We start from the raw sequence: 137,426 nt of genomic DNA on the forward strand, positions 1-137,426 counted from the left end.
TACAAATGCTCAGCATAATCATAGTCCTAAAGAGTTTCTTTAATACTAACTCATTTAGGGTTCGACTTTGAAATGTTAGCAGAGATAATTGCATGATAGTGCAAAATTCGACTTGCTTACAAGTTTAAGTATGTGAATGCAATTGCTACTTACGTTAAAATTATTACCATTGTGCAAGGCATTAGTCCTAGATTGAAATCGTTTTTTTAAAACTTAAACATCGTTGGTTAAGGCAGGAGGACAAGAAACGCATCCAGGATTTGATGATTGTATTGTTTTACTCATAAATAGAGCACATGAAAATGAATTCTTTTGGAGCTGCAGACGCATCAATGTTTCTCAGGACAAAGAGCAGATGAAGAGCTTGCAGGAGAGGAAGGAGTGGTTTAATATGACTACTGCTATTTATGACTACTGCGAGCTTTACTGGTATTATGCTCCTTCAACGTCTATAAATAAACTACACTCTATGTGGTCTGTATGTAAATCATCTAATGCTTTTGCTGCTTTCATCAATCTATATAATATATCTTCCTAGCTATTTTCGTACTCTTCTATTACTTTCGGCTCTAAAATTACAAACAAGATATATCTAGCCTAAATCAAAACTTGTTCCCTTCGACGGTCATGCATTCGTGCTGTGCACGAAGGTGCACCTAGTATAAGATAAAAAAGGGTGTGTAGAGTCAATTTCCTAAATTAATTACGGCAATAAAATTCAAGGGATATTTTGCCACACCAATTTTAGTACTATTCTTATCGTCCCATATTGGATGTCAATTTTTGATATTTAAATTAATTTTAATTTTTTATATCTTTCAAATATGGATCTCAAAAAATATGCAATATAGATCTTATTTGATAGTTCTCGATTAGTTTTATAAATGTAAAACTCAATATATTTAATTAATTTTGGATAATTTGATGTTGAGTCTTGTTTTTTTTTTTTTAAAAAAAAAGGAGGTTGGATCTTTTTTATTTAGTAAAGCTACTGGTACAGCACTTGCTGTACAGCAGCAGTGTACAGACCATTTTTTCTCTCATCTCGGACCTCGCAAAGATGATCGAAACCGGTCATTTTGTTCAAAATATTTCGTTTAGTGTCCCTGTAAAAAATCACCTTAATCCGATATCGAAAATGATTTTTATGAATCATTCAACTTTGCTTTAAAATTTAGCAAAAACATGATTTGTACACTGTTGCTGTACAGCAAGTGCTGTACATGTAGCAGGATTCTTTTTTATTAACCAACGTTCCCCCTATTTTAATCAAAACTCATGTGGCCATGTGCCCATTACTGCCTGCATTTATTACTATCACCCAACCTTTTCTTTTTTATTTTATTATTCTTCTCTTCTTCCCCATGAAATAGAAGGGTTTCAGCAGTAGCAACAGGATGGCTCCGGCAACAGCAATAACAGGTACCTCTCCTCTCCCCCGCAGTCATCTATCTCTCTCTTTGTTTTTCTAAAAAATAAAAAAATAGGGTTAGTTTCAGGGATGTAGGGGGATAAGAAGGGGCATAATCGTTCATATACCGTCATACACAGCTATATAACTTTTGGACGGGGGGTTGCCCAAAAGTTATCCTCCTCAACCCCTCTATAGTCGGATAAGTTTTAAGGTGCTGGGAGGGGGGGAGAAGTAATCCTGGAGCAAATTTGAGCTTCCAAAACGGTGGATATGGGGATTTATCCCCATTTATCAAGGGTGAAAAGAATTCTGGGAAGCTATATCCACCATCCAAACGACCCTTGAAGGTGTATGTGTTTTTTGCTAGAAAAAAATGTGAATATAAAAAAATGAGAGTGTGAAAATCAATTCCCTTGAAAATATCATGGTGTTATTATTTACAAAGAATAGTGGATATTACTGTTAAAATCTACAAAATTTTCATTACCGAAAACACCTCCTTATTGTTATGGTTAATTTGTACGCAGCATTGTTGATTAGTTTATACTTATAATTTATTTTGGTTATTTGGGAACTTTTAAGTAGCATTACAATTTACACGTGGCAGAGTGCCTGTTAATAAACATTTCTATCAAATTGCAATCAATAAACACACAACACTAATCTATATGCGTTGAGGGCTATCCCGATCCAGAACACATTTTTAAAAAATAATTACTTATTTCATATTTTCAAATTCAAAAATAATATAAATGAAAAATAATTTTTTAATTTTTTTGCATTGTTCAAAAGATTTTGATGAGATCTTTCAAATAAGATCCATATCGCATATTCTTAGATTTCAATAACTCAATTATTTTTTAGCTTGAAATTAACTTCTTAAAAAATAAATGCTTATATCAAGTTCTGAGACGGGGCGACCTTTTTTGTTTTTGTATAATTTACGCGTACTTTGACTAATTTTGATGATCCAATCTCATTTTCCAATTGCGAGTATTTCAATTAAAGTCAGAGCAAAATTTCTCTTATAAAAACCTCGTTAGATATGTGTTATACTAATTTATAAGTTCAAGGGGGTTGATGCCTTGATGGTGAAAAAAGATTGAGAGTGAAATCCGTAACGAGGATAAAGGATAAACTAATGGTGAGTGAAGTTAGAGATAGGAATTTTCCACGGATAAATATAATTTTTTACGTGCAAAATGCAATTACTTAATAGGTCGAGCAATTTGGGACGGATAGAATATTTTATTTCGTTGAGAAGTGAAAAGGAACCAACGTGATTCCTAAATTATCCATTTTAGTGTCTTTTTTACTTGTGTTTCATAAGTTTTTTGTTAGATTTATTTCTTGTTTTTCGTATTAACTATTTGCTTCACAGAGAGCATTATAAAAAGCAAAAAAATTACGACTAAAAAGCAAAAAAAGTTTATAATGAATAATTAATCACAGAAATTGTGCCAAAAAAGTAAATAAGGATTACAAAATGGCGATAAAGCAAAATTTTAGGAATAACTCAGAAATATTGGGAGCATTTGAGGCGGACTAGATCACTAGACTATATGACACCCCTGAGTTTGTCAAGCCCCTTGGAGATTCACATCCCGAGCAGATCAAGGTTCGTCTGAAACTAAGGCTATAAACGAATCGAGCAGTTTGCGAGTTTGGCTCGTTAATGCATGACTCTGTTTATTTATTGAGCTTGAGTTCCGTCTCATTCAGTAAACGAACCCAGTTGTCGAGTAGAGCTTGGCTCGTTCGACAAAAACTCGATTCATTAATGGAGGCTCAGCTCGATTAAAAAGACTCATATAGTTAATGATTAAGCTCGACTCGTTAAGCCTTAAGCTTAAATTTTTGGCTCGTTTAGTAAACGAGCCGAACGCAAGCTCAACATAGCTCGGCTCGTTTACCGCCATATTTGAAACTTATGGCAAAAATGCTCAGCATCCGCAATGGTAATAATTAAAACCAATAATCAAAATATGTCAGGTCACCATTTGATTATCCTTTTAGTCTATAATCAAATTTAACAACTTCTACCTCTATATTGGTTATTTTTGCATCACTCACCAAAAAAAACCCCTCACAATACATAATACACAATGCACATTTGTCCAATCGCAAATGAGTTCCAATCACACACCCGACAACACCAAATTATTTGTCTCGATGATACGATTACAATGTGGGGTGTTTTTTTGAGTTTATTGAGTTTTGAGTTTAGCTTTGAGTTTGGTTATTGAGTTTTAGTTATTAGTAAAAGTTGTTAAGTTTGGTTATAGAATATGTGGAATTTGGTTATTTGCTAAAAGACTTATAACTTTGCTTATAATAATAGTTGTTAAGTTTTTTAGCATTGTTGTTTTATTTTATTATCCATACACATTTGTTTATTACAATGAGGATGCTCTTATAGCCCTATAATTTGAAACTCATGGGAAAAAATTATAAGACTTTTTCCTTTCCATTTTTGGGTGATATAGAAAATAAGAGAACATGAAAAAGACGGAGCTTAATACAGAGTTAATTTCCTCTCAAATTTCTCCCATTTTCGTTTTTCTTAATCATTTTCTCCAATTTTCCACAAGTTCCAAAAGATAGTACGAAAATTAAATTGAAATGGTTGTATATGTAAGCTATGTGCAGTGAAAGAGCTTTTTATCTTTTTATCAACTAGTGAAAACAACAAACAAAAGTAAAAGGCCTTTTTATATACTCCTATAGAAATGTCTGGTAGCGTCTTCTGTCTGTCTGTCTCTCTCATCTACGGTTTCATCTGCGAATGCATCTCCTCCACCCCGTCGGCTACTTCGTCGCTGTAGAGACCCGTATTTTTTTTATTTCAATAATTTTAATATTCTAATAAAAGTTAGAATTATGGGATAATATGAAATGTTATGTGAATATGTGATTTGGGTTGAATGTGATAGAACTTGAAAGTTAGGGGTGTTAGTGTAATGCAAAAGTATATGAGTACATATATAGGTGTGTGGGTGTGTGAGAGCCACACAATCATTTTCCTCACCCTCTCTTCTCACACACGACAGAGCTCTCTCTCCCTCTCTCTGTCCGACACACTCACTCTCTCTCTCTCTCTCTCTCTCTCTCTCTCTCTCGGGTCTTGCATCCATAGCTCAAACCCATGAAAACCCAGCCTCTCTATGCCGTGTTCTAACTTCCCCGACGTGTGAGTTGCGTTGATTAAGCTTGGAAGGGGTGTATCTCGGTGGATTTCGAATTTGAAACCCTAGAAGTTCGATTGAGCTTGAGCTTGTGCTTTCGATCTTTGAGGTAGGAAAATCTAACTACTTTTATGTGTTTTTGAGTTAGTGTGATGTGTGGATATTGTGATTGATTTTACTTTTGTTGATTGTTTGAAGTTTGGCCTTGAAAATACCTTATTTTCGTCACTTTTCTGCTCCTAGCTGGACTGGTTCAAGTTTTTTTTGCAGATCTTGCAGAAATTCCCTAGGACTCTACAAAGCTCCATTTTGGTTGATTCTTGAGCCAAAAGTTCCGTGTTTGAGTCTACTATCTAGGAAAAATATGAACAGAAATTCATACTCATAAATTATACCCAGAAACGTCCATTCTCCAATCTGTATTCCAGATCTGGATGTCCTGTTTTTGGTCCCAGACAGCAGTTCGTATTTTGGGCATAACTCTTTCATGCGATGTCAGTTAGATTCGATTCAAATTGCGTTGGACAGCTGATTCGATCCTCTACAACTTTGTTTCAATACTCGCTTTCGGATTCTGAGGTTTGGTGGACCAAAATGGGCTTGCAATCAGAGTCGAGAAACTCGAAACACTTGGTTTTGTGCAATCTGTTAAAGTAATGGCGTTACCGGACTTGTATTGGTTATTATGTGAAATAGTTCATAAACGATGAGTGGTTAATAGTGATAATTACGAATGAGATGGGTGACGGCTTGGGATAATTAGTCCTTCAGGTTTCATTTCTTGAACTTTTGGTACATGTTTGGTACTTGTTGGTATAAGCCGATGGTGTGAGGTCGATAGGCCTGAACATGAGATTGTGTATGATGAAGTGGGAATAGTGTGAGGTCCCAAATGCTCGGTAGGGGATAGTGTGAGGTCCCGAATGCTCGGATTAAAATTGTATGACAAGGATACAGAAATGAGATGTATGATACATTTAAAATGCCTGATGTAGTGGTACTTCGATAGAAATAGAAATAGACAAGTAGCAATTCCATGTGTTAGGTTGTTTCGTTAAGTTCGTGAAGTCATAGGTGAAAGATGGAATGTGGGTAAAAATGGTATCGATTGGGCGTTAAACTCCTTATTCGGTTTAAACTTTCTTGTTGGCGACTTAGAGAATTGTGTCCTCATTCATTCATTACACTTTACTCAATTCATATAAACGTAGCGCCGATTTCTCTACTGGGCTAGTGTAGCTCAATCTATCATCATTTTTAGGTACACCTCAAGAGCATTGATTTTGGAGTGCATGGAGTGCATCTTTGACATCGTATATTTTGAAAGCTGACAATCAGGAGTTGTTCTAGCATCTTAGCATACTCCCTTTTGAAAGATGCAATTGTAACTTCATTTGAACGCTTTTGACTTTGGGAATCATGTAATCGCTAAACTTATCGTCTTTTGACTAATTCTGGAAATTGTGCCCAGGATGCCAATATTGTAACTCTGTTCAAACTTGATTTTATTCTCTCGCATGAATTATGAAAAATATTTTGGGGTATTATGATGTATTGTTACGTTGGACTTTTGTTGGAAATGCTATTATTATTATGTTGAAAATCCAAGGCGTGACAGTCGCACCCGGCCTCCTCCACAGTCACCTACACCACCACCTCCCCTATCTCCTCTATTTTTTGCTTTCTAAATCTCGTTCTGTTCTTTCTCCCCCTTTCTATTATTATGTTTTTTTAACTTAGAATTTTTTATTTGTGTTATATACAGGCATACGACCCCCTGGTGTGGTAGGGGTGGCCCAAGGCTAAATACCAACCGCTTCAAGCAGCCGCCCCAGCCAATTTACCTCCACAGCTTCCTTACCTACCAACCCGAGGTGAGTATGGCATTCTCAAGGCGCTGGGGTACCTTAACAAATATATGCAGTGTGGTGTTAAGACTGTAAGAGAGAGCCGATGCTGTGATCTCGGGGCTGGCCGAAAACACTACAATTCTAGTAGCTTTGAACACCGAAACCATGGTGGCTCAGGAATCACACCGCCGTCCCTTGGAATGCTTGGCGGGAATAGGATTTACTGGCTTCTCGATGACTTCTTTCGCCATCAGCTCCGGCTATGGAGTTTTTGTTATCTACCGTAAGTTGAAAACTTTGAAACGTGTTATTGATAATCTCACTGAGCGTCAAGAGGAGCTCCTGGAGGACATTGATGCGTTTTATGCCGAGTTTCGTGCACGGGGTTTGTACATTCGTTCAGATACTCCTGTTGCGGTTCCGGTCGACTCTCAATATTTGGATCCCACATTTGGGAGGAGGGTCCTCGTGCTAACTCGAATGCACTCGCCATTTGGCGGATTTTGGAGGCATTATGTTAACATGATCGTTGGGTTTTCCCTTGGGGCACTTACCCATGGGATCTTGAGACGCATTGTTGGGACATTTTGTCTTACAGAGGTAAAAATCCATATCTCTATGTTGTAATTATTTTTTGTTAAAAATATCTTGTTTGCAATTATTTTCTGTTAAAATGTTTTTTAATTATTTTTTGTTGGTTTTCTACAAGAGAAGATGTTAATATTGGAGTGCTTTGACTATGTTGTGTTTGTCGAAGGTGACCACACTATCAATTTTGGTTATGTGCCAGACAGATCTCCAAATTAGACTATTGTTAGGAAGCTGTTATTTAGGGTGTTTAACTAAGCAAAATTTTATAGTGTCTACATATTAGTTACAACGGTTATTTAAAATGTTTTTGTCTAGTACTTCTAACTGTTCTAATTGTCTCATGGGAAGTGAGATGATGGTATTGTGATGCTCTCACTAGTATGAATGAGATGTGAGATAAAGTTAGTATTTAATCTCGTTTCAAACTACTACTGTATTTAACAAAGATTAGAGATTTTATGCAAAGTGATATGGTAATGTTGTAATTTTCTCACTTGTATGTATGAGAAAAAGGCCTTCAGTTTCACATTTTACCGCAGGATTTTATTTAGCGGCACCTATCAAATTTCTGCATTGCCTCCGGACAAAAAAATTAATTTGCAAATTCAGCAACACGTACAAGAAATACATAGAAGACAAAACAAGAGAAACACTAAATATTATCCTGCAGTAAAATGTGAAACTGGAAGCCTTTCTCATCCATACAAGTGAGAAAATCACAACATTACCATATCACTTTGCATAAAACATCTAATCTTTGTGAAATAAAGTTGTAGTTTGAAACGAGATTAAATAACTTTATCTCATATCTCATTCATACTAGTGAGAGCATAACAATATCATCATCTCACTTCCCATGAGACAAATAGAACTGTTAGAAGTACTTGACAAAAATATTTTAAGTAACAATTGTAGCTAATATGCAGAAACTATAAAATTCTGCTTTGTTAAACACCCTAAAGAATAGCCTCCTTTGGAGATTTGTTCGGCACATAACCAAAATTGATAGTGCGGTCACCTCCAACAAACACAACATAGTCAAGGCACTTCAATCTCAACATCTCCCGTAGAAAACCAACAAAAAATAATTAAAAAACATTTTAACAAAAAATAATGACAAACAAGACATTTTAACAGAAAATAATTACAAGCAAGACAAATATGTCCCAACAATGGGGCTCAAGATCCCATGGGTAAGTGCCCCAAGGGAAAAGATCATGTTAACATAATGCCTCCAAAATCTGCCAAATGGCAAGTGCATTCGAGTTAGCGCGAGGACCCTCCTCCCAAATGTGGGATCCGAGTATTGAGAGTCGACCAGAACCTCAACACGAGTATCTGAACGGATGTACAAACCCCATGCAAGAAGGCATAAAACACATCAATGTCCTCCAGGAGCTCCTCTTGGCGCTTGGTGAGATCATCAACAACATGTTTCAAAGTTTTCAACTTACGGTAGGCGACAAAAACTCCATAGCCGATGGCGAAAGAAGCTGTCAAGAAACTAGTAAAACCTATTCCAGCCGAGCATTCCTAGGGACAATGGTGTGATCTCTGAGCCATCATGGTTCCGGTGTTCAAAGCTACTAGAATGGTAGCGTTTTCGGCCAGCGTCGAGATCACAACATCGGCTCTCTCTTGCAGTCTTAATGCCTCATACTGCATTTCTTCGTTGAGGTACTCCAGCGCCTTGAGAATGCCATACTCGCCTCGGGTTGGTAGGTAAGGAAGCGGTGGAGGTAAATTGGTTGGGGCGGCTGCTAGAAGCGGTTGGTATTGAGCCCTGGGCCACCCCCACCAGGGAGGTCGTATGCCTGTATATAACACAAACAAAAAATTCTAAGTTAAAAAACATAATAATAGAGAGGGGGAGAGAGAAGATAGGGAAGGTGATGGTGTAAATGACTGTGGAGGAGGCCTACTGCGGCGAAGTAGACGACAGAGTGGAGGAGATACATTCGCAAATGAAACCGTAGATGAGAGAAATGTTGAAATTTATTTAAGTGGCTCACATGCCACATCAATCGTATTTATGTTTATAACTAAAATATGGGTATTAGATTTAATTAAAGCATTGCCTAAATAATATGGGTATTTGATTTAATTAAAGCATTACCTAAATAATTGGTGACTATTCACGAAAAGATTTGGTGACTATTTGTGAATAGATATGGTGATTATTTATGAATGGGTTTAGTAACTATTCATGTATAAAGTTGCAACTATTAATGAATATGTGCCTTATTACTTCTTTGATGGAAAGAAGTACGAAGGGTTGTGTCTATTGGGAAAGAGTCCCGATCTATCTATATAAAGGCTTGTAATTACCATCAAGTTACAAGTGTGAATAAACTGATATAGATTAGATTGAAAATCCTACCCATTGCTCTCCAAAATCAATTAGTGGACAATATTGGTTCAAGATCGAAACGGTTTCCGGATTTCTCAAGACTTAAATACCGGCAGAAGGTAAATAATTTTTCCGCTGTGTATTTATTTTGATTCTCCCACATAGATGTATCAAGAAAAAGAGAGATAGGTTGAAGACACTACTAGACATTTCTATAGGAGTATATAAAAAGGCCTTTTACTTTTGTTTGTTGTATCCACTAGCGAATAAAAAGATAAAAAGGTCTTTCACTACACATAGCTTTCATATACAACCATTTCAATTTAAAAAAATACGACCAATTGAAGTCTCATTCATTCATGCATGCATTGAATAGTTTTTGTGCTCTGATGTCATGTATCCTACTGGCTGGTTGTAAATAAATTTTGGCAATGACAACGACTAATATTAATTTTAACAAAATATTGTTGATTGCGGATAAAAAAAAATATTGTTGATTCTTTTTTTTTAGAAAAAAGGCAAGAACTAATACTCCAATATATGTTAAAAAGTTAGTAAATTAGTAGACAACGAGTATCGAACTTGATATTGGTTAATTGGAACAAGTACATAATCAAAAAAAAAATTATCGGCAAAATTGAAATTTATTAAAAAGGGGGAAAGGGGAAGAGGATCCAATAAAGAGTTGGACAAACACTACAAGGGTCCAAAAAGATAAGCAATAAAGCCCAACCCTAAACCCAAATATGAAACAAAAATAGCTCAACACCTAAATTCGGTCCAAACCATGGACCGGCCCTCCCAAACCAAACCCTCAAACCCTAATTAACTTCAATGCCCACTGCCGCACAAACCACCAGAGCCCAACCTCGCCGTTAAGACAAGCCGGCCTTTCCCAGATGTAGAGACCAGCCTACGGAAATGAACACCAAAGCAACCAGGGTAGAGAGGAACCCATCACCACCACATCAAGCCCAAGCACAGACCCTAGGAACACGATCTCAACCAGCAATAGTAGACACAGAAGCGACGAACTGCTGACCCTTCACCCGACTAAGCACTCGAAATGGCCACCGACCGGACTTCGGCACACAAAGCGACCTGAGCAGAACAGCCATGGGAGCCATATCCACCTCACCACCACCGGAAACAACCATCGCTGATTAACACCACAACTTTACCGATCGATTTTGGAAATAAGAGAAACCTGCAAAACAAAAGTTAAAGAAAACAGACTAAAGAACATCCCCCAACACTGCCACACCACCACTCATCATCAAAACCACAACCACCACCAGATCGACGCCACCGCCACCCCTGCACCTCCGAAAGCACATCAAACCACCCAACACCGCTAGGCTCCCGGAGGGACCAAGGACCCTCCGACCAGAGGTGGAAAGAATCTCCACACCCTCCCACACCAAGGAGGGCGGAGGAAACGAGGCAGAGAGAACAGAGGGACAAGGGGAGAACGATCTAAGGGAGAAGGAAAGGTAGAGAGGGAAGTGAGGGAGGAAAATGGTGGCCCGAGGGAAGAGGAGCCCCCGCCCGCCCCCCCCCCCCCCCCCTCCCCCCGCGGCGGCAGAAAGGAGAGAACCCTAGAAGGAGAAGGATCGACTTTTCTTTCTAAGGAGAGAAGGGGCGCGCTCAGCTACAAATAAGCAAATCAAGTACCTAATCAATTGGGTCAGCTTGCGAGTTCAGTGTGTTTAAATTTGACAGGAGTTTATATGTCTTTCTCGCTCATCAATCATCGCATATTTTGCCAATATAACTTTGTCATTTTTTAAAATAGAAGTATAAAAACACAGCCTTTACTGTGATTGCCTAATTTTGAAGTTTAATTACCAATTAAGTTTAATAACCTATTAAACTGCTCTAGAACATGGTAAAATTGACATTTGAATGGGGCAGAAGGGTTTGTGTTATGCACTAATTCACAACACGTACGAACGTGTATTATGCGTGCACTATCGAGCTTGTCTATATATATATATATATATGTGTGTGTGTGTGTGTCAGTAAGCTTCTAATAAGGGCGCTCTTACCGTATTACGGTAAGGGCTTCCCCTTTTCTTCTCTTTCCCGACTAAATTTTGATGATCCGAGCCGCTCAATGTGTTCAGAACATGATTTTAAGGGTACTCGCGAGAAATCAACAAAAAAAAAAAGACCGGAAAGAGCTTGATTTGAGCAGTTTTTATTTGAACCGTTCGATAAAGTACAAACAAAACTGCTCGGATCAAGTCCTTTTCGGTCTTTTTTTTTGCTAATTTCTTGAGAGTACCCTTAAAATCACGCTCTAAACACATTGAGCGGCTCGGATCATTGCAAATTGGTCGGGAAAGGGACGTCCTTACCGTAATACGGTAAGAGCGCCCTTATTAGAAGTTTTGTGCGCATATATATATATATATATATATATATATATATATATATATATATATGTGTGTGTGTGTGTGTGTGTGTGTGTGTGTGTGTGTGTGTGTGTGTCAACCATTTGAGCTGTGTACATTTATCTTGCAATTTGTTTCCAAATTATTTTTTGCTTTTATTTTTCTTTATATAAATGTGTTTGTATCAAATTATCAATGGAGTCACGTTGTAACAAGTCAATCTAAATTTACTTTCAACAAGCTCTTTTACGAAACAACATAGTAATTTTTTAAAATTCTCTTATTGAGATGAAAGAATAAATTTAAAAACAAATGCGAGAAACCTCCAATGTGACTCCATTGATAATTTGATACAAATACATTTATATAAAGAAAAATAAAAGAAAAAAATAATTTGGAAACAAATTGCAAGATAAATGTACACAGCTCAAATTGTTGACACATATATATGGGACAAGCTCGATAGTGCACGCATAATACATGTATGTGTAGTGAATTAGCGCATAACACAAACCCTTCTCCCCGTTCAAATGTCAATTTTAGCATGTTCTGGAGCAGTTTAATTGGTAATTAAACTTCAAAGTAATTGGTAACAAGTCAACTGATTGGACTCCAACCCTCTCTCTTCACGCCCACATTAGTAGCAGTAGTAGCAGCAGTAGAGCCACCTCTTTCAATGCAACATCAGCAGTGGCACAAATTTAGATCAAACCTGACCATGAAAATGTTCATAAAAAGGAATTACAATATCTCTTAGTTTTTGGTTTTTGTCCTTATTTAAAATAAAATAAAAAATCGCATCTCTTAATTTTATGGATTAATAGTTCGTCTTGACGAGGAGAATTTATAGAGTAAAAAATTATAAATGATCAAACTAAACATCTTGAATTACTTTTGTCTTTAGTGAATTTTTGTAAAATTTTGATCATAATTTCTTTCCTCTTTAGATTTCTCTTGTCGAGTTGAATCAACAATCTAAAAATAATAATAATTAACAACTAACAAACGAAAAAAAAAAATTGAGGCCCACAGACTTACGTTTTTATAGCGGCCACACATGCAATGGAGGCAAGGTCGACCTTGTGTGGTTGGTGAAGGGGGGCCTATGCCTCTACACACCTCTCAATGGAATCCATTGGTCTACTAGAAGTACCGAAAACGAAACTAGAAGCTGAAAGGAGATCCAGAGAGCTTTTAACAATTCCATTAGCTTTAAACTGATCATCAAAGAACTGAACTAATTTCAGCAAGCTCTCTCTCTTGAAAATCAAGAGCCTCATCGGGGCAGAAGGGTTCATCCCCTTTTTTAGGCCCCATATGGCGACTCCAGCAACCACCGAGAATGAGCAAACAAAAAGCAAAGAGAAAATCAAAGCACTTACACCGTTGCTGCCGTTTGAGCTACCAAGGGCTAACGCTATCAAGAGCTGCACAATATTGCTATGGGAGCAGTGAATAATATGATCAATGCAGTTGTATTTGAAACCCAACCACAGAGACAGAGAGGAGGAGATATGACTAGAAAGCAAACCGTCTTTTTTTACTACCGTGTATCCCTTACACAATTCATATAGGAGTATATTTGTTTTTGTTTTTTCAAATTGTATGGATCATATTGGGATACGTATCGCGATATGTTTGGGGTAAATCATATTGGGATACGTATTGTGATACATTTGTTGAAAGAGTAGGAGTTTCTATTGTTTAGTTGGACAATATTTTTGGAAGAGGAAGAATACTAAAGACAAGATTGGGGAAGGAAAGTTTTTGTATTACACTTGAACTCAAAAAAGAATTTGGCTTGGTATAAAATGATTAAAACTCATTCATATTTATACTACTCCATGTAAGACTCTAAAGCTCCGTTTGTTTCGATGTAAAATGTCTTTTCAGAAAAACAAACTTCAAACTTTTATTTTCCGGTATTTGGTTGGTACTTGAAAATATTTTCAGAAATCAACAAAATAGTGTAGAGAGAGAGATGAAGAGCTTAAACGGTGGAGAGATATGAGATTATTGGAATTGAACGTGGGTCAGGACTGACAATCGAGGAAATTAAGCAGTGAGAATTGCAGTAGAAGGCAACGAGTTCATTTCGGAAAATAACTTACAGAAGATTTAAGGGTAACTCATTTTCATCCAATTGATGGAAAATGTTTTACATGTAAAATGTTTTCCTCATTTTTTACACAACCAAACACCGGAAAATAGGTAAAACATTTTATCGGACAACATTTAATGTCCAAACAAACGGAGCCTGGTACAAAGATATTTTCATACAAGATAAATTTTGAGGTAATTCCAGAATTAACTAATGCTCACAATAAACTCTAGATATTTCACAAAGATATTCTAGAGCTACATATTTTCGAAAACTAGATATTTATATCAGCTTTGTTTCGAGCCTCTTTGCCGTGCCAGCAAAGGAAAAGCCTTATTGGACCAGGTGGAGATTGTTGTTAATCCAAACAAATTAGGAAGCCCAGCCCAGTCGTATTCCCCAGAAAAATAATCAAAGGGAAAATGGGTCAGATAGTCAGCCCACCTTTGTTGACAGGCCCTGATCCACATCAATTACTGGGAGCCCATATACAAAGACCAGAAGTGGGCCTCTCGGAATGTTCTGAAAAACTGCTTAATCCTAAACGGAAGAGCCCAGGCTTGGGGGATGAAGCTATTTTGCCCATTAAACGGAAGAGCCCATGCTCCGAAGGTACATCATTTAATGTGGCGTGTTGCCAAGAACTGGATTGCTTGGTTGCCGTTAGATTTTGTTTGGTATATTAAAAGGGAAAATGACGGCCAACGACGTATTTTGATAATTAATACCCATCAAGTACATTTTCAGTATTAACAAATATTCTTAACATGTCCTTGGAAGGTATTAATTATCAAAACATGTCCTGGGCCATCATTTTCCCATATTAAAAGCGTTCCATCAGCCCTCTTTGTCCGATCTGTGAGTATGGGAACGAATCTATCGAACATGTCTTGTTTTGGTGTCCATGGACTAGGGCTGTGTGGTTGGTCTGGTCCTTCTCAGTTTATGATCGTTTGATTGTTTCAGCAGATAAATGGTTGGTAGAATTGTTCTGTGGTAACTTGGCTAAGGAGTCTGTGATAACTTGGCTAAGGAGTCCTCGGCGGAAGTGATTGGGGCTATTTTTCAAGTCCGTTGGGCCACCTGGAAAGCGCAGAACAATTTTGTAGTCAATGGGTCTGTGCCTAATCCGGAGGTGGTTATGAAGAAATGCCAGATTAATCCAAGTGTAACACCATTGGCCATATAATTTGTTAAAGTTTGAGTTCGACGGTCAGGTGAACTTTCACTCTAGCCAAATACTATAGTTATATGTTTTTTCCTTTTCCATTATCAAATGCCCAATCCCAAACTTTTGACAACACAACTACGTACAATCAGTAGGTAGTTAGAGTAATGCAGTGTTATTCTAGACACTTCCCATTACGTTAGGCACCCTAATTGATCTCCTTCTGTTGTATTTTTTGTCGTCTCTCTGCATAATTTTTGTGAATTTATCAATGAAGTTCTCGCCTTTAAAAAAATGGATCGACATAAAAAAAGTCCATTCTTCAGAACCCGACTATAAGTCCCAATGGCACATTTTCGTGTTCTAGATTAGAGTAAGCAGAGGATCAAAAAAAAGAAAAAAAGGAGTAAGCTCTATGGAGAGTGGAGACTAGTCCATGCAAGAAGGAAGTGACAAAGTGAAACTACCAACAATGGGTCAATCATAATCCAGCAGCAAGTCAAGTCAGATTCGAACAGATGCATTTTACTTCACTGAGTTGTATTGTAAACCAAAAAAAGCAAAACAGATTCAGTAAAAACATCAACTAGGAAATACTCCCACATCAATTTATGGACAAGTTAAAAGAAAATTGTAACGAGGACACCTCCTTCAGCTTGTAGTCATGCTGCAACTGTAGTTGGTTATTCACCGAAGAACAGGGGTCCCCACAGATACGGAAACTTAAGGATAATAGAAGTTGGGAAGCCTGGGTGTTATCCATCAGAAACTCGTACAATCTCCCATGGAACTAGAAACAAACACAACATTTTAATCTCAACTGAATAAAAGAGGCAAACTCCATACAAACATTTCACAAGTCCATATTGACATAGATAATGCATGGATGAAAATTCATGCCGTACTGATATCTACTACAAATATTTATGTGTAGATACTAGTTGTGTCAAGGAACTTTTCAACTGGACTGTTCTTGGCTCCCCTTAGAATGAAGTCCTGGACCGGCCTAAACACATACAAGATCCTCACTTCATAACTAAATTTTGTCTCAGGTATGCAAACATTCAGGTACTTCTGAAGAAGACAGAGGATATATTACCCCCGAGTAGAAATATTTCATCGTTACTCGACATACATGGCATAAGAAAACAAGAATTTACATCCTTGCTAATTTCAAACAAAGAAAACAGATAAATTAGCATGGATCTCTCTATTAGATGCAAGTCATGTAATCATCTCCTGATCCTAGGTGTATTTCTTGTCTGACCATTTCATCAAAAATCATGATCTTAATTGACAGGAACATGAGACTAGGATTGTTGATGCTTAACCTAATAACATGGTCCAGGCGGAAGAGATGCTGATGTACTTGCATAACATTGAGAATGGTAATCAACTATTAAAGCTACCTTGCCTTGAATGATCTGTCAATCATACACACATTTTGGTTTTTAAAAAAATGAGGCACAACCACGCATAACATTATAATAATTTTCTGCAGTTCAAAAAAAAAAAAAACCACGCATCACATAGAAGGTATCCTTTAGAGCAAGGTTTTATGAAACGTTTTTCACGATAAAGTCATAACCAGCCCATAAAAACCAATATATTAGCTCCTATGTCTATGGCAAGTGCAATTTGTATTATTGTGATATATCAGCTGCTATTTCTACTGCTCGCCGTAAAGGTGTGTATGGAAGTTGATTTTGGCCGGAGATAATTACCAGCAGGAGCTGGAGCTTGCTGGGGTTTATTACCGGCAAAGGAATGGCCGCCAGCGTACGTGGCAAGTGCTGGCAACGGTAATTAATTTGGTACCTGAAAGCGTGATTCTTCGGTACAATACATTTTGTATAAAGCACTTTCCAAACTATCAGATCATGGTTTAGATAAACATCAAGGAATTACAACCACCAAGGAAAACTTGTAAGAAGGATAAACAGAAAAAACTCGAACTCGCAAATAAATTTCCAGTAGATGATGAGACTTAGGCAAAAAAACTTTCGTAAATTACAGCTAGCATAGACGAGAACATTTATCTATTGCCAGTGCTACAAGACCGCGATTGACAAGGAAAAGTAGTAAGTCAGCTGCCAATAAAACAAATCGATTTTTTCCTGCCTAAATATACGGTGAAAAGTAACAAGCGAGCCATAGAGTCTTCTATAGCCTACATAGCGTGTATCTCAATCATTTGAATGAAAGACATACCTTTTCAGCATGAGAGAGAAGCACAAGTAACCCTATCGTTAACGAGCTTGTTAACTGCATCCCTGAACCTGTAATATTCATCAACTACGTTATAAACTTGATGAGATATCCGGGCATACCCTGTTAGTGGATTAATCTCCCCATCTTTTGGTGCCCGATAGTATATTGGTACTTCAACACCGAAACAATCCCTCAGATGAGTCCTCAACTTAAAACCATCCGAATCACTTGAAATTTCCAAACAAGCCGGCAATCCCACCATAACCATGCTAGAACACATCTCTGGCGGAGACCCAAGATTCGTTCCCCATGCTTTGGCCAACATCTCACCCATCTCAACAACCTTTTCATGATTCCTGGTCCTTATCCCCTCAATCCCACCTTCAAACCTATTCACAAACTCCACCACCTCTGGAACTACCATTTGTGCGCTATAATCCCTCGTCCCGATCCAGGCGCTCTCGATCGCCAACCCATTCCCATACTCATGTGAAACGACAGGGTGGTGCAAATCCAGCGTTTTATCAGATTTCCGACAGTACAACAAAGCAACAGCAGGTGGACAAAAGAACCATTTGTGAAGATTACTAGTGTAGAAGTCGGCCCCAATTTCCTTCATATCTACATTAGTAGACCCAATCGCATGGGCTGCATCGACGAAAATTTGATCAACGCCTTCATCCCTACAAATCTTGACCAACTCTTTTACAGGAATCACCACACATGGCATTGAGGTAATGTGATCTATCAATGCTAATCTAACTTTGTGACCATCCGATTTGCCTCTTTCTAGGGCTTTTCGAAATTCAGAGATGATTTCGTCGTTGCAGGTTACCTGTTGAGGATATGAAAAATAAATTTCTAGTCCCTCCAATAACTTTGTAAGCTTTTAGATGAGTTAAAAGTTGACATTTTAACATAGGGTATGAAGATTGACAAGCAAGCAACATATCATGTGTTCCTATACCACCTACCTCATACTACCTCCATCTTATATTCTTGGTCCTTTAAACTCTAAATACATTGTAATTCAAAATGAAAGGTACCAGTTTTCAATATTGTCGTTTTATTTCTACTCTTGAATATACTTATATGGATTGGTATTTCGTAGTAAATCAGGTTTTATGTACTTGTAAAAGAGAGAAACAATTTGGGACATCCAGAAGTAGGAAAATGAACCGCCAATTCTTGATATAAAAGAAACCATCAAATCGGAATCAATACATAGAGTAACTAACCATATGCAAACTATTACTCCCTTCTTCTCAATTTATTTGTCTACTTTCACTATATTGGACCTCCCAAAAAATTCATTTTTAATCGACAATTCTTTCATAGACTCTATTAGTTCTATAATTCTATTAGACAAAATTTCCAGAATCATACAAAACATTACTAGATAGAGATGATTTTGTAAGTTGCTGGTACATCAATATAAACAGAAAGGGCAATTGGAAGCTAAAGAGAGTAACTAAACTATTTGCAATCTATTACTCTCTCTGTCCCAGCTTATTTGACTTCTCTCACTATTTCAAATCTCTCAAAAAAATATCCAGATTTTCAATTTATAATATCTTTATCTGCAACATACATCTCAATCACCAACACAGAGACAAAATTCCCGAAATTATATAGAACAGCGAAAGATACAGACAATTTTTTAAGCGGCACATACGTCTAAATTTGACACACGGTCGGAGGGAGCAGATGGTATATTATTACCGGAAAGGGAAATTGGATCTCGATGACCCTTCCATGTGCAAACTAGTATTTCAGACCTCCCAAAAACTCGTCTTTTTTAATCTACAACTCTTTTACGGACTCAATTAGTTCTATTGCACAAAATTTCCAGAATCATACAAAACATTATAAGATAGGAGATGATTTTGTGAGTGGCAGAGGTACATCGATATTACCGGAAAGGGCAATTGGACCTCGATGACACGGCCGCCGGCGCGCGTCACGTAGGCCTGCACAGACATCTTAACGGCACCGTAAGCATAGTGAAGCATAACAGCAGCATCACCCTTATCGAACCGGCCCTCGGCAAAGGCCCGGCCGGTCTGCTGGAGCACGATGGAGGCGGCGGTGGTGGCGTTGTCGACGATGGAGACCTCGTCCACGTCGTCGGCGTTAATCAGGTCCTTGATTACGGTACGGGAGCGGAGGATGGAGGGTTTGAGGTGGTTGAAGTAGAAGGCGTCGGGCTGTCGGAGGTATTTGAGCTGATATTCGTTTTGGGCGGCGAGGACGGATTTGGGGCAGGATCCGAAGCTGCCGTTGTTGATCCGGGCGGTGTGCGGGTCGTGGTGAGAGAATTCGGATCGGACTTGGGAAGGGGTGATTAGGGAGAGTTTTGGCTTTTTGGTCGGCTGGTTGTGGTTGGTGGCGTCGCCGTTTTCGTTGAGGTCGAAGGGGTGGGGGTCGGAGGCCATGGGTGGGGGGAAGGAGGTGTTTGGGTTTGGGAGGAGAGACAGAGAGAGTGAGTGAGGGGACTCCATGAAACGGGAATTGGGATGAGAGAGAGAGAGAGAGAGAGAGAGAGAGAGAGAGAAGGGGTCCAATACCGGAATAAACGAGGCAAACTGGGACAAAATGAGAAATGTGTGTGTGTGTGTGTGTGTGAGAGAGAGAGAGAGAGAGAGAGAGAGAGAGCAGGGATCGTGCGTTCTTGCCTTGTTTGGAAGTGGGGAAAGGGGAGGAAAAGAAAATGCAAGTTGACGAGGAGAATGACGTGTTTAAAAGATTTGGAATGCTGAGTAAGGTTGGTGAAGGAAATGTTACTAAATTAGAGCAAGTTTATCAATACTTAAGTAAAAAAACTCGTGAACAGTGCACATTTTTCATTTTACCTACTCACATTTCTTTCAACACTACACCAACATTATCTACTCCCTCCGTCCCATAATGTTTGGCACTTTCACTATTCCAGCCTTATGAAAAAATTAACTATATCTTTTAATCCATAATTTTTTTTATAAGCAATATGGATCTTATTTGATAGAGTTTAATTTGTTCTACTAAACAAAGTTCAAAAAATCGCCTAAAACATTATGGATTGAAAGATATATGCAATTTAAAAATGGCACGCATTCTTGAAAATGCCAAACATTATGGGACGGAAGGAGTATTTAACATATCCTTTATTAAAATATATTTTCTTTCCTTTTCAATAGTGTACCAAAGTGCAGGTTTTTAAAAAAAAAAGAAAGAGAAAGAGAGGGACGGAGAGACGAGAGAGAAAATAATATTAACAATCACATACCTAATGAACAGTCCTTAGCTACAAGTAGCTTACAACCGTAGATTGAGCAACTCTGCCTAATTGTTTACAGAGGCCGCTGCATGACTCTTTTTCCTAATTTGATAAGCTATTATAGCTAAAAAGCTACTTTACCTTGACCGGTAAAGTTGTTCTTAGTGAGCTCTACTGCTGTAGAGTGAGACTTTTGGCAGTTCAAAAACAACATGGCAAGGAAGCTTGAAGGTTAGTCTGGTTGTTTGATGGATTTACTCGTTGTACAATTGATTAGGATTCGATTATTGGATCAAGCTACAATAAAATAATTTCTTGATAAATTCTCTAGTTTCGCTGTGGATGATCGCTCTTTGACCAGATCAGAGAGGAGATTAGTTGAGCTGCAACGTAAGTCCGGACACTCATAACTGTCAAACCCGAAAAAAAAAACTACGTGGGAGGCAGCATGGAAAAGCATTTCAGAAAGTTTAAAAGGTCTTAAAAGTAGTTGACGTGCACGTAAGCCCGGACACCCATAACCGTCAAAAAAAAAAAATCCTACATGAGAGGCAGCATAGGAAAGCTGCATGGAAAAGCATTTCAGTAAGTTTAAAAGGTCTTAAAGTAGGAATTAGTTGGATAATTAGGATTAGTTCGAGAAATTCTCAACTTGAAAATTTTCTTTAGCCCTGAAGTTGACGCAAAGGGGACCAAGTTTTCAATTTGCAATGAAACACTCTGTTTGGTTTCGATTTATCCAAAACAAAACCCTCCAATTTTTGCGTGTTTCTTCTTCTTTTTTTTTGGGTCATAGACTCATACGTAACATGCGAAAGAAAATTTCCATGGAAGGCCCAAACACGAGTTTTTCCAATTGCTCTCAAGGAAGAGGAAGATTCAGGGTAAAACCTAGCTTTTCATTTTCCAATCTTTTCTGGATAAAATTGGATATTCTTTGCTAACATTTACCCCCAATATTTTCAGTGAAACAAACAACCAAACTTCTATATTTCCTAAAAACTATGTTCCAGCACGTTCCCTGATGAAACAAAGCAAAGATATAATGATCACCCACGATACAATCATTCGTGAAAGGTTACACTCATCAGACAAGAGAAATATTTCTGTAATTCACAAGCTAATTTTGGATAATGATCACAAGAAATAGTTCCGGAGGTTCATCTGGGAAATGGGAAAAACAACCTCCCTCCTTGAGGGACTACAGGTCATTTTCACACATCAAAATCCAATGAAAACGAGAATCAAACATCATTTCTTATTGTCGTAAGCAGATATATTCTGGGGTTCACACTCGGGACTGAAGAGGCGGACCAGCAGAGCCGTTGTTGAACTCACAGAGACAGCTCCACAACCTGCCCACCTAAGGCTCCGGGGAATTGTGATTCTGGGACCTGCATTAGAATGGAAAATGCATGAAGAAGGTTATAATGAAATGCATACATTCGTAGAAGTGCGAAGATTCAGAATCACAGAGCATATGGCAACTAACAAAGAAATTATAGCATTCACCAGAAAAAGAAAAATAAAAAGCAAGCTTCAAATCGGATGCCGGAAATAGAGGAAGCCTTCGCGTGTCCACCAATCATGAAATTCCTCTACAATCATATTTATTTCATTTTTTTTCACAGTTCAATAACTGAAAACCAGTTTAAAATTGTATTTCATTTTGCATAAAATGGTGAATCACCTTTTGCAGAACTAAACAAATTAAAAAAATAAAAGTTATTCGCTGCTTTAAACTCTCTTCTGCTATGAACTTCCACCATAATGCATTATGAGATAGTAACTACTGCTGTACTAGGGGTGTCCACAACTATCAATGGCAAACTAATACTTGAATAGTTAAAAAAAAAATTAACAAAATCATAGTGGTGTGGGGTGTTAACAACAGGGTACGGATGTTAGGATTGGGGAACCTCTCTTCTGTTGAATACTATGAAGGTGAAAGATCAAAGGAAACAACAAGATGCAGGCTTCACAAGAGATGCAAGGGAAAAAAAAAATCTAAGCAGAAGATTTCACAAATGACGACTGGGTGGATACATCAGATAATAGCATGATGGCAGAAGCAAGTCTGTTACTCCATTACCATACTCAAACCCATGTGGCCATGTTACAATCAAAATTGGAGAATTCAAATTGAAAATTGATTCATGAGAAACGTGTGGTACCTCAGACAAAGCTAGTAAACTGCAGATTAGTTTGTTTGATAGAACATGAGCCAAGTTCAATAGATAGGTCTTTTCAAGAATCAAGGACACAAAAATTAGAGAGAGACAGAGAGAAGTAGAACATATGAGCTATGCCCTACACAGAAGTAGAACATGGGATGGAGACTTTTTGAAATTCTTTTCCTTTACTTTCTTTTCTAGTTTTTTTTTTTTTTTTTTCTCGGTACTTTCTTTTCTAGTTCTAGTTTTCTTTCGGTTTTCGTCGTGTTTGGGTGAGCTTCAAATCTTGACTGCAGCTACCCATTCCCATTAGCGAGAGCATCTGCAACTAAAACTGAACTATCTCATATTAGACATGTTATTGCGCTATTCCTTTGACAGTACCAGCACCATGGAGAAACGGAGGAAAACAGTCGAAACACAAAACATGCTAATCATCCTTCATAGTCTAGTTGGTGCAGCACACCTCTTCAACTAAGAAAATCTGGTTGCTTTCCTCTGACAAGGCCCAAGGGTGAAGAAATAAAGGCTAGGAATAACTGAATAAGTAACAAACAACTCTGCTGTCATCAAAATAGAGTGAAAGAGAGAGAGGAGATGTTGCTTTCTTGTTGAATCTCACACGTGCAAACCAACAGGTTAAAAGTTTGGCTTCAATTGATCCTCCAAAATGGAATTTGCAACCCAAGTAATAGCCTTGTTAGCAGAAAAGAAGGTTCAGTTGGGCAGGTTCAAATACTCACTAGCGAAATAACCTCATAATCACAACTTGGTAACAACTTATTGAAAACTCTTTAACAAATAAATGAAAGGAAATTAGATTTACAAAATGACAAAGATTCCATAACACACTGCAAATCTTGAATCAACCAACTCCAAACGCGTTTCTCTTACGTGTACCCTTCTCTTATATTTCTTCTATATATAGTTGTCAAGTGCTGGAGTGGTAAATACTTAACAAATGAATCTTAGTCCAATGCTAGCACTAACTCCATCAGCCCTCCATAGGTTCCCTAAGGCTGCGATTTCTTAAGGAGAGAGTTTTTGGTGCAACTAGCATGTATGGTAGTTAGTTGCCATTCTCGATATTAGTCAGTATATAATTGAAGTCACACACGGTAGGTTATTTGGAAATCAGATCGTCTTTGTATCTACGTTCTGGGTTCCATTTTCAACAACCTGAAGTCAAACATAATCAGTCGAGGTAATTAAAGTATGGTAGTTAGTTGCTATGTGGGGTTATTACTCTTCTGGTCCTCCATCTCTTTTGGTCCCTGCTGCATATTACCCTATGTCTGTATTACATGACTCATAAAATCTCTTGTAACAGATTCACGGTAAACTTTCAAAGCCACTTTTTACATTCTTCTGTATATTGACTTACAACTTCTAGAAACTTGATCTCTGCAAAGGTCATTGTTCTATTCATACAAGTTAAAATTCTTGTTCCGATTAACTATTCATATTTTACTTTGGCTAGGTGTTTCTCATGAACAAATGCCATTGTATGTAAACATGCACAACAATTATTAAGCACGCAAATCTGATCAATGATCATCAAAACTTCTAAGCAAGTTCCAGCTAACCTAAGTATGGGATATTTTGTCTTCTCTTCTAACATTTTCAGAACATCAAAAAAAAAAAGGCTTAAATACTTAAATGGTCCTTACAAAATAGAGTCGGTTTCATTTTCGTCCTTATAAAATTTTTTGTGTCAATTTCGTCCTTTCAATTTGTCACTCAGTTCAATATCACCCTTGCTGTCAACCAGTGGATGGAATTCACCCTTGCCGTCCTTCTAGTTTGTTACCCAAGTTTTTAATGCAAATGGTTTAAGGTTTTCCGTCCAAAAGATGTTGTTTACTACAGGAACATCATTAGTTACTAATTTGTATCATCAGTTTATACACTAATTTTTTCAGTGGGGGGCAAATTTAAAGTGTGCATGTTTTTTATACCTTTCGCCTACCTTTTTCTCTATTAAAAAATGTCTGTTTTGTACACATTTGTGGTCCCCTCTTTGTACGCATTTGGGTTCAATTCAAAAAGGCCCAACGGTCAATGCACATGGCCTTTGGCCGTGCACCGTGGTTTTTTAGCCGTTTAAGGCTGTTTAGGCCTTCGGAAGCTCAAATTTGCCGTTTAAGGAAATATTTGACTTGCTAATAATAACTTGGGCAAGAAAAATTTGAATTAAGCCGTAATTTTGGGAGAAGTCTTACAGTTTTCTCTATTTTCTAGTTTTGCTATTATTCTGAATTTTTTCATTTTTGGTAATTTCCGTTATTAATTAATTCGGTGTCCGTTTTGAGGCCAATCAATTAGAGTTAGGGTTTTTCTAGCCTTCGGGGCAAGATAGTGATTGATTATTATTGAATGAAAAGAGTCTAGAGAGCATTTTTTCTAAACCTATATCGTTTGTGAATTTTTTTGTCACACGTTCATAATGTAATTGAATGGCAGATTGATCTTGTGCGTCTTTTTTGGTAGAAAACAATGTTGGTAATATTGGGGGAAGAGATGTGGGCCAGGTAGGTGCCAAATAAGGCTTCCGTTATCCAAGTAGGTTAATTCCGTCCACTGGTTGACGGCAAGGGTGACATTGAATTGAGTCACAAACTGGAAGGACGAAATTGACACAAAAAATTTTATAAGGACGAAAATGTAACCGACTCTATTTTGTAAGGACCATTTAAGTATTTAAGCCAAAAAAAAAAGGTTAAGCCAATGAGATAAACATAAGGATCAGATAGAAGACAGTAAATAAAACTGGCGTTTAAAGTTTCTCCACCTGTAATCAAAACCGAGCAGAATATACCGATCGCAGGAAGTAACCATTAAAATCACATGTAACTGGGAACAAAAAATAAAGCCCATGAAACAACAAGAATTGGAAATAACAAACTAGCACATACCATAATGCAAAGGACAGAGAATCCAAAACCCAAATGCTCATCCAACGCTGAAAATCCCAGCAGTTTGCCTCATTAACCTAATACAAGGTTTCGCGTCTGACCTCATCAGCTCGCCATCAGAAAATCCGAGGTAATGCCTCAACGCCATGTATCGATCTCCTAAACGAGCCAAAGGTGCTTGCTCTGGTGGATCAAAATTCAGGACCTTTCAAGCTCTTATGGTGCAACAGACTTCTAATGGGCCCTAACACTGAAACTAGAATGACCCTGCTTCAAATAGCAACCTCCAAATTAAAGCAAACCCAATTTTCAACTCTTGAGTGGTATATATTCAAGAAACTTGAACTGATATATCACTGTTTGGTTATACAGATTATACAGAATTGAGTTCTATTGAACAAAATTGGACCATTTTGAACAATTTTACCATACAATACAACTAAATAAGGCTAATGTCGAGCCAACAATCAATTTAAAGCTAAAAAAGGTCCACATATCTGATGTCGAATCAATGAGTTTTAGGGTGCATTTTGCTTCAGTGGCTAGAGCTCGCGGGCTTAAATAGAGCTTACAAAATTCTTCTCATTCGCTTTCGGAAAGAATTCTAAAGGAAAATATAAATCAAAGTGTCGAAAAAACTTAACTGGGAAGAGAACATGATGGCCGGCGGTTGGCCTCCGGCGACAGTTCGTCGGACTGAGGCTAGAGAGAGAGAGAGAGAGAGAGAGAGAGGGGCAGCGTCCTCTTCGTTGCTAACTTCTTGTCAAACTTAAAACTGCGATGTTTGGTTCGTTGGTTTTCCCTAATCTTTCGACTAATATACATAACAACCCTCGTTGTTCAATAAATTACATTCCTCCCCTAATATTTTTGTTTTCTGATAGGAGGACTCCTTACAACTTACAAGATTGTTTGTCAGAGTATAAAATTGGTTCATTTAACAAATTTTTACTTCTTGCATGTTAGTACTGCTTTGTTTATGTTAGTTTTATGCTGTTCAAAAACGAATGGTATGTTTGTAGTGCCACATCATGTAAACTCAACTAGTTTATGGGGACGGCATCGAAATTTATGACAAAATTCACACTAACTTCGATTTATGTATGAAAAATTATCATTTTAATGATTTGCAGAATCTTATTTAATTTCTCCTTAATTTCATTCAAATTGTATATATACTCACCTAAGGTACCTTGACGCTTGAACCTCTTGTGTAAACTTCCTCAAGACAATGAGTGGATCAACAACACCATTTTTAAAGATTAGAGTAGGAGGTGGTTGGATGAATTGTTGGAGGGTGAGAAATCACTATCCGTGAGGGAAGTAGTTTAAAGGAATGACCGATAATGATGGATGGTCGTCGAATGACTCGTTGGAATTAGTCGAAGTTGTCGAAGTGGATGTGGTGGCTTGAAAAGGCAACACATGATGGTAGTGGTGGCCTGGTGAGGGGTGGCATTGGGACCATGGGTGGTTTGCCGGTCAATTAGCAAAAACATTTTACTCCTACTTAGCTCAACAATATAGGACCTGAACCCAAAGGGTTTGGTTTGCCCGTCAATGCCTAAGATTTAATGGTTTGCTCTGTTTTAAGGTTTTAATACGAGTTCAAAACTTTGTCCCCGATGGTTTTCTTGCTCTCAAAAGATGGGTTTGATATTCCAAGAATTATTGAAAATGCACGTAATGTAACGTAAGCCTAAGATATCTATTCCAAAATATAAAGAGAGAGCATCCTTTGGTGAGGACTCCCTTTGAAGTTGGCTTACATTTTTCCTTTTCCAAAATTGCCGCAAACAAACAAAAGAATTTACTTTTAAAGTACCACACACAACTATTAACTGTAAGGCCATGAAAGTAAAAACACGGACGAAGTACCCACGACCCATGTTCAACTTCGTGCAACTGCACACCTCCGTTGCGGATAAAAAAATAAACTGCGCTTTGAAAGTAATGAGTGGAGAGAAATAGATAAAGAAAGTTTATTAAAGCCTGTGCCTAAAAAATTTGAGTCCCCCAAACAAACAAGGCCTTAATTGTCTCCTCCTGTAGAGAAAATTCTGAAAATCCCCATGGTTCCCAAGAGCTTTGAACATCCGTCTAATGCTTCACACAAAATTCAAAAAGTAGGTATACTGAGAATACTTTTTACATTCCCCATACAGTCCCTTTGGCTACCAGGTGAGAAAGGGAAAGAAAGGGGAGTGGTTTCCCTTATTAGTGAAAGAAAAAAAGAAAGAGGTATGATTTCTCAGCAATCCATCCAAATACACGAGAGAAATCAAATTCTCACTCCCATCTTCAGCGACCTGGAACTCTCCTCTCTCTTCTCCGGCGATCGTACAGTCATTAGTTCGACAATGAAAAGATGCCATCGTAGCCCACACGCGCTGCCAAAAGTTGAGCGAGTGAGATCTACTCTCACTCACGCTCCCCACTCGCCTCTCTCTTCTCCTTTCTCACGGAATCGTGCCAAAAGTGGCGAGAAACAAAGACGGGCTTTGAGGGGCTCTCATCTCCCGCCCTTCCTCACCCTCTCTCGCCTTATGGATCATCCAAATGGAGGAGAGATTGTGTTCTCCCTTCTCCTTTCTTTTCTCCCGAAATCACTTAATCCAAACGAGTTGTTATTGTTACTTTAAATCTTCTGTAAATGTTCGCATCTATTTCTTCCATCCCCACCACGGCAGAAACAAGTATAAAACATCGTATCTATTTTTCGTTACGAAGGTGCTTCGCTTTCAGGAACGGCGAGGCAATTTGGCGTTCTAATGATGGTGCGGCAATTTACTTTTCATTGTAGTTTTGATAGTTTATTGTTTTGACTGCGGCTCCGACTACGATACTGTTCCGAGGACAACAGTTCCGTTTGTTCTTAATTGTATGTATATACAAGGTGTGTTAAATTTTTGTTCAAGTATGCATGACTCTGATGTTGGGTTGATAAGGGACACTACGGGGCCCTTTGGTTGTTTTTGATGTTTAAGTTGAATTACCAATTGAGTTCAATAGAAAAAATTGAATTCACCTTGTTGGATAGTTTTTTTTGTCCTCTATTGTCTTTCTCTCTATCACGCCCAGACTACATATTCCTTAGGAGTATCACATATGCTTCTTGATCTGTTAGGAAATTCTATTTTGTGTTTGTGTAATGAATTTTAGTACGATATTAATTCACGACTCATTTGCGAAATTTGATAAAAGACTATTTAAGTATTAGGCGGAGGCGATGGCAGTGGAAGCATGACATTAATTAGCACTAGAGGCCAGAGCACGTGATGTATGTGCAAGTCAAATTTGGATAACTTCACGTTAAAAGTGGAGCGATATCAGTTAAAAATAAAGCGCGAATATCAGTTTCCGTTAAAATTTTGTTAAATTTGGATCAAACAAAAAGCAATAATATTAGAGCTTGCATGTGCATCACATGTGCTTCAACCTCTTTTCATATGATGGGACATGAATCACATTTTGGGACATGAATTGGTGCCCTTAATTTAAACAAAAAGTTGGATTCGGGAACCATCCGATCCAATGACCCGACCAGACGAGGATCCTTCAAATTGTCAATATTCAACATGAAATTTCTAGGTGCCTTCCTCGTTATCGCTTTTCATTATTGTACCCAGTCTAGTACCCCCACTCGCCCCTTCCCTTGCGACTAGAGAGCAATTTTTTCTGACAAAATAATAATGTGCTATTCACCACCTCAAATCTTTTGTTATGCATGCTTTATATTTTGAGGGGAAAAAAATACATTTGAAATTATTTTAAATGAGTACTGTATTTGATTTGCATAGTTCCTAAATTGTTACAAAAATTGTAATGATTGCATTTGTTATTGAGCCGAGAAATAATTTAAAAGAAATACGGTAGACAATTTCCAACAACTTGTTTCTAAAGGCGGCGGGTGGTCGCCAGATTTTCTGGCGCCAGTCTGTTGTTTTTGTGATTGGCGGGGTGTTTCGTTAGCCATAAAAAGTGGCACAAGTTTGTAGCGTATTTTAGCGTCCATTGGAGTACTTCTTCGGTAGTACTTGGCACTTGTCAAAGTGCGCGTGGCCTTGCGGCTAGAAAAACGCCTCTCTCTCTCCAAATTTATTCGGTTGCAGACAAAAGTAAAAGAGTACAGTACTGTGTATGAAATCCATATAATTCTCTCCATAAATATCCATCCCTAATCCTACACGCTATCCGTATTTTCCACACTCTGAAAAAGCATCTACCAGCTTTTCTTTTACTTTCTCAACTCGCTCTTGCAAGCATTTGATCCTGCTTTCTCCAACCCATCGATCCAAGGTTTGATCTCTGAATCTTTTACGATCATCGTTCAGTAATCCTAACGAACAATTTTACTTCTGATTATCTGGCGTAGTTAACTGGAAATTAGCTTGTTCCCTTTAATTTCTGTTTGTACTCCATTTATAACCCCCTTGTCAGCTCCCTTATCAGTGGTAACTTTTCTTTCGTCCTTTTGGCTTGCATATCATCTGGGATTGGGATTTAGTGGGATTTCTCGATAGTTCCATATGCCCATGTAGTATGATTTGATTGTTCAAACATGGTTTTCATATATTTATTTATGTATATCTAAGATTTTTTTTTTTTTTAAACGTCTAGCTTCAGCATCACCTGTGATGTAAAGGGATTTGTTGTCCTTTCAGATACCCACATAAAATTCTTTTTGGATGTGCACGAGTTGTGCAATGGTTGAATTCTTCTACTTTTATGTATCATCATTTTAGCAAACCACGACAGAATGGTTTTATCCCCTAATACTGCATCTGCTGTTGAAAGTTTTTGAATGAGTGTGTACATACAGTGTAGAAACATAGACCTTTTTGATTAGTCCGGCTAACCGCTAATGAGGGGAATCAGGGGATACATACATATATATATATAGTTTCAAAAGATGATTAGTAATTTCATTGGATTTTTAGTGAGGAAACTACCAATTTCCTAAGGGATTGTATAGCCCATGTTTTTTTGGGTGAGATTGTCGATCCTATAAGTAATCCCTCAGCATTGCAATGCTTGAATGCGCCCTCCACGGTATTTTAAAAGATATCCCCTGTTTATTCCGGCCAATCCAACGGGCCCATAGTTCCTGTGAAGCCACTCTGATCACGAGTTCTATCTTCTCATCAATTACTTAGGGGACTCATGATTTCAATAGGAGATTTCTAGTCCAACTGCAGTAAGCACCTCTTGGTATTTAGTGGCTCTTCATAGAATTACCTTGTGTTGGTCTATATTTTGAAATGGATGCCTCCACTTTCAGACAACGTTATGATAGAAAAGAAAACTGTAAAAACTAAAGCCAACTGGAAAAGACCCAAAACAGGTTATAAATTTTGCATAGTTAGCGTTTTAAATCACCAGCCTTTTTCCGAAGTGAGTAACCATATTCTAATTTAGTGAACTCGGTGCTGGTGTTTTCGTAACATTTAGGAGGTGAAGTGGTGAACTGAGAGCTTTGTGGTTCATTTAGGGTTGCATGTTAAACAAGGTGATGATTTTGTTTGTAAAAGACTCGCAAAAATATATAAGTTACATATAAACATGATTATTGCTTACTTAAATCGGATAAGAAAATAAGCTTGCTTTTACCTCGTAACTAGGGGTTTTGTGCAACATATTCTTCATTCTTCTGCGTAGCAAATAAGTCTGAAATTTGAAGTCCCTTGTCAGGCTGGATTATCAAATCTATGATTATGAGGACCCTTTTTTTTTTTTTTGGGATATTTGTTTACTTTTATTTTGAGTCTAGCATCAACATTTCACAGCTTTCTTTCTATTTTCCAGAATTTCTTGCTTTTGATGCATGCCCAGGGTCCCTTGAACTTGCCTTCTGTTATTATCTGGCCAGGGAATTCTCTAAGATGACGCACAACTATCTTTTGGGGGCTCTCTGTATTCTTGTTTTGACATGCTCTTTAGTTCCCGCTTCCTCTGATGGTTTAGTGAGAGTTGGTTTGAATAAGAGACCCTTAGATCTTCGTGGCATTAAGGCCGCCAAGATGGCAAGACTGCATGGTGAACAAGGGAAGGGTTTAAATAGCATGCGCCATGATGAATCTGATCTCGATATATTATCTCTGAAGAATTATATGGATGCCCAATATTATGGAGAGATTAGCGTGGGGTCGCCCCCACAGAAATTCACTGTCATATTTGATACTGGCAGTTCCAATCTCTGGATTCCCTCGTCAAAGTGCATTTTTTCTGTGAGTGCTTGAAGTTTAGTTTTGCTAACTCATGGTTTCTTTCTTATTGGAATAAGCAAAAATAATACTTACTCAACAATCCAAACACAACCTCTCACATACATGTGGGCTCCACACACACTACTATGTGTGGGCCCCACATGTATGTGAGAGGTTATGTAAGAAGTTGTGTTTGGATTATTGTGTGAGTAACATTGTTGTTGGAATAAGTATAACTAATTAATGAAAATTAATTGCAGATTGCTTGCTTATTCCATCCTAAGTACAAGCACAAGAAGTCCAAAACATATCAAGAAATTGGTAAATTTGTCATCCTATTGTCTTTAGTTTCAAATTGTTGATTAATGTTTGGTCTGGACATTGTTGAGTCCCAACCCACAATTTTGTCTGACACAAGAAATTCCCGACCTTCCTGATCAGTTTTTGCTCAAATTGCTTTTATTGATATTTGTAACTCAGGCAAATCTTGTGCAATACACTATGGGTCTGGATTAGTTTCTGGCTTCCTTAGTCAAGATAACGTTGAAGTGGGCGATCTTGTGGTCCACAATCAAGTGAGCTCTTTTATTTTGTATTTTTGAAGCTCTAATGTTAATTTTTAATTTTTTTGCTCTGCTTTTGGCTAAACACGTGCTTAACTTTTTCAGGTTTTCATGGAGGCTACAAGAGAAGGAAGTCTTACGTTTGTTGTGGGAAAGTTTGATGGAATACTTGGGCTTGGCTTCCAGGAAATTTCAGTCGGGGATGTAGTGCCAGTCTGGTATTATTTTGCAACTTTTGCCACTTCTATGTTTTATGACTTGTGAGAACAGTTCAACCGCTTAATCTTCTGTATTTTAGTGTCTTATAGACACATTCTTGATGAAACTGCAGGTATAATATGATGGAACAAGGTCTTGTGCAAGAGGAAGTCTTCTCTTTTTGGCTTAATAGGGATCAGTATGCAAAAGACGGTGGGGAGCTTGTTTTTGGTGGCGTTGATGAAAAGCACTTCAAGGGGAAGCATACCTATGTTCCCGTCACTCAAAAAGGTTACTGGCAGGTGGGTGAAGATTAATGTTTCCAACACCCTTTGTTCTACTTCATTGGGTGTTTTATTTGATTTTCGCCAAGAGGAGAAAGTTGATTTATTTGTCTTCTTTGTTTTTTCAGTTTGAAATGGATGATTTTCTCATTGGAAACCTTTCAACAGGTGATTTTTTTGGTGATACATATGTAAACCAAGTGTTAGAATATAACTGTGTGAAGGACTCAGAATTATGTGCCTTTCTATATTTTCGCCAGGTTTTTGTGAGGGTGGATGTGCTGCTATTGTGGATTCTGGAACATCTTTGCTTGCTGGTCCAACTGTCAGTGTTTCTTTCCTTTTGACAACTGATTTATCCCTAAAAATGAAAAATAGTACTGCACTTTATGGTCATGAAAATCCTCACTAGTTTGTATTGATTTATCATCTCTATGCTTACGCCCTTTCTTTTAAGTGTAATATTTCTAAATACGCCCATTGACTGCAGACTGTCGTCACCCAAATCAACCATGCCATTGGAGCACAAGGAGTAGTGAGCGTGGAATGCAAACTGGTGGTTTCTGACTATGGAGAAATGATATGGGAGCTTTTGCTAGCGGGGGTTTGTCATTTCTGAAGAGTCTGGTTACCCTATTTACTTCTTTAAGTTTAAGCTGCAGGTCTTAAGCGGTTTAAGTTGATCTGCAGGTACAGCCTGACAAAGTATGTTCACAAGTGGGTCTTTGCTTTTTCAACGGGTCTGGATTAAAAAGGTTAAGTAGTCTTTATTGCCTTACTAAATTGCATTTTTTCTATAGTTCATGCTAGTCTCCTTGGAGACTTCAAAGCGCTCGGTTGGGTGGAGTATTGTGTTAGCCAAAGCAAATGTTAGATCGTGCAACTAGTGTTTTCTCTCGTACTCTGGTTCACTTTCCTCACGTGCTTCCATTCGTGGGAGCACGTTTTGTAAAATGAATTGTTGTTTCTAGTGCTTAATTACTGGGTTTTGAGCAAACACTGAAGTCGAGGTTTCAGCTGAGCTTTGTTTAGGGAGGTATCTATTTCCCCTGACTCTGAGAAAATCCTTTTGCTCATGATTTTAGTTAGTTTGGTTTGGGTTTTAAGGGAGGTTTTTGGAGTAATAATTGGAGATAGATAAATAGAGATAATTTATTGGGACTCTGCATAGAAAGAGAGGTTGGGTTTTGAGACCCAAAACAAACATATTTGTGTTCCTCACTCTATCTATTCGTCGATGATTCTGCGGTCTCGGTGCTTGGAACTTGTGGCCAAAAATGAACTTGAGGTGATGCTTCACTCTTTGCAGTGCTAATATTGAGATGGTGGTTGAAGAAGAAAACAAGGAGAGAGCTCCCCCCGGTCATGACCTTGTATGCACTGCTTGTGAGATGCTTGTTGTTTGGATCCGGAACCAGCTGAAACAACAGGAAACAAAGGAGAGAGTGCTTGATTATGTGAATCAGGTTATTTATCACCCAAATGCAACATCTATGTTTCCCAATCGGCGCTTAGCTATTGCGTTTAGACGTAATATTTTCCTGTTTAACAGCTCTGCGAGAGTCTGCCCAGTCCAATGGGAGAATCAGCAATCGACTGCAATATCCTGTCGAAGATGCCAAATGTTACATTCACTATTGGAAGTAGAGATTTTACCCTCACCCCTGAGCAGGTCTGATTTTAGGACTTTTCTTGAAGCTTTTATTTACAGAATCTTTAGCGGTCTGGTTTCTTTTTGTCTATTATGCTTTCCTTACCTAAATGCATTTATGTTGATAGATTTTGAATCTTGGGAAACCTGGATCAGGGTTGATCAACATATTTAGATTTCGTATGGAATTTATATTTTAGAAACGACACGAGGTCCTTTGTTCCCATTCTGAATGCACTCTGGAGTCATAGCTGCATGATCGTGCCTTGAGTTTTGGGTATTAATGGAATCATGCTGATGGAAGTGCATTAGGGACGGGAAAATGCTTCTCTGTAAAGCTTCACGTAGACATACTCTTTTAGTCATACTGTGGTTGTATCAGCCATAGTTATACAGTGGGGGGTAATACTCGAGAGTCGAGATTAATAATGTAGAGTGGTTGATAGATAAAGGACTCTTTTGAATGAGTAGATCTACCCTAGAAGTGTAAAGGAAATAGCTAAACGGAGGCACAAAAGGTTTTATCTTCTTGCCTAGCAATTGGTATTTCCCTTGTTCAGGCTAATTTCTCAATTTGTATTTTTATCTTTTGTTCAGTAATTTCTCAATCTTTTAACTCAGTGACTGCTTTATTTTTTCCAGTATATTCTGAAAACTGAAGAAGGCCCGACTTCTGTCTGCCTCAGTGGCTTTATTGCTTTGGATGTGCCTCCACCTCGTGGTCCTCTGTGGTATGTTCTCTTGGATCTACTAGCCTTAATGTTTAAATCTGCAACCGTGAAAATTAAAGCAAAATAAAAATCATAAATATCTTCAACATTATGTTTTTGTTGGTGGTTTTCAAAAACAGTTTGCCACAACCATAGTTGTTAAAAACCTAAGATACATGATACGTATCCTACGATTTGTATCGTATATGTATCCCACCCTGTTTTTTTTTTTTTGTATAGAAATCTTACGATATAACCGCGTATCCTACGATTTATACGCATATTCTAATTTGGTAAATATCCTACGATTACTTATTGAGAAAAAATTAGACCTCATTTCAGGAAGAGGAACCCCAAATGCATTTATCGCACCTTTCAAACCATTTAATAGAAATTCAACTTCAATGTAGGACTTATATAGAAGAAAGAATCATACTTTGATTTTGCCTAACTTTTTTTTGCCTAACAAAGGGAAAATAGAAAACCTTAATGTAATAGGCCCCAATTTTTTTTTTGGATAGTTGTTTCCATTGATAAACTGAATAATGTGAAAACAATCAAAAAGCACGTCCATCCTTTGTCAAAGAGCTCCAGTTGAGAGACTTGAAATTTTGCGTCTAGAATCTTTTTTTTTTTTTTTGAAATAAGCATAGTTGGTTGGTAATATTAGATGTATTTACTTTTTAATTGTATATTAATTATGATTAATGTTGTTGAATCATAAACTAAATTTAGTATTTTTGCACAATAAAGTTAAGTCCAATTGTCAAAACCCAATATGAAAGATATTATTGAAGAAGATATAGTAAATATCTGGTTTTTAAGAAACTCTAAAATATCTTGTGAATATTGAGTTTTTTGTGATAATTAGTCACATGTATAATTCTAGAATTACCTCAAAGTTTATCTTATATGAAAATATCTTTGTACTAGAGACACTCCATGAAGTAGTATATATAGGGCTAGGTTCTAGCCATTTTGTACCAAGCCAAAAAAAAGGTTGAGTTCAAGTGTAATACAAATACTCTCCTTCCCCACTTTTCTCCCTCTCCCAAAAAGATTGTCCAACTAAACAATAGAAACTCATAATCTTCCAACAAACATATCTTATCCTGATACAATTTATACAATTAAAAAAACAATACACGATGCGTACTTCGATTTTGAAACACTAGCCACAACACACTTAGAAACTGTTTTGGAAGCTGATTTGAAACAACTATGTCCGATTAAAAAAAAAAAAAAATTTATAAGAAGAAGGCATGCACACCTCTACGTCATGTTTGTTGAGATATTCATCAAGTCTTTTGGTGAATAAAGCTAAGCCTCCGTGGTATGCAGGATTCTTGGAGATGTATTCATGGGGGCCTATCATACTGTGTTCGATTACGGTAACCTCCAAGTGGGTTTTGCAGAAGCTGTCTAGCAACACAATCCATCTCCAAAGCGTATCCAAAAATTAGCAGTTTCTTGTAGGAAAGTTAGGAATGCCGTAGTAAATGTAATGTGTTGTAGATGCCTAGTTAATTGTGATGGTTTATCTACATGTGTCTATGTATAATGAGCTGGTTCTGTATGCAAGTACTATGTTGGTTGGAGATGATATGCAGAAATATTCCTACTTGTAATTCACTTTATTTTTTTGGGTAATCGACTTATTTGTGTATTCATTGAGTTCCCCTCCCTGGTGAGTGTGTATTCATTGAGTTCCCCTCCCTGGTGAGTATGGCACCCTCAAGGCGTTAGAGAACCTGAATGAAGATCTGCACGCCGAGAGGTTGAGACTACAAGAGCGTGCAGATTCTGTGATATTGGTGTTGGCAGGCAATGCAACCATTCTGGTAGGTTTAAGTACTGGAAGTATGGTGCTTTAAGGATCAAACCATGGTCTGTTTGCATGTTCCATTGGAATTAGGGCTACTGACTTCTCAACAGCGTCTTTCGCCGTCGAGTTCGATGTTGGGGTTTTGGTTGCGTACGGCAAGTTGAAAGGTCTTAAACACTTGTTGAGCTCCGTAAATGAAAGGTCTTAAACACTTGTTGAGCACCTTACGGAGCGTCTCTTTGGAGGACATCGATGCATTTTACGACGAGTTTCGTACAAGGAATTTATACAGCAATCAAGATTCTCGTGTTCAAGTTCCGGCCTCTCAACACTTGGAATCCCAAATCCGAATTCATAATATTACTGCATTGAGTTAGAGCAAGCTATATTTAATATTTCAATATCCTCTATCCATGTTGGGTTTTGGTACTCCTACAAGGTATGCCATCCCTGAACTGTCCACTAGTCCAATAAACTTCATCTCAGACCCATCTCGTGAGCCCATCCCGTTAGAGTCACGGTCCTTGGAGACACGGGAAATCAGGTTACTTTTCCGTTCTAGTGGACTGCCGGTTATAGCATATCTCTGTATTGTATTCAAATGTAACTCTGACCGTGTCGTCGTAGTTATCTATCCTCATTCTTCTGGCCATGTCATTATAGTTCTATTTGACATGCAGGAAAAGGAATCAGTTAGCTAATCCATCACCCACAAAGCTTAATAATCCATCACCCACAAAGCTTAATAATGATATGCCTCCAATTCTATAAATAACAAATAGTGAAAAAGGTGAAAAGGAGAAGGTAGGTCTTCAATCCCACAAGTTACAAAAGGAAAGTGAAAGAAACGCCACGTTTCCTTTTCCGGGCATATCCAAATGCACTTTCCAAATCTCAAGGGTTGGAAAAGTATTCATAGGAACTCTATAATATCAGTCTACGCCCAAACATCTTCCCCCAAGACAACAAAGCCTCTGGCCATGGCATCTAATCCCAAGACTGGAACACATGAAGACCAATAACCATCTCTTTCCATGCCACCAGGCTATAGAATAAGGCCCCTTATCCAGGTAAATGATACTCACTCCAATTTTTCCAAAGATGGACGTCAAATTTTGTGTTACAGTGTGCATCGGGATCCATTTTTAAATTCCAACATGAACGACAGAATTACGAGTGCAAGTAAATTGGGAATAATATAAATATACAACCCTATCTTAAATTGACATTTCGGTGTTATTTCAGATATCTTTCATCTTACATTTCCAGACTATATTATCCAATGGTGTTTTTTGTTAGGGAATTCCATCAAACCGAAATATGACAATGTCTCAGGATTCAGCAGAATCCTAACCATGGGATCCTCAAAGCCTAACGGAAATAGTTAAGAGACTTCTTCTTTTTTTTTAAATGAGCGCAAACATGAAAACTAAGGGATACCTTGGAGGTGCCACCTTTTGAGGAAAAACCAAACTTTAATGCCTTCCGTTGCTCTTGATCAGCAAGTACAGTAGCACTTCTAGTTGCAACAGAAGCCACTGCAATTCCAGGTTGCTCTGGCTGCTCTTGCTGCAGCAACTGCTGCTAACGGGTGTCGGCACTAATTTGTACACAAATAGACAAAAAGAGTTAATGACCACTAAGGCCACCGCAAAAGACATTCAAATAGACAATCACCAATTCTAAATAACAATGTTCTAAAAAGCGCTCGGCGCTAGGCGGGCGGCCAACCACCTTCAAGCTTCGAGACCTTTTAATCGGTCATTAATCGCCTTTCAACAATTAGTTGCTTTTTTTTTTTTTTAAATATTCTGCAACCTCCCTACCATTAATAATCACAGATTTCCTAGTTGATGTGATATATCTTCTCTCCCAAAAAATTTCCTAGTTCTCTTTGGCTATTGGATACTCAATGTTAACAATTCTCTACAATTCAAATATAGAGACATAGAAACTTGGTACTACCAAATAACTAACCAAGTACGAAATTACAAGTCAATTACAAAGTGCAACGTTCAAACCAAATGAAACCAAGTACGGAATTATTAGTCAATTACTCCTCTTCTTCTCCATATCCATCCATAACTTCGTCTCCATCGGACTCACACTCAAAATCGCCGTTTAATCGATTAACCGATTAATCACCGTTTAATTGCCGATTAATCGCTGCCAAATCCCGATTAATCTCCAGACCGCCTAATTCAAACGCCCAAGCATTAATCTGATCGGAGAGGCCATAAAACCGATTAATCGCCCATTAATCGGCGATTAAACGCGATTTTTAGAACACTGCTAAATAAACTAGAAGTGACACAAGAACAAAAAGGTACTTCTGAGCAAACTTGGCTATTTCCCTCTCCTAACGTTGCTGTTCTCGTTTCTGCCTGTCGTCACGACTGCTAGTTCCATGCATTTCTCTCATTTCTTTAAAACGCTGCAAGAATTGGTGAATGCATCCTTTAAGAGTGATACCGAATGTAAAGACACAAAACTTCAACCGAGTTTATTTCTTCTATTCTCAATGACGGAACATTTACCTTTCTATGATTGTGGTCATATGAACTCAGGTGCGCTTCAAACTCCACAGCCAATTTGTATTGCTTATTACAGAGCTCACAAAAGAACACCTTTCGTATTTCTTTCACCTCGGTCTGAATTTTCTGCTCACGTTCTGCTATAACCTGGATTTTCATAATGTGCACGAAGCAGGCAGTAGAAGCCACCAGGTAATAAAAACTGCACGAAATTCTCAAGACCTTCCAAAGTTGTTCCCTTATGCTATAGGCTATAGATGTATATTACAAGGGGGGAAAAGAAAGTAAAGAATCAAACTCAAAATTATGATGCTTGTATTTGCAACTGCTATTGAAAATTCAGAGTCATACCTCCCGCTTCTTTGCTATCTCCTCCGTTTCCTCTAACTCGATATCAAGTTTTCTTAGCTAGATATTTTCTTCTGCAGTAAGATAATCGTCTTCCTCTTGTTTTCCAATCCCTGATTTTGGGTCCCTCATACCAGATTTTATTGGCTCAGTTATTCCTTGTTACCAATCAGATAAGGATAAAATCAATACAAGAACAAGAAAATCAGTAAAAAATGAAGAAGGCCAGCAAAAATGTCAAAGCCATGGAAAAAAGAAATGGTTTTGGTTCTACAGTGGGTGTCCCTATTTCACCCCAATCAAATGAAAGAAAGAGTTAGTTGACTAATAATTTCTTGATCCCCAAAATTATAGAAAAAACCCGCCTCCTTTTAGATTTAGTCTCACTGCCTGCAGGGAAGCAAGCCATTGGCTGCACACTGAAACTTGTTTGGTAAGTTACCACGTCATTGATATACTCTCTAATTCCCTCTCAACGTAGACCAGATATGCATGTCGACCTATAAGAACTATCAATAAGAACCTTGTTGACATCATGTATCTACAATTACAAAGGTTAAAACATACAATAGACATGAAGTATCTGATACACGGTACATTATGACATGTTATCACTAGCAGTCTATTCTCATACCTTGCTCATCCTTCCCAAGACCTTTTCCTTTCCACCCCATCCTCTGGAGAAGCCTAAAGCCAACATTTGATGATGTCAACTTTGTGTCGATTGATGCTTGTTCCACATTATCAAGATCTACGTTTTCTGTTGGTCTGTGACTAATTGGAAGACGGAAATCATCATCAAGATCCTCAAGAACAGTCTCATCAAAAGCCTGTACATAACAAGCAGGATAAGCATGTCACCCTATCGGGATAATTCAATTCCGTCTGAATAAATTGTATTATTGATACATGGAAGCCTCTCTATTGTTTCATCAACAAGAAACACAAAACACATATTTATGGCGCCATATAATTTGCTGCAATCTATGCAGAAATTTCCTAAGCTAAAAACAAAAGATGAAGATTATAGAGGCACTTCTTTCAAAAATGAAATAAATGCACTTCACAACATGGAAGTAAAACTATAGATAAGTAGACAAAGAACCATCTACCATGGCATCAAATTTCTTTCTCGGAGCAAGTAAAGTTAGTACAGCAAATAGTCCGATAACATATAGTGTAAACACGAGCCCCGAATGTACTTAACTTCGTCTATACCACATCCCACGCATTTTCATAATCATATGTAAATACGAGCCCCAAATGTACTAAACTTCGTTTTTTTTGAACTGCAGAAAATTCTTTTAATGTTATGCGTGGTTGTGCTTCTTTTTTTTAAAACCAAAATGTGTGTATGATTGACAGATCATTCAAGGTAAGGTAGCTTTAATAGTTGATTACCATTCTCAAAGTTATGCAAGTACATCAGCATCTCTTCCGCCTGAACCATGTTATTAGGTTAAGCATCAACAATCCTAGTCTCATGTTCCTGTCAATTAAGATCACGATTTTGATGAAATGGTCAGACAAGAAATACACCTAGGATCAGGAGATGATTACATGACTTGCGTCTACTGGAGAGATCCATGCTAATTTATCTGTTTTCTTTGTTTGAAATCAGTAAGGATGTAAATTCTTATTTGCTTATGCCATGTATGTCGAGTAACGATGAAATATTTCTACTCTTGGGTAATATATCAATCAAAGAATAACACGAATACCAAACGCTGTCAAATCAATTAGGAAAAAAAATGGTACTTTTTAGGTGCAAAATTGAAAGTTTGACATGTTTGGACTGTTATTTTTAGAAAATGAACCCTTATTCTGGGACATCTCACAATGAAAATATGGGCACTTAAAGTGGGACTAATAGAGTATTTTGTTTGGTTTGTTCTCCCGATAACACCACACAACAGACGAATTTTTGGACAAGGCCCACTGGGGAATACGACTGGGCTGGGCTTCCCAATTTGTTTTGGATTAACAACAACAATGAATATCTTTCTCCACTCAAAATCTTCTTATAGGAGTACTGTATATATAAGTATAAAGCGAAGTGATTTTTAGTGAGAATGGCTCTCATCGCGACAAGTGGCAAGAGATGACAGATTGGAGACGGGAACCAATGGCGGAGCCATGTTGGGGCCGGAGGGCTCGGCCACCCCGAGCCCCCTAGTTTCACAAAAACAAAATTATTGTTTATACAAAGATTTTGAATATTATGGATAATTATTCGTGTATCTTATAATTTTAATAATTTTGGTTTGATTTGGTAAAATACGATTATTTTATATTCTCATTTTTCAATTTCTTTCATAAATAGGTGAAGACGAGGAGGGCTGGAAACCCCAACAGGAAACCTTTCACCGCGCCACACGAATCTTTCGTGACGCGCTCTCTCAGACCTTTCTAGTTCTGCCCCCTAAAGAAAAGAGGTTTCAAGATACCAGGCGACCAAGTGAAAGTGAACACCACCGAATAAACACGTGAATATTGAAGTAGCCTAAATAAAAAAATAAAATGATTGTTTACTTGAACGGCATCGGGATATAATCATTTAAATGTACATATATATGTAATGCATTGAAAAGTAAAAATTGTACTCCGTATGATATAATAAGTATGCGTTCCTATAAAAAAATATAGGAGTATTTCCATTAACCCGGTCCCTCCGGGTTAAAATTCCTGGCTTCGCCATTGACGGGAACATCGTCGATATTTAGTTTGTTCTTAATTTGACGATAAACCCTTTGTTTTTTGTTTTTTGTTGTATAAGTGTTTTGTCTATAGTTCTATTAATCATTTCGAGCTCTCAGAAGCCGAATGCATTATAGACAATTGAATACTTAATTTTATGGACAACGCACGGTTCATGGTTACAATTTATACATGCATGTCAAGTGTTGAAAACTCGAAATGGTATAAAGAGAATTATAATCAAATTTAGGAACCATAAAACCATCACCTATATGGTCATCTAAACTGTCCGTTCATCATCGATATTGGATTATGTATTTTAAATTTGAAGAGACTTCTTTCCTAGCATTCTCTTTATCTCAAAATGCAAGTTTATTATAGAGATTTTACTTTTTGTTATGTAGGAATCAACTGGCCGTTGTTATATATATGAGAGATTTAGTCTAGCTTTGTATTCTGCATTGGAGAGTAAGAATATCTCACGTTTATTTCTCCTTTAATTTTTGAATTTATTGGATTATCCTCTTATTTGGAGTATTTGATTCGTCTTAAGGTAGAGGTCGATGGATCGATGCTAATACAAATAATTTGAAATTTTATTAATTCATAGAGAGGGATCGGGAAAGCAAGGTTTAATTTACTACGGGTAAGAATAAAGTCCAAACACCACCGAATGACACAATTTGTAAGTGAATGCTCGTAGTTTCCATCTCTTTAACATAAATTTATTACTGAGTTGCATAAGAATGTTCGTGCGAATTGTTACTTTTATGATCCATCTATGATTTGGTCTCTTAACATGCCTATAGCTACAGAGAATAAGCTAATCGCAGGGAAGCACAATCACAATCGAGACTTCCTACACTTCAGCTAAGTTTCCTGTGCTAGCTTAGGGTTTAGTTCTGCTGAGTCAACTTCGGGCTTGGATCTCGGAGAAGACGTTACTCCTGGGCTTGGCTCGTGGAGGCGTTTGTCAGTATTCAGCTTTGGGATTGAAAAGTAAGTTGCGGTGCCTCGTTTCATCGGCCGCTGTGGTCACGGGTCATTCGGAACTTTAGCCCATGAGAATTTCTATTCCGTTCGTCGTGCCCAGAGCCTGTCATGCCAACGACGGCTTGCCGGAGTTTATAACTAGCTCCATCGCTTCGGTTGTTGTTCGTCCTAGCATCAGGTGGCATTGGGCGTACGATCGGAGCAGGCCGACGTGCTTATCGGGGCTACCCAAGGTGGCGAGGCAACCGTCCTGCTTGTGCTTGTGTTCAGTTCGTTTCCATCGGAGCTTGGTTGCTGTATTTGTTCGAGTTTCTACGCCTGCCCAGGGTAGCTTGCTGGCCAGATTTCTGCGCGACGTGACCCGACCCTTTGAGGCGATGGGGAGAGAGCTTTGGCTTGGTATAGATCTAGACACTTTATTCGTTTGTCTTTCGTTTTATTTATTTTTTCCGTGGACTTCGTAGATAAGGTACTTCATTTCTGTTAGATTTATCAATAGTAATATTTTCTTTGTCTCAACAATCTTTTATGGGTAGAAAAATGTAAAAAGAGCAAAATCTCTTCATCAAAACTATAAAAAAACAAAAAAACAAAAAAAAAACAAACATGAAGTGTAATGTGGCAAAAACGTTTCACTACAAGAGCAATATTTTGGTAGAAAGAATTTGATAACTAAAGTTTTTCTGAAAGATCGTACAATGGGTTTGAGACGGCTTGATGTTATTTAACATTAATATGATATTTACTGTACGAAATAAAATTTGACCAAAAGTTGCAATACTCTTGATTTCATTAGCATGTGCACATGTAAAGCTGGCTATGTTTGTTTAGGCTGCGTTCTTATGAACTTAATTTAAACTTAACTTAAATTTGAAAATTGTCCTTATTTGAATTTTTTTTGCATTTGTTAGTTTTGCGCCAATTTTTTTTTAGATTATTGATTCGTCTCGACGAAAGGAATCAGAAAAGTAAAAATTTTAACTTTTACCCAAGTATTTTGAAAAATAACTTTTTAGCCGAAAAAGTCTTTTTTTTTTGCTAAAAAGTGATTATTTCTCAAAATATTTGGGCAAAAGTAAAGAAACTTTACTTTTCCGATTCCTCTTATCGAGACGAATCAATAACCCACAAAAGTTTGGCGCAAAACTAACTAATGTAAAAAAAATTCAAATAAAAACAAATTTCAAATTTAAGTTAAATTCATAAGAACGCAGCCTTACTGACCAAAAGAAAAAAAGGTTTGCTTCATACATAATTGACTATGGTACTATTAAAAGGTCAGGCCGCAACAAAGTATTTTTTTTTTAAATTTTCTATTCCCGATGTGAATGGCCTTCTTTGACAAGACAGGAGAGGAGATTAGTTGAAGTGCATGTCAATTGGCCTAAACACCCCTGGCTGTCGAACAAAAAAAACTTAATGTAATTTTTATTTGTTCGATGGCTCATTACAACATTACGTTATGTTTGATCACGCTCTTCCATATGGTTAACTTTTTTTACTTTCTCTGTCCCAATTTAATTGTCATTCGTTCTATTTTAATCGGTTAAAAAATTAGTTACATCTTTAAATTTATAATCAATTTCATATCGAATATGGATTTTGTTTAATAGGATCTCGATTAGTTCTATAATACAATATTTTTGAAATCACATAAAATTTTATAAATTACAATATATAATCAATTCAAAAGTGATACGAGTTTCAAAAAAAATTAATTAAATTAGGACGGAATGAGTACATTATTTAATCGTGCATAACACAAGTTTGCTGCCAGTAATTAAATAAATAAAAGGATAGTGATTTTGACACTCCAAAAATTGATGAAGGGGCTCCAAAATTGAATTGTATTAATACACAAAACGACATCGTTTTGGAGCCCTTCCATAAAAAATCATAAAAAGCAATTCATATGTATGCACATGTACTATCGTAGTTATTACTATTTCATTTATGATCGGTGGGGTCCCTACTTGGCCCAATGATTTTTTTTTGAGGGAGGGCAAAAGAGTAATTTCACCTACTAAACTCACCTAGGCAATTGCTGACTAGAGAGAGGTAGAGTGAACCATTTAAACACACACATAAACCCAAACTCCCGATGTGGGAGCCAACCCAACTGACGCAGGCCCAAGAGCCTTGTCGTGAAATGCAGCACAACGACAGCGGGCCCAAAGGGCCTACACCAGAGGTCGGATCCCTCCACCATGGGTGGGCACGACTTAGTTTTTTTTGAAGGAAGGCAAGAGGGTAATTTTACCTACCAAACTCACCTAGGCAATTGCTGACTAGGGAGAGGTAGAGTGATCCCTCCACCATGGGAGCCGACCCACTACTATCGTACTAGGGGTAAAAAATTTATGGGACGGAAGGTGTAAAAAATAATAGTACTAGGGGTATATCCGTCCAAAAAAACCATCCTTGTATTGTCCACAGTAATTCCGGACGCCAAAATCTAATTAAATGGGTTGCATCCCTATCCCTTCCCCTATATAAAGTAAAGGTTGATTCTGAGGAGTAAAAGATTTTGAAAAAGAGTGATGCTATATGTACCGACAAGGGGAGGGAAATCGTAATAAGGGCCGCCAGTGGGCTGTCTCCGGCTTCAAAAAATTCTAAAAAAAAACACGATATACATGAAAAAGGGTGCTCGAATCAAGCACCCTAAACACCTTAGATGCCATTGATTCCCGCATAGGCCCCATCGATTTTTTTTTATAGAATTTTTGGACGGCTCGGATCGGCCGTCCGGTAGCCGAAGACGGCCCGCCGGAAGTACGATTTCTCTCCCCCCGGTTGGTACTTATATCTTTACTATTTGAAAAAACGCGAGAGAGTTGGAGGTTTTTGGGAAAGAGTCAGCTGGCAGAACACCATGTCTGGTATATACACTCTTCCACGCCATCTCCTTCTCGTTTTTTCTCATCTTCTACTCTCTCTTTCTACATTTTTCTACGCCATTTTGGTTTTTGGGAAAGATCGATCTCTATATGTGTTCATTGTTCTTTATGTTCTACTCCTCTTCTCTCTCTCATATTTATTTTCTGTTTTTTGTTCCGGTTTTCAGTCTGTTTTTGATTTTCGGATTTTATGTTCTACTCCTCCTCTGTCTGAACTCTCTCCATATATATTTTTAAACTAAAACCCATTTCTGTTTTCTCTATTTTAGTACAATATTAATTCATGACTCATTTGCGAAATTTGATAAAAGACTATTTAAGTATTAGGCGGAGGCGATGGCAGTGGAAGCATGACATTAATTAGCACTAGAGGCCGGAGCACGTGATGTATGTGCAAGTCAAATTTGGATAACTTCACGTTAAAAGTGGAGCAACATCAGTTAAAAATAGAGCGCGAATATCAATTTCCGTCAAAAGTTTGTTAAATTTGGATCAAACAAAAAACAATGGCTTTGTTTGGTTGATAGTTTAGTTTAGCTTAATTTCGGTAGTGGGTAGAGAGAGAAATAGAGTAATGATTGGAGAGAGATAGAGAGAGAAATGAAATTAATAATTGGAAATATAGGGTAATGATTGGAGAAAGATATAAGGTAATGATTGGAAACAAAATTAAAACTAAAAGGTGGCGCTAATGCAACGATGAAATTTTATAGTGCCACGATAATTTCTGTACAATGACTGTTATATCCTCATTAGTTTTTCCCCATCTGCTGTTCTTCTCTTTTCTTACTCTTCACCAAAAACAAACCCACTTTCTCTCTCTTTCCATCATCCCTCCTCCCCTTGATTACACCCATAGTTGAGAACGGCAACCTCTTCGAATCCATCTCATCCCCTCTTTCTTTCTTCCTTCCTTCTCCACTGCTACCCACCACAAGGCACAAACCCTACGTCTTTTTCACTGGATCTGAGCTACCACAAGTCCACGATGCCCTTTGTACGTATCTCCCTCCCTCCCTCCACCATCTATACAGATAAATCACCTGTCTCAAGACTCAACACCAATATATACATGCACAGAGAGTGATAACAATTTTTATACGAAACCTAATAAAAAGCAATAATTATTTTAGAAGGAAACCGAAAACCTCTTCCCCAATTAACAGGTAGATGAAGATCAAAGACCAGAGTCAAACTAAAACGGAGCCCAATTTTGCGATTCTCTCTCCCCCTTCGCTTTTTGTGGTGTTACCACTTGCCAATCCATTACAGATTGGGTTAGGATTCGGCAGATGGGCAATCTCAAATCCATAACCTTCAGCCTTCAGGTGCTCTCCACGGTCTCATGAAAGAGGGACTTGAATAAGAGAAGAGAGAAAGAAAAGATGAAAACAGAAGAAAATGTGGATTGTCTACAATAAATGTGGATTGTAGACATTGTAGACGGAGAAGAGAGAACTGGATGAATAACTGAGAGACAAAGGGGTTAGAACAGTCCAAACGTAATGTAGTGTCGTGGCACTATAAAATTTTATTGTGGCATTAGCGCCACCCAAACTAAAACTAAACTAGCAACCGAACACAATAAATAACATTAGAGCTTGCACACGCATTACATGTGCTTCAAACTCTTTTCATATTTTGGGACGTGAATCACATTTTGGGACATGAATTGGTGCCCTTAATTTATACAAAAAGTTGAATTCGGGAACCATCCGATCCAATGACCAGACCAGACGAGGATCCTTCAAATTGTCAATATTCAACATGAAATTTCTAGGTGCCTTCCTCGTTATCGCTTTTCATTGTTGTACCCAGTCTAGTACCCCCACTCGCCCCTTCCCTTGCGACTAGAGAGCAATTTTTTCTGACAAAATAATAATTTGCTATTCACCACCTCAAATCTTTTGTTATGCATGCTTTATATTTTGAGGGGAAAAAAATACATTTAAAATTATTTTAAATGAGTACTGTATTTGATTTGCATAGTTCCTAAATTGTTACAAAAATTGTACTGATTGCGTTTGTTATCAAGCCGAGAAATAATTTAAAACAAATACAACAGATAATTTACAAACTTGTTTCTAGTAGTGGCAGGTGGTCGCCAGTTTTTTTGGCTCCAGTCAATTGTTTTTGATGGTTGGCGGAGTGTTTCGTCAGCTGTAAAATGTGGCACAAGTTTGTAGCGAGAATAACAAAGCAAAATCAAGGGTGTTAATGGTGATCGGCAGAACCTGGTGGTGATTTGTGATGGATCTGATGGTGATGACAAGTCGAAAGAGAGAGACTTGATTAGTGGTGGACGGTGATGACTGATAAGGAGCGATGATAGTGGCAGTGAATAATTGAACTTTTAAAGTTTGAGCAAAGAGCTGGAAATGCTCATTCTAAATAGAGTTTTCATTCATATGTTTACTTCAATGAGTAAAATTTCAACAGATTAATGTATGTGGATAGATGCTTATAAAAAAAAGTATGTGGATAGATACAATAAAAACTTTAAATAATCAAATTTGAAAACGAGTTTAAATTAATTAATTTTAGCGTCCATTGGAGCACTTCTTCAGTAGTACTTGGCACTTGTCAAAGTGCGCGTGGCCTAGCGGCTAGAAAAACGTCCTTCTCCTGCTCCTCCTCCTCTCTCTCTCTCTCTCTCTCCAAAATTATTCGGTTGCAGACAAAAGTAAAGGAGTACGGGTACTGTGCATCAAATCCGTATTTGTCTCCATAAATATCTATCCCTATCCTACACGCTATCCATATTTTCCACACTCTGAAAAGGCATCTACCAGCTTTTCTTTTACTTTCTCAACTCGCTCTAGCAAGCATTTGATGCTGCTTTCTCCAACCCATCAATCCAAGGTTTGATCTCTGAATCTTTTACGATCATCGTTCAGTTATCCTAACGAACAATTTTACTTCTGATTATCTGGCGTAGTTAACTGGAAATTAGCTTGTTCCCTTCAATTTCTGTTTGTACTCCATTTATAACCCCCTTGTCAGCTCCCTTATCAGTGGTAACCTTCTTTCGTACTTTTGGCTTGCATATCATCTGGGAATGGGATTTAGTGGGATTTCTCGATAGTTCCATATGCCCAGGTAGTATGATTTGATTGTTCAAACATGGTTTTCATATATTTATTTATGTATTATGTATATCTCAGTTTTTTTTTTTTTAAACGTCTTGCTTCAGCATCACCTGTGATGTAAAGGGATTTGTTGTCCTTTCAAATACCCACACAATATTCTTTAATTTGGATGTACACGAGTTGTGCAATGGTTGAATTCTTCGACTTTTATGTTTCATCATTTTAGCGAACCACGACAGAATGGTTTTAGCCCCTAATACTCCATCTGCTGTTGAAAGTTTTTGAATGAGTGTGTACATGCAGTGTAGAAACATAGACCTTTTTTGTTAGTCCGGCTAACCGCTAATGAAGGGAATCAGGGGATACCGGATACATATATATAGTTTCAAAAGATGATTAGTAATTTCATTGGATTATTAGTGAGGAAACTACCGATTCCCCAAGGGATTGTATATCCCATGTTTTTTCGGGTGAGATTGTTGATCCTATAAGTAATCCCTCAGCATTACAACGCCTGAATGCGCCCTCCACAGTATTTTATAAGATATCCCCTGTTTAATCCGGCCAATCCAACGGGCCCATAGTTCCTGTGAAGCTACTCTGATCACGAGTTACTTAGGGGACTCATGAATTCAATAGGAGATTTCTAGTCCAACTGCAGTAAGCGCCTCTTGGTATTTAGTGGCTCTTCATAGAATTACCTTGTGTTGGTCTATATTTTGAAATGGATGCCTCTACTTTCAGACAACGTTATGATAGAAAAGAAAACTGTTAAAACTAAAGCCAACTGGAAAAGACCCAAAACGGGTTATAAATTTTGCATAGTTAGCGTTTTAAATCACCAGCCTTTTTCTGAAGTGAGTAACCATATTATAATTTAGTGAGCTCGGTGCTGGTGTTTTCGTAACATTTAGGAGGTGAAGTGGTGAACTGAGAGCTTTCTGGTTCATTTAGGGTTGCATGTTAAACAAGGTGATGATTTTGTTTGTAAAAGACTCGCAAAAATATATAAGTTACATATAAACATGATTATTGCTTACTTAATTCGGCTAAGAAAATAAGCTTGCTGTTACCTCGTAACTAGGGGTTTTGTGCAACATCTTCTTCATTCTTCTGTGTAGCAAATATGTCTGAAATTTGAAGTCTCTTGTCAGGCTGGATTATCAAATCTATGATTATGAGGACCCTTTTTTTTTGGTATATTTGTTTACTTTTTATTTTGAGTCTAGCATCAACATTTCACAGCTTTCTTTCTATTTTCCAGAATTTCTTGCTTTTGATGCATGCCCAGGGTCCCTTGAACTTGCCTTCTGTTATTATCTGGCCAGGGAATTCTGTAAGATGACGCACAACTATCTTTTGGGGGCTCTCTGTATTCTTGTTTTGACATGCTCTTTAGTTCCCGCTTCCTCTGATGGTTTAGTGAGAGTTGGTTTGAAGAAGAGACCCTTGGATCTTCATGGCATTAAGGCTGCCAAGAAGATGGCAAGACTGCATGGTGAACAAGGGAAGGGTTTAAATAGCATGCGCCATGATGAATCTGATCTCGATATATTATCTCTGAAGAATTATATGGACGCCCAATATTATGGAGAGATTAGCGTGGGGTTGCCCCCACAGAAATTCACTGTCATATTTGATACGGGCAGTTCCAATCTCTGGATTCCCTCGTCAAAGTGCATTTTTTCTGTGAGTGCTTGAAGTTTAGTTTTGCTAACTCATGGTTTTTTTCTTATTGGAATAAGAAAGAACCCATTAATTGCAGATTGTTGGATTGTTGTGTGAGTAGCATTGTTGTTGGAATAAGTACAACTAATTAATGAAAATTAATTGCAGATTGCTTGCTTATTCCATCCTAAGTACAAGCACAAGAAGTCCAAAACATATCAAGAAATTGGTAAATTTGTCATCCTATTGTCTTTAGTTTCAAATTGTTGATTAATGTTTGGTCTGGACATTATTGAGTCCCAACCCACAATTTTGTCTGACACAAGAAATTCCCGACCTTCCTGATCAGTTTTTGCTCAAATTGCTTTTATTGATATTTGTAACTCAGGCAAATCTTGTGCAATACACTATGGGTCTGGATCAGTTTCTGGCTTCCTTAGTCAAGATAACGTTGAAGTGGGCGATCTTGTGGTCCACAATCAAGTGAGCTCTTTTATTTTTTATTTTTGAAGCTCTAATGTTAATTTTTAATTTTTTGGCTCTGCTTTTAGCTAAACACATGTGCTTAACTTTTTCAGGTTTTCATGGAGGCTACAAGAGAAGGAAGTCTTACGTTTGTTGTGGGAAAGTTTGATGGAATACTTGGGCTTGGCTTCCAGGAAATTTCAGTCGGGGATGTAGTGCCAGTCTGGTATTATTTTGCAACTTTTGCCACTTCTATGTTTTATGACTTGTGAGAACAGTTCAACCGCTCAATCTCCTGTATTTTAGTTTCTTATAGACACATTCTTGATGAAACTGCAGGTATAATATGATGGAACAAGGTCTTGTGCAAGAGGAAGTCCTCTCTTTTTGGCTTAATAGGGATCAGTATGCAATAGACGGTGGGGAGCTTGTTTTTGGTGGCGTTGATGAAAAGCATTTCAAGGGGAAGCATACCTATGTTCCCGTCACTCAAAAAGGTTACTGGCAGGTACGTGAAGATTAATGTTTCCAACACCCTTTGTTCTACTTCATTAGGTGTTTTATTTGATTTTCGCAAAGAGGAGAAAGTTGATTTATTTGTCTTCTTTGTTTTTTCAGTTTCAAATGGATGATTTTCTCGTTGGAAACCTTTCAACAGGTGATTTTTTTGGTGATACATATGTAAACCAAGTGTTAGAATTTAACTGTGGAAGGACTCAGAATTATGTGCCTTTCTATATTTTCTCCAGGTTTTTGTCAGGGTGGATGTGCTGCTATTGTGGATTCTGGAACATCTTTACTTGCTGGTCCAACTGTGAGTGTTTCTTTCCTTTTGACAACTGATTTATCCCTAAAAATGAAAAATAGTACTGCACTTTATGGTCACGAAAATCCTCACTAGTTGGTATTGATTTATCATCTCTATGGTTACGCCCTTTCTTTTAAATGTAATATTTCTAAATACGCCCATTGACTGCAGACTGTCGTCACCCAAATCAACCATGCCATTGGAGCCCAAGGAGTAGTGAGCATGGAATGCAAACTGGTGGTTTCTGACTATGGAGAAATGATATGGGAGCTTTTGCTAGCGGGGGTTTGTCATTTCTGAAGAGCCTGGTTACCCTATTTACTTCTTTAAGTTTAAGCTGCAGGTCTTAAGCGGTTTAAGTTGATCTGCAGGTACAGCCTGACAAAGTATGTTCACAAGTGGGTCTTTGCTTTTTCAACGGGTCTGGATTAGAAAGGTTAGGAAGTCTCTATTGCCTTACTAAATTGCATTTTTTCTATAGTTCATTCTAGTCTACTTGGAGACTTCAAAGCACTCGGTCGAGTGGAGTATTGTGTAGCCAAAGAAAATGTTAGGTCGTGCAAATGGTGTTTTCTCTCGTACTCTGGTTCACTTTCCTCACGTGCTTCCATTCGTGGGAGCACGTTTTGTAAAATGAATTGTTTCTAGTGCTTAATTCCTGGGTTTTGAGCAAACACTGAAGTCGAGGTTTCAGCTGAGCTTTGTTTAGGGTGGTATCTATTTCCTCTGACTCTGAGAAAACCCTTTTGCTCATGATTTTAGTTTGTTTGGTTTGGGTTTTAATGGAGGTTTTTGGAGTAATGAGTGGAGAGAGATAGATAGTTTATTGGGGACCGTGTGCACAGAAAGAGAGGTTGGGTTTTGAGACCCAAAACAAACATAGTTGTGTTCCTCTCTCTATCTATTCGTCAATGATTCTGCTGTCTCGGTGCTTGGAACTTGTGGCCAAAAATGAACTTGAGGTGATGCTTCACTCTTTGCAGTGCTAATATCGAGATGGTGGTTGAAGAAGAAAACAAGGAGAAAGCTCCCCCTGGTGATAACCTTGTATGCACTGCTTGTGAGATGCTGCTTGTTTGGGTCCGGAACCAGCTGAAACTACAGGAAACAAAGGAGAGAGTGCTTGATTATGTGAATCAGGTTATTTATCACCCAAATGCAACATCTATGTTTCCCAATCGGCGCTTATCTATTGCGTTTAGACATAATATTTTCCTGTTTGACAGCTCTGCGAGAGTCTGCCCAGTCCAATGGGAGAATCAGCAATCGACTGCAATAGCCTGTCAAAGATGCCAAATGTTACATTCACTATTGGAAGTAGAGATTTTACCCTCACCCCTGAGCAGGTCTGATTTTAGGACTTTTCTTGAAGCTTTTAGAGAAAAAAACTCTAATGGTCCTTGTAGTTAAGTGTTCGTGTCAATTTGGTCCCTGTAGTTTTAATTGGCTTGATTTACACTCTGTACTTTCTATTTTGTTTCAATTCGGTCCAATTACTAACTTCCGTTAGTCCGTCGTTAGTCCTTTAAATACCAAAATCATATGGTCCCCTTTTTTGGGGTTAAAACAGACCCGTTCGACTAAATAAGCTAACTTCCTTATTTTTTTCGTATTTGTTAATTTTTCGTCAATTTTTTTTTTTTTTTTTGGGGGGGTTGTTATTGCATCATCATGACGAGAAAAATCTAAAAAGTAAAAAATTATTATCGAAATTCAATTTTTTTTAAATAAAGACGAAAAAATTGGCTTAGGTTTATTTTTCAACATTCCTAGTCAGGAATCAGTGCATGGGCCAAGTGTAGGAAAATGAATGGAATGACAGGGCATTATTTTTTGTATAACCACTTGGGCTGTTAAGTTAGGTTTATTGTAACCTAGTTGAGTGGTTTGTTATGTCTATATATTAGATTATGACATGGTAAATTTGGAATTGAGTTTATATAATATTCTGACTTTTGGACATAGCTATTTATCATGTTGACTTTTGGATCTATATCATGTTGTGACTTTTGGACATGGTTCTATATGCATTTTTAGTACTATGCAGAAAAATAAGGCATCTCAGTATTTGTCTACAAGTTGAACATGTAGACAATATCAGTGGTTATGATGCTTCATAGCTAATTATGAAAATGCTGAATTCGACGGCAACTTTTTGTAGAAAATTATAACCAAAATTTTTCCCAGGTGCCTCCTTATCAATGGAGAATGGAAGAATGAGTTGTGTTTTGGTTCCGAGGTATATTAGGGCAAGAGGGGAATGAGTAACCTTATTCAGCTAAATAAATCAACTGGCTTAATTTTTTGTCCTTATTCAAAAAAAATTCATATTTTTTAGTTTTTCATCATTTTTTTGGGAATTATTGCATCGTCATAACAAGAGGAATCTAAAAGGTAAAAAATTACGATCGAAACCTAATTTTTTTTGAATAAAGACAAAAATAAGCCAATAAACCAATTTTTTCGTCTTTATTCAAAAAAAATTGGATATCGATCATAATTTTTTACTTTTTAGATTCCTTTCGTCATAACGATACAATAACCCCAAAAAAATTGACGAAAAACTAATAAATACGAAATTTTTTGAATAAGGATAAAAAAAATAAGCCAGTTGGCTTATTTAGGATAAAAAAAATAAGCCAGTTGGCTTATTTAGCCGAACGAGTCTATTTTAACCCCAAAAAAGGGGGGCCATATGATTTTGTTGTTTAAAGGACTAACGGCAGACTAACGGAAGTTAGTAATTGGACCAAATTGGAACAAAATGAAAAGTACAGAGTGTAAATCGAGCCAATTACAACTACAGGGACCAAATTGACACAAATACTTAACTACAGGGACTATTTCAGTCTTTTTCCCAAGCTTTTATTTACAGAATCTTTAGTGGTCTGGTTTCTTTTTGTCTATTATGCTTTCCTTACCTAAATACATTTATGTTGATCAACATATTTAGAGTTCGTATGGAATTTTATATTTTAGACATGACACGAGATCCTTTGTTCCCATGTCCGAATGCACTTTGGAGTCATAGCTGCATGATCGTGCCTTGAGATCTCGGTATTAATGGAATCATGCTGATGGAAGTGTATTAGGGACAGGGAAATGCTTCTCTGTAAAGCTTAGCGTAGAGATGCTCTTTCTCATACTGTGGTTGTATCAGCCATAGTAATACAGTGGGGGTAATAATCGAGAGTCGAGATTAAAAATGTAGAGTGGTTGATGGATAGAGGACTCTTTTGAATGAGTAGATCTACCCTAGAAGTGTAAAGGAAATAGCTAAACGGAGGCACATAAGGTTTTGTCTTCTTGCTTAGCAATTGGTATTTCCCTTGTTCAGACTAATTTCTCAATTTTGTTTTTATCTTTTGCTCAGTAATTTCTCAATCTTTTAACTCAGTGACTGCTTGATTTATCCCAGTATATTCTGAAAACTGAAGAAGGCCCGACTTCTGTCTGCCTCAGTGGCTTTATTGCTTTGGATGTGCCTCCACCTCGTGGTCCTCTGTGGTACGTTCTCTTGGATCTACTAGCCTTCATGTTTGAATCTTCAACCGTGAAAATTAAAGCAAAATAAAAATCATAAATATCTTCAACATTATGTCTTTGTTGGTGGTTTTCAAAAACAGTTTGCCACAACCATAGTTGTTAAAAACCTTTACGTATCCTACGATTTGTATCGTATACGTATTTCATCCTGTATCCTTTTTGTATAGAAATCTTAAGATACGACCGCGTATCCTACGATTTATACGCATATTCTAATTTGGTACGTATCCTACAATTACTTATTGAGAAAAAATCGGACCTTATTTCAGGAAGAGGAACCCCAAGTGCATTTATCACACCTTTCAAACCATTTAATAAAAATTCAACTTCAATGTAGGACTTGTATAGAAGAAAAAATCATACTTTGATTTTGAAAATAGAAAACCTTAATGTAATAGGCCCCAATTTTTATTTTATTTTTTGCCAAAAGGATAGCTGTTTCCATTGATAAACCGAATAATGTGAAAACAATCAAAAAGTACGTCCATCCTTTGTCAAAGGCTGCAGTTGAGAGACTTAAAATTTTGCATCTTAAATCTTTTTTAAAAAAAAAGAAAAGTAATCATAGTTGTTTGGTGTTATTATGTGTATCTACTTTTTAATTGTATATTAATTATGATTAAAGTTGTTGAATCATAAACTAAATTTAGTATTTTTGCACAATAAAATTAAGTCCAAACAAGTCCAATGGACAAAGCTCCAATTGTCAAAACCCAATATGAAAGATATTATTGAAGAAGATATAGTAAATATCTAGTTTTTAGAAACTCTAAAATATCTAGCTCTAGAAGCTCTAAAATATCAAGTTTTTTGTGAGAACTAGTCACATGTATAATTCTAGAATTATCTCAAAATTTATCTTATATGAAAATATCTTTGTACTAGAGACTTCATGAAGTAGTATATATAGGGATAGGTTCTAGCAACTCCTTTCCCACTCTTGTCTTTAGTATTCTCCTTCTTCCAAAAAGCTTATCCAACTAAACAATAGAAACTTGTACTCTTACAACAAACGTATCTTATCCCGATACAATTTATACAATTAAAAAAAGAATACACGATACGTAAACTGTTTTGGAAGCTGATTCTGAAACAACTAACTATGGCCGATCAAAAAAAAAAAAAGTTATAAGAAGTTAAAAGGCATGCGCACCTTTACGTCATGTTTGTTGAGATATTCATCAAGTCTTTTGGTGAATAAAGCTAAGCCTCTGTGGTATGCAGGATTCTTGGAGATGTATTCATGGGGGCCTATCATACTGTGTTCGACTACGGTAACCGCAAAGTGGGTTTTGCAGAAGCTGTCTAGCAACTCAATCCATCTCCAAAGCGTATCTAAAAATTAGCAGTTTCTTGTAAGAAAGTTAGGAATGCTGTAGTAAATGTAATGTGTTGTAGATGCCTAGTGAATTGTGATGGTTTATCTACATGCGTCTATTCATAATGAGTTGGTTCTGTATGTGAGTCCCAAGAATGTTGGTTGGTAATTTCTTTGCCCCATCGTGGTATAGAAATTCCAGTTGATGCAGTTCACATGGAGTCTCTCTCTGGGTGTAGGCTGAGAGTTGTTTTTGACGAAAATGATGTATCAGATGACTTTATAAAGTAGTACTTTGATATAGTCACTTGGTCCATAGTGGCAGCGGCAACCGTTGCAGTTGGCAGCTTTGCGACATCTCTGGACTCTTATTTTGCAGGTAAATTTTGAAGGATGCATTCTGCTAATTTTCAGTAACTACTAGTATCTGTTTTGACTTGTTCTGGTTTTTTTGTATTTCTGTTGTGGGTTGTTCTGGTTTTTATGTATTCCAGTTTCCATGGAATTTTCAAGTCGGCTGTTGCCCAGCTTTCATGGAATTTTGGTTTTAGAGGTTTTGGTATTGTAATGCTCTCATAGGTATGAATGAGGTGTGCGATAAAATTAGTATTTAATCTTGTTTCAAACTACTATTTAGCAAAAGATTAGAGATTTTATGCAAAGTGATATGGTAATATTGTGATTTTTTCACTTGTATGGATGAGAAAGGCCTTCAGTTTCACATTTTACCACGGGATTTTATTATTTAGTGTTTCTCTTGTTTAGTCTTCTATGTATTTCTTGTGTTGCTGGACGTGCAAATTAAATTTTTGTCCGAAGGCAATGCAGAAATTTGGTAGGGTAATTGTCTGTCTTCAAATTTTATTTTCATTGGCTTTTGTTTATGGAGTTGTAAGTCAAAGCAACAGAGTCTCCTCCGCCTATGTCCAAGCCCTCCGAGCCATTGATTCTATGCAATAACAAAAAAACGAACTTATTAAATTTAATCATCTATTATTGGAAAATTGGAAACTAAATATTCAACAAAGAAAATTGGATAGGTCAACAATTCAACACAGAGAAAATTAGATAACTATACTAAGCCTTCAGATCTGTTAATATGCCTTGGGCCTCAGCCAATCTGAACCGGCTAGAACGTGACATGCACATGTTTTCCAAAAGAAGCTTCTCCAATTTTTCCAATTTTTAAAAACTAATTGACTATTGTTGCCAAAAAATTGTTTGAAAAATCTTTAATGGATCAATAAACCCATCAACTCTTTTCTGACGATGAACCTCCCGAAAAAGAGTCGGAAGTTTCCCATACCTTTTTCTCAATACGAAATTGCACCGTACTCCAAATTTTTTATTATTTTTTTTGTGGTTTGCAAAAGAATGAGGATAGACAACTATAACGAAAAGGTTAGAGTTACATTTGAACACAAGACAGAGATATGCTATAGCCGGCAGTCCATGGGAACGGAAAATTAACCTGATCTCCCGTGTCTCCAAGGATCGTGACTCTAATGGGATGGGTCTGAGATGAAGTTTATTGGACTAGTGGCCGGTTCAGGGATGGCATACCTTGTAGGAGTACCAAAACCCAACATGGATAGAGGATATTGAAATATTAAATATAGCTTGCTCTAACTCAATGCGGTAATATTGTGTATAGCTTTCTCCCGTCTTGTGTTGCTTAAGACATCCTGATGTGGGCCCATTCTTCTTGCATTTTGAAAGGGAGGCCTCTTTACAAAGCATACATTGCTAAAAGAGGAGAGGCGACAAGAAGCCTTCATAAAGTAGGACAGGGCCAAAGACGATAGCGGTCTCACCCTAGCTCTCACACTGTTGAAGGGGGTGCAACTAATGACACTACAACTTTTTCCTAATCAATTGCTGATAAAAAGTTGAATTAGAGAAAGAAGGCAGAAATGCCCTAGGATGCATAGTTATACGTTGACGCTGCATACCCTGGGAGGGGGTTGTCAATTCGACGAGAGAACTCCTCAGAGAGGGGAAGTCCTCTGCTCTTTTTCTTTTCGGCTGATGGCTATTTCAAATTCAAGTGCCACTTATCTTAACACAACTCGGGCTAATCCAGCCCCAGCCTAGCTAGACCTGGTGAAAGCAATCAAGCCAAAGCAACACTTATTCCTTCAACGTCAAGAGCTGCATATGAAATAGCAATGGTTATGCCGACATTTCCCCTTATCTTATTTATTCCGATCCGGATTCCCGGTTAGGACTCTTTAAGAAGAAGCAGTGAAGGAACCAGAGAGAGAATTAAGGAATGCAGTCACGTGCCTTGCAACATTAGGGCTTCTAGACTGGCTATTGAAAGGTACGAATTCAGAAGCCGAGAGCAGCAAAGATGGCAGTTCCAGCAAAGGAAGGGCGCTCATACCCGAGTCAACAAGGTTGACGCTCGTTTAAGACTCCAGTCATTAAGCACTCGTCCTTTCTCGATTCAGTGATTGAGTCTTGTCTTTGCCATGCTCAGATGGATGAGTCTTGCTAACGTACTTCATACTTGAGTTTTCCTTCAAATCAACATGCTCGCTTAAGCCAATGCACTCACTTACAAGCCTATATGCTCGGTTGGTATGCTTTATAGTCAATACACTCGCTCAAGGCCATGCACGCTATCAGCTCGATCAAAGAATGAAAGGCATTCTTCTGAAAGAAAGTTAATGTAGCATAACATGCGAAAAGGAAAATCTCAAATAAATAACAAGTGCGTAAAAGGCCAGATAGAGTAATGAATCTTAACATTATAAGGAAAATAATGATGGAAAAGAAGAAGAAAGCAAGGGAAAGTCTCCTAAGTTACAACATTCTTTTCTATCCATAGTTCGACTGGTGCCCAGCTTGGGGGGGGGGGGGGGGGGGGGGGGGGGGGGCTCCCCATTCTTCGTCACTATCATTGCCAAAAACTGACGCCACCGCTACTTTCGGCTTCTTTGCAGCATTACCAACCAAGTTCTGTTTCACATGCAGGAAAAGGAACCAGTTAGCTAATCCATCAACCACAAAGCTTAATAATGATATGCCTCCAATTCTATAAAGAACAAATAGTGAAAAGGAGAAGGTAGGTCTTCAATCCCACAAGTTACAAAATGAAAGTGAAAGAAACACCACGTTTCCTTTTCCAGGCATATCCAAATGCACTTTCCAAATCTCAAGGGTTGGAAAAGTATTCATAGGAACTCTATAATATCAGTCTACGCCCGAACATATTCCACCAAGACAACAAAGCCTCTGGCCATGGCATCTAATCCCAAGACTGGAACACATGAAGACCCTAACCAGTAATCATCTCTTTCCATGCCACCAGGCTATTGAATAAGGCCCCTTATCCAGGTAAATAATATTCTCACTCCAATTTTTCCAAAGATGGACGTCAAATTTTGTGTTACAGTGTGCATCGGGAACCATTTTTAAATTCCAACATGAACGCCAGAATTACAAGTGCAAGTAAATTGGGAATAATATAAATATAGAACCCTCTCTTAATTGACATTTCGGTGTTATTTCTGATATCTTTCATCTTACATTTCCAGACTATATATCCAATGGTGTTTTTTGTTAGGGAATTCCATCAAACTGAAATATGACAATGTCTCAGGATTCAGCAGAATCCTAACCATGGGATCCTCAAAGCCTAACTGAAATAGTTACGAGAGACTTTTTTTTTTTTTTTAAATGAGCGCAAACATGAAAACTAAGGGATACCTTGGAGGTGCCACCTTTTGAGGAAAAACCAAACTTTAATGCCTTCCGTTGCTCTTGATCAGCAAGTACACTAGCACTTCTAGTTGCGGCAGAAGCCACGGCAATTCCAGGTTGCTCTGGCTGCTCTTGCTGCTGCAACTGCTGCTTACGGGCATCGGCACTAATTTGTACACGAATAGACAAAAAGAGTTAATGACCACTATAGCCAACTAAGTCAACCCAAAAGACATTCAAATAGACAATCACCAATTCTAAATAAACTAGAAGTGACACAAGAACAAATAGGTACATCTGAGCAAACTTGGCTATTTCCCTCTCCTGACGTTGCTGTTCTCGTTTCTGCCTGTCGTCACGACTGCTAGTTCCATGCATTTCTCTCATTTCTTTAAAACGCTGCAAGAATTGGTGAACGCATCCTTTAAGAGTGATACCGAATGTAAACACACCAAACTTCAACTGAGTTTATTTCTTCTATTCTCAGTGACTGAACATTTACCTTTCTATGATTGTGGTCATACGAACTCAGGTGCGCTTCAAACTCCACAGCCAATTTGTATTGCTTATTACAGAGCTCACAAAAGAACACCTTTCGTATTTCTTTCACCTCGGTCTGAATTTTCTGCTCACGTTCTGCTATAACCTGGATTTTCATAATGTGCAGGAAGCAGGCAGTAGAAGCCACCAGGTAATAAAAACTGCACGAAATTCTCAAGACCTTCCAAAGTTGTTCCCTTATGCTATATGCTATAGATGTACGTTACAAGGGGGAAAAAGAAAGTAAAGAATCAAACTCAAAATTATGATGCTTGTATTTGCAACTGCTATTGAAAATTCACAGTCATACCTCCCGCTTCTTTGCTATCTCCTCCGTTTCCTCTAACTCAATATCAAGTTTTCTTCGCTGGATATTTTCTTCCGCAGTAAAATAATCGTCTTCCTCTTGTTTTCCAATCCCTAATTTTGGATCCCTCATACCAGATTTTATTGGCTCAGTTATTCCTAACAACCAATCAGATAAGGATAAAATCAATACAAGAACAAGAAAATCAGTTAAAAATGAAGAAGGCCAGTAAAAATGTCAAAGCCATGGAAAAAAGAAATGGTTTTGGTTCTACAGTGGGTGTCCCTATTTCACCCCAATCAAATGAAAGAAAGAGTTAGTCGACTAATAATTTCTTGATCCCCAAAATTATAGAAAAAAACCACCTCCTTTTAGATTTAGTCTCATTGCCTGCAGGGAAGCAAGCCATTGGCTGCACACTGAAACTTGTTTGGTAAGTTACCACATCGTTGATATACACTCTAATTCCCTCTCAACGTAGACTAGATATGCATGTTTACCTATAAGAACTATCAATAAGAACCTTTTTGACATCATGTATCTACAATTACAAAGGTTAAAACATACAACAGACATATATCTGATACTGTGATACACGGTACATTATGACATGTTATCACTAGCAGTCTATTCTCATACCTTGCTCATCCTTCCCAAGACCTTTTCCTTTCCACCCCATCTTCTGGAGAAGCCTAAAGCCAACATTAGATGATGTCAACTTTGTGTCGAGTGATGCTTGTTCCACATTATCAAGATCTACGTTTTCTGTTGGTCTGTGACTAATTGGAAGACGGAAATCATCATCAAGATCCTCAAGAACAGTCTCATCATAAGCCTATGACATAACAAGCAGGATAAGCATGTCACTCTATCGGGATAATTCAATTCCGTCTGAATAAATTGTATTATTGATGCATGGAAGCCTCTCGAATGTTTCATCAACAAGAAACACAAAACACATATTTATGGCGCCATATAATTTGCTGCAATCTATGCAGGAATTTCCTAAGCTTAAAAGATGAAGATCATAGAGGCACTTCTTTCAAAAATGAAATAGACACACTTCACAACATGGAAGTAAAACTACAGATAAGTAGACAACGAACCATCTACCATGGCATCAAATTCTTTTCTCGGAGCAAGTCAAGTTAGTACATCAAATAGTCCGATAACATATAGTGCAAATATGAGCCCCGAATGTACTAAACTTTGTCATTCCCACATCCCACGCATTTTCATACTCAAATGTCTATGTTATCTTACGCACACCTCAACTACCCAGATCCCTAAAATTAATGTCCAACCAAACCTCCAACAGCCCCAACAGTTTTCATATAGTTTTTTGCTTTTACTTGCTACCATGCTCCTACTCGACCAGCCCTGTTTTTCCACAACCCATTCAACACGAATACATGTACTTCAAAGACCTTCTCCACATGAAATTACACACCAGCGTTTTGAATACAACTGTTCTAGGCATCAGTTCTGGAGAATTATGCAGAAAAACAATCAATCCAAGCGTATTTACCTCCGATTTCTGTTGTCCTTTATCTCTAGAGTACGGCTCGGGTTCCTCTCCGCCGTTGTACCATCTCCGGTCCATCTCGATTCTCGAACAACCTAAATATACTACAGGGTAAAAATTATACGAAAATCAAGCCTTCCAAAAAGCCAGTTCCACAAGAAAAAAAAGTCGAAGTGGACCAGTAAATTCAACGCGATCTGTTTGTTGAACTTCGAAGGAGGGGGGGGAAGGGTCAGTCTAGGGTTTATGATATGACTTGATTTACAAAAGCGCAAAGATATTCATGTGTGCTATATGTATTGATGGAATTACCAGATTGAAGAAACTTTGGTTACTCTTGGGACACAGAAGAATTCAGATTTTGATCTTTCGACGTCCGTTGAAGCTGAGCGTCTCTGTCTCTCTCCTCCGCCTTGGATCAAATCAATGATCTCTCAGTTCTCTTTTTTGATATTGTTGTGTGGAAGGGACAGGAAAACGGGTGGGCAAATCAATTAGGTGCGTTTTGGCTAAACTAAATGGATTAGGAGCAGAGACATAATAGTCAAATTATTTTTGTTAAATGATATTTTAGAAATTTGTAAAAATATTAATTTTAGTCCATTTTAGTAGTACATTTAATTCTTCTTCGGTTTTATATAGCATAAATGTGTTTGGTCAAATTGAGTACTAAAACGACGAGTCCCTATGTTATTATGTATGTATTTTTAATGATTGATTCACCGATCACTTTCACAACTCTTCGAGCATGCAACTTTTCAAATTTATTCACCCTATGAATTGAGTACGGGTTACATATCGCATAAAACACGTCGTGAGTGACATGCAATTACAGAATTATTGCTCATATATTGAAGAATAAAATAATATGTGATTTGCTATTGATGATGCTTTAAACTCTCACAAAGTTATAGAGGTAGCATAACATGTTGTGTTTGGGGCACACGTACATACACATATTTAATACTCCCTTTGTCCCAGTTTATTTGTCCATTTGACATACGTGTTTTTTAAAAAATTGTTTATATCTCATAATCTATAATATTTTACATAATTTTGAAAACATCATATTTTAGATCTAATTGAGATTTATCAAATAAGATCCGTATTGCATATAAAAAACATTATAAATTAAAATATATAGACAATTTTTGTAAGAGGTCCTAAATAGTGAAAAGGGACAAACAAATCGGGACGGAAGGAGTAACATATATCTATAATATACGAAGCTTTTGAATTTCAAAATTCTTTTTTTGAAACCTTTAAGTTTTTATTCGTCTTTAATAATATTTGAAAATAAACAATAATCATTCATTACAAAACAAATACGCAAGACAAGCATCGCGATTATTTTGACATTTTTTTCTCCGTTTTCAGCGGATCCTTTTGTTAAAGATGTACACCATGTGGAACTTTTTCGGTTCATTTCCCCCCAAAAAAGATTAGTTTTGAGCAAAAAAAGTTTTTTTTTTTCTCTAAAGAAAAAAAGTTTTCCACAAAAATAGTTTTCAAACATAACCTTCCACGAAAGGGTAGATGGGCGGCCGACTGGATAACCCGGTTCGTTATTTGGGCTAATCCATTGGGCCATCCCATCTCATCAAAGATTAATCAGACATATCCAGCCCAATTAAGAAAACATTTTAGGCCGATTTAGTCCAATTAATTAGGCCTCAGCCATATACTTAATTAGGTGGGATCAAAATGCCATTAATGCTTAACAATATTCCTTGTACCACACTTGTATTGAAAACAATACTTGAGCTACTAACTAATGGTATTTTGTTCAGAATATATACTACTTCGAAAGGTGAAGAATATAAATTGCAAATGTTAACTAAATCGTATATAAATAAAATACTGACTTATAAAAACAGACAACGTCTTGGCATGTTAAAGTTGGGTCACAGAGCTAGAAAGCATCTTCAAAAGAGAACTACCTTTATGACAATAAATGACTTATGTGGGATCTAACTATATTCCCGAGAATGAATAACAAACGGAGAACTATTGTCGATCACGAATCAAACCTAATGGAAGCATAAAAGAAAATTGGTAGGGTATTAATCTAGAATTTCAGGTTCATCCACATAAATCATGCCAAACACTTTTAATTTTGGTGACCATACTATGCACTTTAATTAGCTTTGGCTGATGCTTGCTATTTTCTAATAATGCTTGTAATAATCCACCACATGTATACAATTGAATACGTAATAGCTATCTAGTCTAATTAAGTAATGGGGGTTTCTATGCCTTTTTCCTTTATTCGATCCACAACTATTGTTGTTATCATATAAACATAGGAAAATGTGAGCTTTGTATTCAATTAAAAATGTGTTCACATGTAAAGAAAAAGCGGCTTCAATATTATTATTGCACCAAATTGTGATTAATTAAGAAACAACTTATGTGAGGGAAGCACATCAAAGTTTGGCGTCATTGGAGATTTTCTTGATCGTTAATTTTAGGATTCCCAAGATCAATCGAGATGCGCGCAACTTGCATATTCTAAAAGATAAGAGTACGAACAACAATAAAACATTATATATGCTAATGACTTCGATTAAGAAAACATGCATATTTTAAAGGTGAAAACAAAATAAGGTGGATATTGTCCAGGCTTTAACGGGCCTTGATAATGGACGATGAGATTTATTTTCTAGAAATTAGTAAAAATGGTCGTAAGAGCACCTTATAGGAGGAAACAAGGGCTGTGGTTTGAAGAACAAGGTGGGCATTCTAGCTCTGATATTTTTCATTTTTTATATTTTGTTTTGGGAATCCTAGTTAAAGTTAGACAGCTAGCATGCAATGTTGATAGGGGAGTGGGTTTAGCCTTTCATGCACTTATAATTATATGGTCCTATAATCAAAGAAAGAGATAATGATGTGATTTTGTGTGCTTATTTTAGTTTATGAAGAATAAAAAGAAGTAAACAAGAAAGGGGAATGAAGCCTATTCATTGGTCCAAGATGTATCAAACAGCCAATGCATGGACCCAAACATTTAACTAACACTCGGCCCAAAGGTTTCTTTTGACTATGTTCTTCACCCTTAATTAATCAAGTTCATGGATTGCATGGATATACATGTATATATAATGTGTGCTTGTCTCTTTTCCATTGAGATTGTATCTTCACGAACTTTCTAGGGCTTGAAAGAGAAGGAATATTAGGCTACATAGCACATGTAATGATAGTTCATATAAAAAGCATAGTTCACGTAAAGTTATACTTCTTGATATGTATCATGTATGGTTGAGATTTTATTTACTTTTTTTTGATAATGACAGCGAAACATCTAGTTGAGTTAGGTATGCTATGAACATACAAATCAAGCAGAAACTAAAACATTATTCTGGAGATTTGGTCTATCACATCAAATTACTTGATTCCATGAGGCAGAGGTAGAGAAGAAGCCAGAAATTATCGTTGCAGAGCTTTCTAAGTTAGAAAACTACTTTCATGGCTGCACAATTTCAAAAATCATATTTATAATTACAATCAGAGTTATATATTGTGCGCTATGGAAAACAAGTGGAATCAATGATTGAGGAATACTCATAGACTGGGACTTTCAAATAGTACGGGGCCATTCAATATAATTTTCATAATTTCTGGGGATAGTATGGTAAATGTCAAAAGATCAAACACGATTTGAATTTGAGGCCCACATTGAACAGCCTAACAAACACGATTTGACTTCATCAGATACTTGATCATCATACAAAGAATAAACAGATATCGACTTAAATAATCAATCAATGTGAATACAGCAATAAAACATTATTTTAATGACTTCAATTAAGAAAACATGCATTCTGATATGATTCTCTGAAGGCGAAAAGGGTGTAATTAATGGTGCCGTGGTTTAAAGCTAGCACAAGGTGGGCAGCCCCGAGAGTTAATCCGGTTCGTTGGTAGGTTTGCTCTTCGTACAATTGATCAAGATTTGATTTTTGAGATCAGACCTCAAGAAAGTAATTTCTTGTGAACCTCTCTGGTTTCGGGATGGATGACTTGTCTTTGAGCGGACCGGATGAGATTAATAGGTCGAGATGCGCCTAAGTTGACACGGATGTGCTGATATTTGAAAAAAAATACAAGGTGGGCAATGGGCATGGAAGCTAACCTCTGGCCCTGATTTTATTTTTGTTTTTCTGTTGTTTTAATTTTTAAATATTTGTTCTGGGAATCCTAAAAGCAAAACAGCTAGCATGCAATGTCGAAACCCTGTAGTGCAGCGCAGTACAAGAGCGTGTAGTGCATATCACGGTCGCTGATGAGTGTTTTTAAGGATCCGAATTTAAATGAAACTTTTCCGGAAAAGAGTTTAACTATTTTTTTGAAAAATTTTCATTTGAATCCGGATAAATGAAAACACTCACAGATGGCTGAAATTTGCCCTACAGGGCCTCCTGCAGGATCCCCGGATTCAGTTTAATTAGCCTTAATTTCATGCAAATTATACACTGCTCTATAAACAAAGAGATAGTGATCTGATTTTGTTTGCTTATTTTAGTTCGTGAAAAAGAATAAAGAAAGAAATAAAATCCGAAATATATATGTATCCAAACAGCCAATAATTATATGCATGGACCACAACATTTAACAAATACTAACCCGTAAAGGTAATTTCTTTTGACTATATATGTTATTCACCCTCAATTAACGAGCTAGTTTCTTTTCCATTAAAAATGTATAGGGTCCTTAAGAACTTAATTAATTTCTAGGGCTTAAAAATGAAGGAATACTATAGTATAGGCCATATCGCACTTGTAATGATACTTCATACACAAGGCATAGCTCCCATAAAGATATACTTCTTGTGTATCTATCGGATCAATCGATGGATGTGGTTGATTGAGGGGATTGAGTTACAAACATGATAAAGCACTCAGCCAAATTTTGTACATTCGAAACGAGAGAGAGAGAGAGAGAGAGAGAGAGAGAGAGAGAGAGAGATAGAGAGAGAGAGAGAGAGAGAGAGAGAGAGAGAGAGAGAGAGAGAGAGAGACGTTGAGTCAGTTCACTAAGGTTGTCTACAGTGGTGGTCCATAGGTTGTGGTTCTAGCCAGATAAATCCTGGGAGACAGACATTGATAAACCTCAACACCTTCCGGTAGACTGCGAATCTATTTCAAGATAGTATAACATAGGTTTCGATTGCTATTTTGTAGCATATCAGTCTACATTCAATGTTATTCGATTGTTGTATTATGAAATTGTAGTTTCCGCGTGTTACTGTGTAATGGAATTGTACTCTGGATTCCGCGGAATGTTATTTTTCCTAGCAGGTTCCTCCCATGCATGTGCAAGTAACATTCTCTTACGCGAATATTTAGTACTGGATGAAGAAAGCATTGGGAACAAATTAAAGAAAGCCAAGGAGAAATTAGAAAAGTGGGTCAATGATGATTTACATGGAAATGACCCAAAGAAAGTGGAAGGAGAAAGACAAAAAAAAAAGGCCAGAATTAATTAAAAGTCTGGTCGTCATTGCACCCCAACCCTTCTTCTTACCCTCCACTAGCAGGTACCAGGAAAGGATGTTTGGTTCAATTATGTTTGAAAGTAGCGGCTCACAAAATATGTGTCTTTTAAATTTGCTAAATGTTTTGCCAACATCTGCTGTCACTTCATTTTATATGGGCCGTTCCCATCATTTACGGTTGTTGAATTTCCTTGATTCCCTGCACAAATTTCCTTGATTTGGATCAGCTTGCGCATACTTCGACCAATTTCTTTTTTGATCCGGTCAGAGCCAGGCCATACGCACTAGGACGATGGAATTTTCACAAAAAATTTCCTTCTCACGGTCTGACCCCAAGAATAGAATCCTGAAAAATTGTGCTGAGAGTCACCCGCCAGCCACCCGGACCCTCAGTGTTGTAAGGATTCAATATTTTAAATGTACATAGAACAAAATGTTTTAAATAGGTATGCGGAACACAATTTTTAAAATAGGTAGGTATATATTCTCAAAAGACCGTATAAAATGGTACATACATATGTTACTTCCACTACGGACAATCTGAGGTGAAAAAAAATAAAAATAAATCAGATTCTATTTGAACCAATCGGCTAATTTAGCCTTTTATTTGACAATAATGGCCATTCGTATGCGTTACGGTTCGCTTGAATTTTCGAGATTCTCCCCTAAACGAAGGGTACCCTGCCGCTATAAATTCAAGTGCCACCCCATTGCAACTGGAAATCAACTCAAGAGAAGCACCAACACCAGAGCAGCTTCCCCACTCCTCTCTCTCTCTCTCTCTCTCTCTCTCTCTCTCTCTCCAGAATACTCTCTCTTTCTAGTTTCTCAAAGCTCATGGGAGGCAACAACGCAAGGCAGCAGCAGAACAAGAAGGGTCCTACTTCTATGATCAGCAGAGCTCCCTCTGCTGTCTTCAACATGTTCAAGGCGGCAAAGAGGCCGGGGTCGTCGAGGAGAGTGGAGGACTCGTCGTGGGACGTGGACTCGATGAAGTACTACAAGGTGTGGCCCAGCGACGAGGACAGAGGCCGTTACGTGGCCGAGCCGGGGATCGATAGGAAGGCCTCTGCTTACATAGCCAAGATTCGCGCTAAGACTACCGATCATAGTACCGCAGAGACATGAGCAATAATTAATTTCTCGATCGCCAGTTCAATGCTATGAGTTACTAAATCCACTTGATCTACTACATTTCGAATGCATGTCTCTTGTACGTAGGGTAATTTGGTTAAATTTACTCCTAGTTTGTAAAGTGCACTACTAAGAAGGATGAAATAAATTTTAGAATGATTTGTTTAATACTCGAGGCTTTATCATCGATCTCTGAGTCTTTGTTTGTGAGCACGCTATATTTGTTAAAAGTAAATTTTACTATTTACATTGTGGAATTTCCTTACGGCCCGTTTGGTATAGAAGGTGAAAAAAGGAGTGAAAAAAAAAAGGAAGAAAAAGATTTGAGAAGAATTAAAAAGATTCTTAATTTTCTTTACTATCAGGGTTGGATGAAAAAAACAAACCATTAGTCATGTGTGTTTCTCAATAGCTCTACTATTGGAAAATGGCTCCCTTTTTTCCCTTCAATATTTCTCACTCTTTCTCTCCACGTTTCGCCTAATTTTAACTTGCAAGTAGGGTGGTATATATCCAAGTTTGTAGGCACCGTATACTCAACTATACTCCCGTGTACAGGACCAAGCGTCGAATCCCGCTAACAAAGGTGGGAAAGTTATCTCTGATTTTGGAAAGCACAACACATTCCCATGAACGAGGGTGGGTGTTCTTCAAGTGAGCATGGATGTAATTTGTACTATCCACATTCATTTTTTTTGTTTACCTTTTACTTTTGGGCGTTTGAGTGCGATGCAGGAAAGCGTATGCAAAATGAAACTACTTGTGAGAAAGAATCATGAATAAGTCTGAACTAGAGATACTCTCTCTACGAACAAACAATATTGAGACAAATCTCGCTTCTTGTTAATCACTTATAACCAATTTTTATCGTAGGACTTACAATGGTACTCATAGGGCTAAAGAAACCCTAGACCAATTAGAAAATTAATAAACTTGCTAATCAAGCAGAAATCAAAAAAATTACATAAATTACTGAAAACAAAAATTCGGGAATAAACTGCAGAATCAAATATTAGACGAATAAAGAAAATTGCCAAACAAACGGCGACCAAAACAGAGTTATACTTACTAAAAGTTATAAGCAAATAAATTATTTTCTAAAACGGCAAATTAGATGAATTCGGAGGCCAAAAGGATGGAATCGAGCGGAGGGCCTTGATTTTTCGAAAATCCTATGTGTACCGACCATTTTTGTACCGAAACCGTACCGACGGCCTCGCGCGGCCGTTTCTGGCCACCGGACGGCCGATCCAAGCCGTCCAAAAATTTTAAAAAAAAAAACCGAGGGGCCCTACGCGGGAATCAATGTCATCCGATGTGTGTAGGGTGCTTGATCTAAACACCCTATTTTTCGTGTATAAAAATAGGGTGTTTAGATCAAGCACCCTACACACATCGGATGACGTTGATTCCGCGTAGGGCCCCTCGGTTTTTTTTTTTAAAATTTTTGGACGGCTCGGATCGGCCGTCCGGTGGCCGGAGACAGCCGCGCGCGGCCGTCGGTACGGTTTCGGTATGTTTTGGTCGGTGTATATAGCAGTACTTTTTTGGGCAGTTTCGCTTCAACCATAGGACTTCAGAGCTGTTTTGCCAAAGTTGGTTTTGCAAGCCTACTAATGCCTATTGCCTAAAAGTAAATATTCGTTATTTACTTACTGGGTATTTACTTTGCAAAAGGGTTCGAAGATCAATAACTGGTGCAGAAAATAGCCAAGGCAGTAAGAGCAAGTTTACCGGTCGTTTGCTAAAAAAACTCTTGAACAGTACACATTTTTCATTTTACATACTCATATTTCTTTTAATACTACACCAATACTATTTATTTAACCTATTTTTTATTAAAATACTATTACTTTTAGAGAAAGGAAGTGAGTGAGAGACCATGAATAGTATTTTGAGTGAAAAAAGAGTAGAAATAAACTAATTTTTTAATGGATAGCAGATGAACAAATCTTCGATAGAAATAGCTCACTACTGTTCACAAATGGGAAATACATGCCCTTTCCCCGAAGCAGTTGCATGTGGGTTTTTTATACTTTTCTTAAGTAAAACAGCAAAATAGGTATTATAGATGTTCTGGTGTACTTGCTCTAAAACTAGGAAAAGAATGATGTAATAAGCTTGCAAAGTTGGAAAACTAGGAAGAGAAGGATGTAAAGATTAACCACAAAGGGGTTGGCCTAATGGTTTTGATTTGAGATTTAGGGATTTTGCTTCTCATCTAAAATTTCATGTTTGATTCTCCTTGCAAGTAATTCTTGAGATCATTTCACGTGTAAGCGTGTGAAAAAACTGTGAGGGGCTGTAGAGATTGATCTGAGGTGCGCATAAGCTAACCCAAGACCCTGCGTTAGCAAAAATGCAAAATTTCACTCTCAAATTTGCCAGACTACATGGATGCTAATTCGATCACTCTTGATGAAGCTACTTTCAAAAGTAGTTTTTATCTTTCTCTTTCAGGTAAAGTGCAGATATCCACCAATTGTATTGATGTTATTAATCAAGGGGATCAACTTGGAGTCTAATGGAAGATTGTATCCAATCCGGGTAGTGGAAGAACAAGTTCTGGGATAACAGTATGACGAGGACTGCTTGCGAATGGAAGTGCAAAGAAAGAGATAGTCTCGACTCAACTCGACTCGATCCACAAGTCCTGCTATGGATAAGGATGAAGTTGAGTTGACCGAGGATTCCATAGACGAGGATAATCATAAAAGGTTGATGTGGGTCCCTGCATTGGGGGTTTTGAAGGGGATGTGCCTAGGGATCTTTCAATCCCAGATAAGATCCATTCTTCAATTACAAGCCCTATTTTGCAAGTTCAGGAGTCTGAGTTTTAGCCGTTTAAGGGTGAAGTCTGGGTTCAAGGGTTCGAGGCCTTCTGTTAAAAGGAGAGTAGAGATGAGCCACTAGCATTCCTGGGGAGAGATCCGCCCATGAAGCTATCTTAAAAATTGGAAAGAAGGTTGAATATGAGAGATGCTACGTACGCTAAATAGTTACACTATACGTTACATTACATTTTATGTGGAGCTCATTTCAGGTTTCAAAAAAATCCAGAAAAATATTCATAAATTTAAAATATTATTTTATAGGGCTCTGTAAAAAATTAGCTTCAACGGATATTGGTAAGTATTATTTCTAGATACGTAGTGCCGAAACTGTGCAATTAAACAATTTCACCCCTATGAATCCAAAAGTAGTACTTACCGACATTCATTGGAGCTAATTTTTTTTATAAGATCCCATAAAACAATATTTTAAAATTTTTCGGTATTTTTTAGATTTTTGGACGGTTTAGATGGAAAATCAATTGTGACTGGTCAAAATTGAAAATGAATCTTAACCATTGATTGCGCAAATGAACGGCTGTGATTGCGTCGCTCCGCTCTGTGAATAAGTTTCTCTCGAGTTTGGAATTAAGACCGTTAAAGTATCAAACAAAGCTAAGGTGGTGTCGTCGTCTTCTTCTTTATCATCACTTGACATTTGGATTCTGAAATAGGAATTTTATTTTATTCAAGAATGCTCGTAAAGATGATGGATTCCAGTGCTTTGTTGGGAGTTAAATTCAAAGGGGGAGGGGGGGAGGGGGGATTTTTAATTCGAAGAAAATATTTTGGTTGAAATGGAAGAGGAGAAAATTGCTGGTAGGAAGAAAGCATTGAAGAAATAAGCGGAGATGGAAGAGGGTGAGATTTCTGATTGGGCGGATAATGTTTCTCTTTCTTTAGAGTGTTTAGCCTCATTGTTTTTGGTGTCCAAGATTGTAGGGTTTTTTGGTGGAGCTTCTTCGTTGGATGTTTTTTGGTTCTTAGGTGTGTTCTGTTTCTCTTTTGATGGTTTTAGCTCCGTGGTTGGCTTCTTGACTGTTTGCATTTGGTTTTGGGTGACGTCTTTTTGTCGGTGTGCCCTTATCTCTTTACTTTTGGTATCTCTTCTACAAGGATTAATAAATCTTTTTTGTTTAGCAAAAAAAAATCTTTTCGGGGATCCAAGAACCCGCCGCGCAAACCGCGAACGGCCACTTAAAATATCCGGGTACATAACATGTAATATCAATTACTTGAAGAAATTAACAAATTCGAGACAAGGATTAAGAATTAATTTGGCATCACTAGTCGCTAATGTGTGATGTTAGATGCTCTTAATTCCCATTAATTTGTTTGTTTCTCAAAAAGAATCATACCTTAATTGTCAATTATTCTCTCCGTAGCGTAAGATTTGTACTTCCAACCAAAAGTTTTTGTTGGAAATACAATGTGCTGAGTGCTGTCGATTCCCACCGAGCCTTGCTATTCACAAAAAAGATTTGTCAGGAATCACACGAGGAAAAACGTGTTTGGATCTATTTTGAGTCCTACAAAAATTTTAAAAAAAATATATAAATTTTTGAATATTATTTTACGGAGTCCTATAAAAAATCAGTTCTAACGAACATCGGTAAATATTACTTTTGGATTCATAGGGGCGTACTGAGCTGTTTCGCCCTACGAATCCAAAAGTACTACTTACCGATGTCCATTGGACTTGATTTTTTACAGAGCCCCATAAAATAATATTCAAAAATTTATGGATATTTTTCTAGATTTTTGTAGGATCTAGAATAGGCCCAAACGCGTTCTTTCTTGCGTGGTTCCCTGCAAATCTTCCTTGCGATTAGAATTTCCGATTCCGTCTCCTTCAGTTTTCACTAGGGTATGGTTTGGGTAATGAACAACTTCAATTAATTGAAACAACCATAAAAGCTGAATATAACTTCCAAAGTTTAAGTGAAACACGATGCTTAAACCGCGTAAATTTTTAATGATCAATCCTCTCGTCCAGTAAAGGGGGCTCATGGCATCGTGCATAGACTCCAGAAGAGTGATTGATAGTACCTATTAGGTTACAAAATTGAGACCTTGGGGGAAGCAAATTAACCTTTAAACCACAGGCATTGACCGAAAGATCAACCTCTTGGGATTGTATTGTCAAATCTACTGTTATCTCGCAAATCCTAAACGAATTTTCCGAAAAAATATTCTGATGTGGGTAGGCTCTTAGGCTTAAAGAGATAATAAATCTACATAAAAGCTAACTAAGTTTTTGAGTTATTTGAGATTCTCCCTTGTCATTCACTCATCTTTTATTTGTTTGGAAGATATTTTCATAAAAATATAATATATGCATATAGTATAGTCAATAGTGGAGGAGGTCTCTTAAAGTTGCTACTGCAGTACTGGGGTTTTTTCTTTGCCTTTTTGTCTAGCTGCATAATTACTTTTTATTTATTTATTTTTATAACCGAGGAACAACCATATAGTACAGCCACAATTGGACTCGACTGTGCAACCTAAACCTCGAAGGAACTAGCGTGGCCACATCAGTCACGCCCCCCCCCCAACTTACTATCAAGGTACTTACCCGGTGGGAAATCAAACCCTGACCAAGAGAAATACTCTCAAAATCAGTTATTCGCTCTTATTACTGGGTCAATCCCAACTGGGTGTGTGTTGTCTAATTACTTGAATGAAGGGATGGCCTCTAAATTTAAAGGTTGTCCCTTTTCCAAGATCCCCACATGCATTATGGTTCTGCAATATATATTGTGCTTTCTTTAGCAAAACTGATGGTCTTAAGCCCACCAAATTCCCCCTTTCTATTCCACTAATTATTGAATCTTTGGCTTTTCTAAGGCGTCGCAATATTATTTTTAGCTCCATATATGAAGCTGTATTTGATTTGTGGTGTAGTAAGTCCTAAGTAAAAAAAAAAAAAGAAGTCCCAAGTAAGAAAAGGGGTACAAGAATAATATTTGTTGAACTTTTTGATATACTCAGATTGTTCTTATAATTGGTCCCCTCCAAAAAACAACCCACTTTCTTTTCGTAAACAATTACCAAAGGAAACAGATTCCCGGACTTTTAACTAATTTGTACTACTCCATTTAACTGCGTTAGTGGAGAAAATATCTGACTTAATGCTTGTCAGCTAAGACACTCTTGGAGATTTTTAAATGGATGAATCGAAAAGGTGAACCTTTAACCCCAAAAATCACGATAGACGAGAGGTAACTGAGGAAAAAAAAAGGTTGGCTTTTAAGACATCGCAAACAAACACTTGGTAATATCATTGAACATTTTTTCTTCTTTAGCTACGGTAATTTTTCAACAGAGATTTGATTTTAAAAAGTGTATATATAGTTATGCGAAAATTAGGTTATTTAATTTATACCCCGGCTCTTGGCCTTTTGAAATCCAGTTTGGTGTCAAAGACAAAACCCACTTTAGTCATGTTGCTCTGTTGAATTCCAGCCTTCTAAAGAGGCCTCAGAATTAGTAGCTTCAAGAATGAGAATCCAGTCAACCAAAAAAAGGTTGGCTTTTAAGACATCGCAAACAAACACTTGGTAATATCATTGAACATTTTTTCTTCTTTAGCTAAGGTAATTTTTCAACAGAGATTTGATTTTAATAAGATATATATATTGTTACAAACTTATGACCACTTGAGACTTGAGCGTAGATGCACTCAAGTTCAATCAAATTAATACGTGATTCATGTGTAATATAAGTAATTAACTAGCTTCCATGTTTCTTGTTTATGGAGCTTCCATTTTCAGATTACTTGGCCCTTTTATTGCAGCAGGTGATTGTTTTTTCAAATCTTTTGCAGTAACGAATGGAAATTAAACTACTGATCCAGAAGAGATCAAGATGTTTAATTTTTATTCTTTTACTATTTCAGTAGGGTTATGAAATAAAATAAATGCCATGTTTCACAATATTACATCTATCAGGGGATTAACTAATCAAATCATGCTCCATGATCGTGAGGGGCAATTTTTTACTGTGTTTAATGCAGTACATCTTGTACATTCAATTCATTACTAAATTAATTACAAGCAATTTTAATGCCTCTCTGAGGTTACATATTTAATGATAACCTCGGTCCTCGGTTGATGATTAGGAAATAGCCATGCAAAATTAATATGAACACTAGAATTACTGGATTCTATTAATTACTGTGTCCAAACTCCAAAAGCTAACAGCTAAGAACAATTTGGCAAGCCAATTCCAAATTTGAGCGACTGCTAAAATTAAATTTCAAATCCCATGACGAAAGAAACTCTAATGTTTCAATAAACATCGTAATAATTATGCGAACGAAAATATCATTAATGATTAAAGAGATTCATAGAATCACTTAAGTACGAGAGATTACCGATAAACAAGCGTGCGCAAGAACACACGCACAAGGTTTTTGCAGTTCAAAAAAAAAAAAAAAAAACAAACAAACAAAAAACACACAAAGGATCAAAATAAAGAACTAAAAGGATTGATTGTCAAGCAAGTAATTAAGATCAGTAATCTCATGGGAAGAAAGCACTAGACCACATAGCACCATGGCCATCCCCGAATGGCAGCATCATTTGATCATCCCCGCCAAAACCCATATTCTCGTTTGGATTATTCACCCAATCAGTGAACCATTGCGGCCTACTCTGCATAGCATCCGCTCCCAAATCCACCGCCGGCTTCTGCTCCTGCTGTCCCGGCCCCGGCCCTCCTCCATTCCTCGCCATTTCGCTAGTAGCACTCTTCGATGATCCCCCCGTCGCAACAACTTGAGAAGAGGCCGATTTCTTCAACCAATCGATCCTCTTGTGGATTTCCTTCAAATTCTGATCGACCAACCACCCAAGATCGTGCAAGTCCGCCATCGCCAGATTCTGCAGCCCTCTCCCCGTCAGGCACTGGTACATGACTTCGGTCATCTCTTTCTCTCTGTTATCCTTGCACTGCTTCTTGAGCTGCTCGGTTGCCTTCGCGATCCTCTGCCTGATGAACCCCTCTTGGTTCACCATCTTCTTGCTCTGTTCCATCTCCGGCATCCTCTTGAACTGGGTCAGCACGCGCTGGGCGCCCGCGGTGTTTGGCCATACCTCGGGTTGAGACTCGTAGGGGCTATATATAATGGCGCACGCGTCGATGCCGCAGAGGGTGCTCAGCTCGCTCACCTTCTTCATCAAGCCCTTCTTCCTTTTCTTGAATGTTGCTTTTCTCGCCGAGTCGTTGGCGATGAATGCTAGCTTCACCTTCTTTCTAGTCATGGCTAAACTGCTTTGGACCAAATTAAGAGGGGAAAGAATTGGGAGCAATATGGTAAAACTTTGTGTTGTGGTGATCTCCTTTTCCCAAATGGCCATTGCTATATATACACTCATGGTGATACCAAAATCAATGTGGAAAGATCTTTGAGTCTTTACAATCCTTGTTGGGGAAAATGATGACTCGGGAGATTTGGTTCATGACTAAGTAATAACTATAGTACCAAAATAAGCTCCAAGAAATCTGATCTCATACCAAATTTGTTGCTTAAGTTAACCTGCATCTTGTCATGCATTGTTCATCAACATCTGATTTTACATTTAACAAAAAAAATGCAATCAATAGGGGTCAGGGATCAATCTTTTGCTCCGAAAAATTGATCTCTAGCTTCTCGTCTGTTACGCTTTCACTCACTACGGGAAGTGCCAAATTACTTGAATTTTAGTACGGCGTAATTAGGAAGATTTCGCAATATGCAATATTGTAAAAACGTACTAAACGTGGATTTTCGAAACAGAGGAATCCTCATGGCTTCTCAGGAGCAAACAAAGGGTGCCCAAATGAACGAACGGAGGGTGCTTCTAAATTAATTAGCTAGTTATATTTTTGTCATATGAGCTATGAGTCGCACGTAGTTCAGTTTATGTGGTGTGACTAGTGTCAAATGAGAAAGTTCACGATCTTGAGTGGTTTATTGTATTACCTTTTTTATCTATTCTAGGAAAGCCCTCATTAATTGTTTTTAATGACATAATGTTAAATTTAATTATTACCAGATGTAACGTTTTGTTGTGTGGCAATATTGCTTGGCCTGGTGCCTAGCTGTAGCTTATATTATCATTTAAACAATATAGTTTTCTCAATCCTTTTCCACTTATGGATGGAAACAGGGAGATATTGATTGATATCGGGATCTATTTACGGAGGGGTCGTACGTAATGGTCTGAGCGTGGAAGAGATCAGAGAGGCCATAAGAATTGAACCAGAAAAAAGACTGCACGATGATAGACTAAAAAATAGGTCACACATGATGAATCTCAAAAGCAGCTTCACGTGAGAAGATGTTAAGGAAATATAGTCTCACATTGCTTAAGGGTGGTATGACTGATTAGGTTCCATAACTCTCTTCTCCTAAACTTTTGTCTAAATTTTTTTTAAAAAACTTTTCACAACTTTTTGTTGAGTTTTTCATCGTAATATTTGGAGTTAGTCATTCGTATCGATGCGAGAAATAAAAAAACTATAGAGACGTGGACCGATATTGAAAAAAGTTCATATAACACGACAATTTAGATAAGAAAAGATAGCTATTTAATATTCTTCCTTCTTTAGTGAATTTTTTTTTTTACATTTATTCATAATTTTTTATTTTTTAAATTCCTATAGTCAAAATGGATAATTACTCCAAAAAAATATGATGCGAATGTAACAGAAATGTAGAAAAGACGAACCAATTCCACAAAATAAAGAATACGAAAAAGTTTAGGAGAATGGATCCTTAGGCCTTGTTCCGCTAACAACTTTTTCTTTTAGTACTTTTTGTCTTTATTCAATTTTTTTTGTGCTTGTTCGTTTTGTACCAAATTTTTTTGGCTTTTTGATTCGTCTCAACAAGACGACGAACCGGAAAAGTAATTTTTTTTATTTTTACCCAAATATTTTGAACAATGACCACTTTTAAGTAAAAAAACTTCTCGTCAAGACAAATCAAAAAGTTAAAATTTTTTGGCGTAAAACGAACAAACGCGAAAAAAATTTAAATAAAAACATAACTTACAAGAAAAAGCTTCAAAAGCCCTTAAAGAAACTCAACCTTAGTTTTACGTTAGAATCTCTTCACTCATTCTTAATTGATTTCGGGTTGTATCACCTAAAAGTAAGGTTTTGGAGGGAAAAAAAGGAAAAGAAAAGGAGTTCTCTGAGTAAGGATCTGCAGTGAATTCAACACACACAAAAACCCACCCGATTAGGCGCCCTTTTCCTTCAAACCACGCCTCGCGTTTACAAAAAAAATCCCATCGGTCTTCGACGTCGTCGCAGACTCTCCCGGTAAGTCTCTCTCTCTCTCTCTCTCTCTCTCTCTCTCTCTAGGATTATTGTTTGGTTTACTCGTTAGCTTTCTATCACTCCAAGTGCTTGATAGAATGCCAAAGTGAAATTCTATACTAATTTTGCCGAACTTGGTATCGAAATCAAATTTTTTTACAGATTTTCCCACCGTATGTTTATTCGGTGGCTGTGCTATGGCCGGCTCTGAAATTTGTGCGGCCTAAAGAGAAATTTTCGAATGGGCCCTGAAATCGTTAGTTCGTTACAGGGAAAAAAAAACCTTCATGACGGAGTATACGAGAATTTGAGAGCATAAATATTCAAAATCAATAGTTACAATATTTCAAAAATTATCCCTCAAACATTGTTCTTCCTGTATTTTTTCTTTTGCAAATGTACGAATTCAACTTGCATTATCAAGTTTTCCCACCATAGTCTATTCAATCTCTCTTGTGATAGAATTGACCAAAGGCAGGTCTTTATCAACTTTAACTTCGAAAATAATCTTTACTCTGAGGCAACGGTAATTCGAATAATCAACAATATTAGGTAGGCAGTCCATACATTCGGAAAGCAAGTACCCTTTTGCCTTCAAGTAAATGAAGCACATCAATGTGCTTTCTTTAGTTCTTTTGGTGAAACTCCCCTCAAGACTTTCAATTCGGAACGCAAATCTCTCCCAAATACTTGAAAGGTTATCTTTTTAAAAAGAATTCTTACAGAATTGCACTATAATACACCGAATTATCTAAATGGTTGAACCTTTTAACTCCGACATTACTTAGAATTGGGCCATCAAAATTTTAACCAGGGCCTCAATTTTATATGGGCATATACAATTTGGGCCCCCCAAAATTAGTCAAAATTTGGGGCCTAAAGCAGTGCCTGGGCTTTAGCCCAAACCCGGCTTTGGGCCGGTAAAAGACTCACTCTTCCTGTTACCGTGAGAATGATGGGTTATCTTATTGTCAAGTGCTTACTGTTTTATGATTTTAAGAAAGGAAATGTAGTTTGTTGATGGTCTAGCTTTGGACGTCATCTGGTGTTTGTTTTGCAGGGAGAAGCAAAATGAAAGTTAAGCTCTTACGTATCCTTCTTATGTTCATTTCTTCTTATGTGGTGTTATGTATCATTTATCTTCTCGTGTTCGCTGTCTTCTTTCTCGTGGGTGTATAACCCCTAGTAGTATTAGTGTTGTTGATAGGAAAACTTACAATGTTCATAACTAGATTCATTAAGTGACGTATGTATATGGTTAAGAGATTTCAATTGTGGACTTCCTTTTGAAAACAAGAGGCCATCTAAAAGTGGCTTCTAAAAGAGTATGGGTTACAGGAAAGAGTTTCATTATGGAGTCAAGAGGGTTCTTGATTTCGTGTAACATTTATAACATTCAGCTGAAAAAATGTATTCCAAGGTACTTGTGGTGGTGTTGATTTTGAATACATGTGCAAAATGCTTTGATAGTAAGGAATGTCTTTTTCATAATCTTTCTATAGCTTTGGTATTTAGTTTTTATGATTGCTTTGTAGTTGTGCTCTCTTTGCAATCATGGCATTTGTAGTTTGTTGTGTTCAGGAAATCTCAATCTCTAGTCTAGGCACCGGTTGTTTGCTAATAAGTTGGTTTTAGTCCATCAAAACTTTTCCAATGAAGTATGGCTACAATACCATTTTGTTGTCTATTGCTAGCTTCAGTTTTCTCTTAACCTGGTCCTTCGTGAAACACTGTTGGACTTACGGACAGAGTAAGTTCTCTTTAGCTTTTTTTGTGTGTTGAATGGTCTCTTGAACTTCTTATGGTATGGTTTGTGGTAGATTCACCTTTCTTCTATTGTAGGTGGCATGCTGTTGCTTCATGGACTTGGGATGCGCAAGATGAAACCTGTGGAATCTGTAGAATGGCCTTTGATGGTTGTTGTCCTGACTGTAAACTCCCTGGGGACGATTGCCCACTAAGTAAGTCACTGCCTTTATTTACAAGACGCCCTGCCATCATTTTCGTTTTTCGTGCATATTTATCAATCCAGTAACTTGGGTCATCATTCACTAACTCCTCTGATGGGCTTTGATACCTCTGTGTCTCAAACTTTTGTCAGTTCAAGCTGGTTTATCTTCTCCATTAAGCTTCCAACTGGTACCACATTACAAGATGAAATTTTCACCAAGGAGCTAACCTTTTTCTTGGTTCAGTTGCCTGTTTAACATTTTGCGAAAAGATTCTTAACCTCCCAAGTCCCAATCCGACGCTGAATATTGAAACCTCACCCTACTAATTTATTTGTTAATTTGCTGAGTTCAGTGGTGGAGAAATGCATGTTAGATATAGTGATCAGTATTCTGCTCAGAAGCAGATACATCTTTTCTCATTGCATTGTTGATAGTGGGATCAGCTCCGATGGAATTGGGCTTTTGAAATTGTCCAGTTGGGTCCGGGCTTTTGAAATAGTCCAGTTGCGCTTAGACTTTGGTTGCATTCCCATGCGGATGGAGTTATAATTAATACCACCAACTTAATCCCCTGTATGGGCCACTATTTTTATCTCATTTCTGTGTGTGTGTGTTTATGATGCGGTGGTCCCCGCTCCTTATCCCTCCTTACCGTAAACCCAACCAAGTGAGGTTGGAGCTGAATTGTTCTAAAGATGGGATGCCTAGGACTAGGAATCCTTTTCCGTCCTAATCACTTTAGCAATCAAACGTGGCCATACTCATTTGTTAATTCATCGTATGCCCACGTAGAAAGTGTGTTTCATCTTCATTGCATCTTATTTTGGGACCATGATTAAATTTCTTGCAGCAATAGTAAAGTTACATTATATGAGTAAAATGTCAAATAATATGTTTTGTCTTGCAGTCTGGGGTGCATGCAACCATGCGTTTCATCTTCATTGCATTTTAAAATGGGTGACTTCACAGACACCTCAAGCACATTGCCCTATGTGCCGTAGGGAATGGCAGTTCAAAGGAGGTGATCAGACGGATTGAGTTTCTTTTCTTAAGTCTTCTCTCTGTCTGTGTTGAATCCTATTTCTGTTTTCTTTATTTGGTTCACGCTTGGAAGTGGATTAACCAGCGAGACAACAAGGTTGCCACAGTTACCAAAAACCACAGATATTTGTTTCCTTGTCGCGTATTTCCATGGCAACAGTCTTATCAGTTTGTTACTAAGCAAAGCCAAAAAATCAATTCTTTCTCCACAAGAATTGGACATGGTTATGTAGTGGTGGTCTTGAATTTCTGTTTGTGTCTTTCGGACCAGCTTTAGATTGTATTGTCGTGATGTGGGATCCCATTGTGGAGGCAAGAAATAGTAGTTTCTTTTTGAACGGCGAAAAAGGATTAGTTTACAACAATTGATGTATCCATTTGGATATCCTGAATCCCACCAGAAAGAAATTTCCTGTTTTGTTGCTACTTAACTGGATATTGCTGTTTTAATACCACAGTTGGAGTGGGTTTGTTGCATGAAGCTACCCAGTATGGTTACGTCAGTATCGGTTACACTGATGTGCATATCAGCATATTTTTTTAGATAAGAAAGCTAATGTGGGTGTGATGTGAATTGTGTTGGGGTGTTTGTTTCTGTTTTTGTGCGTGTGTGTGAATTTTACATTTCTGCTACTGCTAAGGTAAATTTCTGAGTCTGCTGCTTATTTTAAATAATTCAAATAGACTAGGTTCATCTGTTTGTGCTTGTCCAGACCAGACCTGAGTAAATTGCCCAGAACTTTGGCCCCTAATTTGTTGTGCTTTTGAAAAATGGGCTAAAAAGCCTGATTACTTGGCCATTGTCCAGTCAAAGGGCTTTTAATCTGGTTTTCAAGCAATCTCTAATTTGTTTCCATGTGTAGTTTCTTGATATTGCCACCTAGCATATGCTTTGTAAAGTCAAACTAATTCTTCTCTTTTATCTAATCAAAGTTTTTGTCCTTTCTTGACGTTTCTGACTCTTCTTTTGGATATGGCAATTAGAAGTCTATACTGAGACCACTAAATTCTTGTCAGTCGGTCTCAAATTAAGATTATTTGTGAACAGCTTTGAAAATGGCTTCTTTTGATAATTTGATACTCCATTTGGGTTCCCAATGTTGCTTCTGTCGAGACCTGATTATTTATTTATATATTTATTTAAAAGTTACTGAAAATTAAACGAAAATCAAGGTCCATGGACTGGGTTTGAGAAAAAATTATTGCTTTTTGTACTTTTAACGGTCATGCTATTGTCAGCTCATTGGGTTGACGATAAGTACACTAAAAGACAAGAAAAACATGTATTTGTGTGAAATTTTTATACCTTTTAATATACATTTATATACTTATTATTGTCAGCCTTTAGAATTTTCCTACTTTTAATTGCAACAGTCAATACCCTATTCTCGTTAAACTCAATGTCAGTTGTTGATTCTTTTGTTTTGAACATCAGAAATCTCATTCGTAATGAGGTTTGAGTCAAATTGACTGGTAAGAACTGAAGAAGATTTGAGCCGGAATTGGAAAGCTGGGATTGAGGGTGCCAAGTGCAAATTTACATGAACTTTAGAGTACTATAATTTTTATTTTATTTTATTTTATTTATTTATTTATTTTATTATTATTATTTTTTTTGGGGGGGGGGGGGGGGGGGGGGGGGGGGGGGGGGGGGGTTTGTAGTCAGGGTTAATGAAGTAATTATTGTCTGATAACTTGTCCAATAAACTACTCCTACACCCTTCCAGCCAAAGAAGGAATAATTACAAAGTTTACCTACAGACCAATGTGAATGTCTATATAACAGTACTGGAGGATGCCACATTGACATGTTTTGTATGTGTAATTTGTTGCACACATGAGGAAACTTTAGTTGTGATGATAGTTTTGATTTAGCCACGCAGCAGAAAATATCCGATTTGTTCGGAAGCCTAGCGTGCCAAGTGCAGTACCAAACAAAATTGACAGTCCATTCTTACTTTGTGTCACTAATAGTCTATCGGGGATCGGGGTCACTGACCTACACAATACAGACACTAAAGAGTCACGTGGTTTGATCGGAATGCTCGTTCCATGGAGAAATACGACATTTCCTTCAACCGAACATAAACAAAGGAATACGTATAAAGATTCTCACTCAAGGCTCTCTGGCTCTCTCTCTTGTCTCTTTCTCTCTGCATCCCACAGCTCTCACATACATGAAAATAAGTACTACTAGGTGAAAGTCGAAAGAAAACAAAACAAAGAGCAAAATCAATGCTCTTCTTCACATCTAATCTTCACCCATGCATGTCAGGCGTGGGATCAATAATTGTTGCTGGCAGGCAGCTGATATTTTGGGCGTTAGGATCAGTCTCAATCATCCCTCAATTGGGTGGGAGCCAGGGCCCAACAAAGACAGCCAATAAATTAACTCCCATTATTGGAGTATTATAGTATGTGATGTGATCAAAGAAGGAGGTACTTGTGGTTAAGGAATATAACAAGAGAAGGGGTTGTCTTGCTGTCTGGGACATCGGATCCCTGTAAAGAGTTGGCATATCTTCTTTATATATGGAGGAAGTGATAATTAAGTACTACTAGTAATTAGCATCAATAAATTGTGAACAAAGATGCTGCTTATGGGTGCCATTTGCATGGTTGGCTTCAAGTTTGATTTCATGTTCTTGGACGAGGATAACTTATAAGCTTTTAATCCCATTTTTTAAGATGTTTGGATTGACCGCCAATGTCGACAATCAATGGTAAAAAAAATTGGTGGTAATTTTTTACGAGCAAGAGACCGGTCTTATTGATAAGTTGTCTAGATGGACGGGATGAAGATTTTGGACGGTCTTATGCGGTACAAATTGAAAGACCGGAGAGAAAACCAAGATTATGATATGAAAGAAATTGTGTATAGAAGAAATAAAATATTGTGAAAGACTGGAGATAAAAACCAAGATTATGATATGAAAGATTTTTTGGTGTACCAAAAAAGAAAGAAGAAGATATTTTGCTTGGGAATTGAAAGCTCTTTTGGCTGGTCTATAGCTTCCATCTTGATCTCTGGGATAGCTTACAATCTTGAAAGTTATTTGATGTACTTTTTTTATTCCGTTATTTGACTTTTCGACCTGGTTAGATACATAAATGATAGAAAAATTCGAAATAAAACATCCAATGTCTCAAAAAATTAGTGTTCTGATAAAATTCGTAGGATTGGCAATTCGGCGGCGCATGTTGTGGCCAAAGATGCTGTAAGAGGGAGTGGGATTCGTTCCCAAAATTCGTAGGATTGGCAATTCAGCGGCGCATGTTGTGGCCAAAGATGCTATAAGAGGGAGTGGGATTCGTTCATGGGAACTCTATCAACCCCCCCGGGCTTTTTTCATCCATTATGCGAGGATGAGAGCCCTTCTTGATGTTTTGGTTTTATTTTTATTTCCCTGAGATTAATAAAATCTATCCTAAACTTTGGAAAAAAAAAAAAAAACAATACTAAAATGACAATCAATTTACAGCGTAAATCAATCAACGAAATGCACAATAATCCAAACACCCAACCTGAACACAAATTTCCTTATTTCCAAGACAGAAACATAAGCTAATTAAAATTTAGCTCCACAAACCCACAATACATAATCACAAGACAAACCACCAGTCACAACCTCAACCCCTAAATGAGAATACAAATTTTTCCAAGAACAGAATGAAAGTAGTACGAAATAATCTCTGAAGACACCAAATCAGCCACAGCCGGCCCAGGCATTAGATACTACTACCCCACCTTCTCCTCCTGCCATACAATTGAATTTTTTGTTACCAAATTGATTAAAATCAGAGTCATTTAGTGCCCGCGAGATTGCTAGGAACAAAACTTTAAAACATATTTTCGAACACAACTTTAAAACACATTTTCGAACACAACTAATTCAAAGTCGTTCGATATAGTATACGTGAACCCACATACATCGAATGATTCCGTGGGTTATGTTCTAAAATTGTGTGCCTAGACTTACATATGTGTGTATATATATGTATCATCACGTATATATATATATGTATCATCACGTATATATATATGGAGGCGAATTCTCTACAATCCAACTGCAGAGAGTTTCTGCAGTTCAATCACAGTCGTTCATTTTTGCATCCAGCAGTCCAAACTTTAAAGTTAAATCTCAACCGTTAAAAATACCATCCAACGGTTGTGAACACTCTAACCGCACATTTACAGTAGACAAGCCTGGTGCATATAATGTACTCCCTCCGTTTCAATTTAAGTGATCATGTTTCTATTTTGGGATGTCCCAAAATAAGTGTTCACTTCTAAAAATAACCATCAAAATATGTCAAACTTTCAATTTTACCCCCCTTAAAAGTACTCATTGATTTGACAGCATTTTATATTCGTGTCATTTTTAAATCGACAATATCTTCCAATTTATAATATTATTTATGATTTTGAAAACTTTGTATAACAAATTTATTTGAAATTTATCAAATAAGATCCATATCATATATTTTTTAAGATCTATATTGAAAGTTATAAGCGATTTCTATACATATAATTAATTAACTACACAGTTTTTTGAGGTTAATTTTAAAAATTTAGAGTAAAAAATTGGACTTCCTAAAATGCAGGATTTCCCGTGGAGGACAGAACGGAGGGAGTTTTTATACAGAGAGAGAGAGAGAGAGAGAGAGGGGGGGGGGGGGGTTGATACCTCAAGAAAAGGGCGTTGTTCGCTTGGTGAGGATATAGATAGCATAGATAATTCCAGGGAGCCACCCAAATATGGTCAGCAACACACAGATCCAAAACTCCACCTGCAACACCACCCCGCCGTGGTCGGCGCCGCCACCACAAAAACCGTCAATACCATCTAATTGAAACTTACCATACACATTCTTAAAAACAATAGGAGTACATGCTATGACTCTATATTTTTTGTATACGTGCACATGTATCTATACATGGAGAGAGAGAGAGAGAGAGAGAGAGAGAGAGAGAGAGAACCTTGCATTCATAACGGAGGAAAACACCCAGAGGAGGCAAGATGATGGCCAAGATGATTTCCAAGAATGTGGCTCCTGACATTTTTTCTTTCCTCCTCCTTTTCAAATACAACAAAAACTACTTGTTTTGGGAAGAAATTGAACAAGGGGATTTTCCTATAAGCAGCTAGAGAGGTGAGAGAAAGTGAAGCTGAGGTTAGTTAAGCATTTATACAGGAAAGAAGAAGGGTATCCAGGTGGAATACAGGGGTTAGTGGGAAGAGGACAGGTTGCCACGTGTAGAGACCAGATTCGATGACTTTGAGATGGGAATCCGGATAATTTTTTCGATCAACTCAAAAACATATGATATGCTGTATATATAATTATAACAAGGACGCTACCGACATCGAGACCTGCTGCTTAAGGTTTTCTCGAGCACCACAGGTTAATAAACAAACCTACGAAACGTAATTGTGTCCGAACCGTTCAATTTAAAAAAGCTGTGTACAAAAGAAATACGGTCAAAAGATATTTTGGAATGCCAAAAGAGAAAGACGAAGATATTTTGTTTGGGAATGAAAGCTCTTTTGGCTGGTCCATCTTGATCTATGGGATAGCTTACAATCTTGAAAGTTATTTGATGCACTTTTTTATTCCGTTATCTGACTTTTCGATCGGATTAGACACATAAATGATAGAAAAATTCGAACCAAAACATTCAATGTCTCAAAAAATTGTTCTGATAACAATACTAAAATGACAATCAATGTATGACGCAAATCAATCAACAAAATGCACAATAATCCAAACACCTTACCAGAACACAAATTTCCTTATTTCCAAGACAGAAACATAAGGTAATTAAAATTTACATCCACAAACCCAAAATACATAATTACAAGACAAACCACCAGTCACAACCTCAACCGCTAAATGAGAATAAAAAATTTTCCAAGAACATAATGGAAGTGGTACGAAATAATCTCTGAAGACACCAAATCAGCCACCGTCGGCCCAGGCATTAGATAATACCCCACCTTCTCCTCCTGCCATACAATCGAATTTTTTTGTTACCCAATTGATTAAAATCAGTCATTTAGTACAAGTGAAGAATGCTAGAAAGCACAACTTTAAAACACATTTCCTCACGGTCGATACAATTGCTTCAGAGTCATTCGATGTAGTATCCCTGGACTCATAGAATGATTCCGTGAGTTATGTTCTAAAGTTGTGTGCCTAACTAGACTTTTGCACACGTGTCTATATATTAATGTATCGTCACGTATATACTGTAGAGAGGGAGAGGGAGAGAGAGACAGAGAGAGAGTTGATACCTCAGGGGTTTGTTCACTTGGTGAGGATATAGATAGCATAGATGATTCCAGGGAGCCACCCAAATATGGTCAGCAACACACAGATCCAAAACTCCACCTGCAACACCACCCCGTCGTCGCCGCCACCGCCACCACAAAAACCGTCAATACCATCTAATTGAAACTTACCATACACATATTCTTCAAAACAATACATACTATTACTCTATATCTTCTGTATACGTGCACATGTATCTATACATAGAGAGAGAGAGAGAGAGAGAGAGAGAGAGAGAGAGAGAGAGAGAGAGAGAGAGAGAGAGAGAACCTCGCATTCATAACGGAGGAAAACACCCAGAGGCGGCAAGATGATGGCCAAGATGATTTCGAAGAAGGTGGCTCTTCCCATTTTTTTTTCCCTCCTCTTTTTCAAATACAACAAAAACTACTAGTTTTGGGAAGAAATTAAACAAGGGGATTTTCCTATAAGCAGCTAGAGAGGTGAGACAAAATGAAGCTGAGGCTGGTTATGCATTTATACAGGAAACCAAGGGGATCGAGGTGGGATACAGGGGTTTGTGGGAAGAAAACAGGTCGCCACGTGTAGAGATCAGAGTCGATGATTTTGAGATTGGAATCCAGATATTTTTTTTTGATCAACTCAGAAACACATCATATACTGTATAATTACAAAAAGGACACTACCGACACCTAAACGTGCTGCTTAAGGTTTTCTCCAGCAACACAAGTTATTAATTAATCACAAATCTACTGAACACAATTGTATTCGGAATCGTTCAGTATAAATATCGACGTATTAATCGTATCTACCGGCCATATGTATTGAACGATTTCGAATACAGTTGTATCTAGAGTTTTGTAAGCTTATACACTTAGAATGAATTGGGCATAGACTAGTTTTTTGTGAAGACATTATTGTTGTTTATTGATATTTTATTTATTTACTTATTTGTTAATATTCTTGGAACTTTGCCGATCGGAATCCATTAAAATATAAAGAAACGACATAAATTGATCAAATTAAGTTGATATGTGAAGAACAAAAAGACAGCGAAAATGATATCCAAAAATTTAGGCCAACTTACCCACTAGTCTTGGGCCTTTATTCACTTGAGGTCCCATTACTTTTTTTTTTTTTTTGGAAGCGTATTCTTTCTAGTCCATGTTTTAGACAGAAGGAAACAATCGTAATCTGAATAGTCCAATACTGCAATGAATGGTTTGGATCTGCTCAAAGTCTTTTTGCTAGAAGAATTGAATTCTTCGCTTTGAAGAGTTTTTGAGTAGATTCAAACCATTCATTTTTTCTAAAGTATGATCCAAATTAGACTGTTTTTTCCAGTTCAAAACATGGACCTAAAAGAATCCAAACCCACCCCGTAAGTTGTTTAGATGGACTAGATGGAGATTTTGGACGGTCTTATGCCAAAAACTAGAGAGAAAACCAAGATTATGATACGAAAGAAATTCTATATATAGAGGGAGGATAATGTTCACCCTCTTTTAAAAAGGATAAACAAAATTGTACTCTAAGAAATACAGCCAGAAGAAATTTTGTTTGGGAATGAAAGCTCTATCTCTGTTGGTCTATAACTTCCATCTTGATCTATGGGATAGCTTCCATCTTGAAAGACATTCGATGTAGTACTTTTTACTCCACATAAGATAAGATAAGAGAATATATACTTTTTACTCCACATAAGATAAGATGAGAGAATATATACTTAGTTGACTTTCAACCGGGTTAGATACATAAATGATAAATGAGAGAAAAATCCAAATTAAAACATCCAATATATTCCTCTGAAAAAATTAGCGTTCTAATAACAGTAAAATGACAATCAATTTACGGCGTAAATCAATCAACCAAACGCACAATAATCCAAAACACTCCTGAGCACAATTTTCCTTATTTTCAAGACAAAGCTAATTAATTTACAATCACAAACCCAGCTTATAATCATAAAACAAAAACACCAGTCACAGCCTCAACCCACTAAATGAGAACACAAATTTTTCCAACAACAGAATGAAAGTAGTACGAAATAATCTGTGGAGACGCCAATTAAATCAGCAACCGTCGGCCAAGTCATTGGATACCTCCTCTTCTCCACCTGCCATATAATTTTTTTTTATTAAATCAGAGTCTTTCGGTACCCGCGAGTCGTGAGCAATGTTAGGAAGACAATTTTAAAACGCAACTTCACGTGAGTTCACATACATCGAACAATTCTAAACACAATTGTGTCCCTAGTTATGTTATGAAGTCGTGTTCCTAGAGAGAGAGAGACCGACCTCAGGTTTGTTCACCTGGTGAGGATATAGATAGCATAGAGAATTCCAGGGAGGTACCCCAATATGGTCAGCAACAGACATATCCAAAACTCCACCTGCAACACCACCCGTCGTCGCCGCCACCACCGCCACAAAAACCGTCAATACCATCTAATTGAAACTTACTACATACACATATTCTTAAAAACAATACATACTATTACTCGATATTTTCTGTATACATGAACATGTATCTATACATAGAGAGAGAGAGAGAGAGAGAAGAGAGGAGGGAGAGAGAGAACCTTGCATTCAAAACGGAGGAAAACACCCAGAGGAGGCAAGATGATGGCCAGGATGATTTCCAAGCAGGTGGCTGCTCCCATTTTATTTTCCTCCTCCTTTTCAAATACAACAAAAACTACTACTTGTTTTGGGAAGAAATTAAACAAGGGGATTTTCCTATAAGCAGCTAGAGAGAGGGTCGGAGATGAGATAAAGTGAAGCTGAGTTTTAGTTAAGCATTTATACAGGAAGAAGGGGTTCGTGGGTAGAAAGGAAGCTGCCACGTGTAGAGACCAGATTCGATGACTTTGAGATCGGGAATCCAGATCATATGTGAAGTAGTAAAAATCAGGTCGGCTGTACCAGGGAGTACTAGGTGTCCTACCGACACAGAAACGTGCTGCTTAAGGTTTTCTCCATCACCACAAGTTCGATCACAAACCTACGAAACACATGCAGTTATGTCCGGAATCGTTTGATATAAATATTGCACTAATCGAACGGTTTTTGACACAATAATCGTATCAACCCACATGTATTGAACGGTTTGAACTAAATTGTATTCAAAATTGTGTATAAAAGCATGCTCGGAGACTTTTGGCTATAGGGCTTGTTGGTCGCGGGCCAGCATCCTGCCCACGCGGGTCGAACCGTGGCGCTTGGGGCCTGCTACGCTATAGTATAAGGAAATAGAGTTGCGTCTTTATCACAACCTGCGGGTTTTTGTAAGATGGTAAGCTCTTGATCCTACAAGTGGTATCAGAGCCAAGGTCGCGGGTTCGACTCCCCTGGATGGCATGCTGCTTGCGGGTAGGTGCTGGGGGGGGGGATTGTTGGTCGCAGGCCAGCATCCTGCCCATGCGGGTCGAACCGTGGCGCCACAACCTGAGGGTTTTGGTAAGATGGAAAGCGCTTGATCCTACAGGGCTAAATATAAACCTCTTGTATCCCAAGTACTAAAATATAGAGAAACTTTTATGTATCCCCTTCCAATTCGCTTCTCATTTTTATGTCATTTTTCGATCACATTTCGATGATCAGCTCCGTTCATTTGTTGAGTTCGATAAGAACCTTAATCATACAAAAAAATCGAGTTCATCGGATTTTATTTGATACATGATCGGCACACATGAAAATGGAAAAAAACCGAAATTGGGTTCCGATTCAGTGTATTTTTGGACCCAATTTTGGTTTTCTTCAATTTTCACGTGTGCCGACCGTGTACCTATTAAAGTTCGATGAACACGATTTTTGGCATGATTAAGGTTCTCGAGGAATTCTACAAAATGAACGAAGCTGATCATCAAAATGTGATCGAAAAATGACCGAAAAATACGAAACGGACCGAAAAGAGATACCAAGGGGGTTGGTATCCGCGGTATACATAAAAGTTTCTCAAGGATAATACTCCATCCGTCCAACTTATTTAGAGCATCCGCAATGGGTGTGTTATATTTGTGTATCAAAATGTTTGTTAAAATATGTGTTAGAATAAAAAATGAGTTCTACAAGTGTGTGTTAACTTAAAAGTGTGTTAGTATATATATGAGTACCTCAATGGGTTAGTTAGAAGTGTGTTAACTCTTTAAAATAATGTATCAAAACAATGGCTATAATAAAATTTTTTACAATGACTATATGTCACCAACGTCATTTTTCTGTAATGAAGAAAAGGCCAACGGCCATGTTTCTGCCACTCCACTTCCCATTTAAAAAAATTATGTTCAGAGCATGAAATCTCATTGCCTATTTTGCCTTTATTCTGACCTTTGGTGTTCAACATATATATAAAAAACAATGAAAAAGGCAACGGTAAATCAAGTTAACGGTAAATTTTCAAAAAAGAAAGTAGTGTGAGTATTTATGTTTTATGGTTGAAGTTTGAATTTATAGGGATAGGACCCACTTATTGTTTGTTAACTTCTTTGCTAAACTTGATAACCATACTAACACATTACTACATTTAGCACACTCTAACATACAAGCATTGTGGCATAAAAAATACAATTTTGTTTGTTAAATCTTAACACATACAATTAACATACTAGTTAACAAACCCATTACGGATGCTCTTAGGTAGCATAATGATTACATGCACCTAAAAGTAGTTTACTTTATAATATATTACCGTCTCAATTTTTTTAAAAAGTTACTTTATTTCAAAAAAATAAGGAAAAAAGAGAATTTTATCCATTCAAAAGTCAAATGGACAAAAAAATTGGGACAAAATAAAGTTAAAAAATAGATAAACAACTCGGAAACTGACATTATTTTCTCGAAGACAGTGAGTATTATTGTTGTTTATTGATATTTTGTTTAGTTTTAATTTCCTCAATATTCTTAAAACCTTGCCAATAGGAATCGATAAAAATATAAAGAAACGATATAAAACTGATGAAAGTAGATACGAACAAAAGGATAGTGATAATGATACCAATTTAGGCCAATTTACACTCTTGGGTTCTTGTTCACTTGAGGTCCCGGAACTTTTTTTTTTAAGTGGATCGATCCTCTCTGGTCTATGTTTTGAACTAGAGGAGATAGTCGTAATTTAAACCGTCCAATACTGCAATCAATGATTCGGATCTGCTCAAAGTCTCTTTTGCTTGAAGAATAGAGTTCTTGTTAAGAGTTTTTGAGCGGATTCGAACCATTGATTTTTTCAATGTATAGTCCACATTTGAATTGTTTCCTCCAAATATTTTTTTTATCTGCGATTGTTTCCTCTAGTTTGAACTCCCTTTTTTTCCTCACTCTTAGCACGGTTTCTAATAAATTTTGTCTCAACTTATTATTTCGATCACTTTCTTTCTCAAGTCCAAAAACTTCCCTTAAAACCTTTATTTCTATCTCTTTTTCTTTCTCTCTCTCCATTTATTATGTCTCCACTTAAAATTCTTTCTCTCTCCACTTATTTCTCCCGTTATACAAGTAGGATACAGCTCATGAGCTGATCCCATTTTTGAAGAGAGGTTTGGATTAACCACCCATGTCGACAATCAATGGTAAAACATTGTTGGTAATCTCTTACGGGCAATGGACCAATCTTACCAATATGTTTTCTAGATGCACGAGATGGAGATCTTGGACAATCTAATTTCATTATCTTCTCTTTCAGTCCCATATCCACATAAGAGAATATTTGATAGTTGACTTTTGACCGGGTTGGATACATAAATGAGACAAAAAATTGAATAAAAACATTCAATTCATTCGAAAAAAATTAGTGTTCTAATAACAGTAAAATGCCACTCAATCTTCGGTGTAAATCATTCATCAGAATGCACGTACAATAATCCAAACACCTGACTTGAAAACAAATTTCTTTATTTCCAAGACAAAAACATAAGCTAATTAATTTACATTCACAAACCCACAATACAATAATCACAAAACAAACCACCAGTCACAGCCTCAACCACTAAATGAGAATGAAATTTTTTCCAAAAAACAGAATGAAAGTAGTACGAAATGATCTCTGAAGACACCAAATCAGCAACTGCCGGCCCAGGCATTGGATACCCGGCCCATCTTCTCCTCCTGCGACATGATTTTTTGTTACCCAATTGATTAAATCAGAGTCCTTCAGTATCTGTGAAAAATGCTAAAAACACAACATTAAAACACATTTCCGGCCACAACTGCTCCAGAGTCGTTCGATGTAGTATACGTGGATCCACATACATCGAATGATTCAGTGTCTAAAAATGTGCACCTAGACTTTTTTAGATATGGTCACGTACTCACGTATATACAGAGAGAGAGAGAGAGAGAGAGAGAGAGAGAGTGGATACCTCAGGGGTTTGTTCACTTGGTGAGGACATAGAGAGCATAGAGAATTCCAGGGATGTACCCCAAAATGGTCAGCACCAGACAGATCCAAAACTCCGCCTGCAACACCACGCCGTCGTCGTCATCGTCACCATCACCACCACATAAACCGTCAATGCCAACAAGTTGAAACTTACTATACACATACTCATAAAACCAAAACATACTATTAGATATTTTCTGTAGACATGCTTCTGTATGTTTACATAGAGAGAGAAGGGAGAGGAGAGAGAGAACCTTGCATTCATACTTGAAGAAAACACCCAGAGGAGGCAAGAGGATGGCCAAGATGATGTCGATGCAGGTGGCTGTTCCCATTTTATTTTTTCCTCCTTCTCAGAAAACAACAAAAAATGCTTCTTTTTGGGAAGCAATCAATTAAACAAGGGGAGTTTTGCTATAAAGAGCTATAGGGTCAGATGAGAGAAAAGTGAAGCAGAGTTTAAAGTTTTATAGAGGGACTCCTGTATCTAACCGGAGGAATGGGAGGTGGGATACAGGGGTTCGTGGGGAAGAAGAGAGGTTGCCACGTATAGAGAACAGATTCTTTTTTCTTTTTTTTAGGTCAAGCGGGAAAATATAGAGAACAGATTCGATGACTTTGAGATGGGAATCCAGATACTTCTATGAAGCAAATTCGGGTCGGCTGTCGGAGTTAGTATTGGGTGTCCTGCCGATCACCGAAACGTGCTTCTTAAGGTTTTCTCCATCACCACAAGTTGATCACAAATTAATCCATGAAATGCAGTTGTGTCCGGAGCTGTTCGATGTAAATATCGCACTAATTGCACAATTTTGGACACAATCATATATAGCGGTTCACATGTATTGTACGGTTCCTGACACAGTTGTATATAGAGTTGTGTTTTAAAAGTATGTGCATAGACTTTTGGTTACCTCGTTCTGTTAAGATTCTTATTTTTTGAGGTCATAATTTGAACCGTCCAATACTATAATTATTGGTTCGAATTTGTTCAAAATCTCCTCGCTGGAAGAAGTGAATTCTTAGTGTGAAAAGTTCTTGAGCAAATCTAAACTATTGATTTTTTCAATGTATGGTCTAAATTTGGACTGTTTCCTCTAGTCCGAAACACCCCTTATATTTTGTCATTCTCAGCTTGGTGTCCAATAAATTTTGTCCAAGTGTGTTATTTCTCTCTCTTCGTCTTACAAGTCTAAAAACTTCCCTTATTTCTCTCTCTCTTTCTCTCACAAGTCCGAAAACTTCGCTTAAAACCTTTACCAAACAACGCCTTAGTCTTGACAATGTCCTGGGGGCACCAGATAATTTATCTGGCTGTACAGACAGGCAGGATACAGCTGATGAGATGATCAATGAATGAGGATTTTGAAACGTCACAAAAGAAAGTATTAAATAATCAAATGAAAACTTGCCATGTGTAATGTAACTGGCCTCCCACCTGTGCCAAACGTACCACTCCTCCTTATCCAGGCCGATTGGTTTCAATATTTAATTAATTATTTATTTTTTAACAAGAACTAATAAATAAATAACTAAATAAAATTTTGTTAGTATTTGCTGGAGTAACTGTATTTAAATTAAAATTGATGAATAGCAATCATATACCGGCTAGGTGGCGGAATCAGAATGATCGATGTGTGTTTGATGTTTATTAATTAGTACTTTCTTTGTCCTTTTTTATGTGTCTTGCTTCGTAACTCCAATTTATTAAAATAACATCATCATTACACCTATCACATCAACTTTTTTATCCACTTTACATGCTTACCCATCATCATTACACTTTTACTTACTAACTTTTCAAAATGGAATTTACTTTTAAGAACAAAATAAGCAATGCACCAACTTTTACCCACTAACTTTACAAAATAGACACTTATTATAAGGGATAGCTCAAAATGAAATACTATAGACTCTAAAAAAGAGACGGAAGGAGTACTATTAAGAGAGAAACAGCTAGAAGCATACATGTTGCCATCAATAGACATAACGAGAGTGGCAATAATGGAGTATATTTTTGTACGAGAGTCCCAAAAAGCAGAAGTGGATTTGGTATATATACGGGTATCTATCTATACCCAAAAGAAATCTATGAGAGTGAAATTAATGTGAGCTGCATTTGAAAGCTAGTATATATACGGGTATCTATCCAACCATGCCTTCATTTTTTCAAAATCATTTTCTGATAATATTCAAAATCATGAAGAATTGTAACACTCCTACCATACTTCACTTGCATTCTTGAAAATGAAGAATTTCATATATGGTGACTCCTCCAAAATTTGAAGAATATTCTCCAAATAATTTTCAACATTATGATCCAATATTAATAAAATTAGTGCCGTTACAAAGAAATTAACAATACCTTTTAAAATAAGGCAATTCTTGAATAAAAGCTCTTTTGTTTGCCTTGAGAAGCAATTAACAATTGCGAAGTGTGAGTTTCATTACGAAGTTCCGAAAAGAGACACATGAAGAGCATGGCGAGGCTCTAAAACATGTACCACAACTTTAGGGAGATACCCAGATGGGGGGTGTATCCAAACCTGGAGCTACCCACTTCGACCGATTAGCCAAGATTTTGACCAGATACGAAATCACAGGTTTATTCAGTAAATTTTAAAAATTTGATATATCATATTTTGGAGAGAAAATGAGGGATGATTTAGTTTTGAGTATGTGTTGTGGAAAATGAACATAGAGATAGAGAAATGTGGATGGAGTACGAGTGAATAGTAACGCGCTTCAAATTCACTTTTTGAATTAAATTTGATATTTTGATAATTCACAATGAAAAATTGGGTTTGAGATGCTCTCAGAGAGTGCGCTAAAATCTTAGAGTTTTACATGCATGTATATTTCTTTGTAAATTGCGGTTCAAAAAAAAAAATCCTCTTAAACACACATCGATATTGCTTTGTGGTGGTAGGCGAACGAAGTGCGGTATACAATGCAGGAGTCCACACGAGCTGGTTAGTGCTTAATTACAAGCTGCACGTGGGTGCGATTGATATCCATGTGCTCGCCTGGGCCACACGAGCGGCGTAGTGAAGGTTAAAGGCGAGTCACCCCACGCGCAAGTGAGGGCACGCGTGCTGAGTACGTAGGTGCGGTGTCAACGAGCTAGTAGGCATCAAGTCCAATGATGGGATCATGGGGTCTAGTGGCGGCGATCGCCACGACAAGAATTTTAGAAAATTCAATTATTATATGTTAAAAAAAAATATACTCAACTTATACAGTCTCACCACTATTAGATTTTTTTAGTATACGTTTCGTCACTACTAAGATAAAATCCTGGTTCCGTCCTTGACCAGGTCAATCGTGTGGTTAGGGTTGATTGCTGTGCCAGCGTTTTGACCAGCTAGAAGGGATCGAATTTCCACTCTTGTTTGCTTGTGCAAACTCTCTTTGATGGTTTCCTCATGAATTTTTATAATTTCGGATCGCATGTTCCTTCGTTCAAGGTATGCTTAGACGAGCTGCATCGAACATTAAGCAATGGAGAATCACTTGTTACTGTTAGTCAACCCAGCGCACAGCTCAGCTCAAGTAGCTGCCCAAGCCAAAGCTGAGTCGTCTGAGGACAGCTCAGAGTTATGCTCCACTAGTGAAAGAGTTATGCTCCACTAATAAAGTTAGTTAGTTTGTTAGTAGTTGTTGAGCTGTGTCGTGCAAGTTTTTAGAAAGTGGTAGCATTAGGCTTGATATAAATACTTGTAATCTCTCTATTTTTTGTAATCAAGATCATTTGCAGAAAAATAAAATTCATTATGCTTCTGTAAACTTGTTAGTTATAATGCGGTTTGCTATCTTTTGGATCACAATCGAAGAATTTGCAGAAACAGACGATCTAGATTTGTAGTGTATCGTTCATGATTACGAAACTTACAAGTAGATCGGAGAGAAAAACACAATTTGAAGTAACTATTGGCGTCAGTAACAAGATTTTGATTGCTCGATCATTTACCCAATAAATCCATACATCCAAACATAATCAAAAGCACTAGGGAACAAATTCCATTAACTTTTAAGCTAGAGACAACACCATGAGCCGACATTGACAAACCGTGATCAGAGAACAATAACCACAACATCAAATCACCAGTACTATGCCCGTCCCTTATTAATCCAGATACATAAAAAATAAAAAAATAAAAAGAAGAAAAAGAAAAAAACGAAATGAAAACCGCATGAGAACCTTTAGAGAGCCATCGCCTCCATTGGCCGGAAATGAGGTCCTTCTCAATCGGACCTCAAATCTTCACCTGCCGTAAAGTAAGAACAGGTTACCCTTTAGTCAAATGATATCAGAACAAAAGTGTCACATTGAACGACTGAACACAATTGTGTCCCTAATTATGTTCTGAAGTTGTGTACGTTCCTAGACTTTTCGTAAATATAAACTGTAGTCGCATATAAAAACACACACACAGATAGAGAGAGAGAGAGAGAGAGAGAGAGAGAGAGAGGTGATACCTCAGGGGTTTGTTCACTTGGTGAGGACATAGAGAGCATAGAGAATTCCAGGGATGAACCCCAATATGGTCAGCAGCAGACAGATCCAAAACTCCAACTGCAACACCACCCCGTTGTCACCATCACCACCACATAAAACCGTCAATACCATCAAATTGAAACCTACTATAGGCATACTCGTAAAAAATAGAAAAAAAGCCTTACCATACTACATGCATCTGTTTCTATACATAGACAGAGAAGAGACAGGAGAGAGAGAGAACCTTGCAACCGTACTTGAAGAAGACACCGAGGGGAGGCAGGAAGATGGCCAAGATGATTTCCACGCAGGTGGCTGCTCCCATTTTTATTTCCTTTTCTTAATTTCAACAAACAACAAAAAATGCTTCTTTGGGGAAGAATTAAACAAGGGGAGTTTTCTACAAACAGCTAGAGGGTCCGAGATGAGAGAGAGTGATGAAGCAGAGGTAGTCATGGATTTATACAGGAGGAAGCAGGGGAGGTGGGATACAGGAAAGGGATCGCCACGTGTGGAAACGAGACGAGAGATATTTAACAAAATATCCCAAGCTACCGACGCCGAAATAAGTTTTTTGCTTTTTTTTCTTCTTCCGTTTTGTTCCTTTTTTTAATTTTTTTGTTAAATTGGTTTGATATTTTTGGATTGATCATTCATCACGCCAGCAGGAGTCTAATTAAAAAACAAAAAATAATTACCAAAAGTAAAAAAGAAAATCACTAAAGATGAAAGAAGTATCAAACAACTATTTTTTTTTTTGATCCAAAGCATCCTTCTGTATGATTTTTTTTTTCAACATCAATTCATATTTTTATACTTTTTCGGTTCCTCTCGTTGGGATAAATGATTAATCTTAGAAATTATAACAAAAATCTAAATTAAACTTGTACTCGTAGGATGAGTTTGGCCTTAACTACTTTTTTTTCCCCGAAGACACCGGAGTATTATTATTGTTTAGCGATATTTTGTTTAGCTTTTTAGCAATACTATTAAAATCTTGCCACTACAGATCGATAAAAATTTATAAAGAAACGATCAAAATTGAAAAAAGTTGCCATGTGAAGAACAAAATTGCTGCTGTAATGATACCAAAAGTTTTGGCCAAACACACGGACTTGGGGAAGCTGCTGTGCAGCTTCGTGCTGCGCACCCTCCGAGGAGCCTTGCCGGCATCGGTCTGGCGATCGGAGACGTTCACCGCGTAGACCTCGTCGAGTTCTACGCATGCGCCAAAAATCAGCTCGATCAAATATCGATAAGTGTCTCATCTGAACACATATAACTAAAAAAAAAATGGATTCAGTGGTTTTGATCCAGTGTTTTGTATCCATTAGGATTTATTTTTTTCAAGTTATATATATTCCAATGAGGCACTTAACAATATTTGATCAAGCTGATTTTTGGCGTACACGTAGAACTCGATGAGCTCTACTCGGTGAACGTCTCCAGTCGCCGAACCGATGCCGGCAAGGCTCGCCAGCGGGTGCGCAGCACGCTATGCAGCACGAAGCTGCACAGCAGCTTCCCCCAGTCCCAAACGCACTCTTACAAGTTTAGAATACCAATGGATAACCCGGTCATTGAGATCTGTGTACCCATCGACGGGCTCTAGTGCTTGGGAGTCTATAGCCTCATGCGGGCAATTTTCTGTTCTTTCAGGAGCAATGAAATTGTCTATTATTCAAAAAAAATGGGAAATGAGTCTTGGGCATTACGTGACGATGTTTTCCGTCAGGATACAGCGGATGAGCCGAATGTGGATTAATTTTTGAAACGTCACCATGAAAGTAGTATTATTAATCAAATGAAAACCTGCCATGTGCAATGCAAACAGACCTCCCACGTATGCCAACTGCTCCACTCCTTCGCTTGTAATTGAAGTTAAAGTTACCTTTTATTCTTTTACAGGATGATGTGGAGTTTGAATCATCTGTTGAACCACATGAATCATCGGGTTGAGTCTTGGGCATGCGGATCCAAAAAAAAAAAGTCGTGGACATCACGTGACGATATTGTTTTATTTGCACAGACAGGATACAGGGGATGAGCGAGTGTGGATTAATTTTTAAACGGTCTTGCTATTATTAGTTCAGTGGCTGACGATAAGTACATTAGAAGACAAGAAAAATATATATTTTTGTTTATTTTTTACATCATTTAATACATATTCATATACCTACTATTGTCAATCCATTCGGCTGATTTTAGAACGCCACCGTGAAGTATTGTTAATCAAATGAAAACTTGCCATGTGTAATGCAACCGACCTCCCACGTGTGCCGAGTGCTCCACTCCTCTTCGGAATTGAAGTCAAGATTTATATTCTATGTGTACATGTATACGTGTCTCTAAATGGGTTTTAATAATTACTCTCTCCGTCCAGATTTTATAGTTCTTTTTTGGTGTTCATGTCATTTTTCAATTAATTATATCTTTTAATTTATAGTACGGAGTAATGTTTTACGTAATTTAAAAAATATTGTATTATAGAACTAATCGAGATCTATCAAACAAAATTCATATGCGATATGAAATTCATTACGGATTCAAAGATATAATCTATTTTTTAGCTGGTTAGAATAAATTAGGGATAATTAAATTCGGACGTAGGGAGTATTTACATTTGCTATTTAACGAGAACTAATAAATTTATTTTTAAATTTTATGACAATTACCAAACAAATACGGAGAACATCTACTCATTGGAGAGTTAAAAACGAAAAAAAAATAGTCTAAAGTCCACTATAAAAGGATCTAGATAGTATATGTGCGTATCGCTCTCTTAATATTACTGTTGATTTCGGGAAATATTTTCTCCAAGAGAGAGAGACCCAAGGGTGACATGCATGTGAGGCTTGTGAGCTGCAATTGAAGAGTACTGATGGGTGATGTGCCTTGATGGTGAGCTGAGCTCCCATGTTTGCTAGCTTATTCGGCTGGACCGACCGCCACTCAATTGCCTTCCTGCATGCATGGGGCATATGTGCAATTGAGGGGAGTCGCGGCGGCTCCACGAGTTTGTACTAGGTGTTCAAAATTTATCTTTTTATTAACCAACAATGTACACACTATTGTCGTATGCTAGTACGAATAGTGTGATAAAATTAAAATGCATGTAATCTCCGCTAGCTCTATAGCAATTGTTCGTACTATAGCGGTTGGCTTTTGGTTATGTCTTGCTATGGTTCTGTTATGTTTGTAATGGTTCCGTTATGTCAAAAATTACGGTATCTCCAAAAGGAGTGAAGACACTGAAGTCGTTCCCGGCCCCAACGTAACCCATTAGCAATAGTACCAACATCCTCTCTTTAGGAGCCAGGTTGAAAAGATCACAACCTCACTGCACTCTTAAATACTTTTAACACAACCATGCTAGCTAGCTAGCTGCCACGACTGGAATCTTAACCTTTGTCTTGGATGAATTTTCATGTTTTGAGCTAATTTCAAACCGATGCATTAATATCTGTGAAGAGAATTGGCAAATACTCCGTAGGTTATACAATTGAAAATGCGCTCTTCTTATTTTGTCCTACCATTAACTTGATACGACGGTAACACCAAATTAAATGGGACAAAGTCCAAACACATGTGGACTAAAAGCCAAACTCCAAAAAAACAGGCAAAACCCGATACACCTAAGGGCCATACTGTCCAGATCAGAAATAGCAGCCTAAGAAAAACATAAGGGTCAGCCCAAACAAAAAATGGGCTGAGCCCATTTCTATTTTTTTGGTTACTACTAGTATTTGATATATAGTTGAAGTATTTACTGAAGATGCTATGAGCTTAATTCTGCCAAATTATATGAGGTTTCGTAACCGATGTGCATTCAGTTTTTCCACTCATGTTTGCTTGTCCAAACTCTCCTGATATTTCCTCATGGATTTTTAATTTTGGACCACATGTTTCCTTTTCTCATGGTATGTTTCCACGAGCTGCATTGGACATTGCAATGGAGAATCGCTTGTTAAAATGTGGTTTTGTATATCCTTTTGGATCACAGTTAACGGTGAGAGTATATATCCAGATTTGGAGTGTCCAGGCGCCCTGTCCAAAACTAAGATTGGAGATCATTCAAACCGGCCAAGTTAAGAACACAAGTTGGACATTTTGACTTGCGCAATAAAAATCCCTACATCCAATACAATATTCTAAGAGACAACAAGATAAGCCAACATTGACAAACGATATATGATCACAACCAGAACCACATCATCAAATCACCAATTAACCCTTAGTAATCCAAATACACACCAACTACAATAGAACAGAATGAAAACCGCATCAGCACCTTTAGATACCCATCTCCTCCATTGGCCAGAAATGAGGTCTTTCCACCTCAAACCTTCACCTGCCCATAAAGTAAGAATAGGATATATATACCCTTTAGTCAGTTGAAATAATCAGAACAAGTGCAGCACTAGGAGAGCATAATATTTTTCGAAGCTCTCTCGATGCATTTGCTTTTCTTTATTGTATTGTTTCCATGCATCTTGGGCATCTTTAAGATTAATGGAAACTTTCTTTTGCCGTTCAAAATAAAGAAAAAGAAAAGAAATTAGAACAAGTGAGGTTTTATATTTTTATTTTTATTTTTATAATTGTTACTGTATGAAGTTATAAAAAATCAAAAGAAATTGAGTACCTTGAGAGATGATGGAGGCTGCAGGTGGAGATATCAGTTCTTGGTGATGGCATAAACAGCATAAATAATTCCGGGGAGATACCCGAACAGGGTCAGCAAAAGACAGATCCAGAACTCCACCTACATACCAAAAAATCATAGGAAACGGTTGTTGATCCATTTGTGCTTAGATATGTGTTGATCGAGAGAGAGAGAGAGAGAGAGAGAGAGAGAGAGGGGTACCTTGCAACCGAACTTGAAGAAGACACCAAGGGGAGGCAAGATGATGGCGAGGATGATATCTATGCAAGTGAGGGTTGACTCGTCCGCCATTGATCGATCTTTCCAAAGCTTCCAAAGAAAAAGAACTTCACACACTGAGAGAGAGAGAGAGAGAGAGAGAGAGAGAGATGACAGTTGGGACGAAGTGAAGTCGGTTGGGAATTTAATCATTTATAATAGTACTAGACAAGCGGTAGCGACGAGATCCTAGGCTAATACAGGTAGGCTACAGCGAGCGGTACAGCCGATGATGAGATTGTCAGTGGTCCCACGTGGCACGTGCTGGGCTCCCCGGTGGGGACCACTGGCCCCCCATGTGGAAAAAAACTCTCCACCGGCCAGGCCCCCATGTGATTCCTGTGAAGTGTGGAGATAAACATGCACTTGATTGTAGCACACTCTCCCACAACATTGACACACCCAAATTACTATTTACACTTCACGATGATATTTCAAATTTGAAATTTCCTGGGATTATAACTCTGGTAAATGTTTAACCCAAATCATAGGAGTATAATAATCAAAACATCGAATTCAATTGTTATATCCAGTCAAACGATCGAGCCCTAAAGAATTAATTAGTACATGATTAGTAAGTTGTAATTGCGAAAAAGTAATACTCCAACAATTTCGCTATGGTTATGTGATACTATTTCAAGGAAAAAACTACAATACACACCTCTTATTTGGGTGTGTATCATATGCACCCTAAAAAACGTTATAAATTATAGAAAAAAAATGTTACGAATCGTATTGCTATCAATTGTCGTTTCTATGCGATTTTCATACACATTTTGATTTCCTATATATGTGTAAAGCCAATAGTAATGTGGAAGGAATTAGGATGCATATTGTAAATAAAATCAAGCCAGTCGAAATTGATACGAGTAAGAATTGCTTAAAAACTGCGTTCATATTTAACTTGTGTTGTTAATGTAACAAGCTTGAATAAATACATGCGCATTGAAACTCTTTGGATTTTCTCAGTTTTGCTCGAGCACAAGTCACTTTTTTTTTGTACTCCTATACAACGCAAAAACACAAAATAGTAATCGACGGAGCTTATCTTAGAACAACTTAATAGCTAAGGAAAATAAGTACGTGGATAGTGGATACGTTTTCTTTGGTCGGCTAGAGTAGTTTAGCTTTACTACAATTGTAAGAAATCGTCATAGGAAGACTTCTTTTCCTTTTCTTTTTTGTTTTTTTGGGTAAATGTCATAACTAGGAAGACTTATTAGGAGTATTTCTCATTTGGTACAGTTTCCGTGCTTTGTCTTAACCAGTAAGCTAAGAAATGCATGGTGTTGACCACGTCCATGGAAGTGCATGTGTGGAATGTAACCAGTGCAATTTGGTTCTCTTTTCTTCTTTTCTTTTTAGACAAGCCAGTGCAATTTTGTTTAACTATCTCAAAGCATGAGTAAACATTGCCCGGTTTGTTCGGAATAAGTTCATTTTATAGAGCTTTGTAGTTTAGCAATTCTATAAATTAATTCAACTCAATCCCAACGGATGTATGTTTGATTGAATAACCCGTAGCTAGCGCTTTAGTTAGGTTCGATTGGAGTGTGGAAAATATGGACCAAGAATTTATCACCGTGTCGATCAAGGACATGCTCGTATGGGATTAAGCTGATTTCATTCCCAGATTGCGTAAGAACCCCATACCCTAATCAAAGAACCAGAGTGGAAAGGTTGCCACGTTGGTATGCACGTGTTAGGTTTTTTCCTCCCACGAGTGCCAGAGAGATCACCTCTTTATTTAAGAAAGAATATCGAATCAACAACTGCTATATCATAAACAATGGATTCCACAATCTTCGTAAGTAGTAATCAACTACTACTACTTTATTATTATAAAATTTAACTAACACACACACACAATCCCCTCCCCCCCCCCAAAAAAAAAAAAAACTACTTTATGGGAGTAGATAAGATCGTTATAATTCAAACAGTAACTCTGAAACGAGGGACAAATAGATGCAAACACTAACCCCAAGGGTTTGGCCAATTAATTTGGTCAAGAACTTTGGGATTTGTTATTTCTTGTATTCCAATATTATACTTGCTAGCAATTCATAAGCCACCTTACCTTTATGCGTGAGTGTATGAAATTGTTGTGGAATGAATGTACGCAGAAATATTCGAGGTGCTTTTAAGCTGGAATGCCCTGTATTGTAAAAAGAAAGTAGATGCAAACACCGTACACCATAAAATGTATTTGTCATTTTAGATTACCTTCAATCCCCAATTTATAATATTTTAAAATTTGTATATGAAGTTCTTTTAATTGTATTTGGTCTTTTGGTAGTGTTTTTATCTATGGAGTTCTTTTCTTTTTAAGAGAAAAAAGAAGACAAAAACTGGTCGTTTCAGATTATTTTGTTTTGGACTTTGTTTCACGAAGTTTCTTTCTTATAATCTTACTAGTGTTTGTCTATGTCTACGGCACTATCCACCCCGGCCCGTGCCTACGGCACTACTCATCTCGATTGGAATTGAAATACCTTTTGAATCTTGATAGTGGCTCAAAACATTATTTCAATTTTTAGGTAGCTACAAATTGTTGGAAATTAACCTCTCTTTTTTTTTAAACGGCGAAGATTTTTTTTTTTATTGATATGAAGTAAGTGAATACGCAAACAGTGTAGTGAAGAAATTAGCAACTCACGAAATTATGCAGAAACGCCGTTCAAAAATGAAAAAAACCCCCTACAAAGTCTCTATAGCTCTACAAAATAGAAGAGAGCATTTAACAAATACATGGTGGGCAACAGAAAATATCTCTCCAGATTTTGGAGGAAGTGTATACAAAATAGAAGAGAGCATTTTAACAAACACGTAGTGGGCAACAAAAAATACCTCTCTCTATTTGATTTCTCCCGAGGGGTTTGACTGTCGAGGAAGAGTGCAAGGTGGACGGTTCCAGTGCTCGGTAGTCTAAGGAAGGGAACCCCTTCCCCGAAGACAGTCAACCTGTAGAGGAGAAAAGGTCTCGTAGAAAGGAAACAAGGAAGATTGCTTTTCCCCCTTCTTTGTTCACACAGAGAGAGAGAGAGAGAGAGAGAGAGAGAGAGAGTTGTGAAATTTGAATTCCGATTCTATTTATGTAATACGATGGGCAATGTGGATACTTTCATAAAATGTGAAAAAATGTATCTCAACTCTCGAATCAAACAAATTTGAGTCATTACAACAACTTGTCTCGACACCCTCCTATTTTATAACATAGAGATTTGCAGAATGTGTGGGATATACTCTTTGGAAAGGGGAGATGGAATCTGCGTCAAGGAACTTTGGCTGGTTTTGGGGGGAAAAAAGTTAACTTAGACTTTTTTTTGTTGGTCTTTACTCAAAAAAAAATTTTTGCACATTTTTTAACTTTGCAATAAACTTTTGTGTATTATTGGTTTTCATTGATTTTTTGACAGATTTTTATTTTTATTCAAAAAAGTATGAGTTTCGTTCATAATTATTTATTTTTTTTATTTTTCTCGTTGAGACAAACTAATATTACACAAAAGTTTGACGCAAAAGCTATCAAATACAATTTTTTTAATAAAGACAAAAAAAGAGAGTCAAGTTTATATATATATATATTTTTTTGCCAAAACTGCCCTTTGATTAATTAGTAGTGGAAGAAATTGGAGTCAAAATACATAAACTACCACGGCGGATTTATAAATTCATGTGATTAATTATCATCAAGATCCATGGCTTTAAAAATACTCCTCCGTAAGTTTGTGGGGACCAGCTACCACAATGAATAAAGTAGTTCCGCTTAAATAATTATACCCTCAATGATCACATCCACTGTGTTTGGTCTGGGTTTTGTGAAGCACTTGTCAAATCAAACTTTTTCTGTTTTGTTTTTATTTTTCTTGAAGCACATAGGTAAAATTAAAACTACATCAATCAAGATCAATCCTGTTATCAAGATCAATCCTGTTATCAAGACTAATTTGTGAGCTCAACCCATTTCGTCAGGCCAAGGCTTCGTTCCAGAACTCAATATAAGTACTTATTTTTTAAGAAAGTAATTTCAAGCTCAAAAATAATGTGTTTATGCCAAAAATTTTCCTACCAATATGAATCTTATTTGATAGATCTTATCGAGATCTTTTATACGGTGCAAAAAAAATCAAAAAATTATTTTTCATTTACATTAATTTTTTGTTTGAAAATGTGAAATAAGTACTTATTTTTTAAGAAGATATTCTGGAACGGAGCCTAAATCCTCATCCGGTTCGGTCTAGTACAGACACGTTTAGAAGCCCACACAAAACCCATCCACCTCCATGGGCTATGGCTATGTTTGATTCCCCACCCTCCGGCAGAGTTGTTACTTTTTTTTTCTTTTTTTTTTTCATTTTTTAAAAGGAAGGCAATCGCATTTCATTTCAAAGGCCTAACGGCAGTTACAATCGCTTTGTTTGGTTAACAATTTAAAAAGTTATTTTTGAGAGTTGGAGTAGTAATGAGTTGAGAAAAATTTATTGAAAACTGTGCCGAGAGTTAAAAGTAACTCTCTGAAATTTAAAAAGTTATTTTTGAGAGTTGGAGTGGTAATGAGTTGAGAGAGATAGAGAGAAAAATTTATTGAAAACTGTGCCGAGAGTTAAAATAACTCTCTGAATGTTAAACCAAACTGAGTGAATGCAATTCATCCAAATCTACAAAGATTAGAAAATTATGTGCATCCTAACCAACAAATATACAAATTACACTCAAAGGGCCACCTAATTACTTACACCAAGGCAATGCATATATACATTGCACAAGCAGAACTGACACTTCGTATCAGTCAATTGAGCTAGCTAACAAAGAAAAAAGGCCATCCAAGGGATCACATATTCCAATCAATACATAAACATAAATCACTTTGGATTCCCAAACGACCACAAGATTAGTAGATAAGCTAAGAATCCAATCTCCTATGGACTATTGTCCATTAGGCACACCGGCCGGATCCGAATGAGGAGACGAAACACCGTCCAGAAGTGAGAGAGGTTGGTGATTTGGTGAAAGAGTGAAGACAAGACAAAAGCTCTTTGGATTAAAAACCCAAACATGACATCAAACTGTATCAAGTGGAGGATTTTAAAAAGGGCTCCAGATGCTATCCGGAAAATTAAGATATGACCACTACTTTCGCTTTTTTGGTGTTTACTTCTCTTATTTTTCTCATCCAATTCTTTATTGGATTTACTCGTTTTTGTTTCGAAAATGATTTGTGCACAGCAAGCTGTGCACAGCAGCTGTGCACAGCAGCCGTTTTGTCCCGCTTCGGGTCGGACAAAGATGATCGGAGCCGCTCATTTTGTTCAAAATATATCGTTTAAGGTCTCTGTAAAAAATGAGCTTCGTTCGATATCGTTTGAGGCGTTAACAAAACACCCAAAATCACTTCAGAATTTAAGCCTAAATTCTGAAGTGATTTTGGGTGTTTTGTTAATGCCTCAAACGATATCGAACGAAGCTCATTTTTTACAGAGACTTTAAACGATATATTTTGAACAAAATGAGCGGCCCCGATCATCTTTGTGCGACCCGAAGCGGGACAAAACGGCTGCTGTGCACAGCTGCTGTGCACAGCAGTCTGTGCACGTAGCACAGCCCTTTTTGTTTTTGGGTTAGCAGGTGCTCTCTTTTTGTATGCTCTTACAGCTGATAGCCAGAACCTTTTCGAGTTTAATAAAATCTTTCTTTTGTGTCGAGGGAAAAAGAGAGTAACTTCTACGCCCGCTCGCACTGGGCTGGGTTGGCGTCCACAGTCCACTCCCTGTAGTGTTACTAGTGTAGTCAAAGAAACTTGGTTACAGACATGCCATGAAACTTTGCCTATTCCCACACATAAGAACTAAATAAGTGTAGCCTATGATTTGAACAACAAGTATGAGAATTTTCCTCCCTCTAAAATCAACTCATAAACTGCAAACAACACTTCCCAACCAATGTCTACCTTCTTCACCACCCAAATACTTCTCTCCCACCCATCTGGACTCTCTCATCAACACCACAATCCAAACCAAGAACATCAACCATGCCACCCAAATCCACACCCAAATCATCACCCACAACTACACCTCCCTCCCTTTCCTCTTCACCAACCTTGTCAACTTGTATGCCAAATGCGGGCATATCAACCACAGCCTCACACTGTTCTCAACCACGAGAAATGAGTCCAAGAATGTTGTCACGTGGACCTCTCTCATCACCCACTTGTCTCACTACAAAAGACCCTTTCTTGCACTGAAATTGTTTAACGAAATGGGAGGCACTGGTGTTTACCCAAACCAATACACCTTCTCTGCTATTCTACCGGCTTGCGCCGATACCGTGGTTGTAATACATGGTCAGCAAATGCATTCATTGATTTGTAAACATGGGTATGGGTTAGATTTGTTTGTTGCTACTGCATTGGTTGATATGTATGCCAAGTGTGGTCATATGAGTTTGGCTGGGAATGTGTTTGATGAAATGCCCGAGAGAAACCTAGTTTCCTGGAATTGTATGATCGTTGGGTTCTTGCAAAACGAGATTTACGATCGAGCAGTTGGGTTTTTTAAAGGCATTATGGGAGAGATGTTAAGTCCTGATCAAGTGAGTTTTTCTAGTGTTTTAAGTGCTTGTGCTACTATTGGTGTTGCGGATTTGGGGAAGCAAGTTCATGGTGTTGCTGTTAAGCATGGCGTGATTAGTTTAGCTTATGTGAAGAACTCACTCATGGATATGTATTTTAAATGTGAGAGTTCTAGTGATGGTACTGAGTTGTTCAAGACCATTGGTGATAAAGATGTTGTTACTTGGAATATTATGGTAATGGGATGTGTCCAAAATGACAACTTTGAAGAAGCTTGCAATTATTTTTGGGTTATGGAAAGGGAGGGTGTTCCACCAGATGAGATATCATTCTCTACTGTTCTTCACGCTGCTGCTAATCTAGCTGCATTCGATCAGGGCACTTTGATCCACAATCAGATAATAAAATATGGGCTTGGTACGAATCCTTGTGTCACAAGCTCATTAATAGCCATGTATGCAAAATGTGGTAGCTTGGATGATGCTCATAGGGTATTTGAAGAGAGTAAAGACCGAAATGTGGTCTCATGGACAGCCATGATTTCAGCCTGCCAACAACATGGTTGTGCAATCCGAGTTATAGAATTGTTTGAGGAAATGCTGAAAGAGGGGATTAATCCTGATTTTATAACTTTGGTTTGTGTTTTATCCGCGTGTGGTCACACTGGGCGGGTTGAGGAAGGATTTGCTTACTTCAATTCCATGACTAAAGTACATGACATGAGCCCAGGGCCAGAACACTATGCTTGCATGGTTGACTTACTTGGTCGAGCTGGTCGATTGAAAGAAGCCAAGAATTTTGCAGAATCGATGCCAATTAAACCTGACGCAATGGTTTGGGGAGCTTTGCTTGGGGCTTGTAGGAGCCATGGGGATCTTGAAATGGGTAGAGAAGTTGCAGAGAAGCTTTTTGAAATTGAACCCCATAATCCTGGAAACTACATACTGCTTTCTAATATGTATTCACGTAGGGGAATGTTGAAGGAATCTAACGAGGTGAGGAGACTAATGGGGTCCAATGGGGTTAGAAAGGAGCCTGGGTGTAGCTGGATTGATGTTAAGAACAAGACATTTGTTTTTACAGCTCACGATAGATCACATTCTAGGACCATTGAGATTTATGAGATGCTGGGAAAGTTGGAGGTGTTGGCGAAGAGGAACGGTTATGTGCCTGAGACCCACTACGCAATTAACGATGTGGGAGAGTATAAAGAGCCGAGATTATGGTATCATAGTGAAAAACTAGCCCTTGCATTTGGATTACTGACCCTTCCTATGGGGGTTCCGATTAGGATAAAGAAGAACCTCAGGACTTGTGGTGATTGTCATACAGTTATGAAGATTGCTTCTGAGGTTTTTGAGAGAGAGATTATTGTGAGGGATATCAATCGGTTTCATCGATTTACTGGTGGTTTGTGTTCTTGTGGAGATTACTGGTGACTGGAGTTCACAATTCTTCTTCTTCTTCTGTCATCATGATCATCATTCATATACTGCTAATATGAGTGGAAATTTATCTTGTTACACATTTCTGTCAAATTCTGAAACAATCACCAAGCAATTCAAGTCTTCCTACTCTCCTGGTGTAATCATTTTATGAACTATAACCTATTACTATTAGTATATTTTTCTCTCTTTCTCCATTTCTCTTCTCTTGCATTTTGTTTGTTGAAGTTTATTATTTCCTCTGTCAAACTCTCTCTCTCTCTCTCTCTCTCTCTCTCTAGAAAAAAACTGAGGTTCTGATCAGGCAGAGCAACAAAAGATACATTACAAACCGCCACGAGATCTCTCCTCATTATTCATGCGTTCATCAAGACTTTCATTAGAAAATTCGAATGCTGTGTAGCTTCCGCAATAATCGAAGCCGATGAAAAACCTTCAGCAGTGAAATGATTATATCACCTGCTTTCGTTCCATCTCCAGGTACCCAAGCTACCATTGCCATATTGCGTGTGGTTCTCTATCCTTTTTGGAATTAATGAATCAAACATGCATCCAAGTCTGTTCATATAGTCGACTCTACATTCCCGCAAGTTCCAACTTGTTGGCGACCCACGTAAATGATCTTTTGTTATTGTTTATGGTAACCATTTGATACAAAAGTACTGTGAAATCAGTTTTTCAATGAATTAGGACAACAAAATAAGAAGTCAAAAGACGAAGTGAGAAAATAAAGGAACATAGACATTTTCTATTATGCTATGTGGCATCTATGAAGTAATTTACAACCGAGGCTATTCAGAACGGCTGTTTCCCAATATCCCTGTTTCATGATTGTTTGTTATTCCCACTTGTTTGTTTTGATGCTCACATGTAGAGATAGTGTTGCAGTTGTCTGCTTCTCCAAAAAGGCTTAATTTGCAGTTCTAACTGCTTTTATCCTTTTCTTAACTGGCTCACTCAATATGCGTGTGGGGGAACTGGCAATAAAATTCAAAAGATAGAGATAAATTACCAAATAGGACTGCTCTATGTCCAATTCCAACGCTATCGTGCTTCTTTATTTATGAACTCTTTGAATTTGTTAGTGGAGTGTTATTTACTTGAAGGCCTGAAACATGGCTCTGGAGCAACAAATGAAACTGAATAATCCTTTTCAAGAACCTTAAGCACGTGCTTGCATCTAGCTTGACATTTATGGGATCTGCACTGCCACCCCCAGCTGAACCTTCATCTGTTTTGTTATTTAAGTGATTTCGATTTTCCAGTAAGAACTTCCTTCTTGTTTCGCAGCAACTCTATCAACAGCTGTTATTTCTGTAGTTCACTTTAAGGTTGAAGAGTGATTGGACCATTGTCTAGAAGTTAGGATAAAGTGAGACAAATAACAGGCTTCTAAATCTGTACCCTAACCAATATCATATGATTTTGCCCCGCAGGATAAATGTATTTGAAATGTTGTACACAATATCAAAGAATTTATGCTCATTTGCCTTTTCTGCGATTAGTTTGCTATGCTTGCTATGCAAATGATTGGAACGCAAGGCTTTAGCTTGGTTTTATGTACTTTCTTCCATTGAATCTTTTAACTGATCACTGAACCTTGATCATTTGGGAATGATAGGAGACTCTCCAAATTGAGAAGAGGTACTGTCAATGCCCTATGTTCGCTAAATCAATAAGGGATGCCACTTTCTCATTGGCCCTATTGCTATAGGGAGATCAGACTAGTTGGACGATGCGGGCGTTCTTTCTTGAGTCATGCAAATATTGTTGATGAATATGTTCCAAAACTTTTACTCTTTTATTGAAGTTCTGTAAGCTATATTGGTAACTCAACCCTGTAAGGACTGCTTTTGGAATAGTTGTTCGTCAGACTTGACAAAAGAACATAATTTTTCATTGTAGAGTGCTTGGATATGATTTCTTTATGTTAGTGAGGATGAGGAGCCCTTCCTTCTTTTTTTCCTTGGCGAAAGTCAGCGTTGTTAGTTGTAGTCAGTGAGGTTTGAACCCTTGTCAAATGCATGGGAGTACATCGTGCCTACGATGCGGGCGTTCTTTCTTGAGTCATGCAAATACTGTTGATGAATATGTTCCAAAACTTTTACTCTTTTATTGAAGTTCTGTAAGCTGTATTGGTAACTCAACCCTTTAAGGACTGCTTTTGGAATAGTTGTTCATCAGACTTGACAAAAGAACATAATTTTTCATTGTAGAGTGCTTGGATATGATTTCTTTATGTTAGTGAGGATGAGGCGCCCTTCCTTCTTTTTTTCCTTGGCGAAAGTCAGCGTTGTTAGTTGTAGTCAACGAGGTTTGAACCCTTGTCAAATGCATGGGAGTACATCGTGCCTACCACTGGGTACCACTCCGCTTGCAAGGATGAGGCGCTCTTATCTCAATGTTAGAGGGTTAAGTTGTTCCCTTTTCAGAATTTAGGCGATTCTATCCTAGTTGATGTACTTCTATGAAACATATTGACAAGTGAAATAATCTTGTTGAACTTGTTATCTTTTTCTTGCTTGGTTGCGGTATTTCATTGTAATGAATCTATTAGGATCTGAAGCCATTGGATGGGAATAAAGGATACTCTCCAGTCATTTCTTTGCGATATTTTGTGCGGGTCTAATTTAGTCGAATTGGGGTAAATTAAGTTCAAAACTTGGAAGGATTATTAAAAAATGAAGAGGCACATCTGTGCTAGACTAATATGTGTTGAAAATTTGATTTATCTTTACGACAGGCATTGATTTTCTCCTGCTCTTAGATTCTTAACCAATTTTTCTCCTCAGTTTTGCGGGCAGTACTTGAGTTTATGTTGATGATTTCTGGTTTGATTTTCTTTGTATATTTCTTAGTCCCCTAAGATAAATAAAATGTTCCAAATTCATGCTACTTTAGGACATTCAAAAGAAACAGTTGAGATAGGGAAAGGACACAAAGACGCATTTGTTTTGGATTGATTGTTTTACGTAGAGACCGATGTACAAGCATCCACATAGCCAATCTGATCTAGCCCGGAGCCCAATTGAGCTATTATCGTCGGAATATTGTTCGATTTTAAGATCCAGCATGGTGGGAACTTACTTTATTTGGGTTGTAAACTTGCGTGTATAAGACATGAAGATCAGACATTTAGTCCTATGCCTTTAAGTTTTCAAGTCTGCTTCATTATTGTGGGTGGTAGGAGGTTATCGTTAGTACATTTTACATAAGTAGGAGGACAATTTTTGGTCACTCTAGTCATGCATATAGTTTTTGGCGTATACAGGTGATGTAATTAGGATGCGGGTGGTGTCGAATGGTTTCTTTTAGGAATTACTTCTAGGAGAATCAGCTGCTTAAGGCTTTATCTTTAAAGATTGCCACCACTGCTTGTTTTATTTTCACTCAGACATATATCAATCTTATCCAGTTAGGGGATATCTCAGTTTAGGCTGCATCAATTCATGACTGTGCTTGAAATTCTTGCAATTGTAAGTTTGTGTTTGAGCAAACCATTGGCTTCTGTATGCCTGCTTTAGTTGGCTATCTTATGGATTTCTGCTGAAAGAAATAAGGAGTAGCCGTAAAGGATGAAACTGCATAACCCACGGAGACAGATTAACATTGTCTTTGCAAGACATTGAACCCTATGATTCAAACAAGCTGACCCTAGTCACACTACCACTTTAAGGATATAAAGGAATGTCACTTCAAGATAGGACTAAGTATTGTTTCCCATTAGAAAAAGCACAGATCAATATAGAGTTATAATCTTCTAGAAGGATGCGGATTGATTGGAACCTGCGTTACCCTTTTATCAAGAGAGTGTAACCTAAGAAGGTTCCTAGATTCCAACACCTGGATTGTTAATTCCCGTTTCGGTCAATGAAAACATCTAGTCTTGACCCCAAGAACAGCGTGATAATTATTTTAAATCCCCTACACTATTCAAAGAGAAGGTTCTTTTGTTTTTATTAGTCTTAGTTAAATTCTTAACGCGCTAAATGTGTTAACTTTAATCCTATTTACTATAGTCCTTAGATTCAAAAATACTCCTCAGAATCCTTAGTTATTTGTGGTTTTTCTAATGATTGTTTTGGAAGCAAACTAATGGAATTTTTCTCTTTCTTTTTCTTTTCCTTTGAATGTATCATGCCAGGGACTGAACAGTCACCCTTAAGGGAACCACCGCCGGTTTCTGAAAACAGATGCAGATGGAAGGTTCCTGTTATTGCTCAATGAATGAAGGTTAACTACCTACTGACCTAACTGTTATGATATTCTAATGCACAAAAAATTGCATTAAAATCTTTTCAAGTACATTGGAACCATTAGGAAATAAGTTTCCTTCAATTTGTTTCTGACTTGTTGCCCTAACATCATGTGATCAAGTTGCCCTGTACCACAATTCTAGCATATCCTATGCTCTTGCATGAATTTCTTGCACATTCATTTAATATTGATGTGCACAAAAATGACTGCAGGGGTGTGCCTTGACGCTTCTGTACAAGTTGCTCCATTGTGACCTGAATAAATGGCGACTCAAGGAATTTGCCCAGATAGGGCCAATAGGCGACCATTTAACTCCTTTTTTGTTTTTTTGTTTTCTTACCTTAGAAATTGAATTGCATGAAACAATCCCCTACTTTAAACCACAGGAGAGACAGAGTCGAAAAGATGATTCCTCTTCTTTCTCTCATTCATTATAAATTGTTTTGGTTTCAAATCAATTCTGTTTCCCTCAAGTTCAGAAAACTAAAACCTAATTTGTACTTTGTCTTCTTGTACAGGATCTGTTCTATAGGCTTGTACATCTGTATTCTTGATTCTAAACTCTAAATAAAATCGTTATATATTGAACTAAAATGTTACCAAAAGGACCTTGAGATTCGATGTTTACCTACTTTTTCCTTCATCTTGATGCGGTCAAGTTAGAAATTTCAACCAAAACTTGTCATTTTGTAAATACATTGCCTACATCTATACAACTGGCTCTATATGACAATATCTACAACGGCCCCGCAGTTACTATTGCCGACAGCGATAAGACTACGTTCATTCAACCATTTCCAAACCTAGTGGAAAACGGGAGTGTTGGAAAGCAGCTTGAGGCTCGGCTCGGCTCTTTTAGTAATCTAGCCGAGCTCGAGCTGTAGTTTTAGGATCGTTTGGTAAATGAACCGCGCTCGGCTCGTTTACAAATGAGCCAAGCTCGAACACCACAAACTCGGCTCGGCTTGTTGAGGAAGTTTTTGTGATCTGTATGTCTGTCCAGGTACATGTGCAGATTGCAGGGAAAGCAGAGACAAAGGGTCTGCAGATATTGCACTGATATATCACTAACTCATCCATTTCTCTTCAAAAGAGAAAAAAAAAAAAACCTCATTCATTTGTGCTTGGAATTATCTGAGGTTAGTGAGTCCCACCTCCATCAGTCCCATGGTCTCACCTGTAATTATTTAATTTATCCTCTTCTGCCCTCTCCTATATATTCGTTCCAAACATTGAATGTCCTTAATTTTATCTGTCCAAAATGCCTGTTTCTTGGAATCTTCAGGCCGACACCACCTTGGTTAGTAGTATGAAAACTATGGTTTTGTCAATATATTCGATGGAGTAATTCTTTTGGCAGTTTTTTGTGCTGGTTCAGAGCAATAACATCATATGGAACACAACCTTAGCTTTCTCAGGTTGTTTGCATGCTTTGGGTCTGAAATGACTTCTATGCCCAAAATGAAGTCATTAGACCCAGGCATGATGATTATGTATTGACTCTATTGATGGAAACTTAATGTATGGAAGTTTGGAACTTTGATTTGTTAAAGGAACTTTCGAAATCAAGCTATTCAAGACAGGTTCGCGGAATCAGTAAGCACTTGCACCTCGCTTCATTCGTCTTGACCTAAATCTTGTTTTGGATATGGATCGCACCAAAAAGGCAGCCTATTTGGTTGAGTTGTTGAAGAACTTGTGCCTTGGTACGGTGAAATGTTTTGAGAATCTTTGATGGACCTTGGACAGCTTGGTGGTTAAGTCACCTGGCTCATACGCACGTTATGTTTTGGCATTTTCGAAACCATTAGCTAGGGCCGATTCATCCGAGCTTATTAGTGACCAATCCATATCAAGTATCAACTCCAATGGTTGCAGAGTTATGGGCAGTGAGGGACGGTTTATGGCTTGCTCTTGTTTTTTTTTTTTGGTTTTCATAATCTAATTGTAGATATCGATTCTCGTTTTGTTATTTAATGATTCTTGCAGGAAGCAGGTTAAACCGGTTTATTTGAGCGGGCTTCTCCAAGAGTGTCTTTCTCTAATGTCTAGGTTTTCTAGTTTGAAGCGCTCTCTTTAGGCAAAAGATATTTTGACCGAACAGACGAATTATGCAATCTTTGTGTACTACAGTACTAGTACTCGAGGTTTGTGCTTTCGAGAAGTTAAATCCACCGCAGTATATGTGCGATGGAATTTGAAACTGCGAGATGGTTAGATGGTGGAAACTCAGATTTGGTTTGTTGGAATCTCTATAGTTCTTTATTGACGCTTAACACACTCCTAACGCCACTCATGTGTGAAGGGACCTTATCTTCGGTCCTGGCGTAGGTACAGTAGCGTTTGCTACCGATAATAGTGTGGCATGACATGGTGACAGAGGTGATAGAGTAATATACGTGCACTCCATTTCTGTACCAAGAAAAAGATGGGATTCTGGTCCATTCCTGCATTTAGTATTATCTAAATTCATGCAACAGCAGCAGCACAACAGTACTGGGAGTACTATACAAAGTGGGGTCAGGAACTCCAGTCCATGGACACAGAACAGAACACAGAATGTCACGTGAAGTGCACGCTTGCACGTGAACTCCCACATCCAAAAAAAAAAAAAAAACCCAACCTAATAAATACTCCCTCCGTCCCAATTTATTTGTCATTTTTTGGAGTTCGTGCTACTTTTTAATTAATTATATTTTGTAATTTATAATGTTTTAGGTGATTTCGAAAATATTGAATTATAGAACAAATCGAGATCTATCAAACAAAATCCATATTGAATATAAAATTCATTACCATTTTACAGATATAACTAATTTTTTAATTCAGTTAGAATAAAATTGGAACAAATAAATTAGGACGGAGGGAGTACTGTAATAATCAGAGTCTTCATCAAAGTCATTTCGGATCAGATCTTGAGGCCCAGAAATTTTTTCCAACATCCTGGGCCTGATAGGATAACACACATCAATTAAGGGCCCTTTCTCCTTATGATTTGTCATGGAGGCACATGCATGATGCACCAAAGGTAAAAGACAGGGACCCACTTGGATAAACACCCTCACCCAAATCCCTTTCTGGGCAAGGGAATGGTCCACGTGGCGAGCACCCATTCCCCTTTGATAGATGATCGATCGATGGGGTCCGCTCCAAGACGCGTAATTCGTGTGCATACACGTGAGCGAGAGGGTGAGAGCGTGTGTGAATCACATCTCAAGCTACTAAAATCTGCGGGGTAAAGATCGAAAGCATGTTCGCAATGCGAAAATTGAGAACGAAAAACGGTTTGCATTCTGAAGGATATGTTGCCGAGGGTCCACTGTGTGCAATATTCTTTTCCACCTGGGCTCATATATGATACGAGGCATTTTTATTCCTATTGATTGCAATGCTAAAGAGAGAGTATTCCGCTAATCAACGTCACAATGATTTGAATAAGAAAACATCACATTGAGGTGTCCAAATTCTCTGCACTGGAATTTTATTGTATTTAGGTGTATTTCTTTCTGTTAGATAATTAAGGCCTCGTTCCTCTAAGGTTTTTGTTTTTTAAATACTTATTTTTTACTTTACGAGACAAATCATTCTCTCACAATAAATTATATTTAATTAAAAAAAAAACACTTATTTGAGTTAGCGAAATGGGGACTAAATCAGCCCGACTTCGAGTACACAAAAATGTATATACCAATTGTACATAGGGTTGCGTGGGATCTACCATGAGTTTCATATAAATGATCTAAGCCGTTCAAATTTTTTTTAAATCGAATTTTTTTTCTCAATCGATATGAGAAATCATTTACATCATGTATGAATTACAAAGTAGTACAAATCATGAGACACTACATCAATTATGAGAATCCACGAGATAACCAAACCCAACAACTCAACCAATACAACAACCAATACAAGAAATACGTCCATCATAGAAAAAAAGTAAAAAAAACACAAAAACAAAGGAAGAGTCCCTCTAAGGGAATAACATCCACACGCAAGTGACGAGATTCAAACTCATGATATCCTAATGATATGCAAGAGTTTTGGCTAAATGAGCTAGCCCAATTATTTCTCTAAATCAAATTCAAGAACCACAAATTGAATTAATGAAGAATATTCTTACCAATATCTGATTGAACTGATTTATGGTAGAGACCCTTGGAAAGAATGCCAAAACAGAAATTTCAATACAGAATAATATTTGAGGGGGCACATTGACAATCTGGTTTTTTTTTTTCCCGATTATCACTGACAATTTGCATACATCAGTGGAGGTTAACGGGGTGTTACTAGGTTCCATAGCAATGAATTCTAAACGCCCACGATAAAGCTCGAACCCTGGCCTCCCCTATGAGAAGAACATGAATTACCAACCGAGACAACAGCTAGCCCATTGGTCATTGACAATCGTTTTTTTTGTTTTTTGTTTTTTGTTTTTTTGGTACTTCGGAATTAACAATCTGCATTTGCTCACCTGAGATAACATGTTTAAGTCTTCGATGGGTCCTACATAGTACATCCATTCTAGTAGCACTAGTATACTCCTATAAAATACTGCAAGATTAAGATGTTTCTTAAAGTGAGTCATGCAATATTTTTGCTGAGTGTAGTTACGACCGTTGATTCATCTCAATCAAGATAAAGGTGGGGCAAAAAAAAAAAAAAAAGATGCAATCATTGGAAGCAAAATCCAACATTTGGTTGAAGTTAAGGGAAAATTTGATGTGAATGTGATAGAAAAGGGCATTTCATGTGCCAGATTTATTAGACAATTTTGATAGCCATTTCAAAGGATTTGGCTCCACTAATAGCACTAGGAAGATGCTTCTTTTTTACTAATGGGTAAAAATCAGTAGGAGTGTCAAAATGTTGCACGAATTTTTTTTAAAAATAGAAAACGCATTAAAACAAAGAAATTAAGCGTATACAAGTCCAGGGTAATTGACCCGCATTGAATCCATAGCCAAAAGCGAAAGTAAATTAAATACAATCAGGAATAGAAACACAAATATGTACGTAAATCTTCGAAAGCCACCACGGTATCCTTTTCTAGTGCATCGGCCCACTTGTTTGCCTCTCGATAGATAGGTCGCGTCCTCGTCCTACAATCACGACATAGCTCGAAGGGTGGATTACGTTTGTATCATCTTATAAAAACGTGTAATCGCCACCAATGAGTCCGTTTCAATTTCCAAATTTTGGGATATCAAGTGTGTGTACAGCCAATTGTAAACAACCCCGGATGGCCAAGATTAAAATCTAAATGGATAACGTATTTAAACCCCACAAAATGGCGTGTCCATTTCATTCCACTGCATTTTCAAACAGAGACACTGGATCTTACCTAACAACTATATATAAAGAGAAAACTAAACCCAATAATAATTAGTTGGATTATTTGAAAATGTTTTTCACTCTCCTAGCAGGCACGTGTACTACACACTCTCAATGATCCAAGCTGGGATACATTTTCGGAAAGTCATGCTACATTTTGTCCCAGTGGGCAGATGAATTCATCCCAAAATTAACTAAGATGCACATAAAATAATTCGAACGCTTGAATTATCAAAAGTGATGCTACGTTTGAGTCTAGCTTTAGACAAAGTTGGATAAATGTCTAATCTCTTGAGACCCACCCCATTGACAGTGTTTGTAATAAGCTTTTGGGTCTTCTTTTTCCTCCTTTACAAAAATTGGGGTGGCTTGTCTGCCCAACTTTCTGATTTTGCTCACTTAAAAGGAAACCACTTAATTTAAGCTTTAAAAATCATTTAATATCGCAGTTTCACTCTTTTTTTTTACAGTAGAATAAACTTTTGCAACAATTTTAGTGAACAAAAAAAAAAAAAAAAAAACACTTACTAAAGTGCAAAAAGTTGGATGAAGATAGATCAGTAAACTCTCGTTCAATATCGGGTACAATTCTTCGGAACTTGAAAGGGAACCTTTGGCTCAATAGAAACATTTTTTAGTCAAATTCCTTTCCAAACTATGATAGCTAGCCTATTCCCACCGCCCCCTATTACCAACCCTACTCTTCTCTAAGCGTTTTTTTTCTTTTCCTTAAACAAAAAACTATCTCAGCTGAACTAAACAGCCATTTTATGGCCAAATAACCTTGAACCATACCCGCAGTTATTGACTCCAAATTGAGTTCAGTGTGGTGTGGTACAGACAAGAGCATGTAGATACGAACTTAAAATAACCTTAATTTTTAAGTTTGCAGGTTCAACTCTCATATAAAGCAAAAAAAAAATCATCAGAACATTAAAGTTGATTCAGTTATCAATTTTAGAGCCATGAGAGTTGTTGAGAGGTGTGCAAAATGGTTTTTTTATCCGCAGACTTTGAAACTAATTACTCCATAAAAAAAAAACCCAATAAAATATAAATAGATCACAGATACGTGACCACCCAATTATATGCCGGTCCACCGTCTACACTTGATCAATTCGGGTGAACTTGACATAACTTTTTCAGGAGTTTTTGGGCACAGTATATGTGGTTGCTTTCTCTTAATTTGTAGAACAATTAGGTAAAATGTTTAAACATTTTTTGTCTCGAAGAGGGGAAATGAAAAAGTATAAAAACATACACTAAACTCTATTGAAAAAAGCTTATATCTATATAATAAAAAAGACCCAAATTTTTCAGGACGAAAAATATGACAGTAAAAATTGGCCCAAACTTTACAAAGATTGGGAGGGGAGAAAAAAAGGCTGTGTAAAAAAAACCCGTCCAAAATTAGGCCAAACTCACCCCGAGAACACTCAACTTCATGATAAAGAGCTGTGAGCAATTCCTACTTTTACCCTTATTTAAAGAGCAAGCCATCTCCTCCGCCAGAGTTGCTTGGTGGCATGTGCCTCTTTGCTTGGTTCAATTCACTTGCAAATCCCAAGCCTTTTGCCTTCTTCTTCTACGACTCCTTAAAAATCCTCCCTATCTTTCTATTTATGTATATAATGCATGCCAAGCTGAGAACTTTAATTGGTTCGTGAGGATCATCATAGTTTTGGGAACCCTATTTAATGCATGTGGATTAGCGTATGATGGTGGGTTAGAGGAATTTATCATTACCCAGAAACCAAAAGTCTATGAAGTCTGGGAAATGTCGTTGGAGGGCTAATTTTATCCCCAAAAAAATTGAATCTTTTCCGATGGTTTTGATGGGATTTCAGTGGGTACAAGTAGTGTGAGCTGATCTTCGGGAATTCTTGTTCTGGGACTTGGTTTGATTTACTTTGAAAAGGTATCTCTCTCTCTCTCTCTCTCTCTCTCTCTCTCTCTCTCTCTTGGTTTGATTTACTTTGAAAAGGTATCTCTCTCTCTCTCTCTCTCTCTCTCTCTCTCTCTCTCTCTCTCTCTGTGAATTGAATGATTAACAAGATGACAAAGATTAATCAATAAAAAAAACTTGATTCTTCTAGATTATTGGCTGGTTTTGGAAATTTAACTTGGTTCTTCCTCTAATGATTGAATTTTCAATTAAAAAATCTCACTTTTCTTTAACTCAAAAGTCCTCAGTTTGATATTGTTCTTTAATTCCTTGAGGTGCCATTAAAGAATTGGTTTTGACTGTTACCAGACTACCTGTATTAACTTTATGAGTTGTGCTATTTTTATATTGCTGCTGATATGGGCATGAGTTATAAATGAGACTTTTCTTGGAAAATGTATGCATACACGCGTGAATATGTTATGTAGGCAACTATACATATCCTTTTTCAAAGTCGGTTTGTGTTTTGCTGATGTTACTTTGCCTTGGCTGTTTTGGGGTTATTTTTGTTTGCAGTAGGAGGTGGATGATACTAAATATGGCCAAGTGCTCAAAATAGGGGCTCTCTTTCTCTCCCTATATTAGTTGTTTTCACTTATTCAAATCATGCCTTTATCGGAGTTTTACAAAATGGCTAGAGGGAGCCTTGAATCTGCCCAGCAGAGAACAACCGCAACTTCTTCAGCTGATCTATCTCATCTGTAAGTTTAATTTCATCTTTTATTTCCCCAAAACACAATGTTTTATTTCATTTAGTCAAGTATATTTAGGTTTCCACTTCTACCAGTTTCTCAATCTGGGAGCCAACACTTCTTTTTGTTGTCGGTAGGTTTTGATTTGTCATTATGGTAGTTTTCGTTTGAGCTATTCTCTAGTGGGGTTTATGCAGAATAATTACTTTGTGCTTGTGCTTGATTTCAGTGAATATAGTATGTTGTACTTTTGGTTGTTCTGTCTTGATTTACCTTATGCTATTGTATTTTGAGAAATTGCTGGTGGGTTTTTGAATGCAGACCTGGAAATGAACATGTTGAACTGGTATGGGATAATGGTCAGATTGTGATGCAAGGCCAATTCACTAGAGCTAGAAAAACATCTAGTTCTATTGATTTTCAGTCTCAAACCCCGAAAGTACGAGATAAAGATCGGTTGAATGCTACCCATTCAAAGATGGGAAAATTTGGGGTAATGGATTGTGTTTTGAATGACTTTGCATCGGCGGTGCCTTCAGGGGAAATGGGTTTGGACCAAGATGATGACATGGTGCCTTGGTTGAACTATCCCCTTGATGAGTCCATACCACACGATTACTGCTCCGATATATTGCCTGAATTATCCGGTGTTACAGAAAATCAGATCTCTAGCCATACTAGTTTTGCCACAAACAAGAGAGGTAGTTATAACCGGACAACTAGGGGTTCAAATTATGTACAGAATGGTTTAGGCTTAGAACACGAAAATGCAGCCAAGGTTTCTTCAGAAATTGGTGAGGGTTCAGGATCAAGGATTTCCCATTTCTTTCCGTGGTCATTCCAAGAAAATCAAACATCACTTCCCTCTCTCAAATCAGGAGTTTCAAGCATTATTAGCAACAATATCACCAATACCAAACATGCTTTTTGTGGGGATCCCAGTACTGGTGTAAAGATTCAGAAGCAAGATTCAGTATTGCCCAACACCAACTCTGGTATTATGAACTTCTCCCACTTCTCAAGACCTGCGGCTCTTGTCCACGCTAGCCTTCAAAATGTAAGTGCTATCGCCTCTCCCATTACATTAGGCATAGAAGGAATGGGAGGTAAGAATAAGGGCCCTTCTCTAAGTAGCACCAATTTTGCTGAGTCCACACCTATCAATTTGAGTAGTGGATTGAGCAAGGGAATGGATTCTAATAGCCAACCTAATTCAGTGCCACCCAAGGTGGATTCCGTAGTGGTGGGCAATCCGATCGAGGAGTTGCGTGCTGCTGAACAATCTGAAGCTGTTTGTCGAGAAGATGTTGTTAAGAATGACAAGTTGTGTAGTCAAGTTGTTGGGGAGAAGACAGTAGAGCCAGTAGTGGCTTCATCGTCATTATGTTCTGGAAATAGTGCAGAGAGAGCTTCTAATGATCTGACACATAATTTGAAGAGGAAATGTCAAGAGACTGACGACTCTGAAGGCCATAGTGAAGTATATTAAAACTTGGGGTTGTCCTATTCCGTTTCAGATTATCTGATTCGTTGAATTTCATGAGGTTAAAACAAACTTATGTGCAGGATATTGAAGAAGAATCAGTGGGTATAAGAAAGGCGGCTCCTGTTCGACGAGGTACAGGTTCCAAAAGAAGCCGAGCAGCAGAAGTTCACAATTTATCAGAAAGGGTAAGCAAATCCACTCCAAAGACTGATGATGACACTGATGTTTGAGATTATGGTATTTTCATTGTTGGGGACTGTTTTTGGAGATGTCGATTGGTATTTAATGTTGGTTGTTTTGCAAACAGAGGCGAAGGGATAGGATCAATGAAAAGATGCGTGCATTACAAGAACTCATTCCAAACTGCAACAAGGTATTTTTTTTCCTTGTAAAATTATGACGACCTTTGTTCGGTAATTTATGCTATTTGTATGCTTTATGCAATTAACCAGGTCTCTATTGCATTATCTTAACGCATAATTTTACTAAATTTTTATTCTCATGGAATGGTAATCAAAGTCAAGGATAGAAGATGTAGTATGCATGAGCTTCTACTTCTACTTTCTTTCTGAACTTCTGTTCCTAAGATATAGATTGATTGCTTAGAATACATATTACATAAGTAGACGTACACGAACCATGAACTGCATGATTTAAAAGGTCATTCCTGGTGCCTTTCCGTGTTAATTGGAAGTTTTCCAAGCATGGATTGGGTACAGTGACTACAGTCTTAAATGCTAGTACTTTGTGCACAAAGTGGCAATCTCAGATTCAAACCTGCATGCTTATGCTTGGCAGTTTGATATTGTACCAAAACTCTGTGAAACAATCCCTAACACAGAATAAGCATTTGCAATTATGATTTCCTTAATGACTGATTTTCACAATTGCAACTGTAAGGTGGACAAAGCTTCAATGCTTGATGAAGCCATTGAATATTTGAAGACACTTCAACTTCAAGTACAGGTGAAGTTTCTCTTGTCCTTTACCTAATGTACTTTTCATTTTACTTGTTTTGAAAATTTAAATTTATTATCAACTATAACTACATGGCGTAGGTGCGGGTAAGTGTCTAAGCATCGGATTCATCTAATTCATGTTTCAAAGACACGGAGACACTAAAAAATACTTCTTGATGGTTGATATCCTTAGTGTTATTTTCTATGTTAAATGGTGTTCACAATGTGAAGCATTTCTGGCATTATAGGATATTGTAATGCAGAACTTTGTAGTAGACGTCTTATAGGCAACATGGTTAGGGATATTAGAGCGTGCCTGATTTCCTGGAAGAAGATCCCTGATACTGACAAGGACAAATATTTGAGCTGTGTTTGGAATATGCCTAGGAGATTCCTATATGGCTAGCTGAGGCGTTTTTTTTCTTGTGTTTTCCTTTCTAAAGGCCGTTAGTGCTTTTGGATTGTTTCTGTTTTGACTCTCAAGGATATTCTCTTGGCCTTGTTTTGGTGTGGTTCTTTTGTAAAGAATTATCTTTCCCAAAAAAAAAAAAAAACCTTTGTGGTAGACTTCAATTGCTAGAATTAGTTTGATGTATGAATGTTAATCACTCAGGTACTGGCACACATATGTGTAATGCAGTTATGTACGTCCTTATCATAGTCCATCCTTTTGCAGATGATGTCTATGGGAGCTGGGATGTATATGCCATCAATGATGTTTCCAGCAGGAATGGCCCAACTGCATGCAGCTCATATGGCCCATTTCTCGCCCATGGGAATGGGTTTTGGGATGGGAATGATGGACATGAATGGTGGATCACCTGGGTGCCCCATGATTCAGGTTCCCCCCCTTCATGGTGCACATTTCCCTGCGCCACGTCCCGCACCCATTTTTGCGCCCACTAGTTTCCAAGGGATGGCTGGACCTAATTTTCAGGTTTTCGGGCATCCAGCACCATGGGTGCCTTTTTCAGGGGTGCCTCCAATTAATTCAGCCATTGAACTGAATGCCACTGGAATGGCTGCCCCCGCCCCCGTGGAACTTCCAAATTCAGCTCCATCGTCAAACCCAAAGGATTTGATACAGAATGCTAACTCACAAATGATGCACAATGCCAATGCCCGTACCTCAATGAAACGCACATCTACTCAGGTTTGTGCTTTCTTCGTGTAGTTCCAGTTCCTGAGGTACAAGAAAGTGAATTTAGAGATAGGCATATGGCAAGTTATGTGCTCTATGGCCAGCCCCATTACTGATCCAAATGCACATTTGGTACCTCTGAAAATCCTACTAACAGCAATGAATCATGTTTGATGCCTGGATTATAATCCTTTACCCACGGTACAAGTGAACATGTGGGGCCACATGTTCCTCAAGATTAGATAGTCCCATGTTCGTTATGTGGAACTAAGGATAAGACTGGGTTATAGGGGCGCTGTAAGGGATACTCTCTTTGTTGAGGGGGGGGGGGGGGGGGGGGGGGGGGGGGGTTGGAGGGGAAGGGGTTAGTATTTGCTAATCCGGACATTTGGGATTATTATCCTCTTCAGTGACTTGTAACTAGATATTCTACGGGGATAAACTCTAGGTGACAAAAGTAACTCTGTGAAACCTAGGGTGTTCCAGGAATTCCTTCTAGAGCAGTTGTATAGTTTCTGTGGATTCTGGCAGTGCACTGATCCTTACTGCATATTTAGTTAGTTCATTTACTGATTGATGCTTGATCTCACCACTGTTAAGTTTAATCATTCAAAGAAAGGAAAGTTCCTTCCAACACTTATGTATTCCCATATAATGCTAACACTAAACTACTCAGGTTCTATCAACCATGCAAAATTACTAGAATTTTACTACTCTTTATTGTACTATTTCCCCGCCATTTTTATGATTTGACTTTTAGTATTTTGGATAAATGCGGTCCGTTAATCTCTCTCTCTCTCTCTCTCTCTCTCTCTCTCTCTCTCTCTCTATAATACCAGTGTCAGGTGTCGAATACTGGTTTCGGACAGTCTTCTTTGGTGTATAGAAGTGATCAAGCTGCAGATGATGTCTGCCGTGATGACATGAACTTGACTAAGGAAGCTGACGTTCTACTTAGACCAGGTTTCAATTGTACACAATTTGGCGATTCTGTCTACTTTCATTTTCCATTGATATTATCAAACTACGACTCTTTCTATAAAACTAAAGCTGGATTTCGGACCATTTGTGCAGGTTGTGAATGAAATGGATGCGGAACCTTGTCATCAGAGAAGTGGAACCCTCTTGCGGTCTATTGCATTCGAACCAGTTTTTTGTTGCGCAGCTATCTGAGTTATGGTCCCGTGTCTGACGGAGTTTGGTTCGGTTAGAAAGCGTGTAAAAGAGTTTTCAGAATGAGGTTTTGGTATATTTGAAGGAGGGACTTGAAATCTTTCTTTCCTGTGTGTGTACATTAACAGCTTGTATGGATAAGCGTTTAACCATTCTTTGAATTAATGAAACCAAAATAGCTATCTCCCAATACATCTTTTGGCGAACAGGAACTCTCCTTTTTTTGGTAAGAAAAAAAAAAGCTTCGCACGACTCCAAATATTCTCTTTAGGAACAGGTTTCTAAGGGACTGGACGGTCCTGTTCGCGTCAATTCTGGGCCTTTCTCCGGCCCATTTTGTGATAGAAAACAGAGAAATAGAGACGGAAAATACTAATGTTATTTCTGAATAAATTACAATGAGGTGAGTACACCTTTAAATAGAGTAAAGTTATGCATAAGAAAGAAAGATTACAAGATTTGATTACGATATGATTACCCTATGATTATGCTACGATATGATTACGATATGATTATTCTATGATTATGTTACATGTCTTAAAATAGCATATTACAAGAAGATACAGAATATATATTCACAACCCCCCCTAAACTCAAGGTGCGAGGGCAGAGAGCATCGAGAGTTTGTCAAGGAGAAAGCGGAAACGAACAGCGCTATGGGTCTTCGTGAAGAAATCAGCTAGTTGCAATGTGAAGGAGGCGAATGGTAAAGCAATGGTGCCAGACTGAAAATGCTGACGTATGAAATGACAATCAATCTCAATGTGCTTCGTGTGCTCATGGAAGACCGAGTTGTGGGTAAGCTAAATAGCACTCTTATTGTCACAGTAAAGAGGCGTAGGAGTAGTAACAGAGACCCCCATATCGGAAATAAGCCAGCGAAGCCAGGCGATTTCAGAGGTAGCATGGGCCATGGCACGATATTTAGCTTCTGCGGTGGGGCGAGCAACAACATATTTCTTTTTGCTTTTCCAGGAGATAAGAGAATCGCCTAGAAAAACACAGAGGCCATAGGTAGATTTGCGGTCATTGACATCACCCGCCCAGTTAGCATCAGCATAAGCATGGAGGGTTAAGCTTGATGTAGAAGAAATTTGAAGGGTACCACAAAGATAACGAAGAATACGTAAGAGAGCAGCCCAATGCGTAGTCCGATGAGCAGAGACAAACTGACTAACAATGTGAACTGCATAAGAAATATCTGGCCGAGTAATAGTAAGATAAACTAAGCAGCCCACTAATTCGCGATATTCCGTAGGATCCTCAAGGGAGACATCATCAGAGGCAGAGAATTTGGCATGAAGTTCAAGGGGAGTATCAAACAGTCTTCGCATCCGTGAGACGAGCACGATGAAGAATATCAGTAACATACTTGGACTGTCCCAAAAGATACTCCTGGGGAGAGGAAGCAACTTCAATACCAAGGAAATAACGTAACGGGCCCAAGTTTTTCATTTCGAACTCACGGAAGAGATGACTTTTGACTTCAGCAATAGCAGTAGAATCAGAACCAGTGATGATCATGTCATCAACATAAAGTAAGAGAAGACCAGGCCATGAGAGGTGCGGCGGAGAAATAGAGCAGAGTCATGCATGCTAGGCGTGAAGCCAATCTCAAGAACAACATTCTGGAAGCATGAATATCAAGCGCGAGGGGACGGTTTCAAGCCATAGAGAGCACGACCCAAGCGACAAACCATACCGAAAGGATGAGAGAAGCCAGGAGGAGGCCGCATATAAACCTCTTCAGAGAGATTGCTATTGAGAAAAGTATTCTTTACATCCAACTGAGAAAGAGGCCACTGGTGCACTGCTGCCACTGAGATCAAGGTGCGAACAATGGTCATTTTGGCAACGGGGGCAAAAGTTTCCTCATAATCAATCCCATACTCCTGAGAAAACCCTTTATCAACTAAGCGGGCTTTATACCATTCTAAAGAACCATCAAAATGAGTCTTAACTTTGTAGACCCATTTGCAACAGATTAGATTCTTACCATCCGGAAGTGAAACCAACTCCCAAGTCTGATTGTGAGCAAGAGCAGTAAGTTCAGCTTGCATGACATCCTCCCAATTGGAATCATTGCAAGCTTCTTTATAGGACCTAGGCTCAAAATAAGTGTGAATGCGGGAAATAAATGATTGATAAGAGTATGAGAAACAGGTAATAGTAAAGCCATATTTTACCGGTGGTTGACGATAGTCGCGGAGGGATACCGGCGGGCAGGCAGATCAGGATTTGCAGAGGCAGATTGGGGAGCAGCTATAGAAGTTGGACGATGGATGTAGAACTGGGTGATCGGAGCACGACGAGGTGATGCTATGGGGGCTGTAGAAATATCAAATACCTGAAGAGTGGAGGTGTACTCTTCGGGAGACACATCCATATCCATAGGAAAGAGGTCAATATGGATCAAGTCTTCTTTGGCTACAGGAGCAGTGCGAGGTGGAAGAGTAAAATAGGGAAGACGCTCTAAGAAGACAACGTACCTTGAAACATAAAGTTTTTTGGTCACAGGATCATAACATCGATACCCTTTTTGATTAATGCCATACCCCAAAAAAACACCTAAGACACAACGGGTGCTGAGTTTACTGCGGTCTTTCTTGAGGAGGAGAACAAAACAGGTAGAACCTAACATTCGAAGAAGAGAGTAATTAGGAACCTGACCATAAAGCCGCTCATAAGGAGAGCTACCAGAGAGAAGAGGGGTGGACATCCAATTCAGGAGATAGGCTGCAGTGAGAATAGCTTCTCCCTAGTAACAGGATGAGACGGACAAAGATAGGAGTAGAGACTGAGCAGTATCAAGAAGGTGAAGATATTTTCTTTTAGCTCTACCATTTTGGGCAGGAGTGTCAGTGCAAGACGATTGGTGGATAGTCCCAAGCAAATCTAAGAATTTATGAAACTCTGAGAGTGAATATTCCCCACCCAAGTCAGACAAAAGAATTTTAACCGATGTAGAAAGCTGATTTTGAACCATGGCATGAAATTTTTTATAAATCGTAAAGAACTCAGATTTGTGAGTCATTAAGTAAACCCAAGTATACCGACTAAAATCATCCACAAAAAAGACATAATAGACAAAATCACCTTTAGTAGCAACCGGAGAAGGACCCCATAAATCAATGTGAACAAGCTGAAAAGGCGAAGTAGAAACAGAAGTACTTTTATTAAAAGGTAAAGCTGACATTTTTACAAACTTACAACCACTGCATTCTGAAATATTACTGATTGAAATATGACCCAAATGATCTGACTTAACTAAAAGTTTTAGATATTCACTAGACAGATATCCTAATCTAGAATGCCAAAAATAAAAAGGAAATGACTTATGATCTAAACAAAAGGATGACGCAGAAGTGGAAGACGGTTTTATTAGAAGATGCAAGTGCTCCAAAAAGATAAAGATCACCAACTCTACGGCTTGCCCCAATCTGCTTTTTGGAATCTCGATCCTACACAACACAACCAGAAGAAGAGAAAACAACATCAAAACTAGAGTCGGATAATTGGCTGATTGAAAGTAAGCTCAAAGACAACTGAGGAACATAAAAAACATTAGGAATAGACAGTGAATGTGCAGTAGAAGATAAAATGGAACCAATAGAAGCAACATGCATGGGAGAACCATTGGCTGTGGCAATACTAATAGGAAAAGCAGGTGTCATACAATTATTAAGAAGAGACATATCAGGAGTCATATGATGAGAAGAGCCAGAAGCAAAGATCCAAGTGGTGAGTTGGATATCTGAGGTGGGAGAACCACGCAAACCTAAGTGAGTGGTAGTCATGGTAGAAGCTTGGGGGAACCCCCTCGAATGGCTTCCATGTAAGCTTGAAACTCCTGAAATTGCTCATAATCAAACTCTGGAGGTGCACTACTAGAGGCCGGTGCTGCCAAGGCTGTAGGAGGGCGAGAATACTGTTGTGGTGCCCGAGATTGATGCGGGGCGTGAGAACCAATCGACTGAGTAACATTTCGTCCATTTGGCTTGGGACGGTTAGGGCATTGATACTTCCAATGACCCTTCAGATGGCAATAGTTACACTAATTTTCAGGAATTTGAGGCATTGGTTTGGCCTCAAATTGGACAGGATGAGATGCTGGAGTGGGCGAGTAATGTGTCGGATATTGGCTAGATGGAGCAAATGGAGCAGCAAAGACAGACTGTGAGGGAGGTGCAAGATTAGCCACTTTGAACCGTGTTTCCTCAGCGATAAGCTCATGAACAACACCATCTACTGAGGGCAACAGAGACCGATGCAAGATAGCCTCACGAAGAGGCTCAAACTAATTCTGAAGGGCGATGAGAAACTGAACAAGTCGTAGCTCCTCATGAAATCTGATATAACTATCAAGTAGCTGCAAATCTGAAGGTTCCATGAGAGTTAACTGATCCCAATAAGTAGTCATTTCGTTATAAAATTCTTGAATCGATTTATTATTTTAGGTGGTATTTCGGATGAACATTTCAAGCTCATATCGTTTAGCAAAATTTGATTCAAGATACAGAGTTTGTAGATAATTCCAAACTTTACTTGCTGTGTTATATTTCGAAAAATTCATACCAATACTTGGTTCTACGGAGTTGTGAAACCAAGTCAAAATCTGTGAATTCCATGTGTTCCATTTTCTCAAGGCAGTGGCATACCCTGGGTCTTTTGGATCAGAAGAAGGTAGCGTAGAACTGTCTACGTATCCCCACATTTCTTTACCAACAACAAAAATTTTCATCACATAAGCCCAATAGGAGTAGTTGTTACTGGTCAAACGAACCCTAATAGCCTGATTTTTATTGCCAGACATGATGCTAACAGAGAAATGCAGTCAAAAAAGAAAACAGAATACTAGAGTACCAATCTGCCTTAGACTGGTTCGTCGGAGCTATAACAGAGGTTGCTGGAGCTACTACAGTGCTGCAAGTGCTGCTGGAGGTTGTCAGAGTGTGGGTAGGTCACCGGTGGTTGGAGAGGGATGTGTGTCGACTGCTGTGGGTATTTCTTGTGATTTGGGTTGTTAAAAAACAGAGAGAGAGAGAGGGAACGATAGTAGCTGACAGAGAGAGAGAGATCTGAGGATAGAAGACTAATTGGAAAGCAGGTTAGGGTTTCGGAACCCGCTCTGATACCATGATAGAAAACAGAGAAACAGAGACAAAAAATACTAATGTTATTTCTGAATAAATTACAATGAGGTGAATACACATTTAAATAAAGTAAAGCTATGCTTAAGAAAGAATGATTACAAGATTTGATTAAGATATGATTACCTTATGATTATGCTATGATATGATTACCCTATGATTATGCTATGATTTGATTACGATACATGTCTTAAAATAGCAAATTACAAGAAGATACAGAATATATATTCAAGATACAAAATATATATTCACATTTTGATGTTTGGGACCATTACCTCGTCGAGAATATTAGGCACGTCAAAATTCATAATAATCGGATATCGTTTAATATTCTCGAAACGCATTTATCTCGCTGGGAACGGATTTTTATCCAGTGTTGTGATATTTTCTAAACCTATTTTTCTTGAGATAAATGTGTTTCGAAACTATACCAATTAATGTCTGTTTAATATGAATTTTTACGTGCCTAATGTTCTTGACGAGATCTAAAATATATATGGTCCAGATCATCAAAAAGGACCGCATATATTTCTTTCTCCATATTCAAACGAATATAGGGTTGATCCAAGCACAGCCTTTTGTCCAGTTGGAAATTCTGGATTGATCCAAAATCAATGCGTGGATGCGTTGTCCACTCCTTAATTCCACGTAGGCCTGTCAATGGACCGGATCCGATCCGGATCCGATCCGAAAAATTCGATCCGGATCCGGATCCGAATCCGATAACATCGATCCGATAATCCGATAATCCGGATCCGGTAATTCAATACGGATTCGGATCGGATCCGGATCGGATCGGATTAAATCCGTTATCAATCCGAATCCGAATTTTATTTTTTTTAAAAATTTTAATTTTTTTTAAAAAAATAGTAAAATTTTTATTTTGAAAAAAAAAATGTTTAAGAAGTTGTATTTTTATTTTTATTTTTTATTTTAAATTTTTTAAATTTTTTTTCTGAAAATAATTTTTTTTTGAAAAAAAAATTGTATTTTTTTGAAAAAAATATTTTTTTTTGGCTAAAATTTTTGAAGTAAAAAAAGTTTCCGGATCGGATTCGGATTTTCGGATCGGATCCGGATTTTTCGGATTCGGATCCGGATTCTCACTATCGGATTTGAGTCTTATCGGATCCGGATCGGATTGTGTCTTATCGGATTCGGATCCGGATCCGGATCTGTCGGATCCGGATCGGATCCGGCCCATTGACAGGCCTAATTCCACACCTCCTTGATTTCGTGAATGCATTTAGAGCCATAAAATTTCTTTCTCCATATTCAAACACGAATCATGTGATCTGTTGACATTTCGCACTCACCCATTGTATGAGGCTTCCTTGAATTGAATTGCACCCCTGGCAGGAGGAGCCTTCATCCATTCCTGATAAATTTGATACGCAGATGATCCTCGACCATCCTGTTGAGAGCCATTTGTGGGCCGGCTTGGGACTTACTTCGATCATCGAAATCGATCATTTGTGTTTCGTCCTGAACATCAACCATGTATGTTGATCGGATTTCAACAAACTCATTACCTCGCGATTATGTGTTTACTGATATCCAATGAACATAATTTCTGGTAACCTTAATGCTCCGATCATTGAAGTGGGTTCGGGAAGGAACACAAAATACTACAAAAACAACACGGTCCAAGTCTCTGAAAGGGACTGTAGAGGAGTTGTATTCCAAAAAAAAAATGAAAACTAAAAAAAAAAGAAAATGAAAATTGATATAAAGGATTGCAAAGAACCCTCGTTATGCTATAATGACAGCAAAGATTAGCGACACTGTCTCAGTCCAATGATCCTAATGTTGCCATGAATGTGTTAAAACATCATAATCTCATTTTTCTACATTTGAATTGTTGGCTTTGACTCCAGGTTTAGGTGTCCAAAGCTTTTCCACAAGTATACTCCAACTTATTTGTCATATTT

The 137,426-nt window shown here is 37.7% G+C and overlaps 18 protein-coding genes, 3 long non-coding RNA genes and 1 pseudogene across 42 annotated transcripts; 9 read left to right on the forward strand and 13 right to left on the reverse strand.

Moving 5' to 3' along the window:
- Nucleotides 1-1,364: 1,364 nt before the first annotated feature.
- LOC131308732 (uncharacterized) lies at nucleotides 1,365-9,273 on the forward strand. Of its 6 annotated transcripts, none has more exons than XR_009194555.1 (2): nucleotides 1,365-1,422; nucleotides 8,904-9,273. XR_009194555.1 is itself a non-coding variant. In XM_058335726.1 (2 exons), exon 2 carries the CDS (start codon nucleotides 6,615-6,617, stop codon nucleotides 7,074-7,076), a length of 462 nt encoding a protein of 153 aa, XP_058191709.1. In that variant the 5' UTR covers nucleotides 4,323-4,708; nucleotides 6,365-6,614; the 3' UTR covers nucleotides 7,077-7,136. The 6 variants fall into 6 exon arrangements, 1 of the variants encoding a protein (XP_058191709.1); XR_009194553.1 differs by lacking the exon at nucleotides 1,365-1,422 and adding an exon at nucleotides 4,323-4,708; XR_009194554.1 differs by lacking the exon at nucleotides 1,365-1,422 and adding an exon at nucleotides 4,323-4,708 and having other exon boundaries at nucleotides 8,914-9,273.
- Nucleotides 9,274-15,505: 6,232 nt separating this feature from the next.
- LOC131308733 (probable L-cysteine desulfhydrase, chloroplastic) lies at nucleotides 15,506-19,973 on the reverse strand. 2 transcript variants are annotated; one of them, XM_058335727.1, is made up of 3 exons: nucleotides 19,183-19,973; nucleotides 17,267-18,101; nucleotides 15,506-15,845 (listed from the first exon to the last, which is right to left on the reverse strand). In XM_058335727.1, the coding sequence occupies exons 1-2, from the start codon at nucleotides 19,765-19,767 to the stop codon at nucleotides 17,271-17,273; spliced, it is 1,416 nt and encodes a 471-aa protein (XP_058191710.1). In that variant the 5' UTR covers nucleotides 19,768-19,973; the 3' UTR covers nucleotides 15,506-15,845; nucleotides 17,267-17,270. The 2 variants fall into 2 exon arrangements, with proteins under 2 accessions (XP_058191710.1, XP_058191711.1); XM_058335728.1 differs by lacking the exon at nucleotides 15,506-15,845 and adding an exon at nucleotides 15,867-16,129 and having other exon boundaries at nucleotides 19,183-19,869.
- Nucleotides 19,974-21,544: 1,571 nt separating this feature from the next.
- Nucleotides 21,545-26,335, reverse strand: LOC131308735 (uncharacterized; annotated as a pseudogene).
- A 3,438-nt stretch (nucleotides 26,336-29,773) lies between these two features.
- On the forward strand, nucleotides 29,774-36,893 carry LOC131308737 (aspartic proteinase A1-like). 2 transcript variants are annotated; one of them, XM_058335736.1, is made up of 14 exons: nucleotides 29,774-29,910; nucleotides 31,417-31,838; nucleotides 32,078-32,138; nucleotides 32,298-32,392; nucleotides 32,486-32,598; nucleotides 32,712-32,880; nucleotides 32,991-33,030; nucleotides 33,123-33,187; nucleotides 33,353-33,466; nucleotides 33,553-33,617; nucleotides 34,172-34,328; nucleotides 34,415-34,534; nucleotides 35,156-35,244; nucleotides 36,565-36,893. In XM_058335736.1, the coding sequence occupies exons 2-14, from the start codon at nucleotides 31,494-31,496 to the stop codon at nucleotides 36,647-36,649; spliced, it is 1,518 nt and encodes a 505-aa protein (XP_058191719.1). In that variant the 5' UTR covers nucleotides 29,774-29,910; nucleotides 31,417-31,493; the 3' UTR covers nucleotides 36,650-36,893. The 2 variants fall into 2 exon arrangements, with proteins under 2 accessions (XP_058191719.1, XP_058191718.1); XM_058335735.1 differs by having other exon boundaries at nucleotides 31,481-31,838.
- Nucleotides 29,799-57,717, forward strand: LOC131308736 (aspartic proteinase A1-like). 6 transcript variants are annotated; one of them, XM_058335729.1, is made up of 15 exons: nucleotides 49,248-49,382; nucleotides 50,764-50,806; nucleotides 50,938-51,298; nucleotides 51,446-51,506; nucleotides 51,666-51,760; nucleotides 51,856-51,968; nucleotides 52,082-52,250; nucleotides 52,361-52,400; nucleotides 52,492-52,556; nucleotides 52,722-52,835; nucleotides 52,922-52,986; nucleotides 53,534-53,690; nucleotides 53,777-53,896; nucleotides 55,969-56,057; nucleotides 57,321-57,717. In XM_058335729.1, the coding sequence occupies exons 2-15, from the start codon at nucleotides 50,781-50,783 to the stop codon at nucleotides 57,403-57,405; spliced, it is 1,560 nt and encodes a 519-aa protein (XP_058191712.1). In that variant the 5' UTR covers nucleotides 49,248-49,382; nucleotides 50,764-50,780; the 3' UTR covers nucleotides 57,406-57,717. The 6 variants fall into 6 exon arrangements, with proteins under 6 accessions (XP_058191713.1, XP_058191715.1, XP_058191714.1 ...); XM_058335730.1 differs by lacking the exons at nucleotides 49,248-49,382; nucleotides 50,764-50,806 and adding an exon at nucleotides 29,799-29,910; XM_058335732.1 differs by lacking the exon at nucleotides 50,764-50,806 and having other exon boundaries at nucleotides 49,152-49,382; nucleotides 50,874-51,298.
- On the reverse strand, nucleotides 37,859-42,306 carry LOC131308739 (uncharacterized). Its single transcript, XM_058335737.1, is given in 6 exon segments — nucleotides 37,859-38,648; nucleotides 39,379-39,482; nucleotides 39,586-39,729; nucleotides 39,934-40,088; nucleotides 40,565-40,760; nucleotides 41,332-42,306. Coding segments are annotated over 6 exon segments (831 nt in total). The 5' UTR covers nucleotides 41,335-42,306; the 3' UTR covers nucleotides 37,859-38,419.
- On the reverse strand, nucleotides 47,209-47,921 carry LOC131308740 (uncharacterized). The gene is made up of 2 exons (XR_009194557.1): nucleotides 47,483-47,921; nucleotides 47,209-47,433 (listed from the first exon to the last, which is right to left on the reverse strand). It is a non-coding gene; the product is annotated as an uncharacterized LOC131308740 (long non-coding RNA).
- A 2,385-nt stretch (nucleotides 57,718-60,102) lies between the features above and the next one.
- On the reverse strand, nucleotides 60,103-64,003 carry LOC131308741 (uncharacterized). 4 transcript variants are annotated; one of them, XM_058335739.1, is made up of 8 exons: nucleotides 63,807-64,003; nucleotides 63,498-63,589; nucleotides 62,609-62,804; nucleotides 61,973-62,127; nucleotides 61,625-61,768; nucleotides 61,418-61,521; nucleotides 61,129-61,288; nucleotides 60,103-60,378 (listed from the first exon to the last, which is right to left on the reverse strand). In XM_058335739.1, exons 2-8 carry the CDS (start codon nucleotides 63,570-63,572, stop codon nucleotides 60,238-60,240), a joined length of 975 nt encoding a protein of 324 aa, XP_058191722.1. In that variant the 5' UTR covers nucleotides 63,573-63,589; nucleotides 63,807-64,003; the 3' UTR covers nucleotides 60,103-60,237. The 4 variants fall into 4 exon arrangements, with proteins under 4 accessions (XP_058191722.1, XP_058191721.1, XP_058191724.1 ...); XM_058335738.1 differs by having other exon boundaries at nucleotides 63,498-63,598; nucleotides 63,807-63,983; XM_058335741.1 differs by having other exon boundaries at nucleotides 63,498-63,691; nucleotides 63,807-63,982.
- A 5,686-nt stretch (nucleotides 64,004-69,689) lies between these two features.
- On the forward strand, nucleotides 69,690-70,293 carry LOC131308742 (uncharacterized). Its single transcript, XM_058335742.1, has one exon. It carries the CDS (start codon nucleotides 69,829-69,831, stop codon nucleotides 70,117-70,119), a length of 291 nt encoding a protein of 96 aa, XP_058191725.1. The 5' UTR covers nucleotides 69,690-69,828; the 3' UTR covers nucleotides 70,120-70,293.
- A 7,085-nt stretch (nucleotides 70,294-77,378) lies between these two features.
- On the reverse strand, nucleotides 77,379-78,388 carry LOC131308744 (agamous-like MADS-box protein AGL80). The gene has a single exon (XM_058335743.1). The coding sequence runs from the start codon at nucleotides 78,332-78,334 to the stop codon at nucleotides 77,480-77,482; it is 855 nt and encodes a 284-aa protein (XP_058191726.1). The 5' UTR covers nucleotides 78,335-78,388; the 3' UTR covers nucleotides 77,379-77,479.
- Nucleotides 78,389-80,104: 1,716 nt separating this feature from the next.
- Nucleotides 80,105-83,688, forward strand: LOC131307068 (uncharacterized). The gene is made up of 7 exons (XM_058333484.1): nucleotides 80,105-80,267; nucleotides 81,325-81,440; nucleotides 81,530-81,684; nucleotides 81,800-81,830; nucleotides 81,959-82,014; nucleotides 82,107-82,225; nucleotides 83,124-83,688. Exons 2-7 carry the CDS (start codon nucleotides 81,336-81,338, stop codon nucleotides 83,252-83,254), a joined length of 597 nt encoding a protein of 198 aa, XP_058189467.1. The 5' UTR covers nucleotides 80,105-80,267; nucleotides 81,325-81,335; the 3' UTR covers nucleotides 83,255-83,688.
- Nucleotides 83,689-86,783: 3,095 nt separating this feature from the next.
- LOC131308747 (hydrophobic protein RCI2B-like) lies at nucleotides 86,784-88,564 on the reverse strand. 2 transcript variants are annotated; one of them, XM_058335748.1, is made up of 3 exons: nucleotides 88,239-88,564; nucleotides 87,946-88,048; nucleotides 86,784-87,011 (listed from the first exon to the last, which is right to left on the reverse strand). In XM_058335748.1, exons 1-2 carry the CDS (start codon nucleotides 88,317-88,319, stop codon nucleotides 87,947-87,949), a joined length of 183 nt encoding a protein of 60 aa, XP_058191731.1. In that variant the 5' UTR covers nucleotides 88,320-88,564; the 3' UTR covers nucleotides 86,784-87,011; nucleotide 87,946. The 2 variants fall into 2 exon arrangements, with proteins under 2 accessions (XP_058191731.1, XP_058191732.1); XM_058335749.1 differs by having other exon boundaries at nucleotides 86,784-87,014.
- Nucleotides 88,565-89,032: 468 nt separating this feature from the next.
- Nucleotides 89,033-90,060, reverse strand: LOC131308753 (hydrophobic protein RCI2B-like). Its single transcript, XM_058335757.1, has 3 exons — nucleotides 89,861-90,060; nucleotides 89,554-89,650; nucleotides 89,033-89,265 (listed from the first exon to the last, which is right to left on the reverse strand). The coding sequence occupies exons 1-2, from the start codon at nucleotides 89,939-89,941 to the stop codon at nucleotides 89,567-89,569; spliced, it is 165 nt and encodes a 54-aa protein (XP_058191740.1). The 5' UTR covers nucleotides 89,942-90,060; the 3' UTR covers nucleotides 89,033-89,265; nucleotides 89,554-89,566.
- LOC131308756 (uncharacterized) lies at nucleotides 89,544-89,944 on the forward strand. Of its 2 annotated transcripts, none has more exons than XR_009194562.1 (2): nucleotides 89,544-89,783; nucleotides 89,816-89,944. It is a non-coding gene; the product is annotated as an uncharacterized LOC131308756 (long non-coding RNA). The 2 variants fall into 2 exon arrangements; XR_009194563.1 differs by having other exon boundaries at nucleotides 89,822-89,944.
- A 1,371-nt stretch (nucleotides 90,061-91,431) lies between the features above and the next one.
- On the reverse strand, nucleotides 91,432-92,423 carry LOC131308750 (hydrophobic protein RCI2B-like). Of its 2 annotated transcripts, none has more exons than XM_058335753.1 (3): nucleotides 92,133-92,423; nucleotides 91,849-91,943; nucleotides 91,432-91,667 (listed from the first exon to the last, which is right to left on the reverse strand). In XM_058335753.1, exons 1-2 carry the CDS (start codon nucleotides 92,211-92,213, stop codon nucleotides 91,860-91,862), a joined length of 165 nt encoding a protein of 54 aa, XP_058191736.1. In that variant the 5' UTR covers nucleotides 92,214-92,423; the 3' UTR covers nucleotides 91,432-91,667; nucleotides 91,849-91,859. The 2 variants fall into 2 exon arrangements, with proteins under 2 accessions (XP_058191736.1, XP_058191735.1); XM_058335752.1 differs by having other exon boundaries at nucleotides 91,845-91,943; nucleotides 92,133-92,330.
- On the reverse strand, nucleotides 91,432-96,721 carry LOC131308752 (hydrophobic protein RCI2A-like). Of its 2 annotated transcripts, none has more exons than XM_058335755.1 (3): nucleotides 96,181-96,502; nucleotides 95,907-96,003; nucleotides 91,432-91,667 (listed from the first exon to the last, which is right to left on the reverse strand). In XM_058335755.1, the coding sequence occupies exons 1-2, from the start codon at nucleotides 96,259-96,261 to the stop codon at nucleotides 95,920-95,922; spliced, it is 165 nt and encodes a 54-aa protein (XP_058191738.1). In that variant the 5' UTR covers nucleotides 96,262-96,502; the 3' UTR covers nucleotides 91,432-91,667; nucleotides 95,907-95,919. The 2 variants fall into 2 exon arrangements, with proteins under 2 accessions (XP_058191738.1, XP_058191739.1); XM_058335756.1 differs by lacking the exon at nucleotides 91,432-91,667 and adding an exon at nucleotides 95,423-95,652 and having other exon boundaries at nucleotides 96,181-96,721.
- A 3,199-nt stretch (nucleotides 96,722-99,920) lies between these two features.
- On the reverse strand, nucleotides 99,921-100,868 carry LOC131308751 (hydrophobic protein RCI2B-like). The gene is made up of 3 exons (XM_058335754.1): nucleotides 100,669-100,868; nucleotides 100,406-100,502; nucleotides 99,921-100,194 (listed from the first exon to the last, which is right to left on the reverse strand). The coding sequence occupies exons 1-2, from the start codon at nucleotides 100,747-100,749 to the stop codon at nucleotides 100,419-100,421; spliced, it is 165 nt and encodes a 54-aa protein (XP_058191737.1). The 5' UTR covers nucleotides 100,750-100,868; the 3' UTR covers nucleotides 99,921-100,194; nucleotides 100,406-100,418.
- Nucleotides 99,921-105,498, reverse strand: LOC131308748 (hydrophobic protein RCI2B-like). Of its 2 annotated transcripts, none has more exons than XM_058335751.1 (3): nucleotides 105,292-105,469; nucleotides 105,070-105,189; nucleotides 99,921-100,194 (listed from the first exon to the last, which is right to left on the reverse strand). In XM_058335751.1, the coding sequence occupies exons 1-2, from the start codon at nucleotides 105,379-105,381 to the stop codon at nucleotides 105,103-105,105; spliced, it is 177 nt and encodes a 58-aa protein (XP_058191734.1). In that variant the 5' UTR covers nucleotides 105,382-105,469; the 3' UTR covers nucleotides 99,921-100,194; nucleotides 105,070-105,102. The 2 variants fall into 2 exon arrangements, with proteins under 2 accessions (XP_058191734.1, XP_058191733.1); XM_058335750.1 differs by lacking the exon at nucleotides 99,921-100,194 and adding an exon at nucleotides 104,513-104,775 and having other exon boundaries at nucleotides 105,292-105,498.
- Nucleotides 100,201-100,468, forward strand: LOC131308754 (uncharacterized). The gene is made up of 2 exons (XR_009194561.1): nucleotides 100,201-100,337; nucleotides 100,369-100,468. It is a non-coding gene; the product is annotated as an uncharacterized LOC131308754 (long non-coding RNA).
- Nucleotides 105,499-111,054: 5,556 nt separating the features above from the next.
- Nucleotides 111,055-113,484, forward strand: LOC131308745 (pentatricopeptide repeat-containing protein At5g04780, mitochondrial-like). Its single transcript, XM_058335744.1, has one exon. It carries the CDS (start codon nucleotides 111,229-111,231, stop codon nucleotides 113,353-113,355), a length of 2,127 nt encoding a protein of 708 aa, XP_058191727.1. The 5' UTR covers nucleotides 111,055-111,228; the 3' UTR covers nucleotides 113,356-113,484.
- A 10,946-nt stretch (nucleotides 113,485-124,430) lies between these two features.
- On the forward strand, nucleotides 124,431-130,537 carry LOC131308746 (transcription factor PIF3-like). Of its 2 annotated transcripts, none has more exons than XM_058335747.1 (9): nucleotides 124,431-124,867; nucleotides 125,411-125,595; nucleotides 125,908-127,066; nucleotides 127,153-127,257; nucleotides 127,380-127,445; nucleotides 127,973-128,038; nucleotides 128,708-129,184; nucleotides 130,012-130,135; nucleotides 130,247-130,537. In XM_058335747.1, exons 2-9 carry the CDS (start codon nucleotides 125,501-125,503, stop codon nucleotides 130,255-130,257), a joined length of 2,103 nt encoding a protein of 700 aa, XP_058191730.1. In that variant the 5' UTR covers nucleotides 124,431-124,867; nucleotides 125,411-125,500; the 3' UTR covers nucleotides 130,258-130,537. The 2 variants fall into 2 exon arrangements, with proteins under 2 accessions (XP_058191730.1, XP_058191728.1); XM_058335745.1 differs by lacking the exon at nucleotides 124,431-124,867 and adding an exon at nucleotides 124,919-124,933.
- Nucleotides 130,538-131,148: 611 nt separating this feature from the next.
- On the reverse strand, nucleotides 131,149-131,869 carry LOC131307069 (secreted RxLR effector protein 161-like). Its single transcript, XM_058333485.1, has 2 exons — nucleotides 131,718-131,869; nucleotides 131,149-131,671 (listed from the first exon to the last, which is right to left on the reverse strand). The coding sequence occupies exons 1-2, from the start codon at nucleotides 131,867-131,869 to the stop codon at nucleotides 131,149-131,151; spliced, it is 675 nt and encodes a 224-aa protein (XP_058189468.1).
- Nucleotides 131,870-137,426: the final 5,557 nt, after the last annotated feature.

Source organism: Rhododendron vialii, chromosome 11a (genome assembly GCF_030253575.1).
Source record: "Rhododendron vialii isolate Sample 1 chromosome 11a, ASM3025357v1".
NCBI classification, from domain to species: Eukaryota; Viridiplantae; Streptophyta; class Magnoliopsida; order Ericales; family Ericaceae; genus Rhododendron; species Rhododendron vialii.

Bases quoted from the DNA above. Each gene is read 5' to 3' on its own strand.
- LOC131308746 (XM_058335747.1), top strand. From the start codon at position 125,501: ATGCCTTTATCGGAGTTTTACAAAATGGCTAGAGGGAGCCTTGAATCT. The intron at 127,258-127,379 runs GTAAGCAAATCC...TTTTGCAAACAG, and splicing joins TTCACAATTTATCAGAAAGG to AGGCGAAGGGATAGGATCAA. The intron at 127,446-127,972 runs GTATTTTTTTTC...TGCAACTGTAAG, and splicing joins TCATTCCAAACTGCAACAAG to GTGGACAAAGCTTCAATGCT.
- LOC131308748 (XM_058335751.1), bottom strand. From the start codon at position 105,381: ATGGCGGACGAGTCAACCCTCACTTGCATAGATATCATCCTCGCCATC. The intron at 105,190-105,291 runs GTACCCCTCTCT...TTTGGTATGTAG, and splicing joins TCTTCAAGTTCGGTTGCAAG to GTGGAGTTCTGGATCTGTCT.
- LOC131308747 (XM_058335748.1), bottom strand. From the start codon at position 88,319: ATGTCAGGAGCCACATTCTTGGAAATCATCTTGGCCATCATCTTGCCT. The intron at 88,049-88,238 runs GTTCTCTCTCTC...GTGGTGTTGCAG, and splicing joins TCCTCCGTTATGAATGCAAG to GTGGAGTTTTGGATCTGTGT.
- LOC131308750 (XM_058335753.1), bottom strand. From the start codon at position 92,213: ATGGGAGCAGCCACCTGCTTGGAAATCATCCTGGCCATCATCTTGCCT. The intron at 91,944-92,132 runs GTTCTCTCTCTC...GTGGTGTTGCAG, and splicing joins TCCTCCGTTTTGAATGCAAG to GTGGAGTTTTGGATATGTCT.
- LOC131308736 (XM_058335729.1), top strand. From the start codon at position 50,781: ATGATTATGAGGACCCTTTTTTTTTG. The intron at 52,401-52,491 runs GTGATTTTTTTG...TATTTTCTCCAG, and splicing joins CGTTGGAAACCTTTCAACAG to GTTTTTGTCAGGGTGGATGT. The intron at 53,897-55,968 runs GTCTGATTTTAG...GATTTATCCCAG, and splicing joins TTACCCTCACCCCTGAGCAG to TATATTCTGAAAACTGAAGA.
- LOC131307068 (XM_058333484.1), top strand. From the start codon at position 81,336: ATGAAAGTTAAGCTCTTACGTATCCTTCTTATGTTCATTTCTTCTTAT. The intron at 81,441-81,529 runs TAACCCCTAGTA...TATGGTTAAGAG, and splicing joins TCTTCTTTCTCGTGGGTGTA to ATTTCAATTGTGGACTTCCT. The intron at 82,226-83,123 runs GTAAGTCACTGC...TTTGTCTTGCAG, and splicing joins TGGGGACGATTGCCCACTAA to TCTGGGGTGCATGCAACCAT.
- LOC131308742 (XM_058335742.1), top strand. From the start codon at position 69,829: ATGGGAGGCAACAACGCAAGGCAGCAGCAGAACAAGAAGGGTCCTACT.
- LOC131308732 (XM_058335726.1), top strand. From the start codon at position 6,615: ATGGTGGCTCAGGAATCACACCGCCGTCCCTTGGAATGCTTGGCGGGA.
- LOC131308741 (XM_058335739.1), bottom strand. From the start codon at position 63,572: ATGGACCGGAGATGGTACAACGGCGGAGAGGAACCCGAGCCGTACTCT. The intron at 61,769-61,972 runs GTATGACTGTGA...ATGAAAATCCAG, and splicing joins AGATAGCAAAGAAGCGGGAG to GTTATAGCAGAACGTGAGCA. The intron at 60,379-61,128 runs GTATCCCTTAGT...CATGTGAAACAG, and splicing joins CAAAAGGTGGCACCTCCAAG to AACTTGGTTGGTAATGCTGC.
- LOC131308751 (XM_058335754.1), bottom strand. From the start codon at position 100,749: ATGGGAGCAGCCACCTGCGTGGAAATCATCTTGGCCATCTTCCTGCCT. The intron at 100,503-100,668 runs GTTCTCTCTCTC...GTGGTGTTGCAG, and splicing joins TCTTCAAGTACGGTTGCAAG to TTGGAGTTTTGGATCTGTCT.
- LOC131308737 (XM_058335736.1), top strand. From the start codon at position 31,494: ATGACGCACAACTATCTTTTGGGGGCTCTCTGTATTCTTGTTTTGACA. The intron at 31,839-32,077 runs GTGAGTGCTTGA...AATTAATTGCAG, and splicing joins CGTCAAAGTGCATTTTTTCT to ATTGCTTGCTTATTCCATCC. The intron at 32,599-32,711 runs GTATTATTTTGC...ATGAAACTGCAG, and splicing joins GGGGATGTAGTGCCAGTCTG to GTATAATATGATGGAACAAG.
- LOC131308745 (XM_058335744.1), top strand. From the start codon at position 111,229: ATGAGAATTTTCCTCCCTCTAAAATCAACTCATAAACTGCAAACAACA.
- LOC131308733 (XM_058335727.1), bottom strand. From the start codon at position 19,767: ATGGAGTCCCCTCACTCACTCTCTCTGTCTCTCCTCCCAAACCCAAAC. The intron at 18,102-19,182 runs GTAATATCGATG...TATCCTCAACAG, and splicing joins AGGTCCAATTGCCCTTTCCG to GTAACCTGCAACGACGAAAT.
- LOC131308753 (XM_058335757.1), bottom strand. From the start codon at position 89,941: ATGGGAAGAGCCACCTTCTTCGAAATCATCTTGGCCATCATCTTGCCG. The intron at 89,651-89,860 runs GTTCTCTCTCTC...GTGGTGTTGCAG, and splicing joins TCCTCCGTTATGAATGCGAG to GTGGAGTTTTGGATCTGTGT.
- LOC131308752 (XM_058335755.1), bottom strand. From the start codon at position 96,261: ATGGGAACAGCCACCTGCATCGACATCATCTTGGCCATCCTCTTGCCT. The intron at 96,004-96,180 runs GTTCTCTCTCTC...GTGGTGTTGCAG, and splicing joins TCTTCAAGTATGAATGCAAG to GCGGAGTTTTGGATCTGTCT.
- LOC131308744 (XM_058335743.1), bottom strand. From the start codon at position 78,334: ATGAGTGTATATATAGCAATGGCCATTTGGGAAAAGGAGATCACCACA.
- LOC131307069 (XM_058333485.1), bottom strand. From the start codon at position 131,869: ATGATCATCACTGGTTCTGATTCTACTGCTATTGCTGAAGTCAAAAGT. The intron at 131,672-131,717 runs GTATGTTACTGA...ACGGATGCGAAG, and splicing joins TATCTTTTGGGACAGTCCAA to ACTGTTTGATACTCCCCTTG.